Source organism: Dermochelys coriacea, chromosome 9 (genome assembly GCF_009764565.3).
Source record: "Dermochelys coriacea isolate rDerCor1 chromosome 9, rDerCor1.pri.v4, whole genome shotgun sequence".
Taxonomy (NCBI): Eukaryota; Metazoa; Chordata; order Testudines; family Dermochelyidae; genus Dermochelys; species Dermochelys coriacea.
The window spans coordinates 35,794,793-35,938,971 of NC_050076.1; the positions used below are offsets into that span (position 1 = coordinate 35,794,793).

The 144,179-nt window shown below is 42.5% G+C and overlaps 4 long non-coding RNA genes across 7 annotated transcripts in view; 2 read left to right on the forward strand and 2 right to left on the reverse strand.

Annotated features, from left to right (window-relative positions):
- Positions 1 to 721: 721 nt before the first annotated feature.
- Positions 722 to 60,611, forward strand: LOC122455836. Its single transcript, XR_006274328.1, has 3 exons — positions 722 to 1,033; positions 57,666 to 57,764; positions 59,293 to 60,611. It is a non-coding gene; the product is annotated as an uncharacterized LOC122455836 (long non-coding RNA).
- On the reverse strand, positions 40,390 to 53,216 carry LOC119861570. Of its 4 annotated transcripts, none has more exons than XR_006274327.1 (4): positions 53,129 to 53,205; positions 51,517 to 52,006; positions 48,853 to 49,032; positions 40,390 to 41,583 (listed from the first exon to the last, which is right to left on the reverse strand). It is a non-coding gene; the product is annotated as an uncharacterized LOC119861570 (long non-coding RNA). The 4 variants fall into 4 exon arrangements; XR_006274325.1 differs by having other exon boundaries at positions 51,517 to 52,645; positions 53,129 to 53,186; XR_005294947.2 differs by lacking the exon at positions 53,129 to 53,205 and adding an exon at positions 52,755 to 52,877 and having other exon boundaries at positions 51,517 to 52,645.
- Positions 60,612 to 81,403: 20,792 nt separating the features above from the next.
- LOC122455797 lies at positions 81,404 to 91,650 on the reverse strand. Its single transcript, XR_006274267.1, has 4 exons — positions 91,628 to 91,650; positions 83,326 to 83,471; positions 82,156 to 82,386; positions 81,404 to 82,025 (listed from the first exon to the last, which is right to left on the reverse strand). It is a non-coding gene; the product is annotated as an uncharacterized LOC122455797 (long non-coding RNA).
- Positions 91,651 to 124,226: 32,576 nt separating this feature from the next.
- The window catches only part of LOC122455765, a 24,668-nt gene continuing 4,715 nt past the window's right edge, over positions 124,227 to 144,179 (forward strand). The window contains exons 1-2 of the long non-coding RNA XR_006274222.1: positions 124,227 to 124,636; positions 144,033 to 144,144. This is a non-coding gene — a long non-coding RNA (uncharacterized LOC122455765). The remainder of the gene's footprint in view (positions 124,637 to 144,032; positions 144,145 to 144,179) is intronic.

The window sequence follows — 144,179 nt, forward strand, 5'->3', positions numbered from 1 at the left end:
AGTCTTCTGTTCAGGTGGGTGGTGGCTGAGTCCAACCTACTGTATGTAGGACAGACCCTAACCCACTTGAAGGAAGGAGAAGGCCCACCTTTCCCAAAGAAGAATGGTGCCCTCTGTGAGTGAGCAGAGCCACCTAAGGATGAGGGGTTGTGCTCCCAAGGCACGGGGCAAGGCCATGGGGAACTCCAGGTGTGGTGTGCATAGAGCCCTAGATCACCTTAATCCCATCATGAACCAGTATTTTCAAGTCATTGTTTGTGCATGTACAGCAGTGTTTGTGTTAATTATTAAGCCCTTTAAATATATGTGTGAGTGAATACATCATGGGGTTAGCAGGGGAGATTACATCAAATGTATTTTGAATGGATTGCAGATTTTCAGCATTTCTAGCTTGGTTTCTTGCTTAGTATTGAATATTAAACTCCTTAAAATCAAAAGACTTCCTGGCAGTGAGCATATTAGCAAATTATTTCTTTGCCAGCACAGTTTCTTATACCTGGGCACCCGCTGGTATATGTGGTGTTTGACATGGAAGCTCACTCCACCGCAAGGCAGCTAGGATTTCCTTCTTTCCCTTTTTGAATTCCAGTGTTAGGCTGACTGTTCTCCATAACACAGAGCTTGTAGATATGAAAATTTCTTCTCAAACTGCAGGGGGCTTCAGGTGTATTTAGATTTACAATATCGAATCTATTTTTCTTGTAGGCCAGCCCGAAGACTCTGTGCTGAGTTTGTGTTCCTTCCAGCTCCCTCAGAGTGGGTGGATCAGTGCAGCCCAGCCCAGCCTGCCATTTACTACATCATCTTCTGGCTTTCCTCAGCTGCACAGCAGAACAGTCTAGCTCAGCCTGCCAGCCTGCCTGTGCCAGTAGACCTCCTGCGTTCATTCCAGCTCTCTCAGAGTGTTTGAGTGACTCCTCCAGCCTGCCGTTTCACTCCCCTTCCGCTGGCTTCTCTCGGTAATTCAGCATCGTGGTCTACCCCCTAATGCCAGCCTTTCTGCCACCCAGATAGCGGGGTCCTGCAGGAACAGGTAAGCTGGAATTTAATTTCTCCTCCGTTCCCATGTGTGGGTTAGAGGAGCCTGGCTGCCTTGTTGAGCTCATCAGCAATGCAATGAGCAATGCAGAATGTTCTGGTAGCTCAGACCGCCAGCCCCTCCGTCCCTGTAGACAAACCAAATGGCTGTAATCTGTGGTAAAAGACCAGTATGAGGGAGAAAAGTGCCTCAGATGTGACATAGATTCTGTTCCCATACCTCTTACAGCTACCTGCATGCAGAGCATTTTACATTAAAGTACTAAATTGGGACTTGAGAACTCTGCGTCCTGCTCCTGGCTCAACCATAAACATCTTTGTGATCTTGGTCTATTCATTGAATATTTCTGCCTCATTCTCTACTGTGAAAAGACAATAATACTTTCCAACATCACTGGGGGTTTTATGAGGATAGATTTAAGGTGCCTGAGGGGATCAGATACAGCAGTGATAAGTGCATAGAAAAACCTATAAATAAAAAACATAATTTTCTTTAACAACAGTGCTGTTGTCCAGCTGTTCTAGTCTCCTATGATTTGTGCCCCTTTAATGTGGTCTTGTCGTAGGCCAGCACCCTCAGTTACCTGAAGGTTCAATCCTGTGCCCTTGGGGTTATTAATCCAAGAATGTTGGTATCATCCTTCTCCTCACCTCTTCTGTTTCTTCATAGCAGAAGTGAGACTGCCAGGGAACTGTAGCACTTCAATCCGGTTCTGCAGGCTGTCTCTAAAGCTCCTTTTTTTAAATCCTTGTAAGGAAAGGAGGCTGCTTAAGTTCCATTGAGCTGATCTTTACTACACTGAAGTCCAGAGATTTTAAGCAAGTGTTTAAGCTAGCCAGTTCTGAATAGGTATAGACGTAAGCACATGCTTATGTGTTTTCCTGAATGACGGCTTCTGTTTGCTGCTTTTCCTTCTTTTTAGGAATTACCTGAGCTAGGGGAATAAGTGAGCTGTGTGCTGTCAGCTAAAGAGCTTCAAACTTTCAATCTTCAAAACTTCCTTGAAAAGGTGGCACTGTTCTTAGTCTTCATGTCTTGTCTTTGTATGCAGCCAAAATAAAAGCGAGTTCCACTTAAACTAATATAGCACCCTCCCCTCTTTACAAACCCACTTCTTCCACGAACCTTAGGTTAAGCACCTTACCAGTGATCATTCCACATTTCCCCCTCCTAGAACTGTTTTATCCCATGTTTTGTCTTGTATGTTATGATCCCATTTTGTGAAGCACTGAGCACTTCAAAACTCTCTCATTTAACTTTAACAAGAGTGTTTGGGCTTTGTAGCACCAGGACCTTTGGAACAAAAGCTGCATGACTGAAGGCAAAGAGAGTTTCCCTCAGACTTTAGTGGGAGCTGAACTGAGCCCTTCGTTGTAAATTCTGTGTAGTAGGGACACTCTCATTTCTGTTTTGTTAAATAGCTTGCTAGCTTATAGTGCCATGTAATTGTTTCATAATTACCCCCCCCATCAGTCTGTAAAATAGTCACAAATCCATGTTAAGTAAATAACCTCACGATAACAGCTGTGGTGTTAATCCATTGTTTTAAGTGTTGTTTAAGCAAGATGTTTCTCACATTTGACATTAATATAAGTTGATGCTGAATAGACTAAATCTTTTAAGAAGTGCCATGATCAGCATATTTCAGCATTCGTTGTTTGGCTTTTTAGCCACTTAATAAGTTTCTTTCTGTTCATGTGGATAATCATTTAAAAAACCTTATTGTCGATGAAGGATCTCTGGTTACTCACATTGTAATAGATAGTTGATTAGGTGGACTTTACTGTGTTCACATCTGATTTTGGGTAGACATTGCTAAGGGGGTCTTGTCAAGAAAGTGGCAGTTATTACAGCCTCATCTGGAGTGATTGATTAGATGCTGAGATGCTCCATTAGGAAAATGCAGTGACTATATAGATGATTTTTTTTTTTAAATCCATGATCAGTTCCTAAATACAGGAGTTAAACCATGCCTAACTTTAATCATATAGTGATACCTTTTATTTAAAAAAAAAAAAAAAAAGTGTTTCATTGGCTGTGCTATAATGAGAAGGATACAAGAATTGGAACTCAATTAAAAGATTAAATTAAAAGCCTTACATGCTCTAATATTTTCTTTATCATCTTTGGTAGCCATTGAAAGGCTTGCATTATTTCCCCACAGCTCTTTCTCAAAACCAAAATTTACCCAAGCAGCAAGAATTGGCTTAATGTAGTAGATAAACTACACCCTTGGTTTCTTTTCCATTATATCTAAGGAGAAAGTTTCTGTCTTTCCTTTATCTATATACCTGAATATAGCTCTGTAATGTAACTCTTACTGTACCTATCTGATAGATATGATGGGAATAAAGTGAGGAACTGTCAGCTTCCTCAGCTACATTGTCTCCTAAGTCAAATCGCTCTGCGCATCCTTATGTATTATACTGGCAAATGCTCAAAAACAAAAATTTTTTCTGGAAACACAATGGGCTAAAGGAGCAGGCACATGAGGTCTAATGGCCCTTAAGATTTTAAATAAAATAGTCATAACTGAAATCAGTGTGCCATTTAGAGTCAGAGACACGGCAGGAGAGGTAATATCTTTTATTGGACCAATATCTGTTGGTGAGAGGGACAAGCTTTTGAGCTTATGCAGAGCACTTCTTCAGATCTGGGAAACTTACTCAGACTACATCTACATTACAGCACGTACAGCAATGCAGCTGCAGCGCTTGTGGTGGAGATGCTCTAAGCTGGTGGGAGAGAGCTCTCCTGTAGGCTTAATAACTCCTGTCTCCGCGAGAGGTGGTGACTATGTTGATGGGGAAGCTCTCCTGCCAACATAGCACTGCCTACACTGGCACATAGGTCAGTATAATTTACGTTGCTCAAGGGAGTGCATTAGTCACAGCCCTGAGTGTTATATTGAAGTAACCTGTAGTGCAATTGTTCTCAACCAGGGCTATATGTAGCACTGTGGGTATGCAGAAGTCTTTCAGGGCGTCTTTCAGCTCATCTAGATATTTGCCTAGTTTTAAAACAATCTACACAAAAAAGCATTGGCGAAGTCAGTAAAAACTACAATTTCATACAGACAATGACTTGCTTATATTGCTCTATATACTGAAATGTAAGTGTAATATTTATATTCCAATTGATTTTTTATAATTGTGGTAAAAATGAGAATAAGCAATTGTTCAGTAATTGTGCTGTGACACTTTTGTATTTTTATATCTGATTTTGTAAGTGAGGTGTAACTTGGGGGGTATGCAAGACAAAATAGACTCCTGAAAGACGTACAGTAGTCTGGAAAGGTTAAGAGCCACTGCTGTAGTGAGACAGGGTCTCAGAATGTCACAGCTAAATACAAAATGGAACAAATTGTTTAGCATAAGTAGATAACACACATTCAAGCTGAAGTGGCCCATTAACACCCCTCCAATTGTAGGGAGGAAAGGAAGGGGGGGAAAGCAACTGGGGAGGGTTGTTAGTTGGTTATAGTCTGTTGTAATAAGCCAGAAATCCAGTGTGTCTGTTCAATCTATGATTTTAGTATCTAGCAAAGTTATGAATGTAAGCTTCCAGGTTCGTCTTTGGGAAGTGTTGCGCAGGTTTCCTTTGAGGGTGAGTATGGGTAGATCAGATATAGAGTGATCACATTGGGAAAAATGTTCACCCACAGGTGATATTGGGTGTTTTTGTCTTTCTTATTTTCCTGGTTGAGTTCATTTGAGAGAATAGTGATTGTCTGGTTTCACCCACATAGTTGCTAGTGGAGCGTTTAGTGCATTGGATGAGTACACCACATGTTGTCATATGCATGTGTAGGATCCATGGATCTTGAAAAAGTGTGGTGGGGGGGGGGTGAGGGAGGCAGGGGTGCTGATCATTGTAGCAGTGGAGATATTTCCGCAGGTTTTGCATCTGTTTTGGCAGGGTCTGGTGCCGCTTTGAGTTGGTGGGTCCTGGTCTGTAGGGAACTTGCATCTGATGATGAAATTGAAGAGGTTGGGGGCTGTTTGAAGGCCAGAAGAGGGGTTTCAGAAAAGATTTTAGAGTTCAGGCAGTTTAAAAAATGATAGGCAGATGAAATGATGACTCTACCCATTAAGTAACTGAACTAATGACTGGACATGCATTGTTATGAGGTGGTCAGACACAGTGTTTCTACACAGATAGCCTTTAGGGCCAGGTCCTGTGCTCATTCTAGTAAATGACAACATTCTTATGGCTTTCAAGGAACAGAATAGGCCCTAATAAAGCCAGCCATGAATCTGATTCAAGACTGCATTGTTTTTCAATATAATTACACTTTTGTAAATGTTTTCAATGATTTCTTCATTTCTGTAAAGTTTCTGTTGCAAAAGCCCAAAATGACTCTGCACCTGCACAGAAAATCCTACCTTTGTAATTGAAATGATGTGACCTTAATTTAAAACAACACAAACAAACAAAAGGATTTCCAGCTTCATACTTTCATTTGCATTGAAATTGAACTTTATGTATTTAAGTACTATGTACATTTGGGAAAATTCTGGATTGAGAGTAAGATGAGAGAGGAATTCTGGCAACTCAATCCTTACTTTCGGATCCTGCTAACATAATTACAGTTTTGCTACTGGCCAGTAGCACTGCTCTTGATATCATCAAAGCATTCTTGTAAAACGTTGTGAACTACTCCCAGTGACCATTTTTTTGTGGTTGGCATATGGTAATCTTAATGCACATACTGAACCATGCCTTGTACAAAGAGCTATGAAGATTTTACGTATGAACACCAGTATAGATCCACGTGAACTACCAAGGTACCAAACAGTTTTGTTGTAAACAACATACAATTTGAAATGTTGGCATCTTGGCACCTATTGTGCAAATATCTTTCAAATAATTTTGGGACTCTGTGGTCTATAGTTTTGCTGCTGTAATCTATCACATCAAATAATACATTGTGAGGGGGCTGTGTCAAAAGCATTGGTGAATCAGTGCTCAATGAACAGTCAGTTGATGTTGATCAGTTGCATTGCTAAAATGATGGAGAAAAAAGCTAGAAAAAAAGCTGTAACAATACGGTCTGCCTACAAACATGACAAACTGTAACTTCTAGGAAATAAATTGATTTGTTTCTGGGACACAACTGCTCAGTTTTCTAGTAAAGTGCAATTTATGGAAAGAAATGGACCTGTTTGAAAGACAAGACTAAGCCAATTGTGACGTAGTTTAACCACTCATAGATACGTACCTATTACTTTTATTTCATTTGTTTCTGGTAGCACTCAAAATGTACTAGGTATTTTCAACAGATTTAAAAAGGAAAAAATAACAGTCAAAGAGAGAAATGGTAGGAGGAAAAGGTAACAACAAATAAGTAGGGCCAAGTCTTGATAATAAAACGTTTGTATTATTCAATGGTGTGTGGTGTGTGTGTAATACACATGCACTGGAATACCAAAACCTAGAATGCTTTCCTTGTTCAAATTCTTCCTGAAGGACTCTGTCTGCTGTGGTGATATTTCAGGAACATTAGCATATATGCCTGTTAGATATTTCCATACTAGTGAATTGTGTGATGTGGGACTGTTTGTATGGGGAAATACATGGTTTTGCTTTTATAGCACAGTAGTAAGAAATCTGCTGTGTACAGTGTTACTGAACATGTTGGAGATGTGCAGGACATAGGGGCAAAGTGGCAGAGAAAGCGGTGAATAGGGATGGTTGTGGATGTGGCTGCCCTTTAGTGCCCCTTGCTGATCTAATGTGGTGCTCCAGGCACTTGTCTGCTCTGTGTCCCTTCTCTCAGAGCCCCTTACAAACGCTGTGCAGTCCAAGTCCAAAAAGGTTTCAGACAAAATTCCCCCACTGCAATTCTACTATTAAATCCCAAAATAAACTTGCAATAAAGGCTCTCCCTTTGCACTCGTGGGTTGCACAACCCTCCTTTTTGGGGACTATGGTCGCTAGGATTCCTCTCTCTTAGGAGAGCTCTCTCTCTCTCTCTCTCTGAGCTCCTCCATGCAGCTGAGCACTGATGACCTTTTATCAGGCCCAGGTGCTGGTTGTTCAATTAACACCTAGATGGCCTCCTTAAATTAGTTCATCAAGGGAAGCTTGGGCCTAGACACCCTTAAATGGGTCAGCAACCCTATGACAGAGATGATTGGAGGTTAAAGTATGTTAACCAGTTTCACCCAGAACAGCTTTTGTGCAGTGAAACAATTTATATGAAGATTAGGAAGACTCGTATCTCTGTTACATCAATGTAAATTCGGAATAAACTCTGCTGAAATTGAGTTATTCTGGATTTACGCCAGTTCAAGTGAGATCAGAATCTGCCTCCCTCTCCATAGAAAGCTTCCAAGTAGGTTATCCCCACAGGTGTTTGAAATGATGGAGATCTAATTCTGAAGAAGACAAACGTGCAGATAAATCTGCCTACCTGTTTGTACCACATTTGAAGTATTTCTGGGAAAAATTCTTAATACTGTTTTTCAAGTACATTTACGACACAAAAGACTTGCACAGAAATTCTAAATTAATAAGTCAAGCATTTACATTTAACTGCAGGCATTTATTTTTAATTTTTATCACATATTCATAATACCAAGCATAATGAAATGGATTATAATGAAGTTTACACAGATGTGCATCAGGTTTCAGTAGCCTTGTAGCAGAACCTTCTGATTAGGGTGACCAGATAGTAAGTGTGTCATATCAGGACACCTCTTTTTTCTGGGGGATAGATGGGGGAGGGATAGTTGTGTGTGTGTGTATAAGATTAAAAATAGAATGTGCACATAGGCCTACCTTGTACTGTAGGGCTTCTTGAAAGAGTCTGAGCCCTGCAGTGCAAGGCTGAAGGAGTACAAGCTCTGCACAACTGGGACTTGAGCTCCTTCAGCCCCATGAAAAATCAGGAGAAATAGTACTTTGAACAGGACGGGGGACAAATGGTACTTTGATCAGGACGGGGGACAAAGCCTCTAAGATCAGGACAATCCCGATTTTATCGGGACATCTGGTCACCCTAATTCTGATACAGCTCTGGATGTGGGATCTAACTTTTAAATGCTGCCCTTCCTCTATTTCTCATCCAGCATGTGCCTACGCATCTTTTGCTCTTTAGCAACCAGTATTTGGATTGGAGGGGAATAAATGTAGCTATTTTATACCCATACTTCTCAATGATGCATGTTGAAAAAGTGAAAGCATAGCATTACATCCCTTTCTCTTCCCGTTTGAGCACTGCCACTACCTACAGTGTCACTTCATGAGCATGTGAATACAAACAGAAACTATTTAGTGGTTTTTTAGAGTTGTGAATTACTGTAAGATACAAAGTATCTTGGTTATTTATTTCGCACTATCAGAAGTGAGTGGCCTGATTTTAAAGGTGCTGAGCAGTGCAGTTCCCATTGTCTTCATTGGGACCTATAGTTGGCCAGCATCTCTGCAAATCAGCCTATCTTTAGGTACTCAGGTTTGAAATTGGTGATTTATATGCATTCCTGTTCTTGTGAGATACTTAGTGCACTTCTGGGTGCTCAGTAAATAACTAAAATAATAACACTGTCTTCATACACAACCAGACTCTGAAAAATAGTGCTGTTTGAGTGAAGTATGGTGAATCATTTTGTAACTTATTGTTGATTATAGATTGCATAGTATAATGCTCCTTTTTTCTTTTAAAGAAGATGGTGCTGATAATCAAATGGTTTCCCTCCATCCAGAAGGTACAGATTATTGCTTGGTATGAACTGACACCTTTAAGTTATCGAGAGATCTTTTTAAAAATGATTTGTATACAATCAGGACTGAGCCAGTAACTTTATGAAATGGTGGGAGTCTGAGTGTTGACTGTCCTTGAGAGTTATGATCATTTAAGCTTCTATTCCCGAGTGATGATCGCTTCTAGGCCAATTATTACTCTTTGTGCCTTGTATAATAATTCCTATTGGAATTCCTATTGCATTCTTTCTAGGTTCTACTTGTTTCTCCTTTAGGATCTGAAGCAGATTGGCAGCCCAATTTTGATACCCTGGTACAGCAAGTCCTTCAGTGCCTAGTTTTATGTGCTCCTCTGGGTGACATATCGGCTTTGGCTTTTCCCTCAGTGACACATTCTGTCCTTCATCAAAATAATTTGGAATGTACTAGGATTAAATAAATGGTATGTATTGAAATACCAACCTGCCAAGCTAACCACACTTAAGTTTGCCAAACCAAACACGGTAATTGGAAATTTGCCTCAACCTTGAAGTTTGTCTCCGATAGGATAGGGCTGGCTCCAGGGAGAGGAGGCTGCTCAAGAAGACACAGACTCAGAGATCCCATTCCTGGAGCAACAGAAACCAGAATTTGTTTTTCAAATTCAAACTTTGGGTCAGTGTTATGGGCTACATCTGAATTTCCGCATCTCTGGGTTTGCTAATCCCTGTTACCCACCAATGATTTATCATAGTCCCACCATTTCTAGACTATTTTTAAAACATTATCTCAAGATGATTCTTGTAATTTATAAAATATTTTTTCCTCATTGCTATTTATAATAACTCCTTAGAGACTTCAAATCGAAATCTATTTCCTGGCAGAAGACTCTCCCTCCATCATACATGCTAGTTATTGTAGCATATATAGTGAGATTTGAGCTGCTTGTTGGCATTGTGGTGTTTTGGGATTTTATTTTTAAGAAACATTAAAGCATTTAAAGTATTAGAAAGAAAACCCACATACACAAAATATTACATGAAGAGGCTGTTGGGGGAGGAGGAAAGGTGGTAGGTAGGCTAATTTGGGGTCTAGCAACTTTGAGAGTGAGCCTTCCCAAACTTTAACAGCAGCTAAAGAACTATGGGTCCCCTGCGCCCATCTGTGAGTGGACCATTGCCTGTGCCCATGAAAGGGGGTCATTGCTCTAGTGTGGCACTTGCCCCACTTCCCCAGGACCTAACAGGAACCTCTCTATAGCTAACTACTGGGTTTCTGTCTTCATGAAGTTGCAGGGTTTGGGACAGGAGAATAGGCTGGACTCCTCCACATCCTCCCCCTCTCGAATCCATAGAGGTAGGGTGACCATATTTTCCCAAAGGGAAAACAAGATATTGCTGTGGGCCAGCCCAAGCTCCTTTGCAGCATGCCCACACGCGGGACCAGCTTGAGGCTCTTTGCTTCCTGCCCACCCATGTGGGGCCGTCCCAAGGCCCCCCTCTACTTCCTGCATGCAGGACTGGCCCAGGACCTCCTGACTCCACCTGCGCAGGGCTGACCCAGCCCCAGCTGTTCTCCCAAGCCCTCCCTCCTGCACAGGGCTGGCATTGCTGCTCATCTCTGCTCCAACCCCCATCCCCCCGCACGTTCCTCCGCGCCCCTCTAGGTATCATACCCCACTTTTTTTTGGCAAAACTGCATTTGTCCCAATTGCTCTTGCCAACTGATGATCAACTGGCAAGAGCAAATGAGACAAATGCCCAGTTTTACCAAAAAAGTCAGAATGGCTTAACAGGGCTTAAAAAAGGGACTGTCCCAGCCAAAATGGGACATATGGTCACCCTACATAGAGAAAAACAGTGCACATTAATACAATCAATTGCTTCATTGAGTGGAGAGTGGCTCTGAGAGGAGTGGTGATTGGTTGACACTGTTCGCAGTGGCTTTCTCATGGGATCAGAGGAGTCACTGAGCCAGCAGTGGAATAGATGCAAGGGTGGAATCCACAGGATAAGCAACTTAAATGCTCAGGATGATATTCTGGCCTTGCTGAAATCTATAGGAGTTTTGTCATTTACTTCAGTGGGGCCAGGATTTCACCTTCAGTGTAGGGACAAGAGGAATCATGTCCCATTCCCTAATGAAGTTGGAACTGAGTCTTCTCTCCCCTTCATGAATTATTCCTATGGAGTCTAGCCCCTAATAGGGAGATAATCTCTAACACAAAGTTAGGCTTCATCATTTTCTTTCACTCAGAGAAGACTTTTCTCCTTTCTATCACTTAAACTCTTGCATCCAGGATCTCCCAAATCCATACTCCATTCTCCTTAAGAATGCACCCAGGGTTTCATTTCATAGAATCATAGAATCATAGAATATCAGGGTTGGAAGGGACCCCAGAAGGTCATCTAGTCCAACCCCCTGCTCAAAGCAGGACCAAGTCCCAGTTAAATCATCCCAGCTAGGGCTTTGTCAAGCCTGACCATAAAAACCTCTAAGGAAGGAGATTCTACCACCTCCCTAGGTAACGCATTCCAGTGTTTCACCACCCTCTTAGTGAAAAAGTTTTTCCTAATATCCAATCTAAACCTCCCCCATTGCAACTTGAGACCATTACTCCTCGTTCTGTCATCTGCTACCATTGAGAACAGTCTAGAGCCATCCTCTTTGAAACCCCCTTTCAGGTAGTTGAAAGCAGCTATCAAATCCCCCCTCATTCTTCTCTTCTGCAGACTAAACAATCCCAGCTCCCTCAGCCTCTCCTCATAAGTCATGTGCTCTAGACCCCTAATCATTTTCGTTGCCCTTCGTTGTACTCTTTCCAATTTATCCACATCCTTCCTGTAGTGTGGGGCCCAAAACTGGACACAGTACTCCAGATGAGGCCTCACCAGTGTCGAATAGAGGGGAACGATCACGTCCCTCGATCTGCTCGCTATGCCCCTACTTATACAACCCAAAATGCCATTGGCCTTCTTGGCAACAAGGGCACACTGCTGACTCATATCCAGCTTCTCGTCCACTGTCACCCCTAGGTCCTTTTCCGCAGAACTGCTGCCGAGCCATTCGGTCCCTAGTCTGTAGCGGTGCATTGGATTCTTCCATCCTAAGTGCAGGACCCTGCATTTATCCTTATTGAACCTCATTAGATTTCTTTTGGCCCAATCCTCCAATTTGTCTAGGTCCTTCTGTATCCTATCCCTCCCCTCCAGCGTATCTACCACTCCTCCCAGTTTAGTATCATCCGCAAATTTGCTGAGAGTGCAATCCACACCATCCTCCAGATCATTTATGAAGATATTGAACAAAACGGGCCCAGGACCGACCCCTGGGGCACTCCACTTGACACCGGCTGCCAACTAGACATGGAGCCATTGATCACTACCCGTTGAGCCCGACAATCTAGCCAGCTTTCTACCCACCTTATAGTGCATTCATCCAGCCCATACTTCCTTAACTTGCTGACAAGAATGCTGTGGGAGACCGTGTCAAAAGCTTTGCTAAAGTCAAGAAACAATACATCCACTGCTTTCCCTTCATCCACAGAACCAGTAATCTCATCATAAAAGGCGATTAGATTAGTCAGGCATGACCTTCCCTTGGTGAATCCATGCTGACTGTTCCTGATCACTTTCCTCTCCTCTAAGTGCTTCAGGATTGATTCTTTGAGGACCTGCTCCATGATTTTTCCAGGGACTGAGGTGAGGCTGACCGGCCTGTAGTTCCCAGGATCCTCCTTCTTCCTTTTTTAAAGATGGGCACTACATTAGCCTTTTTCCAGTCATCCGGGACCCCGTTCGCCACGAGTTTTCAAAGATAATGGCCAAGGGCTCTTTGTCTTTCATCCTTTGTCAGAATCTGTCCTGCCGCTGTTTTTCCAAGCACCTATGCTGCTTGCTTTTTCCTTTCTTGCTATAGTTCCTGTCACTTTAACAAACCTTGAATATTCTTTCAATAGCTCTGTTCTCACTAGTCTGAATATTGCTATTTCTGAGCTTGTCATGCAATACCTATAGGACATAAAAACATGGGAAATGCCCTATATCCCTCAGTTATATTTAAAGTAGTAAGAGCTCTATTACAGAGTTCAGTTGTAATTACACTGACCTAGTGCTTTCTCAGTTCAATATTTGCTTAGTCAGTTTTGCTGATCTTAATTTACTTACATTTGGTTTTGATGCCAATTTCTCCTTTCTGTTTGCTATTCCTAGTAAATGTGGTTTTTATGGTGCACCTTGCTCTTAAAGGAGATGAGGTTCACAGCAGCAAATCTTGAGATTATAGATTGTAGGACTTGTGAGGCAATCAAGGAAAAGTACAGTACATAGAGGCCTGCCTGCTTTATATTATTATACATATAGAGATTGCTAATGCCAATGTTGCGTATAGAGATACAAATTATGACTGACTATTTCAGTGGTGTCTGATGTCAGTGGTAGCTATGAGGGGAAATTGCATCTTTTTAAAAAAATCTGTTAATTCAGGTTATACAGACTTTATGAAATCAGATTTAATAAATTCTACATTATGTATGGGTGACAAAGCAGAGTTAAAAACTATATGGAGTTGATAATGTAATGGGAAATCACTTCTAATACCTCAATAATAACCTCTCCCCAAACTAGTCAAAAGTACCCACTCCTTGCCAGGACCAACATCTTAAATCAAACTTGGAATTCATATTCCAAGCCGTTTTTGAGTTATGACATGCTAAAGATCACATCTTTTTTAAAATGTTGATATCTCCCAAACACTTGCTTCAAGCTTTCCAGATAAATTCTGCCTTGGCGTAAGCACTTGTCTGTGAAATTTCAGATGGCTTGGTTTCATTTTGATGAAGTTAAGGCAGAATATGTCTAAATCAGCCTGCAAATGGAAGGATTCTTTCAACCTGAACTGTGGAGAGACTATTGTCTCTCCATAATAAAGTAATAGATGTTTCAGAAGTGCTTTGAAGTTGTTCCAGCCTCTTCATGGTGCTGTGAAATCTGATACTTCAGCTTTTAAGCAGTCTGTGAAAGTACAAACTGTAGTACTTGTGGAATTCATTTAGTGACTTCCAAGCTCAAGTCTGGCCTGGGAATGGAAAGAAACAGTTTAAGGGGAGGTGGGGCCCGGGCGAGAGAGGGGCAGGCATCAATAAAATGTGGTGGGCAGTTGTCAATTTTGGCCTATTTTCGGATATGTGGCTTCATGCTATCTAGAGATAAACTGTGACTTTTCTCAAAGGATTGAAGGATTTTTTTTTCATTAAAACTTTTAGAATCACATGGCTGTGAAGTTAAGTGAAATACAGAACAGCCAAAAATCATGCTTTGTTAAAGCACTTAAATGTTAAATCTTTTGGTTGGTTGCAAGACCTTGTCTCCACTTATATCAGCAAAGTGCATTTGTCATCTTCAAAAAACAAAACAACCTCTCTGCCAGCCCCCCCATCCCTCCCCAAGTTACTATACTGTGTAACAGTCTAGCAAGGTTTGCCTGAAACCCCTCATCCAGTCAGCAGATGTTGGTTCTTCATGGAAAGGAGTAAATGGATTGTGCTGGCTCCGAGGCTCTCAGTTGTTACCTCAATGGTCTATGAAGGAGGTGGAAGTGATAGAGATGGAGGTTTTGGGGAGTGTGCTGGACCAGAAAAGATGAGGGATCTCTTTGTCTGTTATCCGTCACAATCTGATTGTTTTGTTCTATTTTACAGTAGGCTAGAAAAGGCACCTGATTGTATGTTGCTTCTTAGTTTTTCTTTGGACTTGGTTTTCACTGCAGAGTTAACTTTGAGTTATAACTTGAGAATTGTCTGCAACTTGAGTCATGGCAACACAAAAACCCCTTTAAAATTCAAGAGGGGATGCTTTTAACTCAAGTTGGCTGGCTCACCAGGGGGCACAGGCTACTGCTCCAGTTAGCACAGCTCCTCAGCTGCTAGCACAACCACTCTGTGCAGTACTCCATTCACTCTGTGCATCTCTAATGTTCTTCAGCGTGGCTGCTTTCCATTGAGCATGGCTAACTCAAGAAGAATGAAGTCAGACATGGATAACTGAAGTTAACAATGCACCAAAGACACAGGAGGACACCAGAGGACTAGGCTGACCAGACAGCAAGTGTGAAAAATCGGGACAGAGGGTGGGGGTTAATAGGAGCCTATATGAGAAAAAGCCCCAAATATTAGGACTGTCCCTATAAAATTGGGACATCTGGTCACCCTACAGAGGACTAACTGTGATTCAGCCACCATTTCACCATTCCTCCTCTGCTTCCCGCTTGCTCTGGGGAAGGAGTAAATTGTTCCACCCTTTTTTGTGAAATAGTTTATTCTCCCCTCTGTGTGCCCATGCAGCTACTCGGACCAGTGAGTACGGAGGGTGTAGCTAGGGCTACTGCCATTCCTCCCTTGCCCTCTGACTCCACTCAGCCCATTTGCTTACAGTGGGCAGTTGTGTCTGCAGAGTAGCCCTTCCTCTGCCCAGTAAAGCCAGAGTCACAATTTGAGCAGGAGACAGTGGAAGCGTGTGTGGGGGACATCATGCCCTGCACTGAAGAGTAAGGGTTGTGACCATCTGGCGTATATGGAATATCCAGACTGGAGTTTTAAAAACAGTGCAACACAAAATCTGTACACACAATCTGCACATATGTGTCTCTAATTAGCGTTCACCAGTACTCTGACAACACCAGAGTTGTAACTGCACGCAATCAGATTCAGTGATTGGTGAAGTCACCCCTATATATAGTTTGTATATCAGATTACGTTTCTATTGTGTTTTGGAATCCTTTGGTTTGAAAGACACTATGTAAATGCAGGAGCTGATTATTTTATTAAGGATAAATATAAGAATATTATGATAAATATAAGAATAATATTATATATATACTTCTCCTGGCTGGGAATGGATATGATGGTGTAATGGGGCAGAATTTGGCCCACAGGGTATAATTTTCGGGTTTGTGTCAGATAAGTATGGGGCTTTCTGATGCCAACTCTGATAGAAGGAAAACAACAAAAGAAAAGCCCAGCCCATTCTGTTTAGGAATGGCAATAAGAAGCAGACAACTTGGATCAGAGGATAGTCTGCAGTGATGCATCCAAAACAACTGCTTTTGTTCCAAATTGAGCTGATGCATTCTATAAAATATTTAAGGAATGTTGTGCCGTTTGTGGTGCAGTACTATAGATATCATTGTCATGAAACTAAACACTCAAATCCATGTTAAAATAATATTACCATTGAAACAAAATCAACAAAAGCAAGGCAAATTCCAAGGCAAGACTGCTGCCGCCCCGCAAGTCGACTGAAGTTTGAAATGAAATGATCTCCATTTAACACTCAGAGCCATCACTCCGAAGACCCTTTGCTTATGCCAGTTCAGTGGCTCAGAGAAATAGTTTTTAAACTGCTTAGCATCAAGAGGTCAGAATTGCAGACAGTAGTTTAAGAATTTAGGACCAACTGTGTGATTTCAATGAAGGTGAGCCATGAAGGCTCCTTTATATTAAGGAGTAGTATTTTTTCATTTGGCATTGTTTTCTAAGTCAAACATGGGCACGCATATATGTAATGTTATGAAATTGTGTTTGTGTGTGCATGCGCAATTCGTACATATGCTATATTTTTGGTGACATCATAATGAGCAGTTAAGGTCACATACATATTTTCAATTAAAGTGGGATTTCATTCTTGTAGTTGGGCAGGAAAGCAGCTGTTGAGCATAACCAAAATTACACTGCTTACTCTCAGAGTAAAGGTTCATAAGGTTCAAATTCATTCAATGGTCTGGGAATTCAAAGAGGCTAAAAGTAACTTTCTAAACAATATTTTAGAGCAGCTAACACTTTATCTTCCAGAAGGTTTTACTGCTTGAAACTTAAGGTAGATATAGATCAAAACAAATGTATTAGTATTATGTATCATTAGTGTTTCTGTTTACATCACAATAGCTGAGGGATTTAAAAAATCCTTATCAAATATCATTATCAATACTCTGGCATTTTATAATTTTGGATGTTAGCTCTTTCGAAAGAGATGAGAAGGTTTCTAGCCAGTAGAGCACAAAGTGGTCAATAATAATAGAATTTTGGGTGAATTATCTTACCAGTCTCTTCTATTCTTCTCAATGCTTAGGGTTTTGTAAATGTAATATTTTTGTCCTGTATTTTGTGTAAATGTATAATGCAATTAGAGACTTGTGTATTGAGATGACACTAATATCCAAGTGCCACGTAAATATTTATAAATGGAAATAACACCACTAAATGAACAGCCTCCTTTGCATGGGAGTATCTATAGTTTGCCTGGCTAGTGATTTTGGTGCTTCTGAAAGGGGTTGAATTCTGAAATCTTCTGTTAACCTGGAGACCAAGTAGAGCACAAGCAGCAATGCCAACCTTGCCATGCTCCTTTGCTTTGATCTATAGGGACCACTTCTCAGCAATCTTTAAAATGTTATGTTGGGGAGGAACTGAGTGAAAAATACACACATCCTGTTTTTTTCTTTATAACTATCATTTGGATTTGTATCTCCTTCCACCCCCAAGAAAAAAACAAACAAACAACAAAAAACTCCTGTTTTTCCTTCCCTTTTGCAGCTTGCCTAGTTCTGATCATCAGCTGGGAAGTAGGAACAGCAGCATCTGCCTCTGGAGAACAGGCAGCTGCTGTGGCAAACAATATCAACAGTCTGCAGAAAATCAGGGATAAACTGGGAGGGAAGAGCCCCTGTTCTTCCATTCCAAAGTATCTACTAAGCAGGGAAAGAGTGAGGAGGGAAGGGGAAGCACTGTGATTGCCTAATCTAAATGGAAGGCTACGCTGTCAGAAATCATGGACCAGATAATGGGAGGGGGCAGAAGCAAGTGAGGTGAGGAAAGGGGGGATGGCAGCCAGTAGCCAGTGAAGCTGCTTTGCCACAGATCTCCCTCCTGCTACCCATGCAGAGACAGTAGGACTTGCTGGGGCTACCTCTGCTCTTCTCCTGGCAGTGCTGTCACAACACAGGAACTGCAACCATCCTTGCCCACAGCTCCTCTCTGACTTGCTTTTGGGATGAGAATGAGGGAGAGGAACAGCATTCCCCCAGAGCAGGGTTCTGAAATCCTCACCCCTTCTGCATTTGTAACTGCACCAGGTCCACTGGGTCAAGGCCCTTTGTGGCAATGGAAAAGGGGGAAGGATTTGTCCCTTACCATAAACTTTATTTTTCTGAAAAATGAGGGTTAAAATATTATAGGAGCCTCTGAAGCCCCACAACACTCCTGCGAGAGGTAAGTAGTAGTAGCCCCATTTTAGAAATGAGAAAACACAGGCACAGAGGACAAGAGACTTTCACACAGCCACACTGGAAGACTGTGATAGAGCTCAGAGTTCAGGTCTACCCGCTACAGTCTTGTGACTTGACCATCAGACCACCCACTGTTTGTTTGACAGACCACCCAGCAGATGACCCCAGTTTGGACACCAGCACTCTAGTAACCTACCTCATCAAAAGGGGTCATTGCTGAGGATTCTCTCAGTTTAGGTATTGAGAAGAGACAAATAGTGTTAAAACAATCCCTTTAAAATTTCCATATACCCTATATTTTACTGTAACTCGACTCAGAAAATCCATTCATTTCTGCCTCTCTCCTTTAATCTCTAAATCCATGAACACACAGGCTCTTCTATCTCTTTAAGGTGATAGTTTATGGTGATAATAACTAAGACAGTTAAGGGAAAAGAAATAGCTTATTTGTGGTGCATTTATTACTGCCAAGAAATAACAAGATGAATGGTAAAATATTTCTCTCTGTAGAACACAATTTTGTGTTTTAACAGATAGGCTTTGTCAGAGCTAAAAGGGAGTCTTATAATATATTTTTTGAGAGAAGAGTTCCAATGTTAATGAGCAGCTGAATCTGTCTCAGGGAAACAGTTTGTTGCTAAAAATAGATCCCAGCCTAACTGTAACTAAACTCAGATTGCAGAAACCAAGCTATTTAGACTCCTGATTTCTAATGCAGGAGGAAAGGAAGCTATTACAAACAGCTCTGATTAATATATATTTTCAAAATGTGCCAAATGAGCCCAATTTTGAAATTAATCCACTTGTGAACTTCTACCAAATACGCTTACAACATTCTCTGGAGATTTTCTTCAGATTCCCAAAAGCCAATCAGAAACCAGTTAATAGTTATGAGGCTAAAAGGAAAAACACTGCACACAATCTATTTATAGAATACTAAGCAAAACAGTGTGATAAAGGGCAAATGTAAGCTTTCAGTGAGACTTCTCCCTTGCAGTCCCAGTCATGTGATCTTTACATACAAACCGTACAATTAACCATGGAAATTAATTTGCTTTAGAACAACATTATTCTGATTAGAAGAAAATATTACAGTGTTTGTTTACTGTTTAAAATGTGCTCATTTGCAGACCCTCTATGTTTAAGGGATCATAATGGCTTGCAGGGCCTAGAGATTTGGGGCTATATTTTCAGGTGGGCATCTGCAGGTCTGCAAGCATGGGTGCATGATGGAACCTTCCATTTTCAGATGGAAAACTTGCAACATTGGCAGATTTTTTTTTTTTTAAAATGCTCAGTTATGGGTGTCAGTGCAGATGAAGTCTTAGCAGGTGGGTGTGAAAGGACACGTGCAGAACTCTGCAGAACTACTTGTACCTCATTCAACTGATGGTGGTATTGCCATTTTTTTAAAAACCCAGGTGGTAGGCTGGGGTGCCATCTAACTGGAATAAAGGACACAGTCCAGAACGAGAATGGCAAGTCATAGGAGGTTCTGCTGTCTGTTTTGCAGGTGAAGTTGTACTCCTGGCCATGATGAGTCTGACTCAGGAACCCCTTCTCACTGCCCCCCATGAAGATAGTGCCAGTACCAAAGTCTAGCAACATAGGTTGGGCAAGCTCTGGATAGAAGAGATAAGAGAGTAGCACATCTCTGGGATCAGCTGTTATTTTTGGGGCCAAAAAGTCAACCCATAGGGCAGCCTAAAATGATGCATACCACCTATTAGTAAATAAGAACTGGTACCACCTGGTGTCAGGTAGGAGACAAACTATCTGAGGTACTTCCTGTTATGAGTTGTTGTCCCACATTTCTAACAACTAAATAGGTCTTGCAGCTCTCTGTGGAACAGAAAGAATAGTGATATAAAATATGATACAATTAATTTAGGGTGAATGGCAAACAATAAGGACAATGACTTTGAAAGAGTGATGCTACGCAGCATGGGATAAGTAGCCAGCAGTGCACTAGTAGAAGAGATAAACCATGTATTTAGCAATGCAGCAACAGAATTTGATGTCCTTTCACTGGGCATATGTTGCATATGGACTTCCCAGAGCCTCCATAACATGCATCCATTTACAGAGCAAAGAGTGGTAACAGTGAGAACCAGGCTCACCTTGCATAGGAATCAAATCATACATATGGCGCTGATCAACAGAAAAATGGGACAGCAGTCCTGTGAGTCAGATGGGCACAAGGCCTGAACAGAAGGTTATTCATAGCCAGGCAGAACAAAAGGCTGCTCAAATAAATGCACAGGAATTAGGCAATGCACTGGAGGCAACAGAACAGTTAGCTAGGTGTGGCATTTGTCACAGGTAACAGGGATGTCTCTAATCTCTAGTAGGTCAGAGGGAATTGTACCAGTGGTACTGCTATCCTTGCTTATAGTGCATCGTAAAGAGACATAATAAAGTTTATTAATTAATGTACAGCATCCACTATAGAAAAGCGGAACAAAATACCCAGCAAATGCCAAACACCTACCATCACCTGTATGTTTGTCATGTACTTGTATTTAAGATCTATCTATCAAAGGAACAATACTTATATGACCCTCATTACCATAGCTTCTGAGTGCCTTACAATCTTTAAGCACCATATGACACTCCTGTGATGTAGGGAAGTGCTATTATCCCCATTTTGCAGATAAGGGATTAAGGCCCTGATTTTTAAAGGTATTTAGGTGTTGCTCCACTCAGCATTGCAAGGCCTAAGTCCCATTGCCCTTCAATGAGACTTTGGCTCCTAAGTCACTTAGGACTTGCAGTGTTGAACGGAGCCATGCCTAAATAACTTTTACAAGTGAGCGCCTAAATGAGTTGTTCAGGGTCCTATAGGAAGCCTGTTTAGGAGCACAAACTTGAATTTAGCTCTCCAAAATCCCAGGCTATCACCCTAACTGTTGGAGCATTCATCCTCATGACTTGCGTGTCATCTGCTTACAGTGACATTGCAAGCCAGGGCCCCAGTTATCATGGTTCTTTTCATCCCTCTTTCTCTGACCACTGGTTTACTTGTAGACCGGCTGGAATTTCACTGTATCAAACCATGTGGAATCATGGAGGAAGGGACTAGACCAGTGGGAGGTTTAGGGCCTGGGTGATTGGGGATGGCACAATAGACCAGATGACCCTTTTGCACAGTTATAAAACAGCTGCTTTATTGTATGACTCTGCTTTTTTTTTTTTTTTTTAAATGTAATACTTTGGGCTTGCAAGTTGAAGTCTTGCCAGAGCCATGGACAGAGACCTATTTTAGAGCCATTTATGTTTCCTTTGGGTCATGTAGGACTTGTCTTCTGTACTCCTGGACAGTGCCAGATAATCATACCCTTGTATGATGAGGTGTCCATCCCACATAAGCCCTTTGAATCAGGTTAGTGTGGGCCAGAAGGGGCCAATTAACCTTATATGTTGCACCTGCAGGGGAACCAGGGATTGATAAAGTCTAAGGGCAGATGAGCCAGGTGAGTGAGGAGCTGGGATAGCCTTATAAGTCAGGAAGAGGCAGCAGAGAAGAGGTTTGCAGTCAGTCCCTAGAGGGAAAGGGAGTTGGCCAGGGACAAGGAGGTGATCCAGGGGGAGAGGAAGCCCTGGGACCTGCGTTGGATTCGCAAGAGGCCAAGCAGGGTGAAGTAGGCACGGGGAGCAGAGGAATCTCTGGTGGTAAACAAGCAAGGAGGTACAGGCAAGGAGATGGAGAGGTGGGGTAGGAAGGAACCCAAGGAAAGAGCAACAAGGTCTGAGATTGAGCAGAGCTGGATTGCTAGTCATTGGGTCCCTGGGCTTAAACCCAGAATAGTGAGCAGGCCCAGGTTCCCCTACCAGCTGGTAAAGTGGCACAGGTCCTAGAGACTTGGAACGAAACAGACACACTAGACGGCTTGTCCAGTGGGACATTGTTACCTCACAAGAGGAGGAGTATATCATTACCTGGCGGGAGGGCTGAGTTAAGAAGAGCAAGCACCTTGAGGCATGAAAGTAGGGGCAGGGAGGTGGGGGGAAAAACACAATGCGAACAGTTGATAGATGGAATAAGAGCTAATTCTCAGAGTTAGCCAGGAAGACATGCACCTACAATGCGTGGAACCCATTTACACCTTGTCACTAGAAATATGCTAGACGCTACGCCAACATTGTGATATATAACATGTTTAAACAAAGATTAAAAACAAGAGCCTTAAGCATTAGCAGTCAATCAAACCAATACTATTCGCTGGAGTATGTTGCCACTCCTGTAGCAATGGTCTGGCCATAGTATTGATTCAGAAAAGATTCTGCAATTTGCTGCTGCACTAGGTGAGTATAACCTAGCTAATGATGAAAAGAGCATATTTTCCCATATTTCCGAGTTTGAGGCTGTTAACTCAGAAAAACATCTCCATCCTTTCACTTACCGTCATAGCAAGGTGTTTAGGCCAAGAGGGCATCCCAGCTGCTTTGCAGAAACTCTTTCATAGTGCTAAATTGCAGAAACCTAATCTCAGGTTCCAAAGCAGACTTTTCCTGGCATCATTTGGCAGCAGCAAACTATCATTTAAACTGATTATATCTCCGTTTGTTGCACCCGATTTAACAGCTTGCCTGTGATGGACCAGAAAGGAGAAAAGCTGTATAAAGCTCCAACCAAAGTGAACCCATTTACGCTTTGAAAAGCTAGAACAATTGTAAATGTACATTTAAAAAGCATTATTCTCTACCATCTGTGCAGAATTCCCGTTCCTGAGTCTTAGTTCCTTAGCATGACACTGGTGGATCTCCATTAGCTCTTAAGCTCATATGGAAAGCAGTAGTAGTAGGATAGGGCTCAGGCCAAGCTCCATTGGATGCCAGCAGCTGCTGAATTGAAATGCTTCCTTCTGAATGGTCCTGTCATTTGTTCTTAATGTGATCAGCAGAGGAGTTCTTTGCAGGAGACTATATCTGACCAGGTATTACTCCACTTCTTCCTCAGATCCTTACAAAGTCTGATCAGGTATCTTTTGAATAACTTTCCCTGGTGTTCTAGTAGGTCAGGACAGTCAGCTGAAAAGCTAAGGTCTTTGTTTTAGGTGCCCTTCTGAGCTGTCCTGATACTTTGAAAAAATTTTGACCCGGTTCTAAGTTTTGTAGCTCAAGCCCATTACATATTTGATCCTCTCAGGAGCTTTAGAGTTATGAATTATCTTACATTTACTTGAATTAATTACCAAAATCATTTCTTTGCTAGCAGTGATCTTTCCAGGAGGGAGAATGGTGCCGTTTTGGGAGGAGCAGCTACCGGAATTGCATCCCTGGCATCTCAGACAAATTACTAAATAAGAACTCCTTCCTCACTGTCAGGGAGATTGTTTCTAATGCCAGTGATAAGGTGTGTGTGAAACCGTAGGCAGCAGGGTATTTAGTCACCAGATTTATATTGTGGATGATATTGCTACAAGCTGTAACTTTAAATGTTTGCATATATTTGATATTTGATTGCAGAAGCCTCTGTTGCTATGCCCTGGCAACACCTGTTCACATCATCTTGAATTGTGGGTTCTCAGCTGCTCCAAAAATCAAGCCAGGCATCCAAAATTAGTGGACACCCCTTGAATATTTGGCACTTAGTCTTCCTTTGTCATAATTCTCTTCATTCCCCACAGCGCCACATACAAACTAAAGAAAAATTAGGACACTGCAAACTCATTCTAGGTTGAGGTTGAGGTAGGGAGAAAATATTCACGTCTAACTCTGCTGTCTCTGATCTATATTTTGCAGCTAGGAAGCTGGGTAACAAAGAACAGCCAACATGATGCATATGTCTGTATTCCCATATGTCAGTCTCTCAGACAATTTCACAGATTAGCGAATGGGAAGTAGGCTTTTCAATACAGCTTCTTCAGGGCTCTTATGGAGAGATGTGAATGTACTCCAGAACCTTGATGAGTGATAGAGGGAGCTCTCAAAGACAAATTTCCACTGATATTACTCAGACACACGACCTATATAGAAAGTCAGGAGTCACTCTCAGGTTAAAGAAATCAATGCTGGCTTCTACCCAGGATATAAACTGTTTAAGAGCTCTGCTATACTTGTGTTCTTTTTTATTTTCAAACACATGATGGCAATGCAGCAAAGTTACAGAAACAACAGCCTCGACAATGGCCACATCCTACCCGTGGTAACCCAAGTTTTATGGGATCTGGGTAGACCTGAAAGAGGAAAGCATGGAATAAAGCAAAGCCAGGGAGAGTTGTGGAAATGTTCCACAGAATATGGCAATTACACTGGAGTAGAGTAGCCTTTACATCCCCACTGCACATGGGGAACCAAGAATCCATGCAGTGGTGGACCCTGTCACCTTCCCCAGCCACTCCAACCCAGCCCCAAGTTTCCCTGCATGTTGCCTCACAAGAAGCTTGCATGGAAGTCCAGTTCCATGCTTCGCAGGGTGTGCTAATTCCCTGGTTGTCCCAGGCACAGCCAAATTCTGCCTCCCCTGTCATCTTGGACAGCAAAACCTGCTCCGCTGCCATCAGGCTCCCCATAGCCACAGAGATAAGGACAGGAGTTGCCTATCTGTGCATGTGTCACAGTGATGGGAAACAACAAAAGTAAAAAGAAAAGCACAGTTTGCCCCATAGTGTTTGTTGCCAAACAGACTCCTGTGTGTATTCCTCCTCCCCTTCACACACATACAAACGCACATACATGTCAATGTGAGAGTATCCTCTTACTAGTGCATAGTTGAATGAATCTTGATTCACACTAGAGCTGGTCAAAAAATGGGGTTTTTCTCCATGGAAATTTTTTTTCTAAAATGAAAATTTTTTTTCATAGAATTTCCAGTGAAATTACACCCCATAATATTTAGATTCTGAAATTCCTCCCTTGTGCCTTATGGAAATTGTAGTTCAGGTGCCTCTTGTTCTCATTCTCCTCTGTGGGTCGGACTGCCGCAACTGTATTCCATCTCCCATGATGCACTACAGCCATAGGATTGCCATGATGCACTGTCTCCCCGCTTAAAAAAGTAAGGACCATGGATGGCGTGAGAATGAAGAGGAGAGTGGTCAAGTTTGCAGCAGATTGGAAACCATTTTCTAGCTCCATCTCCCAGAGAGGTACCACATTTTTCAGGACACTGTGTCCTGAATAAGAGAGGTTGCATTTTGACCCCAGTAATACTGGCTGACATTGGCACCCACTGTCTGGTGCATGTGGGTGGTTGTCTCACCATTAGGACTGCATGATCTTAGTTTTAGTTCCCCCTACTTGCACAGTTCTGAATATTTCACAAGGTCTCAGCTCCTTTGCTCCTGGCAATTGTGGCATCAATGTTTTTGCGCTCTTATGGTCATTTCTGCATGAAGCCATCTCAAATATCTCTCCCAAATAACATAATGACCTAAACTACACTCACTACATTAGGTATTTCTCCTCCCGCTCCCCTGCAAAAAAAAAAAATCCCAATTTACCTAGTTCCCTTATTAACAACCTAGAGTATTCGAGGACCAGTTGGAGAGCACTTCGGTCTCTCCGGTCACTCGATTACAGACCTGGGGGTGGCTATCCTTCAACAGAGAAACTTCAGAAACAGACTCCAATGAGAGACTGCTGAATTGGAATTAATTTGCAGACTGGATACAATTAACTTGGGCTTGAATAGAGACTGGGAATGGATGAGTCATTACACAAAATAAAACTATTTCCCCATGTTATTTCTCCCCCCCACCCAACCCCCCCCACTGTTCCTCAGATGTTCTTGTTAATTGCTGGAAATAGCCTACCTTGCTTGTCACCATGAAAGGTTTTCCTCCTTCTCCCCCCCCCTGCTGCTGGTGATGGCTCATCTTAAGTGATCACTCTCCTTACAGTATGTATGATAAAACCCATTGTTTCATGTTCTCTGTGTGTATATAAATTTCCCCACTGTATTTTCCACCGAATGCATCTGATGAAGTGAGCTGTAGCTCACGAAAGCTTATGCTCAAATAAATTTGTTAGTCTCTAAGGTGCCACAAGTACTCCTTTTCTTTTTGCGAATACAGACTAACACGGCCGCTACTCTGAAACCTAGAGTGCGGGTTAGTGTAAGAGAATCTCTTAAAAGCTGTTCTACTGGAACACAAATGGGTATAAATGTGCCTCACCACAGTGTGTTTCTCAGTCTGAGACTCACACCTCGATGGCATGGAACACACTGATCTGATCCATTCCTGTCACCTTCAAATATAAACCTGCCAGAACAGATAGTTCTGCACAAAACCATCCCACGCTCCCACTAAGTGCTAACAAACAGGACTGTGCTTGGAAGAGCACACGGTAAAGCAGCAGTGTGTTCCATTATTTTGTAAATGATCTAGGGGACGAATGACACACCAACCCAGTTCAGGACTATGCAGATTATGGAGGCTTTTCAACAGAGAGAACATACAGCTCACTGCATGGGGCATATGGGGGGAAATAAACATCATTGTAAATATATCTATCTATCTATATATCTCCCAACTTCCATCTCCTTGTGAAGATTTCTGCTGACTTACCTAAGTATCCAAGAGAGAAGTTCTGAGGATTTCTCAGCCCTTTGGCCCTGATTCTTGTACAGATGAAGGTGGGAATGGAGTAGCCCAGTGAGTACATAGGAGGGTATTTTCTCCTCTCAACTCCTTATGGGTCATTCTATTCCAACTCTTTGAAGCACTGTATTTCATACTGCAGTACGTTTAATAAAAGTGTGTAGATGCACAATTTACGGTAAAGATGCAAAAGAGACAACACTTCATAGGCAGCCATCTGTCCCAAGAGACTGCTTCAAAGTATCCTCAGCCATATGGGCCAGAATGTCTGGTGTAGTCAGCTGCTTTGTCAGCCATCCTGGCTAAACTGGCCCTGCTGCTGACATAACACACACGCAGAGGGTCACTTTAGCACTCTGGGGGCGTAGCAGTAGGAGGCTGAATGGGTGGAAGAGGGGGGAGGGCAGGGCTAGGATGCCACTCTACCACACTGATCCTCAGCTGTGTTTTTGGCCCTATGGGGCATTTTCACTCAGTATAAATTAGAGCAGCCTTTCCTCGGGGACACCTGCCTGGCACAACACCGGGACTGGAAGAGTGTCAGATTTGCTTGTGTTTTTATTTTTGCTATTGCGAAAATGTGATCTTAGTTTTGGTTCCCCCTACTTAGTCATTTCTGAACCTCAAACCCTCTCTGCCCCCCCTCGCTCTTCAGCAGGATTAGATCCTTTAGCTTCACAGCACAGACCTCTGCCATTTGAGCTAACAAAGTAACTGATAGCAGTAGAAGGTTCTCACATTCTGTGTGGACCAGCCACTAAAGGGAGACGAGGGATGTATTTTACCAGTGGGTTTCACAGCCATTAAATTACAGCAGAGGAACACTGGAACTCAACAATTCTGGGTTCCAGAATCCGAGAGGAGCATTCTCTTGTGATCACAGATTCTTCTGCCCCAAGCCCCCTACCCCCACCACAGGTGCTGGAACAATTTGTGTAGTGGGGGTGTTGAGAGTCATTGAACCAAGCTGTAAACCCTGCATATAATGGAAACCACTTCAAGCCAGGAGGTGTGGCTGCGCCCCTAGTTCCAGCACTAGTTCCCCACTCCTCCTTTCCCTGGACTCTTCAGCCTGTACTTGTCCCCATCTCTCCCCGGTTCTTTGTCTCAGACTGCCATCTCGCCACCTGACAAGCCTGGCTCTGTGCCCCTCTGCATTTCAGTTTGGTTATTTCCTCCTCCTCCTTTCTGCCTGGGCACCAGCAAAGAGAGTATTGAGAGCACAGGAGAGGCCATCTCCCTCCTGTCAGTTCCTGTGCTCTGTGCTACACTGTTCCGCTGGCAACCAGGAGGAGCGATCAGAGGGAAAGTCCTGTTCAGCTCACGCAGCCCCAGGTTGCAGCATGCTCACTCGTACTTTCAGGATGGCACATAGGAGCTATGAAGAAGTGGAGCATACTCAGTGCAGATGGACTCTTCAAAGAAGTAAGCTGCCAAACTAACAAGTCTCTACTAAGCAAGTGCAAATTGAGATTTTTCCAGAGGAGGCTTATAACATGGCCAAATTTGGATGAATTTTCACAGTGATAGCAAAAGGCATATCTCTGACCTCAGGGCAATGCCCCTGCCAAATTCAAAGTTCCAGCTTCAAATCACAAATGCACTAGAGGTTCTCAATGAAATAGTAGTAGATTTTTTTTTTAACATGGACAGAACCAAGTCGTATTTCCGAACCTCGTTCTGAGAAATGGCTTACCTGTTTTTGCTGAAAATTTTCAAATTTTTCAAGTAAACTGAAAGGGCATCAGATTTCAAACCCATTAAAACATCAAAAATACTCAGCCTGAGGCATGGGAAATTTCAGCCCATATGGTTAAAGTTTGGCAAATTGTAGGAAACTGAAAACGGGTTCTTATCATGGGGAGTGTTGGGTAATTTTAACTAGTCATTTCTATCTGCTCCAATCACATCCATGGAATTAGACTGTTTGGTGCAGTATAAAAGTTCTGGGATGGATGTAATATAAGTGGTAAAGCGCAAGTGAGTTTTGCACCCAAATATTTTCTTTATATAGCGCATTATGGAAAATTATTTTAGAAAGTGTTAAACCATTTTTATTGAGGTTATTTTTCATATCCCTCTGCCAGTAAACCAAGTGCCTTAGGGTATGTCTACACTACGAAATTAGGTCGAATTTATAGAAGTTGGTTTTGTAGAAAGCGTTTTTATACAGTCGAGTGTGTGTGTCCCCACACAAATGCTCTAAGTACATGTAGTCGGCGGACTGTGTCCACAGTACCGAGGCAACCATCGACTTCCAGAGCTTTGCACTGTGGGTAGCTATCCCACAGTTCCCACAGTCTCCACCGCCCATTTGAATTCTGGGTAGAAATCCCAGTGCCTGATGGGGCTAAAACATTGTCATGGGTGGTTCTGGGTACATATCGTCAGGCCCCTGTTCCCTCCCTCCCTCCGTAAAAGCAAGGGCAGACAATTGTTTTGCACCTTTTTTCTTGTTACCTGTGCAGATGCCATACCATGGCAAGCATGGAGCCCGCTCAGCTAACCATCACCGTATGTCTCCTGGGTGCTGGCGGACGTGGTACTGCATTGCTACACAGCAGCAGTTTATTGCCTTTTGGCAGCAGACAGTGCAGTATGACTGGTAGCCGTCATCGACGTAGTCCTGGGTGCTCTTTTAACTGGGTGCCTGGGCAAACATGGGAGTGATTCAGCCAGGTCATTACCCTTGTTTTGTCTCATGGCGATTGAGTCCTACCAGCAGTGCACTGTCTTTTAATCTGCAGCTAGCAGAAGACGATGGCCAGTAGTCATACTGCACCATCTTCTGCCGAGCACCCAGGAGGTGATGATTGTGATTGAGGTGATGATCCTAGATTGGATATTAGGAAAAACTTTTTCACTATGAGGGTGGTGAAACACTGGAATGCGTTACCTAGGGAGGTGGTAGAATCTCCTTCCTTAGAGGTTTTTAAGGTCAGGCTTGACAAAGCCCTGGCTAGGATGATTTAACTGGGACTTGGTCCTGCTTTGAGCAGGGGGTTGGACTAGATGACCTTCTGGGGTCCCTTCCAACCCTGATATTCTATGATTCTATGATTCTATGATGGCTAGTGGTTGTACTGCACAGCCTGCTGCCAGCAAGATGTATAAAGATAGATGAAGTGGCTCAAAACAAGAAATAGACCAGATTTGTTTTGTATTCATTTTCTCCTCCCTCCCTCCCTCTGTGAAATCACCGGCCTGCTAAACCCAGTTTTGACTTCTATCCTTGACTTTTGAGTTCTATCCTTGAGGCAGCCATTCAGTTTCTCACAAAGCCACCCCCTTTGTTGATTTTAATTCCCTGTAAGCCATGTCGTCAGTTGCCCCTCCCTCCGTCAGGACAACAGCAGACAATCGTGCTGTGCCTTTTTTCTGTGCAGACACCATACCACAGCAAGCATGGAGCCCGCTCTGATCACTTTGGCAATTCGGAGCACATTAAACACCACATGCATTATCCAGCAGTATATGCAGCACCAGAACCTGGCAAAGCGAAACTGGGCGAGTAGGCGACGTCAGCGCGATTACGAGAGTGATGAGGACATGGACACAGACTTCTCTCAAAGCACGTGCCCTGGCAATGTGGGCATCATGGTGCTAATGGGGCAGGCTCATGCGGTGGAACGCCGATTCTGGGCCCAGGAAACAAGCACAGACTGGTGGAACCGCATAGTGTTGCAGGTCTGGGACAATTCCCAGTGGACGAAACTTTTGCATGGATAAGGGCATTTCCATGGAACTTTGTGACTTGCTTTCCCCTGCCCTGAGGCGCAAGAATACCAAGATGAGAGCAGCCCTCACAGTTGAGAAGCGAGTGGCAATAGCCCTGTGGAAGCTTGCAATGACAGACAGCTACCAGTCAGTCGGGAATCAATTTGGAATGGGCAAATCTACTGTGGGGGCTGCTGTGATGCAAGTAGCCAACGCAATCAAAGGGTAGTGACCCCGGGAAATGTGCAGCTCATAGTGGATGGCTTTGCTGCAATGGGATTCCCTAACTGTGGTGGGGCCACAGACGGAACCCATATCCCTATCTTGGCATCGGAGCACCAAGCCAGCGAGTACATAAACCGCAAGGGGTACTTTTCAATAGTGCTGCAAGCACTGGTGGATCACAAGGGACGTTTCACCAACATCAATGTGGAATGGCTGGGAAAGGTACATGACGCTCGCATCTTCAGGAACTCTGGTCTGTTTCAAAAGCTGCAGGAAGGGACTTTCTTCCCAGAGCAGAAAATAACCGTTGGGGATGTTGAAATGTCTATAGTTATCCTTGGGGACCCAGCCTACCCCTTAATGCCATGGCTCATGAAGCCATACATAGGCAGCCTGGAGAGTAGACAGGAGCTGTTCAACTACAGGCTGAGCAAGTGCAGAATGGTGGTAGAATGTGCATTTGGACATTTAAAAGCGCGCTGGCGCAGTTTGCTGACTCGGTTAGACCTCAGCGAAACCAATATTCCCACTGTTATTACTGCTTGCTGTGTGCTCCGCAATATCTGTGAAAATAAGGGGGAGACATTTATGGCAGGGTGGGAGATTGAAGCAAATCGCCTGGCTGCTGGTTACGCACAGCCAGACACCAGGGCGGTTAGAATAGCACAGGAGGGCGCGGTGCGCATCAGAGAAGCTTTGAAAACCAGTTTCATGACTGGCCAGGCTACGGTGTGAAAGTTCTGTTTGTTTCTCCTTGATGAAACCCCCCACCCCTTGGTTCACTCTACTTCCCTGTAAGCTAACCACCCTCCCCACCTCCCTTTGATCACCGCTTGCAGAGGCAGTAAAGTCATTGTTGCTTCACATTCATGCATTCTTTATTAATTCATCACACAAATAGGGGGATAATTACCAAGGTAGCCCAGGAGGGGTGGTGGAGGAGGGAAGGACAAGGCCACACAGCACTTTAAAAGTTTAAAACTTATTGAATGCCAGCCTTCTGTTACTTGGGCAGTCCTCTGGGGTGGAGTGGCTGCGTGGCCGGAGGCCCCTCCACCGCGTTCTGGGGTGTCTGGGTGAGGAGGCTATGGAACTTGGAGAGGAGAGCGGTTGGTTACACAGGGGCTGTAGGAGCGGTCAGTGCTCCTGCTGCCTTTCCTGCAGCTCAACCATACGCCGGAGCATATTAGTTTGATCCACCAGCAGCTTCAGCATTGAATCCTACCTCCTCTCATCATGTTGCTGCCACCTTTCAGCTTCAGCCCTCTCTTCACCCCGCCACTTACTCCCTTCAGCCCGCCACCTCTCCTCCCGGTCATTTTGTGCTTTCCTGCACTCTGACATTGTCTGCCTCCATGCATTCGTCTGTGCTCTGTCAGTGTGGGAGGACAGCATGAGCTCAGAGAACATTTCATCGCGAGTGCGTTTTTTTCGCCTTCTAATCTTCGCTAGCCTCTGGGAAGGAGAAGATCCTGTGATCCTTGAAACACATTTAGCTGGTGGAGGAAAAAAAAAGGGGCAGTGGTATTAGAAAAGACACATTTTATAGAACAATGGGTACACTCTTTCACGGTAAACCTTGCTGTTAACGTTACATACATAGCACATGTGCTTTTGTTACAAGGTTGCATTTTGCCTCCCCCCACCGCGTGGCTAACAGTGGGGAACATTTCTGTTCAGTCATAGGCAAACAGCCCAGCAGGAACGGGCACCTCTGAATGTCCCCTTAAGAAAAGCACCCTATTTCAACCAGGTGACCATGAATGATATCACTCTCCTGAGGATAATACAGAGAGATAAAGAACGGATGTTGTTTGAACGCCAACAAACATACACTGCAATGCTTTGTTCTGCAATGATTCCCGAGTACTTGCTACTGGCCTGGAGTGGTAAAGTGTCCTACCATGGTGGATGGAATAAGGCTGCCCTCCCCAGAAACCTTTTGCAAAGGCTTTGGGAGTATATCCAGTAGAGCCACGAATGCCAGGGCAAATTAATCATTAAACTTGCTGGCTTTTAAACCTTGTATAGTATTTTAAAAGGTACACTCACCAGAGGTCTCTTCTCCACCTGGTGGGTCCGGGAGGCAGCCTTGGGTGGGTTCGGGGGGTACTGGCTCCAGGTCCAGGGTGAGAAACAGTTCCTGGCTGTCGGGAAAACTGGTTTCTCCACTTGTTTGCTGTGAGCTGTGTATAACCTCCTCATCATTGTCTTCCTCATCCCCAAAACCTGCTTCTGTGTTGCCTCCATCTCCCTTGAAGGAGTCAAACAACACGACTGGGGTAGTGGTGGCTGAACCCCCTAAAATGGCATGCAGCTCATCATAGAAGCGGCATGTTTGGGGCTCTGTCCCGGAGCGGCCGTTCACCTCTCTGGTTTTCTGGTAGGCTTGCCTCAGCTCCTTAAGTTTCACACGGCACTGCTTCGAGTCCCTGTTATGGCCTCTGTCCTTCATGCCCTGGGAGATTTTCACAAATGTTTTGGCATTTCGAAAACTGGTACATAGTTCTGATAGCACGGATTCCTCTCCCCATACAGCAATCAGATCCCGTACCTCCCGTTCGGTCCATGCTGGAGCTCTTTTGTGATTCTGGGACTCCATCATGGTCACCTCTGCTGATGAGCTCTGCATGATCACTTGCAGCTAGCCACACTGGCCAAACAGGAAATTGAAATTCAAAAGTTCGCGGGCCTTTTCCTGTCTACCTGGTCAGTGCATCTGAGTTGAGAGTGCTGTCCAGAGTGGTCACAATGGAGCACTCTGGGATAGCTCTGGGACGTCAATACCATCTAATTGCGTCCCCAGTACCCAAATTTGACCCAGCAAAACCGATTTCAGCGCTAATTTCCTTGTCGGGGGTGGAATAAGGAAATCAATTTTAAGAGCCTTTTAAGTCAAGAAAAAGGGCTTTGTCATGTGGACGGGTGCAGGGTTACATCGATTTAACGCTTCTAAATTCAACCTCAACGCCTAGTGTAGACCAGGGCTAAGTTATTATAATCACAATGGTACAAGATTTTTAGGGGGCCATAAAATTAGTCCCAAGTAACTTTTTATACCTAAAAATGTAACTATTATTTTGACATCTTCCTGGGCTAAAAGCTGGGATCTCCCCATCCAGTGGTATATGGTTTCTCTTTCCTAACCCTGAATGACCATGATATAGCAAATTATGTTGGAATTTCTTTCTTCCTTCCCTTTGGGCTTAATATACTAATGCTGTGATACTATAGTTATGGCAACATTTATAACCAGAAATTATACTAATACAGCAAAAGTACAATATTTTGGCAGGATTATTAGAGAATAACTGGTTGTGTACGAAATGTTGAACATAACTTTCTATCACAGGCAGCTGCAGTTATTTATGATAGCTATATAGCTGCTGTTTATTATTGGACAAATTTCTCATACATGAAACAAAAAGAACAAAAGCTTTCTTTTGCATCTCCTTAGTAAATAACAGAGGAAGGATTGGAGTTTCAGAAGTTCAATTCCTTAGGATAAAAAACAACAACCCAAAGCTATAAATCAGACCTTATTAATATGAGTGCTTCTTATTAGCATCATAGTTTTCAAATAAACAATGTGTCTAATAAGCAGTTACTCTGGGATGTAAACTGCAAATGGAACCTATTGGTAGGTAACACAACACTGAAATCTGTCAATAAAACAAATATTGTTTTGCTTCAACAGCTCTGATTTTTACTCATAGAGAACAGAACTTTCTAGGCAGTTTTATGGGCTAATGTTTGATAGACATGTTACAGCACTTCTCTGTTTACATGACCCTATCATGTTATATTGAGTCTTTAACCTTTACATTTATTTTAATGTTATAACAAAAATAAGCAAGAGATCATTATTTAGTTAATCTAAAAGTCGTCTACTGTGAGCATTTGGATCAAATAATAATAAAAAAGCATAGCAAGATGTATCTTCTGATAGTCTTGTAAGCCTGAGGAAGTGTGCTGGAAGTGATCTTTTAAAAGACAAAAATAGAGACCAACAAATAAAATTTCAGAATGCTCGTATCTCCTCTGGGGTTTCTAAGGAAATAGAAGCTACATTTTAATTTTGTTTTTGCTTAACATTTTAAAATATGAAAAACAAGAAACCCGTTGCAGCAGCATGAAATATAAAACAATATTTTCTTGGAAATATATTAAAATATTGGATCATTTTCCAGTAATGTTTATTATTTCAAAATTATTTGTGTACATGATTTACCTGTCATTGGAAGACTCTTTATACTCTCTTGGATTCTATTAACACAACTATTTTCAGGAAATCACATTCTCTCTCTCTCTCTGTGTAAACAGGGATATGGAATATGATAGGGTCATAAACGGAAAAACCATATATTCGTTTAAATCCAAAGGTAATTGTTGTTCATTTTAGTTTATTTATAGCTTTGAAGAAAAGGGATAATTTTTAAATGCAAATCTTGAGCCATTCTTATCTTTGTTCCACTTGCGACTGACATCATTTTGTGAAAATGCAAAGAATGTACAATAAGGCATAGAGTGGGAAGAAGATCTTTGCGGAGAGATGATTAATGGTGTTTAAAAGAGGGAAAACAATTATGTAATAAATACAGCCCCTGAGATTCAAAGTGAAGAAAGCATCACAGGTGCAGACTGTGAACAAGCCCCAAAAGAAAGATTGAATATTGGACTCTTAAAGAGAAGATACATAGGATATATACATAAGATACATAAGCAATCAGAAGATACATAGGATATCTCCTTTCATAAAGTCTGTATTTGATAAATCAGTACATGGAGAATTTAAAGGCCTAAATGTTTATAAACTCAAAAGAACATCCGTACTCCTGTAAAGTAGTACAAATACTACAACAGTGTTAATTTACATGAAGTGGGAAAGATGTGTGGGCTAATGGGTCAGTTAGTTTGTTTTTGACTTTTGCAAACTACGTGATTTCTGCCTCTCTTTGGTTTTGTTTTGTTCTATTTGTTTAGTTCCATTTTGTTCCATCTTAGCTACATAATTGTTCTTTTAGCCTGTAAATATTATGGTCAATCTCCAGCAAAGTTTAGATGAGGCCAGTCTAATGTAAACAAGTGTGTCCATGCCAAATAATGAGAGCAAGCATAGCCATCTCTTGAGATATTTCTTTCCCCCTTTTCCCAAATGTCCCTTGATTGCGAGAGCATTGCAAAGCCTGTCACAGTAGCACACAATTCTGAGCTTAGTTTGACTGTCCATCTTGTATTTAGTCTTGGTGTTTGATGCAGGAAACATTCAGTAAAATGCAATGTGGAAATGGGAAGAAGATAGCTTCGGGGGCGTGTCCTGCCTCCTGCAGACTAGGTCCCTGATCTGCCACACACATCCACCAGGGCTGGCCTTACCAAGAGGTAAACTGAGGCAGCCACCTCAGGTGCCAGACTGTGTGTGTATGTGTATGTGCATGGGGCGCCACTAGGACCCAGAGAGTAGAAAATTGTGTCTGCTGCTGGTGCATATGTATTCTCTCTGCTCTAGATGCACAGAGATGGTGGAGTGCTGTGCTGGAGGAAGGAGGGCACAAGAGATATAACAGGAGAAAAGGTGAGAAGGAATAACAGAAAGCAGCAGAGCTGCAGAGAGAGAGGGGAGGAGGAAGAGGAGGAGGAGCCTCTTATGTACCTCTCTAGCACCCCCAGGAGCCTGGACTGATTAGCATCAGCTTCTCAGGGAGCTTCCTGTTTCTTGCTGCTTCCCTGAACCCACTTGTGGAGAACAAACAGTCAGCCGAAGTAGTAGGAGCCAGTTAGGCCCTTAAGACGCTGATATCTTCCCTCACTCAGGCCCTGCTACCAGCCTGCTTATTTGTCCCCTTCAATTGAGTGTTGAGAGCCACTATAGCGGGCACAGAACAGTAGTCATGAGTATAAGAAGAAAACGCCCCCTGGGGCAGCATTCAGAAAAAGAAAGAAAGCAAAGGAAGCTTTTCTATCTAAGCAGGAAGGAGCTCTCCTGAGATACATAGACACAAATGTTCACAGTGAGTCTTCTGGCCCCAGTGAGGATGTGAGTGGTGAGGAGATACCTGATCTTCCTGTTAGTCAGAGTGCAGATGACCTGGCAGCTACTGCAGCATCCATATCTCCATCTCATATGGATGTAACCATGCACATTCCTGAAAAAAAGAAGTGTAGATCAGAGAAGAGTGTGGTGGAGGTGCAAGAAACAGCTGCTGCTGAGTTTAGTTCCTTAAGTCTAGATGATCCAGGACTATGGACCCACTTGAGCAGTAGCCTCGGGGACTTCCTTGTACTGCATGAGCCACAGCAAGTGAAAAACTTCATGTTCCCCAAAGACAATGAAAATAGAAGTTTCCATCCAACACATTACTGGTGTGAAATCCCCAATGGTGACAAAGTGGAGAGGCGGTGGCTTATGTACTCAAAAACACAGAATGCTGCAGGCTGTTTTTGTTTCAAACTCTTCCAGTCTAATGTTCCAGCCACATTGGGTTCCACAGGAACAAAGGGCTGAAATCTGGCATGCCACAAGAAGGCAGCAAATCACCAGAGAGCATTTCATAGATGGAAAGAGCTTGAGATGAGACTAAGGTTAAAGGCCACCCTAGATGATTAGCATCAAGAGAAGATTGCATCAGAGTCTCTTTCCTGGCAAAATGTTCTGAAAAGCTCATTGCCATTGTGAGAATGCTTGCTACCCAAAAACTAGCACTGTGTGGCTCTTCAGATCAGCTGTATGTGCTAAACAATAGAAACTTCCTTCAAATTGTGGAGCTGATGGCTGAGTTTGCTGCTCTATTCCAGGAGCATCTAAGAAGAGTCACCATCCAAGAAATGTACACACACCACTACCTTAGAAAAACAATTCAAAATGAGATCATTCAGTTACTCGCAACAAAAGTCAAACAGGAGATTGTGGCAGGTCTGAAGTCAGCAAGATATTACTCTGTTATTCTGGACTGCACACCTGACATCAGCCATATGGAACAAATGACTTTAATGGTGCGTTTTGTAACAACAGAACCTAGTGAAAATGTCCCTGCAATGATGACTGTCAGAGAGCATTTTAGCTGACATGAGAGGTCAGGGCTACGATAATGGTGCCAATGTGAGCGGAAAGAACAGAAGAGTGCAGACACGGATCCGAGAGTTAAACCCTCGAGCTTTTTTTGTCCCATGCAGTTCTCATTCATTAAACTTGGTAGTCAGTGATGCATCATCAGCTTCTAGTGAGGCTGCTGAATTTTTTAATGTAACTCAAAGCATCTATGTATTTTTCTCTGCATCAACTCATCGATGGCAAATTTTGAAGCAGTATCTGGGAACATCCTCTCTGACACTGAAACCAATGAGTGCCACACAATGGGAAAGTCGAGTGGAGGCCATAAAGCCTATCAAACACCAAATTGGGAAGATAGATGATGCCATAGTTTCCATTATGAAAGATAATGCTATGACAGGAACTGTTCATGGGAGAACAGTGGCAGAGGGAAATGGAATCATCAGAAACGTACATAACTTCAATTTCTGTGTGGCTTAGTGTTGTGGCATGACATACGGTTTGAAATAAATGTTGTAAGCAAGAGACTCCAAGGTGTTGACCTTGATATATCTGGAGCAATGGAACAACTGGACAAAGCAAAGTCATACCTACAGTCTTGCCTGTTAGATGAGGGATTTCAAAATGTTCTGAAGAGTGCACAGAAGTTGGCAGAGGAACTTCACACTGAAGCTATTTTCCCACCCATTCAAGAGTCACCGAAAAAGACATTTTGATTACGAGGCACGGGATAATCCCATAAGAGACCCCAAACAAAAATTCAAAGTTTAATTCTTTAACCAAGTGCTAGATTGTGCTGTACAGTCAGTTGAAGATCGTTTCATGCAGCTCAAGGAACACAGCAGTATATTTGGGATGTTCTATTATATTCCAAAACTCCTCACTATACCTGAAGAAGACCTACACCAGCAGTGCAGGGCACTAGAGACAGTGTTGACACATGATGACATGCGCGATATTGTTGGGGGTGATTTAGGTGATGAACTGAAAACCCTTTCAAGATGCATTTCAGCAGAGTCAACTCCAAAGGCTGTTCTGGAATATATGTGCACAAATAAGATGACCACCCGCTTTCCAAATGCTTTTGTTGCTCTGCGCATACGTCTAACACTTCCTGTAACAGTTGCCAGTGGAGAACGCAGCTTCTCCATGCTGAAGTTAATAAAAACACATCTACGCTCCACAATGACAAAGGAGAGGATGGTTGGCCTTGCAACCATCTCAACAGAGCATGAGCTGGCCCAAACTGTGGACCTTCAGGAAGCAGTTCAAATCTTTGCAACCAAGAAAGCACCGCTTTGATTATTCAAACAGATAAAAATGTAGTGTTTACTATGCAGACAAGAAAAATTACATTTGCTGTTCAGGCATTTGAAAGTTAAGTGTTACTTAAAATTTTTGAACAAGGCATTTTAAGTTGTTAGTTCTCTTTTATTGGGGTAGGTAGCAGAGCAGTACCATGAGAGGAGTAGAAGAGGAAGAAAGCAGAATTGAAACCTTTCAAAGTTTTGGTCCAAGCGAGGGAGTATGGGGGTTTCAGGTGCCAAAATGTTGTGGACCGGCCCTGACATGCATACAGATGAGGAGTACCATCTGTAAGATGGACATGAGTGCAGTGTAGCTTTTTTCTGATACGTCAGGGGGTTCAGGTTCCCCTTTCTCTTCTGTTGCCTAGTAACCTCCTATTCTATCCCCAGTGCCCGAGTCTCCTTGTTCATCCAGTTGAGCTGGTAGCCTTTCTTCATTATGGCCTTAGTGCCTGAGTCCCCTGCTTCTCTCTCCAACTGTGACAACTCAACTCTAGTACCAAGTCTCTCCCGCTTCCTCTGTCCCATTTCCCGTGCCTGCCCCCTACCCCCACTCTGGTCGATGCTTATCAACATCCATATCTGTTTGTTAGCTGTAGGACACTGATTGTCACAAGATATTCACTACTAATATGGAATCTTCACATCCTTATTAGTCCTAAGGAGCTACGGGTGAGAGGAGCCTGACATTTTCCATTACCTAGGGGAGAGGAAGGAGTCAGGCTGTTCTCCCCCACTCCTCCTGCAAGAAATGTATCTGTTTTTGGATGCAGAGTACTTTCTCTGCCAGGGAACCCAAAACAATGTTCATTCACTGACTCTCTGTCTCTGGAGGATTTTTTCCCTGAGCTTAAGATGCGAGTGCTGTGGTGATTTGCAGCTAGAAGAGTTGCAACATGCTTGGCTAAAAACTATTTTAAATAGCAGGTAAAAATATTAACCACTTCTCAGCTTTGGGGGTACATTCAAACAGTTTCCACCAGCACAGCCCCTCCGTGTTCACATTTAGAGTTACTGTAGAATTGATCATAATGGCTACTGGGGGGAGAATCCAGATGTAGTATATTAACAACCGATGATTTATTCTGTATTTCTTGTGTAGAAAGCAAAGCTACAATTTCAAACTTTCCTGCCTTCTCTTAAGGGTACTTTTACCCTTTTTTCTTCTTTTCTTTTTCTTTTTTTTTCCCCTGATTTTTCCTTTAGTCACTGCCTTATTAAATCTGCTCTGTTGCCTGTTTACTTTATTTATTGGTAAATGCTTTCAGATTAATCTTTCCTTCTTGGGAGACTCTCTCTCTAAAAGCTGGTCAAGAGCTAAGGAAAATCCACTAGACTGGATCTCTCCTCTTGCAGCCTAGGGTAGAATGTGGTGCAGAAACAAATTTTCCTCTAACACATAGATTCTGTGGGACAAATACAGCCATTAGATAAATGTGATTAACTCCCTTGGGTTTAGTGAAGCTGTTTTCACTAGGACTGAATATAGTCTGTGTCTTTACCTTAACCCATCTCTCAGTTCCTGCTTCCCAACTCTGGATCTGAGTAGTGTCCTTACTTTGCAGGATTCTTAATGGGACAGTGTGCTGTTTCCACACAAAACACTTTACCAAAAAAGGTATTGATGGCCCTGACTATATGTAATTTACCTTCACATTATAAATTCCACACAATATATGAAACAATAGCAAATGTGTACATTAATGCTTCTCTTTTACTTAATTACTAGGAAATCTATACACTCAACCAGTTCTTTAAATTAAACTATAGGAATAGCAAAGTGGGAACAGATTTTAAAGAAATGCTTGGAGAAATCAATTCTTTGGGCACTGTTTTGAAAATGTAGTATCTACTGTCTTGTCTCATGTTTTGAATGCTCTTGTCTTCATGCAGGTCAGTTTAGTTAGATCCGAGCCTCAGAGTTTGTCACAAGTGGCAAACATTTTCATGAAGAATTTTGCTACCATTTGGTAAATCTCCATAGTCCAAAATGTGTAAGGCTTCTAACTGCAGCTTTATTTTAGCACCGCCTTTCATGGTTAGGAAGTGTCAGAACATTGACCTGTTAATTGAACTTCTCCTGGGAAATCACTGGGTAAACGTCATTCATATGATGTTTTTGCCTGTTAATTTCACAACTGGATTATTAGATGCAGTAGTCTCTTTTTTAAAAATCCTCCCCATGGACAGAAGTGTAGGAGAGTTGTTCAGTGTATAATTTTGGTAGATTTTCAGCAGATGCTCCTTCAACTATGGGCTTTTTGGTCTCTTTAACATCTTGATGGGGCTCAGCTTTCGTGGAAGTATAGTCTCTGGAGAGATGCTATACAGATGAGTCCCTCCCAGGTATTCTGCCTTGGTGGCACACAGGTAAGTAGAATGCATCTTGGGGTTAGGAGGTTGCACACTAAGAATTTGCATCTTACCCCTTCATCTTGGAGGTGTGTCAACTCTCTCTCTCACTGCAACAGCTTTTGCAGAAAGGGTGGGGCCATGGCTCTATCTCCTTGGTAAGTCTAGCACTGATAGCAGTGCCAACGCTCCCTAATCTTTGCTCTCAGGACCGGGATCATGACTATCCCAGTGTGTGTCTGTTCAAATGGGTGTCCTTTATGCTTCCTTTCCCTATTTGTTCATCATTGCCAGGCCCTAAATATCCTGTTTTTAACCTCATTAACAAATAGCCCTATATTCTTAGCCAGGTACCATCTTTGACCTTGATCAGCAGTAATCTGGCTGCAAAGCAAAATTTGACATAGAAAAATCAGTTTGTGATGCATTCTCTAAAGAATAATATCCTCTTCCTTCTATCAGCTAGAGTCAGCCTCAAGTACAGAATAATTGCTCAAAACCCCTTCATATTGACTCTTCATGTCTTCTGTTTTCCATTATCTGTCAATTGCTAAATATCTTAAAAGACAGAGTTAATAATAATTATTAGAGCAAGCAAAAGCATTTCCTCGGGATAACCAGTAGTTTCAGAAACTTCATCTGTTCACCCTGCTTTGTCACCTATTTAAAAAAAAGTGTCCATATTTCATTGCTATCTAAACAAACAAACTTCTGCCCTAGATCCATTTCCTCTTGGGCAGTTTGCCAGAAATAACAAATTCAGCTTCAACTCTTTGCTTAAGAAGTTTCACTTTATTGAGTAGAGTTCAAGTGCAGTCTATTACCCTAAACTAAGTGATAAAAAGGCCTTTGATGTTAGCTTCTTGAGTGACTTATATAGGCTAGTGCTTCCTGTAGGGAAAATAGGGCACCATCTAAAGGAAATGTTTGATTTATCAGGTAACTCCCTCCCCAAGTTCAAAATTATACTGCAAATGCTTGACTGCCTTGTGGAAGAATTATACATACACATAAATAAAGGGCCTGATCCTGATCCCATTCAGATTAAGGGGACTTTTGCCATTGACTTCCATAGGACTATAATCTGCCCCAAAATAGTAAGAAAGCAGAGGATATGGTAATGTGGATATTCTGAATTCATTGCTAGTCATCTTCTAAATGTAATTCCAAATATGGAGATTGAAAATCAGTCTCCTTTCCCTCTGGTCAATGGAAAACTGCTTCTGTTTGTACAGTATCAGTAGTTCTTACTAAACTGGAGCTAACATTCTGTTATATGTGAGTGTTAGTTATGCATATGTGATAGGTTATTTGTTTAATTACTTATTTATTACATGCATTTATAAGATGACCATTGCCATGTTATCTGGAGTTATTTTTTTCCTGCAAGTTTGACAAGGCAAGATTTCATTATAGCCCCAGCCAGCTCCTACTGTTCAGTGGGAAACCCCTGCCCTCTCCACCCCACCCTACCACTGTTACCAGGCCAAATAAAACACTAATTACAGAATTAAGACATATCTCAGTCTGCATCTTAATTCTGAGTGTTTTTATTTTTATGCAACTTTATTGTAAGGCAGTTAATATGTCAGCATGTGGAAAGTCTGCACTAGAGGTTGTCTCTAGTACAAACACACAAACCGTGTATCTGTAGAGTCCCTTCATTACGTGAGTAATGTAGCTGGAGTCAATGTACCTTAGGTCAAGTTACCACGGGATCTACCCTGCGGGGGGTGGACGGGAAAAACTCTCCCGTTGACTTACTTTTCTCTTCTCCTCAGGGGTAGAGTACAGGGGTCGACTGGAGAGTGATCTGCTGTCAATTTGGTGGGTCTTCACTAGACCTGATAAATTGACCGCTGGTGGATTGATCCCAGAGTGTCGATCCCGGCTGTAGTGTAGCCATAGCCATACGTGAGAGTAGCTCATGGGCTGTGATCACAGCCTGCTCACTTCTGCTCCTCCCCCTCCCTCCTGTACAGAACTAATTGAATTTATCAATGAGGGGATTTGTGAAGGGCCCTGTTTCTAGTCAGGGCTAATGGCACCAAAATGAAGTGATTCCCTCTAGGTTACTGGCTGTGGGTTTGAATCCTGATACGGCATGTTAGCAATTAAAAAAAAATTAGGCTGGTTGGAAGAATTTTGACATACCAGTTTTTTGTGGGAAAACGCAGCTCCATCGAAATGGAAATGCTTTGTGAAATTACATCAATTTCACCAAAATTTCATTTCAGAGGACAAAAGGGAACAAGTGTTCGGACAATATCTATTTTGATATTTCTGGAACTAAATGTTTCCATTTTTCCTTTCAAATAACTTTTCCCTTCAAATCTTTATTCTGTATTATATTTATATAATGTAAAGTAAAAAAAAACAAAAAACAAAGTTTCGACTGAGCCAGAGCTATTTTTAAAATTTTCTCCTGTGGAAAATTTTGAAATCTTCAGGTTTCATCCCAAATTGGAATGCAAACAGACTTCAACATCCTCCATATAATAGGATTTCCATTCTCTAAACAGCTCTGGAAATATATCCTCCATGCTAGTGGAGGGAGATAGACAGTATTTTTAGATGCATCTGTGCTAACTAGAGCAGGAATAGAATGATTAATTGCACGATTCTGCCACTGCAGCAGTAGTACCTTACTCTGCCAGTAGTCCTCTTACTGGCTTCAGTGGGACTTCCCATGAAGTAAAGTACTACTCAACTGGAGTAAGGGGGTCAGAATCCAGTACTAAATGAATAGATTAGATAATAAATTAACTCTATATTTCCCTAAGGAGGAGAAAAACCACACAATATCCTGCCTATCCAAAAAATCAGTCACTGGTTGGACTGTGCCACCTTGGATTTATGCCAGAATGTTCAACACTGGTGTGGTTGGATGGAGTTTGTCATGAACAGGATTGGCCACTCAGGGCAGTTTAGATCAGTTATTGCAGCTAAGTTCCCTGAGGACTCTTTGGAGGCTGCAAGTGGGTTCTGGGGCAGGGACGCAGCTGAGAGGCTGGTTGCTTGACGAGAATTTCCAGCAGCACTCAAAATCCCCAGTCATTCAGTTGTGTCAGTATCACAACTAAACCAACGGGCACAAATGAAGCCATTGGCTAGAGCTTTCTTTCTTTCACTGCTGCTGAAGCTGCTTTGCTTAAATCATAGAATATTAGGGTCGGAAGAGACCTCAGGAGGTCATCTAGTCTAATTCCCCCCTCAAAGCAGGACCAACACTAACTAAGTCATTCCAGCCAGGGCTTTGTCTTTCCATGATGCATTCTGGCACTATTCTTGAAACATGTACATGGTTGATTTCCTGTGGCCCACGTAATACCGAGTATAATCCTCATGCCTGTTTGTTGTTGTTTGTCTCTGTGTCCCTGAAATATCAGGACAGTGTCTTCATTTCCCGGCCATTTCACAGGCAGCCTCACCTACGTTCCCCATCTTGTGGATGACTGAGTGTTCAGAGTCAGAGTTATGTTCAGTGCACAGAGGTGCTGCTGGCAAAGGATACTTCTTGATGAGGTCTTGTGTTTGTATGAGAAATGCATCAGTTTGGGGTGAAAGGATGCTGTAGTAGCCCCCTGGATAGAGTATATTCCTTTCCTGCAATATGTCTCCATAAGCCAATCTAAGCAGGCATATTTAAACCAAGAGGCAGGTTTTCCCACACTCTTCTCAGCACTTCCTTTTGTGCTGTCTTGCTTGTTTTTCTCTCCATGAGTCCTTCCTGTCACCAAGTGTGTGCCTCATAGACCCAACACAATTTTCTGCTGAGTGCGGGGGACCCATGGTAGCAGAGGTATTTAGCAACAAGTTAGCAGAGCAGTGGCTGGGTACTGCAATCCCATATGACAAGCAGGTTAGACAAATACCTGTCAGGGATGGTCTAGATAATACTTAGTCCTGCCCTGAGTGGAAGGGACAGGACTAGATGAACTCTCAAGGTCCCTCCCAGTCCCACGATTCAATGATTCTATGACAACTGCCTTCTCAGAATCCTGATGGCTGGGTTCACAGCTAGAGAGAGTCTCAAGGGATATGCGTTTTTAAGAAACTTCAAGTACCACCCACCATCAGCTCTGAAAATCCTTTCATTTCTCTTGGCCGCTAAAAGAGAGAGCATAGGTTTCCTGTTGAACATGCAAGACTCTCCTTTTGAAAATCCCTCAGTGCTAGTCTACACCTGGGCTGCAGAGACTCTTGTTCCTTCTGCAAAGCTTTTTCGCCTTCCCATGGAAATACAGCCCATCAGCTGGGTTAAAGGGAACATTCATGTCTGTCTTGTACTGGTCTACAACCCAGCAATTCTGTATTCTGAAGGGGGATAACATTAGGGTTCTTAGATACATGGAACCTTATGTCCCCTATCAAGAGATGTGTTTTTATCAAGCTAGTTGCTTAAGGAAACATAAAAATGCTGGAAACCAGAGATGTGAGCTGCTGAAAGCCTTGGAAGTTCTTGGAACCACTTCATTTATCTGGACTGCAGGCTCATCCTTATCTCAAAGTGTATTGTGATTGTGTTGTCAGCCTGTCAGGTGCATGTTTGGAATAGGAGCAAATGGGGTTTATAATGATTGTACAAATACATAAACCTGTTACAAGATTTCAGTAGCAAGATCTAAATCAAGTAAGATATGGCAATGGCAAAGCAGGACTCACTACACTCTGATCTTTGTAGGAGATGTTAAAATGAAGTCCATTCTGCCCATCGTATACAGGGCTTCTTCACAAAGGGTAGGTGATTAAAATCCTGGTGTCCTTGCCAAGATTTTTACCTCTACGTGCAATAAAGCACATTCTAATGCCTGTAAGGTTTTATAAGCACCCAGGAGCTGGGTTTATCACACACAAGAATCAACAGTTATTATTAACTGCTCACATGTTCAGCTCAGTCTGTATCTATTTAAGCTCCCGGAAACCTCTAGTTCCCACTCAGCATGCACAGAGAGATGCAAGTGTAGTCACTCCAACATTAGTGTTACATGATTTAATTTGCATAATCACTCCTAGGCCACCTGTGAGCTATTATTGTGAGTGCACAATGGCATCACACTAAGTACGCAAGGTATATTCTGGTTTCAGAGTAGCAGTCGTGTTAGTCTGTATTTGCAAAAAGAAAAGGAGGACTTGTGGCACCTTAGAGACTAACAAATGTATTTAACCATAAGCTTTCGTGAGCTACAGCTCACTTCATCGGATGCATTCAGTGGAAAATACAGGGGGGAGATTTATATACATATATATACACATATACACACACACAACAATGGGTATTACCATACACACTGTAAGGAGAGTGATCACTTAAGATGAACTATTACCAGCAGGTAGGGAGGGTGGGGGGGGGGAAGGAAGAAATTATCACTTGTGGTGATAATCAAGGCGGGCCATTTCCAGCAGTTGACAAGAACGCCTGAGGAATGGGAGAGGGGAAATAACATGGGGAAATAGTTTTACTTTGTGTAATGACCCATCCACTCCGTCTCTATTCAAGCCTAAGTTAATTAATTCCAATTCAGCAGTCTCTCGTTGGAGTTTGTTTTGAAGGTTTTTTTTGTTGAAGAATAGCCACTCTCAGGTCTGTAATCGAGTGACCAGAGAGATTGAAGTGTTCTCAGACTGGTTTTTTGAATGTTATAATTCTTGATGTCTGATTTGTGTCCATTTATTCTTTTACGTAGAGACTGTCCAGTTTGACCAATGTACATGGCAGAGGGGCATTGCTGGCACATGATGACATATCACATTGGTAGATGCACAGGTGAACAAGCCTCTGATAGTGTGGCGGATGTGATTAGGTCCTGTGATGGTGTCTCCTGAATAGATATGTGGACAGAGTCGGCAACGGGCTTTGTTGCAAGGATAGGTTCCTGAGTTAGTGGTTCTGTTGTGTGGTGTGTGGTTGCTGGTGAGTATTTGCTTCAGATTGAGGGGCTGTCTGTAAGCAAGGACTGGCCTGTCTCCCAAGATCTGTGAGAGTGATGGGTTGTCCTTCAGGATAGGTTGTAGATCTTTGATGATGCGTTGGAGAGGTTTTAGTTGGGGGCTGAAGGTGATGGCTAGTGGCGTTCTGTTATTTTCTTTGTTGGGCCTGTCCTGTAGTAGGTGACTTCTGGGTACTCTTCTAGCTCTGTTAATCTGTTTCTTCACTTCAGCAGGTGGGTACTGTAAGTTGTAAGAATGCTTGATAGAGATCTTGTAGGTGTTTGTCTCTGAGGGGTTGGAGCAAATGTGGTTGTATTGTAGAGCTTGGCTGTAGACAATGGATATTGTGGTGTGATCTGGGTGAAAGCTGGAGGCATGTAGGTAGGAATAGCGGTCAGTAGGTTTCCGGTATAGGGTGGTGTTTATGTGACTATCGCTTATTAGCACTGTAGTGTCCAGGAAGTGGATCTCTTGTGTGGACTGGTCCAGGTGGAGGTTGATGGTGGGATGGAAATAGTTGAAATCATGGTGGAATTCCTCAAGGGCTTCTTTTCCATGGGTCCAGATGATGATGTCATCAATGTAGCGCAAGTAGAATAGGGGCATTAGGGGACGAGAGCTGAGGAAGCGTTGTTCTAAGTCAGCCATAAAAATGGCTACTAGGCAACTCTCCAATGCCACTTTCTACAAGCCATTACTCTCCGATCTCACTGAGGGTTACCAAAAGCCCACTGCCAACTCTGTCCACATATCTATTCAGGGGATACCATCATAGGGCTTACTCACATCAGCCACACTATCAGAGGCTCGTTCACCTGCGCATCTACCAATGTGATATATGTCATTATGTGCCAGCAATGCCCCTCTGCCATGTACATTAGTCAAACTGGACAGTCTCTACGTAAAAGAATAAATGGACACAAATCAGACGTCAAGAATTATAACATTCAAAAACCAGTTGGAGAACACTTCAATCTCTGGTCACTCTATTACAGACCTGAGAGTGGCTATTCTTCAACAAAAAAGCTTCAAAAACAGACTCCAATGAGAGACTGCTGAATTGGAATTAATTTGCAAACTGGATACAATTAACTTAGGCTTGAATAGAAACTGCCAGTGGATGGGTCATTACACAAAGTAAAACTATTTCCCCATGTTATTTCCCCTCTCCTGTTCCTCAGACGTTCTTGTCAACAGCTGGAAGTGGCCCACCTTGATTATCACCACAAAAGTGGTGATTTCTTCCTTCCCCCCGACCCTCCCTACCTGCTGGTAATAGCTCATCTTAAGTGATCACTCTCCTTACAGTGTGTATGGTAATACCCATTGTTTCATGTTGTGTGTGTGTGTGTGTGTGTTTGTGTATAAATCTCCCCACTGTATTTTCCACTGAATGCATCCGATGAAGTGAGCTGTAGCTGCCAAAAGCTTATGCTCAAATAAATTTGTTAGTCTCTAAGGTGCCACAAGTACTCCTTTTCTTTTTAAGGTATATTCTGTATATGTAAAGAGAAGCAGGATAATCTTACAATAACAGGAGCTCCGTTTTATGGCTGCTAGATTACTTCTGTCTAGTAGCAGGGGAAAGACCTCAGAAAGGCTTACAATGGGGGTTGTGATAAACCTACCAAGCATCTTCTCCACCCACAGGCTGCCCCCTCTTTTTGGTTTTTTGTGCACTTGGGTGTGAGGGAGCAAGCATGAGAAGAGCTTGAGACTTACTTGCACTGTTGTGGAGGGAGGATCAAGTCCAGTGGCTGCCCTTATTTGCATATGCATATAGCTGCTCATGCTTGTGATGGATCATAGCAATCTTCCGCTTTGTGTTACACGTCACACAAGTTATTTCAGGCTGAAGTCAATCAGCTTGCTGGGTAGCTGGCGATTTTTCTTTGCTAAAGGCTAAAAAAATAAAATAATTGCATAATTATAGAATATCATTATATGCATGAAAGGACAGAAGAAAGGGAGAGTGGAAGCGTCAACAAAAATCCCAAGAGAAAGTTTCTCTTTCTAGCTTTTTTTTTTTTTTTTTTTAAAAACAGTCAAGAGATTTCGAAAAGCATCTGCACTTGTGGGTGTCAATCCGAACTGAACCAAACCACTGAACCTTTTGAGGTTCACCTATTACTAGGCTCACTTTGAGACAGTTTTAATTAGAAGTGGCACCAGCTTGCCCAACAACAGAGGTACATCTGCATTGCATCTGGGAGTGAGCCTTCCAGCCAGCGTCAGTAAGCCCCACTAGTGGGAGTCTGCCTTAGCATGACAATTGTACCGGTGTAGATGCTGCTTTGACATTACAGGTCAAGCTGGAGCTCGGGCTCTTGAGCCTTGGGGAGAAGGTTGGGATAGGGAGGGTAGGTGTCTTGAGAGCCTGAGTTCCAGCCTATGCTGCAATGTCAAATGATATTTTTAGTGTGCTAGCGCAAGCCCCACTAATGCAAGTCTGTCCACTTGGGCCGGGAGGCTTGCTCTCAGATGCAACATAGACGTACCCCAAGTTTGGTTCCAAATGCAGCTTCTGATCCAGTGTTCTCCAAAGCTCAGGGACGCTGATGTTCAGCAGGGATAGTGTTTGATCAGTCCAGCCCAATGCTGCATGTACTTAGTTAATAACCCATGCAGTATTTTTTAAACTGGTGTCACTCTTACAGGGGGGGTCAGCATGTGCCTGTGGAGGGTGTCACTCTTGCTGGGGGGTGGGAGTATAGCCTTCTCCAAGGTGGTATTAAAAGCTTGAGGCTTTGTCTTCCTCTCCCCTCACTCTTGCTTTATAGGGGAGGTGGTGCGCTCATCTGTGGCCATTCATGCCAGTTACTGACGCACAAGGAGGAGGCTGCATTGCAGGTCTGGAGGTAGAGCTGGTCAAAAGAAAATCGTCCACACTTTTTAAGGAGAACAATGTCTTTTTGGCCAGAAATTCTGTAAAATGTTTGCCTGGTCACATTTCCCCCCCCCCCTTCTTTCTTCAGCCCCTCCTTCCCCCCCCAATCAACACAAAAATTTGTTTTATATTGGGGGGGGAAGAAATCATTGAGGTTTGTGTTTTTAGGTTCCCTCCCCCCCATTGACTCTCACTTGTTTGCCTTTTTCCACTGCAAAAATAAGAAAAAAAAAAAAGTCAAAATCCTCATGAAAACCTCAAAGGTATTTGGGGGAAGGGCCTGAGAAACTAATAAAACAAAATTTTTCAATTCATGTTTTGATTTGTTTGGATGAAAAATTTCAAAACAAAATGAAAGCTTTGTTTCTTTGGAAGGGTTTTATGAAAATGGAATTCTATTGCTCAGTGAGCGCTTCCCACAGACTTCCTGCCAATGGTCAGAAGGCCTTACCGGAGATCATTGGTGCCTGGGATGTAGCAGGCCTGTGCATGTGCATGCTTTTTTGTCCGATCTCTCTCCTAAATTGCCTTCCTTGTGTCCCCCATCCAAGTCACTGGGGGGATATAAAGGGTGCCCAAGGGTCATGGAGCATGCAGTATTGCACATGTGCAAATGGAGCAGCTTTTTGAACCCCTCATGTCCATGCTACTTGCCAATAAAGATTCTTTGCATCAATCCACATTGAAAGTGGCAGTCTGAATCCAAGGAATTATCAGTTATTCTCTGTTTGAAGTATCTCCATAGCTTCTGTGACTGCTTATTTGATCTTGAGCACTTTAATACAATTTAAAAATGTAAGGGGTCTTGATAATTGCACTGAGCATTAGAGTTTTATGGGTATACATGAAACTTAATGAACAAAGGGAAAGGTTACTATTTACTATAAACATTTTTATATATATATAAATGTCACATGAAAGGCTGCTGGATTAAAGAATTACACCATATTGCTGAGTGCCTGGAAAAAAAAATCACTTAAGCATTATGTTAGCCCTTGGCAGAATATACTGCAATATATACTGTTTAAGGAATCTACATCTCTGTGTCTGAAGTGACGCTCTTAGGACTCTGTGTACAGACTCAAGTACAGTAATCTTCTTTTTATGTGTGAGAGAGAGAGAGAGAGAGAGAGAGAGAGCGACCGACCGACCATGTAAGGGCACAGAAGGCCTCTGAATGTACCTCAGTACTATTACCAGCATGGCTAAAGAAATTACTTCTCTGTAAATATTTTTGGCCATTTATGCACTTAGGATGGGGGCAAGAGAGTGTAGATTCACCATCCTCATGCTCCTCTTCAGCTGCTGATCATATACCTATTTCCTCACAAAAGCTCAAAGGGAACTTGAAATTAATCCACTCAAAATCTGCATGCATGATGGCACAATCCTTAACCAAATGCACGTAGCCTAAAAGCAAATAGTCATCTGGAGATTCCTGCAGCCCTCAACCAATATGCAATGCTTATAGATTGACAGTTGGCAGCCTTTACTCATACCTTCTCAAGTTGTTTGAATTGTTTCATTAAGGCATGGGTTTAGCTGGAAATCCTGCATCATGGCATAACAAATACCATTGCCTTTTACAGGCGCTCTCTCCTCTGTACCAGCAATACCACATTGCTCTTCCATGCCTCATTCTTCTTGAATGCACTGATTATTCTTGGGCATATAAAAAGAAAAAAAAGACATTTGAAGAGCAAAGAAAGAGGACCTGGGGATTGTGGGACTTCATGGTTGTCTGAACAAAACAAATTAAGAACTCATTTCAAGTGTGGGAAGTATACATCAAAGATTTCATAACTGAAAGATATTCAACAGGGTTTGCATTTTCAGGTGGAGTCAAGGCAAAAGGGAGAGATCATTACCCATTAGTTCTGAACTTAATACTGTACGTCACTGCTTTTGTGGGATATAGTTAAAGTTGAGAGAGATCCCTTGCATCTGAACAGAAGCAGGTTAGTGCAATGGCTTAAAACCTGGAAATACCTCTTGGCAGAGGGAAGGCACTAGTATGAAACATAAATGTCCTCTTTAAAGAACAATCAGTGGCAAGGATTGCCCGCAAAGGTCCCTTCCTCCCCTCAATGTCACTGTGATTTGTAGGAATGATCAGTTCCATCAGTAATAGAATACATCATTAGAGAAGCAGGACAGAGTTCAGACTTGAAGTATGTTTTTGACACTGGATTAAGTTGAACCTCCCCTGCTACTCATGCCATTTTGGTAGTTCTGCTGCACTGAATTGTCTAAAGGCGGTGCCTTCAGAAAACCCAGTTTAGTGTGACAGTCTGGTGATAGGAACATAAGTCTCTTAAGGAAGGGCAGGAGAACTGAAAAACAGGAAGGAAGGAAGGCAAAAAAGGGTGAATTTGAAGAGAAAGAAATAGGGGTGGGAAGGGCCAGCTCCCAACACCAGCATTCCAAGCAGGTGCGTGGGGTGGCAATCTGCAAGGGGCCGCAGTCCGTGTGCCATTAGGGCGTTTCCACAGCAGCGGCAATTCAGCGGCAGTCTCTCTCTTCAGCTGTCTGCGGTGGCAAATCGGTGGCAGCTTCTATCTCTTCAGCCGCTCGAGGTGGCGGCAATTCGGCGCACTGCTTGGGGCAGCAAAAATGGTAGAGCCGGCCCTGGGGGTGGGGGAGAGTAAAATGTAAAAGTGAATAGAAGGGTTGATCCTTGAATGTTTAAAAAACACCTTTCCCACATATGTGATAGTGTAGTGTGGCAGGCACTCACCGCCATGGCACCTCCTGCTGGTCATCCGGGAATTAGATCGGTTCCAACCTCAGAGTGTCTCCTGCTGGCTGGTGTCTTCCTACTGATGCCTTCTTCCTGGTCTCCACCACTTGTAGCGCTTCTGGCCCCGTGTCCCTCCCAGACCCCTTTCCGGCTCGAACCACCATCCCACTAACCCCAAGTAGCCCCACCTCACCTCAGTGATCTATTGCCAGTCCTCCTCTAGCCCCTTCCCTCAGGGGCAAACTGCAGTCTGAAGTGGCCACTCATTGTCAGCAAAAGGGTTGGACCTGCTGCCTTTCTAGCCCCAGCTGCCTCCCTGCAGCCCTAGTACCTCCCCTGGTCTTTAGCAAGGCCTCAGCCTGGGGACTCACCAGGCCAGAGCTCCTCAGCTCTGCCTCCGTACCCTGCTTGCTCTCCTAGGCAGCCTGGTCCTCTCTACTCCTCAGCTAGAGCAAGAGTATTTTTTCATGCTCTCAGCCTGCCCTTTTATCAGGGTCAGCTGGACCCTAATTGGGTGTGGCCACACCTGTGGCTGTTTACCCAACCAGCCTCCCCTGGCTACTTTTAACCCCTTCCTAACCAGAGCGGGGTGACCGTCCCTCTATAGATAGTCACTTCTTACCTACATAAGGGAGGTCTAATGAGGTTAGTTCTTTCTTCCAGGAAATTGCTTAAACTATTTTAACTATTATTTTCATTCCTTTTGGTGATTTATAGAGCCACTCCTTTATACATCTCTGCTAGACTGTATGCAACAAGTATTACAAATGAATGAACCAATCATAAATAGGCTGAATAACAAGAATATCAATTGTATTCAGCAAGGCAAATCTGGCCCACGTATAATTTAGTCTATATATGATCTATTTGTTGGTTATCAGTTCTGACGCCTAAGATCAGCTGCCTTCAGGAGAGGGTAGCAGGACCTGTGCAAATTCAATTCAGCTGGATGAGAAGATCAGCTTCTCTTCCAGTGCCTGATCCCACTTACCTCCTAACATTATGGGAAAGCGAGAATGCAGAGCCCATTCCTTTCATGTTCCTTGGACCTGGATAGGTGCGGATCGCTTCCTTGCTCCCAAGTCCTGAAGGGTAGGGAAGGTAAGACAGAGGAATGTGGAATAAAAAACTCTGTTGTAGCCCCACTGCTTGTCCTCCTCAAAAGAGAGGCAGAGCAAAGTTTCTCTCTTCTTGGGGCTCTCTTTTCCTGGGGACTGAAGAGCCACATCATGTACCTCTATCCTTGTGGTTACTCCACTCCCTTAAGTCTTTCTGGAAGGGAAAGAAGAGGTGTGGAGTGTGTTCACATCCCTGCACATGCTTCCAGATTTCACCTCTTGAATCTCAACCCTTCTAAAGGCCCAGGTTTCCCATTCGTCCACATTGACTTAAGGAGCGTCTTCTAGGGGAAGACTACAGAAGTCTTTGGGGCAGCAGTTGACTGGTCCTCTCTCTTAGACTCCTCGGGGTAGTCAACTGGCTTACCCCGTTGGCATGTTTTCTCCATAAACCATCTTTAGATGAAAGAGATATTGAGTGGGATTTCTGGATTGGGGGACGTTCTGTCTGGCATGTGGAAGCTGGATGATATTCAGTTGTGGGGGTCCAATTAAAATCTGTTAATTTAGACCCCTGAATATGAAAATCTTCCATATATCAGCCTAGTTGCCCATCACTACTATACAGTATCTATAATCTCTCTTCTCATTCACTTTGTTTTTTTTCTGCATGCTCTCTCACTCAAATGCAGCAGGGATGACAGGAGTTATAACAGGGGCAGCATCCATCAGCAGCCCTTGTTAAAGGACTAACCTTGCAGATACCAAAAAAACCCCAACCCCAAAGAAACAAACAAACAAAGTAACAACCCCACTGTAGTGTTTAACTAGCTACTGCAGAATCATTATTATTTTTGAAATATATTCTTACATAATCAGGAGCTAAGAAAAGAGTGGTTTGAAATCTTCAGGGAAAAAATATAAATAAGAAAGTGCAACTAGTTATGAGTGAGGTCCAGTTTTACCCCACAGTTTACAGCTGGGCTGGTGGGATGTTACAGGGTCAGATGACCTGCCCAAAGTCACACAACGAGTGTGAGGGTTAACTGAGAAGTGAGCCCATAGCCCTCCTGGTCCCTGTCCTTTGCTGTCACAACTAAACCCAAATTACCTTCAAATACGTAGAGATGTACCTTGTCAGAACAGAATTTCTGGACTTGTCCCAGCTGGATTCCCTCACCTGCCTGAATTAATTAACACTTAGTCTTTATAGAATCCTTATTTCTGGTCACATGAAAAGCCTTCTAAGATTTTTTTTTTTCCATTTAACTGAAAGGAACCATTGAACCAGGAAACTGGAGGTCTTTCTGAGATTTCCCTGTCATGGCAAGTTGTCAGGAAACCTCCAGTAATTGTTTTTACTCTTATATCAATTGCATCAACTCAGGTCCATCAACATTACTGTCCTACCATTTTTACCTTTCAGCAAGATTGTAGCAACATCTCATTTGCCTGCTGCTAAGGGAAGCATAAGAAAACTGATTAGCCTTTGTGTGTAATTTCATTGACATACAAATAACGCAACCAGTTAGAATTCTAAATCCAAATGACTCATTATTGACTATTGGGCTTCAACTCTTTTGATGATACAATTTATCTGAACATAGAGATACTGTGTGGAAGGAGTCAGAGGAAATTATATTTGAAAGAATAACTAAGTTACTGGCATAGGCCTTGATCTTGAAAACACACACGTGCTTAAGTGTTGACATGAGTAGTCTCGCTGAAGACAAAGTTACATCTATGTGTTTGCTGAATCAGGACCACAGTACTTGGTGTATAGTCTACATCTTGTGATAATTGGCTTTTTATCATCCCTACTGTATTCTGTTAGGGTTTTTTTGGGGTGGAGGGGTTATTTTATATATCTTATTATTTGAAAAATATAATAAACGTTCTTGATAAGACAAGTATAATGCACGCTACATTCAGAAGTTTTAGAGAGGTTTGGTGTACTGTATCAATGTGATGTTTGTGTGTGACACCATAAGAAATCGGAAGTCAAATTCAGATCTGGTGGAAGCAAGTGTAATTTGGTTGAAATCAGGGACAATTTCAGACATGATGTAGCAGTGGGTGACTCCACTGTGTTTTTAAGAAAGTAAGAGATGGAAAAGAATTGAATATATTTTTTTTGTGTTTTTTTTTTAATGGAGGAGGTAATAAACCAAGATTATGGTATCAGTTGTAAGTGGTAACTGAAAACTGAAGGGATTTGGGAAATTCTTATGTTCCAGAATCAACTCTCAAAAGAGTGTCCAATAAATGTTCATTAGTGACACACCCTAATCCAGCTCTGATTTCTGCAAGTAGAAGCACAGGAGACTTGTTTCTCTAATCTTTTTTGTTTTTAAGATAAGAAAAAGTTATAGTGATGGGTGATGCTCAAAAGGTTCAGAGATTTGATCTGTATAATCCCTGAAAATCCAAATAATTCCTGCAGTTTTCCTTTCCTTTTCCCTAGCCAGACTTCCTGACTTGATTAGTTCCTGACCCTGCTAGTTTCCCACTTTGGAAGAGGCCCTGATTTGGACCAGCTGCCTCTGTTAGGGTGACCAGATAGCAAGTATAAAAAATCGGGACAGGGAATGGGGGGTAATAGGTGCCTATATAAGAAAAAGCCCCCCAAATCAGTACTGTTCTTAAAAAAAATGGGATATCTGGTCACCCTAGCCTCTTTTCTTCTGCATTGTTTGAAGAGGCTTGGCACATCTTCCATCTTGGTTACCAACTTCATAATTTGTGTGCTTTTGAACTTCCTTAGTATTCGGTAGATGCAAAATGTATAACATGTCTCTGACCCTGGGGGAAGTCCAAGAGTATGCAAGATTTGAGACAACAGTCAGCCCAAGAGAGAATGTCAGGTCTGCTAAGACATAGATGTGGACTTTGCAGGATATCAGCAAATGCAAGAAGGGTCTCTGGGAACAGATTGGGTGAGGTGGCGATATACCAGGTTGATCTGAGTCTTCAAAAAGGGTTGGTTCTGTTTAATCTTTGTGAGAAAAGTCAGGGTCAAGATACTTCTGTCAATGTACTAATATATAATATAGTAAGTGTGACTTTTGGGGGAATCTAATTATATCCTTTTGTGTGTCTTGATAAGCCTATTTCTGGGACACATTCCCTTCTTAGCACTTCCAGATCTTTTTGATTGTGTCAGACCAAGAGATTAGAACACCACAGCAACAATAATGTACATAATCCAACAATGCAGCAAGCCATTGTAATGGAAAATTTGGATTTCTAGCATATCCTGAGGATAGGGCAGTACAATGCCAGTTGGGAAGTGTACTTGTATAGACTCTTCCAATTCATGCACAGGAGCAAAGGAAAGTGTATAAAAATATTGAAGAGTGAATGTGTTCCAGAAGACACTTCCTTTAGCAAATATCATGAATTTCTGTTACAAACTTGCTTTAATATTTACTTCCTTTAAACATCTATTTTATACCGAGCTGTAGCTGCTAATTTAAATCCATTGACATATTGTGAACCCTATTTGACAGAGAACAGTTTGTAATGACAGAACAGGGCATGATTGTCTGAAGTGAAGTCTTTTTCAACTTGAAGGAAAATTTGATAACTCCACATTCTTTTCAGTGTTGTATGTGATAAATTCATGATAACATCAGGAGAGTACTGGGTTGTGTGTGTGTGTATATATATATATATTCACATATATATATATATACACATATATATATATATATATATATATATATATATATATATATATATAAAGTCATCTTTAACACCGGTGTCACTGGTGAAGTGTAATTTAGGACAGCTGTTGTGGCTTGTAACATTGTGCTCTGTCTTTCATTGTTTATTTGTGCCACCCTGTTAGCTGAGTGATGGCAGTAAATGGGACTGAAGAGGATAAGATTACAGGAAGGAGGTGATATGAGATAGTCTTATACCTGAAATTAGTTGGAGCAGGTCAAATGTACAGTATTCTATAAAGAGAAATAAGACTATTCCTTTTTGTTAGCCATTACTTTCATACTGGAGTGAAGGAAAAGACAGTGCCTCTTCAGCCCCGTTACAGTACGGAAGAGGTCCATTGCTCATCTAAGCTCTAGTAATTGTTTATTCAAGCTGACATGGGAATAAGGACATAAAAGGAATGGCTGGAAAGGAAGAAACCACTTGACCTAAAAATCCTGTCCCCCTTTAAGTTTATCTTAGCCCCAGTTCTCTGCTCTGTCATGGTATCCTTTAATCCCTTCTCTCTCCATAAAAGTGCCAAGATGTCTCCTCAATCCACTTATACTACAGTACTTGTTTCCATGATCTTATTTGGCAATTAATTCCGTAATTTTATTACTCAGACCTTGAGTGAAATAGTTTTGTCCTGTATATATTTATTTTTTTCATTATTTTTGAATATGACTCCTGATTTTTGAACCCCTCATTAAACTGCTTGAGCAGTTTAAATGCTTACATTTTATCAAATCCCTTTGTAAGCTTTGAGTCCTGGTACTGGGTCATTTCAAAGTCATAATTTCTTCAGGGGCAGTAGATTATTCAGAATTTCTTCCTAACAAATATTCTCTTGGAAGCATGATAAAACCTGGGATCATCTGTTTGCCCTATACAAGTAGGGTCTGATTCTGCCATTCTTGTTCACATTAAGTAATACTTTACTTCATAAGTATTGGGACCATTTGTGGAATAATGTACAACTCAGTGTGTATAAGGGGAGGAGAACTGGGCTTATAATAATCAGGATTGTCATATTCTATTCTCTCCAGGACAATAATATCCAAACACATAGACTCTGTTCTGATCTCATTTACAGCAATATAAATCAGGAGCAATCTACTGTCTTCAGTATATCATGTGAATGAAAAACCAAATGTAACTGTGGTCAGAATAAAGGTCTGATATTCGGATGTCTAATCATTCTATTCTGAAGTATCTATAGTCTTTTTTTATATGTATCTCGTTTTCCTTTTTGAAGTATTTGTCAATTAATAATTTTAATAAAATATCCATGAATAAAAATAAATGGCAGATATTAAATATCCAGTTACTGCACATAGAAATAGTACAATGGATTTACCTTCTATTCTCTTTCAGGTATTCCACTCTATAGTTATAGCTATTATTATTTAGTAATAAGACACTAAAGAGTGATTTCCTCTACGCTCCCCCATTACTGTATCCATTTACTAGACTGACTTCTTCAAGTACTTCTGTAAAATAAACTCTCTGTTCAGATCCTTTTAATATCTCCAACAATTAGTCTAACAAAATGCATCTATTTCAGTGAAGATTGAGTTGGTGTAAGAGTATAATTGAGGGTGCAAAATGGACACATGAATGGTTTCCCAGCTGGAACTGTTTTGAAGTTAGTGCAAAAGCTGATGATAATCTCCTGATGTGCATCGCCAGCCAAAAAAAAAAAAAAAAAGAAGAAAAGGGCTTACACCACTGAAGTGGTATTTACTATTTTTTATTTCCTTTCTTAGCTTACTATCAGCCATGGGAATTTACAAGCATTCCAAAGAGGCTGAGGAAATCCAGGAAACCACAATGACAGCTCTACTTGAAAAGACCATTATATGATAGTTACTTGAGAGAGAAAATATAGCATATTTTACCCCATTCATGAAAGATTAGAAATATCACTTATATTAAACTGTTTGGTTTAATAAATGATTTAGTTTTAATTAGAGCCGGTCAGGAATTTTTTGATTGAATGCTTTTTGTTGGAAAATGCCAGTTTGTTGAAAACAAAACTTGGTGCAGGAATGTAGCAGGTTCAACAAAGTTTTCAAGCGGGGTTTCTGAGGTACAGGATGGAATATCTAGTCACAGAGGGAGAGAGGCAGACAGACAGAAACCAGAAAAGCTGGGGGTTAGGGCACTCACCCAGGTCTTGGGAGGCCTATATTCAAGATCTTTATCCAAATCAACTAGAGTGGGGATTCAAACCTAGGTCTTACACATTGCAGGGGATTTCCTAATACAAGGCTATTCAGAGGCCCCCCATCTCTGGGTGTTTTGTGTGTGGGGATGAAACTTCAGAAGGTTTGTTTTGTCTCAAAGTGCAACAGAAATTTTTTTGAAATCTTGAAAATGTTTGTGGGACAGGAGAACTATTTTCCTACTAGCTGTAGTTGTAATGCATTGCGGGAAGATATTTGTTTGCATCAACTGGGATTTTCCATATAAAGGTCATAGTGATTGTCTTCTTTGAGATACAGCTAAGTTATTACTCATGTTTTGCTGTATCATGTGCAAACTTTTTCAAATGTACCATTTGTTGTTCTCTCTAAATAATTTAAATTTTATAGGCAAGAAACCTCCTCAGAGAAATTACTGTTTTTTGTTCCATCTGTATGTTTAACAATGAGCTTGGTGTGATGCTGTGTATAAGAAAGATGACCATTTGTATAATTGTTTCTATGACTGTTAAACAATTGCAACAAATCTTGTACAACGTATATCATGTAAGGTGTCAATGGAAAAGTTACGATTTGCTAAGTATGATTATCCTGTTTATATGCATGTATCATCTTTATATGTGAATTTATGAATATTGGCTATGGAATTGTATATCAAACGTGTTGTATTCCTGGGTGACACCCCGCAGACAGATTTACATCAGGGCTAGACAGCTATGTGTTGATGAACCATCCAGTACACTCCACTCTCATGCTGCCCAGTAGGTCTCGCTGTGGATGCCTCAGATAGCGGGGAGCCAATGGCCAATCCCCTGTGATTCAGCAAAACATGTAGGGGCATGTGATATGCTCATGTGATCTTGGCTAGTAACTTTCCTCAGGCAAAAAGAAAAGGAGTACTTGTGGCACCTTAGAGACTAACAAATTTATTTGAGCATAAGCTTTCGTGAGCTACAGCTCCGATGAAGTGAGCTGTAGCTCACGAAAGCTTATGCTCAAATAAATTTGTTAGTCTCTAAGGTGCCACAAGTACTCCTTTTCTTTTTGCGAATACAGACTAACACGGCTGCTACTCTGAAACCTTTCCACAGGCAGGGGCTGTGGGCTTTATTTGGAACAGTACATTCCTATGAACATGACAGAGGATATAAAAAGACACTCAAGACACCTCCATGGTGCCTCTTTCCTGCTCTTATTCTCTGGATTGTGGATTTACAACTAAAAGGAGCACCTTGAACTATGGACTGAGCACCTTCCAATCTTTTGGAAATTGCCAGAGATACTTTTAAAGCCAGCAGTCTATTTCACCACTGCTACAAACCTGATATAAGGACTTTGCAATCATTTGTATGTATATGATCTATTAACCATTTATAACTCTCTTCTTTTCTTTTATTATTGAATCTTTAGTTACTTTACTAAGGATTGGCTGACACTGTGATATTTGGGAAAGGTCTGAGATTCATATTGACCTGGGGATAGAAAGAATCTCTCATATGATTAAATGGGTTTTCAATAACCTCTCACTATATTAGATTGGGTTGCCTGGATGGGAGTCAAGGGCTGGAATGCCTAAAGGGAACTGTGTTTGGCTTCTGGTTAACCAGCGTGGTACTGCAGAAGCTCTTTTGTTACTGGTTTTGTGAATCTAATTATAGAGTAAACCACTAGCTCTGGATATTGTCTGCCCTGCTTCTTGCAGTCTGCCCTGCAAGAGTGTGACATTATCAGTGTGGTCTATCAAAAAGCCTCTCTTGAAGTATCTTGGTTGCTTTCAGCAAGAACCAGAAAGTCCAGAGGCACAGAAAAATGAAGTAAAAAAGATTAAGCAAATCTTTGCAGATCTTAAACCTGCCAACCAAACCAAACATCCTACCAACAACCAACCACACAAACCACCACCACCACCACCACAACCACAATTTTGGATTGAGTTTTTGGGCTAAAGGTTTGGCTCTTTCTTTTAAGAGTTTATAGTTTATTGTTCCAATTTTTGAAATAAGTTTCTTTTGTGAGAAGTTAATGTTTCCTTTTGTAGGGTGAGTTTAGATAGTAAACCTCAAGGTCACCGCTCAGATAATTTTGAGGAAATGTATAGTTGGTATTTTCCAAGCTGCATAGGTGGATTTATCTCCACAACTTCCATTGGCTTGAGTGGGAACATCTGGCTAAATTTACATTGTCAAGTTTGAAAACCTCAGTTCTCTGAAAACCTCTTCCTATAACATCCATAGTACTTGTCTCCATACTAGTCACTAACTGAGAATTTTTAAACAGTTGGTTAAGTTGTGGTTCTACTCTGAAACATCGTTAAGATAAAAGATGCCTCCACCCAATGGATCTGCTTTTTGTATGTAACTACTTCTTGATATTAGTGACAAAGAGGTGTTCATTCTTCATTAATCCCATTTAACACTTTAGAGCCTGGGTTAGAGAAAGAAATCTGTATTTTATTCTGTTTTGTGATTCTTCAACAGAATTGTTTGCTAAGTTCCAGTCAGTCACACATGCACAGCCCTGAGATTGCACAGGCATCACCGAGGGCATACCTTAAAGATGCACAGATATAACTGCTGTTGTGATTTGCCCTACAGAACCTTTATTACTGGTTGTGATACATCAGAAGGATAGAGCCCACCTTTATTCTCAAATACCAGGTTGTTTCCAAGGCTACCAAAAGGAGGCTTAGGGCATTTGATATGGAAATCAATAAGAGACAATAAATGTAGAACACCATGTAACATTATTGGGTTTCACCAGACTCCAGTACTGTTGCAGGTGGTGTAAGTGGCTCTGTGTAGCTGAACGTATAGCCAGTTAAACTGTGTGGAAAATGACTTTTGCCATCGATGCTATAGTTGCTTTTAACTGCTTTGTTGAGCCTATCACCAGTAAAAGCTTTGTCTTGGCTTGAATCTCTCTACTTTAGTCTCTCTCTCACTGATTGGGCTATTTCTTAAGCATGGAGCTGCTGCCACAGAAGCAAACAAAATATTACATGGTGCCAAAGCATTATGCAATGATGCTATGTTACAGAATCATTTTTCAGAGCAGAGCTGCACCTTAAGCAAGATTTTGATCCAAATAAGTTGACATAAGCTGGCTTGAATCAAATTGCATGCTGTTTTTTTTCCAACATGCTGCCTTGCTAAATTCCACATTCATCCTCAAATGCTGTTAATCTAAATAGGCTGTGTTGTTTAGTATAACACAGTGCCTTTTCTCTCCCCTTTGAAAACCTATTGGGTTTGATTTGCCGGGCTACAATCCTCCGGAATCTTACATCTCACTAGAGAATGCCTACAATTAGCAACTGATTTTGATCCTTTCCAGCTTCATTTCTTTTAAACTGATGGAGGTTACCTGGCCCTGGACCTTTGCCTGCCCCAAAATCTGCAGTCTTTAAATAATGCTATGAAGAATGACTGTCCCTGTTTAATTCCTTCATTTTGTGGGCATTTGGCAATGAGTGATTTTCTAGTTTTGCTCCAGGGAACCCATCCCAGAACAAAATGTTATGCAGGTACAATTGTAAACAAAACTGAAATGGCTAGGCCATGCAGTAGTAATTCAGGATCATTTGCCATCCTCTTGGAATGCGAGGAAGTGCAACTAAGGTCAGGACTCTTCTGGGAAAATTAGACGGATGGTAAATGTAAAAGCCAACTATCAAACTGCACATACCATGAAATATCCCCGACTTAGGCAACCCTTCCCTTCCTGTAATGACAGAAGGACAGCAACTGTTTAAGAAATCTGTCACTTTCTTATCCCCCGTCTCCAATTCCCCACTACCAATTTTAGTGAACCAAGTTTCTCCATTATATTCTGTGTGTTTGTGGACATATTTGTAAAGCTCTTTATTATTAAATGAAATATTATCTGCAATTTAACATTTGGTGCTCACTGCCCTCCTCCCCCCGGGGAATGAGGGGGTACAATTATTTAATGATCTTTTAAACTTCATTTTCGTAACACTGCTCTACTTTCTATCAGATTTTTGGCCAGTTTCCGTTCTCTGTTACACTGAAATAAACCAGGACTAGCACCCCAACTTCTTTTTTGGCTGCTTGCTGTATGTTTCATGAGGACTTGGAGAATCAAAGCCTTTGCACCAATGGAATTGTTCATGGAAAGAAAGATTTCAGGATAGGGTCCATAAATAGCCTGGTGTATCCAGAGAAACTTCTGTCCATCTACAGCATCTCTAAGATGCTTCTTATCTTGGCAGCTAAGAGCTGACTTGAATTGAATTGGACTTAATGACTTGAACTTGAGCACTGATCTGTATCCTCTGTTTAAGGTAAAGATTTTTGAGTCTCTGATTTTGATGCTGATCTTCAGTGGGACTAAGCACCCACAATACCTATTGATTTTGATGGAAAGTGAAGCTGCTCGGCACCTTTTAGGAGTAGACCCTTTGTCTGTTTCTTATTTTATTTTACTGTTTCTGTAAATAATCCGGTATAAAACTATACACTTCTGGTCAGGGCCTTCTTTCTTCTCTCATATATTTCATATTTTCATGTGTGTGTATATATATATACCTGTACACCATAAACTGGGATGAACAGTGTAATTTCCTCATGATTCTACTATTTGAGTGATGCAACCATCTCAGTTATGCTGATAAAAAACCCTAGACATCACCGCACTTTCATGTGTGCGCTCACTCTCTGTCTCTCATGTATGAGTGTGTGTGTGTGTGTGTGTGTGTGTGTGTGATGATGGGGTGCAATCTAGAGATTTATTGTTATGAATTTGGGATGATCATACTACTCATGAGTGGGAGTTATGCAGTTCATCCCAAACAAGTGCCAATAATGACTTTATACTACATATTTCCTATATGTGCCATATGTTCCACAGAAAGTTGTTTTAGGAATCTTTTAGAGAGTTGTTTTTTGGTGCAGATTTTCAAACCCCTTCACCTGAAAGTCTTAGTTACCATTAGTACATTGGTAGAACCTTCCGAGGGAGAGGAAAATCATAAATAATACATTTGGAATCACTAAAAATGTCCTAAAACAGGTTTTCCATGCATAATGTATATTATTATTTCACCTGTGGGATTATACTAAACAAAACTGAGCACATAGTGGAAACAATTTTCTATGAATATTCATTCAAATTAAAAACCAAATTTCAATTCAGCTATGTTCATGACCCTTTGTGTTCACTTTCTTTGAACTTTCAAACTTTACTAGCACAGATATGAAGAGAAAAGTGATGATTTAGAATATTACAAATAAATATACAATTTAGATTTGCATTATATTGGTTCCATAAATCTTAGGGTGCTGTTTTGAACAGGTGGCTTTTGTAACTCATGAACACAGTTTGCAAATATTTGCAATAAACTGCTCTCAAAGGATTTGCAGACCAAGAATTGTTCATGCACATTATTTGTGAATACTTTTGATGCAAAATTCTCTAATATATTTAATAATTGGCTTGTGAACAATTTCCAAACAGGAACAAAGATGAAATTTGTCAAATAAATTATTTGTTCAGATCCACCACATATGTGATGATGGTATTCAAGTAATAAGTGTTTTAATACAAACATGATAAATGGTGCAAAATGTGTATATGACCCTCTCATCACTATTAATCCACCTCAGCTGGGACTGCTTCTGACATTCCAAACCTGAAAAAAAAAATTGGAAGAGCCACAATTAAAAAACAAAAACAAATCCTGTCACAAAAGTTTAATTATTTCCATCTGTCATAAATATAAAGGGAAGGGTAACCACCTTTCTGTACACAGTGCTATAAAATCCCTCCTGGCCAGAGGCAAAACCCTTTACCTGTAAAGGGCTAAGAAGCTAAGGTAACCTAGCTGGCACCTGACCCAAAATGACCAATGAGAGGACAAGATACTTTCAAATCTGGAGGTGGGGGGAACAAAGAGTTCATCTGTCTGTGTGATGCTTTTGCTGGGAACAGATCAGGAATGCAGACTTACAACTCCTGTTAAGTTAATAGGTAATCTAGCTAGAAATGCGTTAGATTTCCTTTTGTTTAATGGCTGGTAAAATAAGCTGTGCTGGATGGAATGTATATTCCTCTTTTTATAACTTAAGGTTTTGCCTAGAGGGATTCTCTGTGTTTTGAATCTGATTACCCTGTGAGGTATTTACCATCCTGATTTTACAGAGGTGATTCTTTTACCTTTTCTTTAATTAAAATTCTTCTTTTAAGATCCTGATTGATTTTTCATTGTTCTTAAGATTCAAGAGTTTGGGTCTGTGTTCAGCTGTACAAATTGGTGAGGATTCTTATCAAGTCTTCCCCAGAAAAGGGGGTGTCGGGCTTGGGTGGATATTTTGGGGGAAGACGTCTCCAAGTGAGCTCTTTACCTGTTCTTTGTTTAAAACACTTGGTGGTGGCAGCATATGGTTCAAGGACAAGGCAAAGTTTGTACCTTGGGGAAGTTTTTAACCTAAGCTGGTAAGAATAAGCTTAGGGGGTCTTTCATGGAGGTTCCCACATCTGTACCCTAGAGTTCAGAGTGGGAAGGAACCTTGACACCATCAAATATAAATCACAAGGGATTTTAAATTACTCTCATCTAGAATATTGGACTTGTAATATTCAGACCTGGGACAGTGATAATTTTACAGCCTAATGCTTTAAAAAAAAAAAACTTGTGACCTCTCAGAGGCTCTGTCTCATAAGTGGGATGGGAGTCCATCCAACCTTTCAAACAGATCATGTATTTGTATCCTTGCAGGTTCACAAGATATTATACCTTAAGCTAATGGCATCCTAATGTATAATAAAACTGCTTTATATCATTTTTAGACATTTTAAAAGTTTAGACTTCAACCCTACACTGTTGTGCATATGGACAGATCCCTGTGCCTGCAAAGACTTCAAGGATGCAGTGGCACAGACACAGGGGTCCTCCTGCATGCTTCACATGGCAGAATAGGGGCCTTGTTCTTTCTTATTTTGTCTCTCTAAGGATTTTACATGAGAACTAAGGCAAACTGGCTTTACAGCCACAGGGATACAATTAACTTTTCTCTAAAAAATGGCATAAAAGAATGGTATTTGAGGTAATATCATGATGTGACTGGCACTTACATCTATAATTGTATGCTGCATCAGTAGAATCTGTTATTATTTATTACTACAGTGCCTTAGTTGTGTGTGGCACTTTTCAGATATAGATGGCAAGTTTTATGCACCACAGAGTTTACAATTTAAATTGAAATGTTCATGTGGCATTGTTGCGTATCAGTTTTAGAGTATGTATCAAGACCTCAATCCTACAAAGAAGCCCATGCAGGCATATGCCTGCACAAATCCCTTTATAACCCTGATCCTGCAAAAGGAACCCAGCAGGCATAAGTGTCCATCCATACAGATCCCTTTGTAGGATTAGGATAATAAACAGTACCGGAAGGGAAAACTGGAATAGAAAATATACCTGTGACATACTATGGATTTAGCACTGTGGGATAACAATATCTAGCTCTTTTCATCAGCAGATCTGAGTGATTTACAAAGGAGGCCAATATCATTATTCCCATTTTGCATGTGGGGAAACTGAGGCACAGAGAGGTTAAAATCACTTGCCCTAAGCCACCCTATAGGCCAGTGGCAGAGCCAGGAATAGAATCCAGGTCTCCTGAGTCCCAGTCCACCACTAGACAACATTGTCTCTGGAGAAGTGTTTTGGAAATAAACAAAATTTTTGGAAATTCCTGACTTTTGAGTGTATAATTGTCAATTGTTCAACCTTAATGTTGCATCAACAGTATTTTTTCTACAGTATTTCAATTTTCGTAGTTTTTAATTTTTAAAGGACCTCTCCGTAATTCATTGAATTGGTCATTTGGCAAGCTCTAGAAGTTTTACAATGGAGCTTGGTACATTTCTTGAATCACCTTTCTTGGTTCCCCTAACTTGGCCAGTTGTAATTTGTATAATAAAGCTGAAATTCATCCCCATGCAAAGGGCCTACACAAGTTCCATTTTTGGGGTAACTACGTCTGTATTCCCTCACCAGAGTTCATTCCAGGAGTGCCCAGTGAGGTCAGAGGCCTCCAGCCATCACCTGTCTCTGAGCAGGAACCAGTGTCATACTCTCTTCTAATTGGGACTTTTAAGGCTACACAGCCCCCTTCCATACACTGTGATATGCCCAGCAAGCCAGTCTGTCTGGTAGCCCTCAGTGAGAAAGCTGAGCCATGACCAGTGTGTGCCAACAGTTACAAGTTACCATGCAGCTCTTTCTCAGCAGAGTACATTTACTCTTCAGAAAGGAGCATCATAGCAAAAACACATAACCAATAGAATCATAGAATATCAGGGTTGGAGGGGACCTCGGGAGGTCATCTAGTCCAACCCCATGCTCAAAAGCAGGACGAATCCCTAACTAAATCATCCCAGCCAGGGCTTTGTCAAGCCTGACCTTAAAAATCTCTAAGGAAGGAGATTCCACCACCTCCCTCAATAACCCATTCCAGTGCTTCACCACCCTCCTACTGAAAAAGTTTTTCCTAATATCCAACCTAAACCTCCCCCACTGCAGCTTGAGACCATTACTCCTTGTTCTGTCAATACAAGTTCCAACCCTTGCACCTCTTCAGCAAAGGTTGGGAGTTGTCTTAGGACCAAAAGTCCTATCTGTTTGCTGAATCAAAAGAAAGACCCTGTGTTAGTTCAACTCAGCCTTTATATCCCAAGTTCTTTCTTTTGTCTTTTGGTCTCTGGAAAACCCAGTTTGAACCAATATATGCAAACCATCTCTGGAATTGTTTCCACTCTTTCTAACTCACCTTAATCCCCACCTCTCCATTGTTTTTAGTTCTGGGAAGAGCTGTGGTAGCCCATCCCCTGGAGTAAAACACAGTCATACATAAACCATTCATAAATGTCATCTAGTGGTGCCTAAAGATACTTCATGAGGTTACAGCATCTGTCACTTTTGGTACCACTCAAATCCCATTTACATCCTATTTTGAGAGTTTAAAATAATCTATGTGGTGCATAGGCCTTGAACTGTCTTTTTGCACTGCCTTGGATTTCACAGTAAATCCCATGCTCCAGAGCTATTGGGCTTATAGAAACACAATGTTATTGTATGATCTAAGTCTACAGCTAATCAGCTTGCTTCACTTGTAAGTTCCACTACTCATTGCTTCAAAGCAATTGAACCCCTTCAGTTAACCACACAATCTCTGGCTTCAGCTGCTGACTATGTCCTGGAACCAACTAACTGTGCAGTTAACTACCTGCACATGTGTTTACACCATATCCCTCTTTAAGGGCTAATTCTTGCCCCTGCTTCCACAGCAGTGGAGGGCCAACTGGCAGTGGAGCTAATGCAGTTCCACTGTGCAGGAGAGAGCAGTACTTGTGGAGGTCATGTAGAGAAATGCACTCCTTATGTGGAGTAGAGCCATAAAGATAGGGTTCCCTCAGAGAGTGGGGCATGGTGTAGGTGACAGGAAAGGTGGGGCTGGAGGATGGCCTTTGCCCCATCCTCCACAGAGGTCTGCATAACGACCACTGAGGCTATTCCAGATACTGATCCACAGTAGCCTTGAAAATCTCAGGTAAAATTGCTCCAAGGCCTGGAGGGAGGCACACATCTGCCAGAACCCGGATTTGCTTTACTGGGCTGGGCACTAGGTAAAAGATTTGCCACTATGTGTGCATTTCAAAATGACTTGGAAGTTTCTACTGTGCATCGTCAGTCTCCCATTTACAAATTTTCACTGCTTTGTTATTTTGAAATTTTTTTTTGAAACCTAGCAAAACAACTTGAGCCAGATCCTCATCTGGTGTAAATTGACATAGGTTGATTGTCAGCTAGCCTGCACTGTTCATCAAGAAAATTTCTGACTTTTTTTTTATTTAATTTTTTTTACAGTGTGTGTGGGGAGGAATTCTTACCTTTGTCTGATTTCAAAATGGCGGCTGGGATTTCACTCATACTTAAAATATTCAGATGAAAAATGAACAGTAGAAAATGTCAGCGTAAAAGGTAAAATCTTTCAGAAACTCACAAACTTGTTTAAATTGTAAATTAGTTTTCATTCTAATCTCATAACCTGGACTTTAGGGATTATGACCTGCATGATTGTTATGATTGTTATACTAATACTACATCGTGAGGTCTGCTATAAAGTTCTTATTGCCATGTGTTTGGGATGACCACATTATTCACATGTAGTTTCAGCATCAGATTCTCAGCTGGCGTAAATTGGACGAGCTCCATTTAAGTTAATGAAGCTATGGTGATGTACACCAACTGTGGATCTAGCGCTAAGTGTCTAACATTTTGCTCGTTGCTTTGACTACTCTCTTTTACATATCTTCTTGTATGGCTTCTATCACAGTAGTATCTGGGAACTTTGGTATCCCTTTATGTCAATATCTCTCTACTAAAAGTTATACAAAGTGGGGATTAAAACTATGTGAATAATCAATTTTTCTATTCAGGGGCTGAGCCAAAAAATTGAAAAAAATTGTTTCAGGTTGAACAAAACATCTTGTTTGACCTGAGAGGAAATATTTTGTTTCATTTTTGGGTCTTTAAACTTTTTAAAAAAATTAACTGTAGTAAAATTCAAAACAAAAAGGTATTTTGAATTGAAAAAAAAAATTGACCCTAATTCACTTACCCCAAATCTGTATTTTTCAGCACCCTCTTCCTCCTCCTCCCCCCCACCCCCAAAAAAAAGAAAAGAAAAAAGTTTTGGCCAAAAACTTGGTCCAGTTGTAGTGTGGATTGAGTCTGATTTTATCAACATGGATGAACTTGCACAGATGTGAGAGAAGTATTTGGATCATGCCCCACTTCATCTGTTGGAGGTCAGGAGCTGGGGGTCGCATTTGATGGAGTAGGACTATAGGATTCATCTATGGCTCAGAGATTAGATGGACTGGCTGTTTCTGTTGTTATAGTGCTTGACTCTGTAGAGTAAACAGTAAAAAAAGGAGTTGTTTGTAAGAGTCCTTTCACTGTAGCATCTCTGTGGCAGTGATGTCAGAGCACCTTGTATGTCAGGGGGTCTCTCAAAAAATATTTTGGTGGCCTCAGAGTGTGGCCACCAATTCTTGCTGGTGGCTACTCTGACAGTTTTTCCTAAAATACTTAATTAATATTAAGAAAAACAAATATCCATGTCCAAATTGTAATTTATGTAGGTTTTTGTTGCAGACTCAGTAATAAAAATAATGTACAGTTGTCTGTTCTTTACTGGACCTAAACAGAATAGGAACAAATATGCCATGTACATTCTTGTCTTTTTTGTTGTTGTTGTTTCTTTTGCTTTTTTGGTTGCTTTTTTAAAAAGACTTGCTTGCTAGTAAGTCTGTTCCTGTGAAAAGTGGTATTTGTACATTTGTTAACCCTGCTTTTGCCCTCCCCAATCACTACCCAGAAGGCTGTGACTGCACAAAAAGCCCCTGGTGGTCACATGCAGCCATAGTGATCACATTTGAGAAACACTGTCTTATGTGGCTATGCAACATGAAATAAGTATTAAAAATAAATGATCCAACTGAAAAAAAAATGGTGACTGTTGTCTTAACACAGTTGCAGAGTTTGCTGTGAAAAGGAACAGTTAATCTGAAACACCGGCAAAAATAACTGCAGCACTAAGGACATGTTTGCCTTGGTTGATGTCTGTTTTGCATTCTAAGCACTATATAGTACCAAGCAGCTTGATGGCCTAATGCCAAACTGTAATATTTCCTTTTGCTGTTGTTCATAAAGGCATTCAGGAAAACAATTGAGCACAATAAGGGCCTTCCTGTTCCGGCAGGCGTGTGAACCACCCAGTAAACTTGGAATGAGTCATCCGAATGAACTGTGAATTTCCCTTTCATTTGTAAATAGAGCCTCTCAGCAGCAGCTGCAAAAGTCTGAAAAACAGTGAACCCCAGATAGCTGAGCTCTGGATGGCTCCAATAGATTAGCCTTTTCAAAATCAATTTCTCTCACCTCTCAGTGCACAACAGGATTTCCCCAGTCTCACAAAAGTAAATGTTTATACAAGGAAACATCACAAACATATTTTGGTTTGAATGTTGGAGGCTTGGGGCTTAAGTGCTTGTCCACCCACAAAAGTTGTACCATTTTAACAGTGCTAGTATGTAAAGACAGGACAACCCTCCTGGGGTAGACTTAGTTATACTGGTATAAATGTTATACCAATTAAAAAAAAAACAGCAGGAAAAGAAAAACCAGGGGAAAAGGCAAAATGCCACATTTATTATGAATACAGAAAGAATAATAGTAAGCAGTTAGTTATAGCTATAATATTCCATTCAATCTCATATTTATTCACACATTCATTCATACACAAACACACACACAGGTTCTGCAAGGTTGTTATCATAGTTACCAGCCTTAGAGTTGCTCATGCCAAGCCACTGGCCAGGTGGCCTGCACATGAGGGAGCAGGGCCTTGTCAGATGCTCATCTGATGCTCCTGGAAGTTGGTTTGCAGAATCAGACCCCAAAGTTCTTACTTTCTGGAATCCATTTTTATAGGAATTTCTTCCTTTGCCAGTCTATGGGAATTGCTTCATCATGCTGCTGCTGAATCAATCAGCAGATGGCACATTCCTGACGGCTTCGTGCTGCCAGATGTTATCGGGTTCTCTCATTCTTGAGGCTGTTGGGTGAATTCCAGTCTGCCCTCCGGGGGTCCTCTGGTTATTTCCACTTGATGCCTTCTTCAGCCGATGGACACTGGATTCTTAAACTGGCACCTCCCTGATCATTCAGTTGTTATTCACACCAAGCATCCATCTACATACATCCTTGATTTCTATTTTAATCGCAATTGTTAACAAAGTGAGATGAATACAACAAAAGGGCAGGGAGTCTCTGGGTGCTGTTTCTGTTGTTACAGAGTATTGCTTTGAGTCTCTCTCTGTGTGAGTAGTTGTTGTTACAAAGAATTGCTTTGAGAACAGACGCTGTCTTAGAATGTACTAACACAATTAGCAGCTTGCAAGTTTCACACATAGAGGGAGAGAAACAGTACCAAAAACCAAGAGACTCTTGGTTACTCTTACTCTTAATTAGTAATACCCTGGAATTTAAACTATGGGGAATCAAACTCATTTGTGATTTTAATACAGAACTACTTTAATATGATCCAACATAATGGTGCTTTGTACTGGTGGTGGTTTCCTGTCTAGGGAGAGGAATAAGCTCGTATAAAGCATCTTTATACTGGTATAGCTGTGGCCACTCCAGGGGTTGTGCTGGTATACCTATTTCAGTTAAAAAATGACACCCCAAAATGGAATAGTTCCACCGTTGCAAAAACCTCTATGTAAACCACATGAAATCAGCTACTCATGAAATCAGCTGTGCAAAGGAAGTCTTATGGAACGTAAACTAATAAGGATAGAAATGTCTTGAATTATATTTGCATGAGCTGAGACACAAAAGCAATAAACAGGAACAAAATGGAATCCTTTTAGTCATTTTCCTTTTCTACATGTAGAACTGTGCTTTTACAGCCTGATCCTTAAGGGGGCTGAGTTCCTCCTGATTTCAGTGGAAGTCAAGAGCACCCAGCACCTTGAGGAATCTGGGCCCTTTATTCCCCTTGCCCAAAGTAAGGCTAATGCCACTTTGACTTCAATGAGACTAGAATCAGGGTCAGACATAGCACAGATAAGTAGGCCATGTCTACACTGGGTAATAACCATGAATCAGCACTCAGTGGCCAGCACTGGTGTAGCCACGCTGGTACTGACCCTGAAGTATAGACAAGAGTGTGCTGAAGTTTTCACAGATTGTGCTAATGGATGTTGGGGTCAGCACCAGTGAAGCTGCAGTGAATCTTGAATTGGGGCTATTCCTAGATGTTGACAAGATCCAAGGGTTCTTGTTTTTACATTGTGTGGGGAATGGGGGTGGGGGGAATATGCATAATTATGAGATCATGGTCATGGTGTTGGCTGCAACACCCATTCCAGGAGGAACCCCAGTGGGCCAGCTTATATTCCACCTTAGTCCCACTGCCTGCTGGGGATATTGGTTGGTGGATCCTTCACAGAGCCATGAACACGGGCATATACTTGACACGGTTCACTCCCGTCCCCGATACCAGTCCCTTTTGCAGCATGAGGGAGACCCTGGCGCACGTTTACCTAGAGTGTGCCAGGTTGCAGCCCCTTTTCTGGCTCCTCCTTGACCTACTACTGCATTTCCAGGTGCACTTCTCCCCCCACCTTCTTATATACGCACAGTCTGTTGGTGGCTCCACAAAGTCGGGGATCTCCTCGACAAACTCCTCCTAGCGATGGCCAAAGTGGTCATCCACAATAGCAGGAAAAGGATGTTGGCTGAGAGGGTTTTCTGCGACTGTGGGACCTATTTCTGATTCTCCCTCTGTTCAAGCATCTGGGCAGAGTTCCTCTGGGTTGGCTTCCTTGACATCTTTAGTAGCAGTGGGCACTGTCCGGGGTTCTCTGCTGGGTGTTCCCTTCAGGTTCCCTTTTTTTGACCCTTTGACCTACACACCTGTCCTTATTATATTTTCTGTTGTCCCCCAATAATTATTCGAGTTCCCGGGCTCAGTGGATCCTCCTGATAGGCTGGGGGAGGGTCCTTTAGCCATGGGTGGGCTTGCACCCGCCCTCTTCCCCAGAACCCAATAGGACCCATTCCAGTTTAACCCAAGACATTTTGGAGCTAGAGAGTAGGGAGAATTTATCTCGTTGACTTTTTGCATACTTGCCCACTGTTCCAGTGTGGCTAGCACTGTTCCCAGTGTCCAAATCCAGTTCTAAGCAGTATCTTTAAAAGAAGACTCGGTATCTTTAAAAAAAGAAGTAGGGAGTGGTGGGAGAAGGAGGGAGGAATTTGGTCTCCCACCAGTAGAGGCCACTATTTCAGATTACTCCCTCCATTCCTCACCAGCACTCCAGTAGTTTTGAAGTCTCTGGCTGCAGAGAGAGCTGCCAAGAAAGAGTCAGCAGTTAGCTCCTGACCACACAGCACCAGTGTACTGCAGAGGGGTGTGGTTTAGAAGAGCTTGTTTCTTCTCTTTCTCCTCTGAACATCATCTCAAGGCTGAGAGGGGGGCAGTGTGAGTTGGGGGACAGGTAGTGGTGGAGACAAAGGTGACATAACAGAAGATAGGAGGAGGACAAACTTCACCCAGAGGAGAAAAAGATAGGAGAAGCTCTGAGGCCTAGTGAAGAAGAAATAGAAAGAGCCCCCTTGATCCACAATCTATGTGAGGAGGAGGAGGCAAGATGGCTCCAGAAACTCTGCAAAGCACCAGCTGAAGGTTTTTAGTGAGGGTTAGTGACAGGATTCTTTTGCACACACCCAAAAATTTAACTAACTAATTTTAGAAGTAAAAAATGTGAGAGACTGTGACATTATCTAGGGTACAATCTGGACTGATGGATGGCTGTATCCCCTCAATTCTCTAGCCTTGGGTGCCTTTTACACTGCTTTGCCATGACAGCAGCCGTTCCTGGTCTGCTCACACATAGCCTCCAGCATGTAAATCACTCCCAGTTATATTATTTGATTGCTGTAGTGAGCCACTCATGGATTACCCTGTAGAACAACACAAGCAAATTCCCAGTCCCAGACTTGCCTCCAGAAATGTACATCTTATCATAGAATCATAGAACTGGAAGGGACCTCGAGAGATCATCTAGTCCAGTCCCCTGCACTCATGCCCAGACTAAGTATTATCTAGACCAGCGGTTCCCAGACTTGTTCCGCCGCTTGTTCAGGGAAAGCCCCTGGCGGGCTGGGCCAGTTTGTTTACATGCCGCATCCTCAGATTCGTCAGTAAGTCCCTCGGCCCGCGCCGCTTCCAGCAGCTCTCAATGGCCTGGAGCAGAGAATCGCGGCCACTGGGAGCCGCAATCGGCCAAAGCTGCGGATGCGGCAGATAAACAAACTGGCCTGGCCCACCAGGGGCTTTCCCTGCACAAGTGGCAGAACAAGTTTGGGAACCACTGATCTAGATCATTCTGACAGGTGCTTGTTCAACCTGCTCTTAAAAATCGCCAGTGATGGAGATTCTACCATATCTCTAGGCAATTTATTCCAGTGCTTAACCACTCTGACAGTTAGGAAGTTTTTCCTAACGGCCAACCTAAACCGCCCTTGCTTCAATTTAAGCCCATTGCTTCTTGGCCTATGTTCAGAGGTTAAGAAAACAATTTTTCTTCCTCCTCCTTGTAACAACCTTTTATGTACTTGTAAACTGTTATCATGTCCCCTCTCAGTCTTCTCTTCTCCAGACTAAACAAACCCAATTTTTATAATCTTCCCTTATAGGTCATGTTTTCTAGACCTTTAATATTTTTGTTGCTCTTCTTTAGACTTTCTCCAATTTGTCCACATCTTTCCTGATATGTGGCACCCAGAACTGAACACAATACTCCAGTTGAGGCCTAATCAGCGTGGAGTAGAGCGGAAGAATTACTTCTCGTGTCTTGTTTATAATACTCCTGCTAATACATCCCAGAGTGATGTTTGCTTTTTTTTTTGCAACAGCGTTACACTGTTGACTCATATTTAGCTTGTGATCCACTAATACCCCTAGATACCTTTCTGCAGTACTCCTTCCTAGGCAGTCATTTCACATTTTGTATGTGTGCAACTGATTTTTCCTTTGTAAGTGGAGTCCTTTGCACTTGTCCTTATTGAATTTCATCCTATTTCCTTCAGATCATTTCTCCAGTTTGTCCAGATCATTTTGAATTTAAATCCTATCCTCCAATGCATCTGCAATCCCTCCCAGCTTGGTATCGTTTGCAAACTTCATGTGTACTCTCTATGCCAGTGGTTCCCAAACTTGTTCCGCCGCTTGTGCAGGGAAAGCCCCTGGTGGGCTGGCCGGTTTGTTTACCTGCCGCGTCCATAGGTTTGGCTGATCGTGGGTCCCAGTGGCCGTGGTTTGCTGCTCCAGGCCAGTGGGAGTTGCTGGAAGCAGCGCGGGCTGAGGGATGTACTGGCCGCCACTTCCAGCAGCTCCCATTGGCCTGGAGCAGCAAACTATGGTCCTGGGACCCACGATTGGCCGAACCTGTGGACGCGGCAGGTAAACAAACTGGCTGGCCCGCCAGGGGCTTTCCCTGCACACGCGGCGGAACGAGTTTGGAACCACTGCTCTATGCCATTATCTAAATCATTGATCATGATATTGAACAGAACCGGACCCAGAACCGATCCCTGCGGGACCCCACTTGTTATACCTTCCAGCATGACTGTGAAACACTGATAACTATTCTCTGGGAACAATTTTCCAACCAGTTATGAACCCACCTTTTAGTTGCTCCATCTAGGTTGTATTTCCCTAGTTTGTTTATAAGAAGGTCATGCAAGACAGTATCAAAAGCCTTAATAAAGTCAAGATATACCACATCTACCGCTTCCCCCCGCTGTCCACAAGGCTTGTTACCCTGTCAAAGAAAGCGATCAGATTGGTTTGACACTGCCCAGCCCTCTCTTGGACAATACAAACTCATATGAAGTCTGTCATTTCTTTAATAGCAAATGATATGCACAACCCTGTTATCTCAAATGAAGTTCCCAATCCAATCCAAATACAGTGGTTTAGATAAAACAAAACACATGTATTAACTACAGAAAGATAGATTTTAAGTAATTACAAGTAATGAAGCATACAAGTGAGAACTGGTTATAAAGAAATAAAAGATAAAACACAACTAATAACTTAACAAGCTAAATGAATTCAAAGCAAAGGTCTCTCTCACCACAAGTGCCAACAATCTTACCGGCTAAGGCCATGTCTTCACTTACAAGCATACAGTGGCACAGCTATACTGATACAGCTGTGCCTCCGTAAAGTGCTCGTGTAGCCATGTTATGCTGACGGGAGAGAGAGCTCTCCTATTGACATAATAAAACCAGCTCAATAAGCGACAATAGCTATGTCATTGGGAAAGCATCGCCTGCCAACATAGCACTGTGTCCATGAGTGATGGACTGGCAAAATGATGTTGCTGGCAAAATGACAAGATGACGGCAAAACTTATGTTGCTAGGCTGTGTGGTTTTTTTCACACTCCTGAGTGACAAAAGTTTTGCTGACAAGTGCTAGTGTACTAGTGGCCTAAATGTTTCAATTAGGATCTCTCCCTAGTCCAGTGCTGCTCCTTTCTTCAGGTGTTGTTGATGCCATTGCCAGATAGAAAGGGAGAGAGGATTTGGGGCATTTGCTGTCTTCTCTTATAGTCATTTCTCTAGTGCAAGAATCATCTCAAGCTGAGGTTCATGAGACAGAAAGTCTATCTGGCCAGGAACCTCAAGCTGCTGCTTTGTCAAAATGTAGATTCTTTGCCCACACCCTCTCTCCTGCTGAAGAGTGGCCACTTAATCAGGTGATGGTCCATTTGATCTTGTTGACACCTGGCTGAGGCACTGGCTAACCTTTAGCCTCTTGGGAACTGGTTTGTGACTGCCCTCCAGAACATATTGGAATATGGCTCAGCAATATCACACAGTGGAATCTTATAACTCGACTGCTGAATTGGAATTAATTTGCAAACTGGATACAATTAACTTAGGCTTGAATAGAGACTGGGAATGGATGAGTCATTACACAAAGTAAAACTATTTCCCCATGGTATTTCTCCCCCCCACCCCACCCCCCACTGTTCCTCTGATATTCTTGTTAACTGCTGGAATTAGCCTACCTTGCTTGTCACCATGAAAGGTTTTCCTCCTTCCCCCCTCCCCCCTGCTGCTGGTGATGGCTTATCTTAAGTGATCACTCTCCTTACAGTGTGTATGATAAACCCATTGTTTCATGTTCTCTGTGTGTGTATATAAATCTCTCCTCTGTTTTTTCCACCAAATGCATCCGATGAAGTGAGCTGTAGCTCACGAAAGCTTATGCTCTAATAAATTTGTTAGTCTCTAAGGTGCCACAAGTACTCCTTTTCTTTTTGCAAATACAGACTAACACGGCTGCTACTCTGAAATGTTGCCTCACATATTCTACCAAGACAATAATGATCATCAAATCATGAGTTTTCAAATGATACCTCACCAGGCATACTTGTACAAGTTTTAACATAATCCTCTAAAGTGCGTGAACATAGTGGTATAGACCGTCACAGAGACATTTAGATTTAGCCCAGTCTCTGTAAAAGTGAATTCCAGGTGCTTTTTCTCCTTAACCCTAGCATTTGGTTACCACTCTTTTATGTTTTCAAGACTATTTTGAAAAGGAAAGAGCTGGAAACTCTCTCAAAAATAAAGTTCAATTTACATTATTTATTTATCTTCCTTTGCATTTTTCTAGATCTCCAATATCAGGCTTTGTTGTGCGTCCCAAAGGCTGTCTCTAAGTAAAAGTGAAATGTTTCTGTGAGTGGTAAGTTTGGAGAGATGATCAGCCTGTGCGTGTGTGTTTTGTGATCTCATGTATAGCGGGATCAAGAATTTGAGTCTCCAAGTGCAATTCCACCTATGTATCAGAATTCAAACTTCATATGATTTGAGGAAATACTAACTTTCCATTTTCACCCTGAATGTATTCATGCCATTCCACAATATATAAAATTTCCCTAGCGATATTGTAACTACTTTGCCTTACCAAGAAATGGGCTGTCTTTGGAATTATAAACTCTGAGTTCAAATCCTGTCACTTCTTGGACCTGCATGGAGTGTGTGAGGTTTGTAAAATTATGCAGCTGTGGATCATTGCGAACTGCTTTCTAATATTTGGCAGCTTGCTTTTTAATATTTCCAAACACTCCTGTTATCTCTTTTCAGCAGTATGATTCTAATCACTACAATAAATTTATGATCTTCCATTAATCCATCAAACCTTCAAAATTATCAGCATATGCAGTTATATTTGCATTTTAGGAATGCACATTGAAGCAAATTTTTCCACTTCTTAGAGATTTGGGTCTTTTAGATGTAAGATGCACATTACTAACTGGGAATGGTTTTTCAGCAAAGGCTTGTAAATACCTGTTAGTATTTAGGATTGTGCAGATGACATTTTCTTCAATGAATGTAAGAAGGAAAGCTGCAGGGTTTCAGCCAAATTCAGCGGGAAGAAGGAGAAAATTATTTCCATATCTCTTCTGTATGTTATTAAAATGGAAAAATGAGATAATTCCACAGTACATATGAAAACTAAATAGGAGGTCTATTCTCTGTATAACTTCAACCAATTTCAGTGGCTGTTACATGCACATTGATGGGAGAAAAGACACCTAAAATAGACTGATATATGAATGACATACATTTAATACTAAAGAAAATGCTCATTTTACTTAGGATAATCACTTTTTACTCCAGATATATGCATGCATTCTTTTTACAGCAAGTATTCCAGTTGTCAGAATGACCGGATGCTTTTGTTCTTTGACGTCAATTTGAGTTGCATCACTGTGGAATCATTGCTACAGAAACTCCAGCCCAGTTTTTAAATGTATTGCATTCACTCATTTTCTTCAGGGAAGCTGGGTTTGATTTCTCATAGTAAAATGGAGAAAATCTCTAAATCTACGGCAGTGTGCGTGGCAAAAGTACCCAGAAAGCTAGATCAGAGACAATATGGAAAAAATGTGATTAAAATGCCAACAAACAAAATTTATCTCTTGATAATATGTGCTTCATTTTAATTGAAACCAGTGCTAAATTAGATTAATAACAAAATATTAAAGTGTGCCAAACCTGTGTTCTATAGGCTTTGCTATAATTGGATTCTGATGCGGATGATAGTTTAAGTAGATAAAGTCTGTTGATTCAGGAACTTGATTATTCATAGGGCAGGAGCTTACTGCTAAAATATACAGTGCTTTGCTTTTTTTTTTTTTTTTAAAAAAAGAATCACTCATTCTCCCCTTCCCCCGCCCCTGTGATCCATGCTTATGTATCTAAAGTCCATATCTTGCCTACAGTAAATCTTTCTCTTGCTCAGAAAGAAACTATTTCAATATGTAAACCAGGCATATTGACAACAGATTTAACCCAGCCAACTCAGCTTTCTTCAGTCACAAGAGAGCTGGGTTGGTTTCAGGTTTCTGGGATACAGGCACAAAAAATGTGCATGCCCCAAGTAGAATCCATTTGTTTTCCTTTGAACGCACCTAGGGAGAGGTCAAAAAGAAATAAATGTTTTAGCTGCTCAGAACAAGATGAATTATGGGATTATGTGTAATCCAGAGTGAAAATTTAATTACAACAAAAATGGTAGCACCAAAAATAAGATCCATTAACTCCTGAGAGTCAAAAGCATATTTTATATTGCTCCTTTAGATTTATCCTGTGTCTTTTCTATTCAGGTTTATGGTAATCACTGCATATCTCATAATACCCCTTATGTTTTTGTAGAACTCCCTATTTTTGGAAGGTATAAGAAAGATAGCCATTTATGTCCTGTCTGTTGTATTTCTTATATTGATGTAACTTACAAAATGGAGTGAAGTCTAGAATTTTGCTGTGATATTAAGAATAAATCAAGTTAGACTCAATACTAGGGGCCCCAGATTCTCTGTGGAGTTCAACCAAACAATGGTAGGGACAATTTGTCACTAACGTCTCTGGCTGTTTGATTTTCTGGAGGTTTGACTGGCGATATTTAGGTTTTCACTACCACATATACTACAGCTTTAAAAAAATTCATAGCTGTATGCAGAGGTGTGAGTCTTCATGGAAACAATCCTTTGAACATAATAATAAGAGTGAAATCCCTGTATAATAAAAATTGCTTTAATGAATAATTCAACTTTTTTTTTTCTCCCTCACTAACCTGTTGCCAGAATTAAATTCCAAGCTAGGGGCTGCTTTCTACACAGATCATAAATACTCAGTGTTTTTTTCAGGGACTGGCCTAAACACTGAACCAAGCTCCAAAATGAGACACTGGAAAGGTGAATTGGTAATTTTTTTATAGAAGTACATAGACTTCTGCCCCCTTTACCATCTACTTAGAGGTTAGAGTATTTGGAATATATCCCATCTACCTGCCCTGGCCCATAGTATGCCTAAAACTAATGCAAAATATTCCCAGGTCTGGCTAGGTTGTCTAGTCACAGTAAAGTAAGGATCAGGGTTCAAATTGTGAATGTGGTCACATGCCTCATAGGCCAGCAGGAGCTGGGGACACAGCAAAGGTGGTGTGACCTGGCCACAGAGGATGGAATGGCTTGCACTGTTCTAGCGTGAACTCTAACCATAATTGTGGTGACAGGATTAAGATGAAGTTGAGGCCAATCTATCTCAAATGGTTGGAGGTTGGGTGAGCTGCAGACCTTTCAGCAGTGGATGTAGAAGATCCCACAGAACTTCTGTTTAAAAGAAAAAAAAAAAGAAATATTATTGGATCCAACTTGTGTTGGAATAGAAAAGCCCTCCTTCCAATTTTAAGTGTCCTGACTTTAATGGAACCTTAATGGAAATGGTTATAAAGCCTCTCACCTCTACATTGCTGAATCAAATCCAATGTAAGTAGGTTGTGACCAGAAATTGATATCACCAGATGACTGTTAAGGAGCCTGTGTGAGCTAAAGCATGGTCGTTTCAGTACAGTTCTCAGTGAGCAAATGTCCACATCACAAAAACTACCATAAGTGAAATCTTTGTTCACAGCTTCAGCAGAGAGGCCCAGTCCTGCAATTTTAGCCCTGTGGCCTCCAGCGGAAGTTTTACCTGGGTAAGTGAAATAAAAACAGGACCTTAGGTAATAATTTTTTAAAAAATAAGTAATGTTTTGTTGTTGTTTATATTTATATAGCTGAATAAACTACACATGTAGACAGAGAAAATGTTCTTTCCCCATCTTTTCCTTGTTTAACTTTGTTGAAAGAGTAAATTCTTAAGAAATAAACTATCTATCCCCTCACAGGCTGGAGCTTTCATAAATCAAAGATTATAAAGATTATTGTAATAATATAAATCTGAAAAATATAAATGTGGCCATGTATGTACATTCTACTACTTCATTGTATTCATTTGTGTTTCTAATAGTAAATTTTGTGCTCTAATATGAATTATTTATCAAAATACTTTTGCACCAAAGGAAACATATTAAAATATAATGAATCTTCTCCTGAAATGAATGCCCATTAAATAATAATAGTTAAATTAATATATTTTAAGTAATCAATGTGTGTATTTGACAGGTATCTACTTTATGAGCAGAGAATAGCAGGAGGAAAATGAAGTATAACTGAGACAAGCACAAAAACCACTAATGGCTATAGATTCCATGCCATCAGAAAAGAAACACAGGGAGCAGTTTTCCACAGGCACATCTTGAGAGCAGTGGCCAATAATGAAATCAGAATACAGCCAGGTACGATCTATTAAAAGAGCAAATTTAGGCCCCCCAGAGCCCTCCAGAGAAATCACTAGGGCTTTGTGAGTGCACGGGGATCCACCTGGCTGGAGCTCATGGCAGGCTCAGGACTAAGGTTGTAGTGCTTTTGAGCAGTAAGTTTGGGATTTGAGTAGTACAATTCTCACCAGCAAAGCTTGGTAAAATTTTGAAGATGGCTGAATGTGCATTACAAAAATGATGAGCTGAGCAATATTTGGCATTTGAAAACTGAAATTATTCCCCACAACACTGTCCATTCTGCAACCTACCTGACTGTTTTGATGGTGTGTTCAAATAGTGATCGGAGCCGAGTAAAATCCTTTTATGGATGGAGCCAAAATGTCACTGAGAGTGGGTGTGAACCACCCTTCAGTTAACATGACTGTCAGGGTGAGTTTATCTCAGATGTCCCCACCTAAGACGAAAGGGGTTTGTGCTGAGTATTATTTGTATTGTGTGAGACAGGGTGGGGAGGGGATGGCAGAACAGACAGAACACAAAGGACCAGAGAGAAACACAGAGAGCTTGAAGCAGCAGCTGAAAGCAGAGTGTCTAACCCTGGGTCAGAGTGCAGGCTGAAAAGTCTCCTCTTGTTGCTGTGTGTAACAGAAGCTGTTTCCTGCTATTTGATTCCTTTTATGTTCAGAGACACAGGACTTCATACATTCCTTGCAAATAAACAAGATTGCATCAAAGAAATACCTGACTATCCATAAGGCTACGTTTTATTCATGGGTATTTTTAGTAAAAATCATGGACTTTTGGTGGCGTGTGGCCTGGGTCCCCTGCTGGTGCTGTGGGAGGGAGGGTTGGTGGGGCTGGTAAGGCCTCCCTACCTGGCTCTATGTCCCTGCAGCTCCTAGGCAGTGGAGGCAGGGGCCAGGGCAGGAGCTCCTCCTCTGCTCTCACCACAAGTGCCGGCTGCCGCAGCTCCCATTGGCCAGGAACCGCACACAATGGGAGCTGCGGGGGCAGGACCAGCAAACTGCTGCTGCTGGCCCAGGGGCTGCCTGGCTCAGGCAGCCCCTGGGCCAGCCCCAGCCGCTGCAGAAGTCACAGAGGTCACGGAAAGGCATGGAAGCTGTGATTTCTGTGACCTCCGTGACAGACTCGCAGCCTTAACTATCAACCATTTTTATTCTCAAGTGGAACATCCCAGGCCCTCAAATGTCAACTAGGTGCTCTGGTCCAAAACAGGCAAAATTATAAATAAGCATTTCTGTTAGTAAATATACAATTTCTAAAATATATAGGGCTAAATCCACTACCCCTGTAAGGGGTGTGACAATTGACTTCAATACAGTTCCACTGGCTTATGCTAGTGGTGATTTTGGCCTGTACTGGTTACATTAACTCCAGCACATTTAAACACATTTATTAGGGTATTATTGGTAAAAGTTATCAACATTGAAACCTTACTGTTTTCTTCAAATGTATTGCTACTTTTTATCAATTTACAAATACTTAAAATACTTACTTACAAATTTAAGAAAGCAACATTCATTGACATTCACACAGACTGATACAAAGGAAAAGTAAACTATAGTGGTTAGACTGTACAGTATGGAAGAATCCTGTACTCCATTGCAGGAAGAAGGACAAGAGAGTCTATCTTGAATCAGGAATTTATGCCTTTTACTATGCAGACCCAAATTGCAATGGCCTTAAGTCTAGTCATAGTTGCTAACTCATGTCAGATTTGCAGCCCCCGTCATCTGTCGGTCTCCTTCCCCCTCTCATTGATACAATGCGTTTCCAATTTTTTCCCCCAACTTATTTTAGGTTTGTTTTTTTTCCAAACTGAATCTAATTGTTATTTTTTGCACCAGATTTTTCATAATTCTAGCTCCAACTGAATCTCATTTGAAGATCTAATTATTAGGGTTGGTCAAACATTTTAAATTGAAATAATTTTTATTGACAGGATTTTAGATTTATTTGTTTCTTGGTCAAAAAAACTGAATACCCCAAAACCAGAGTGTTTTGATTTGGATATACTGTTATGGTGCCTCATGTCAGTTGTAGTTCAGTTGCTTCCTTTGCCCTGTGTCTGTGGTCTTGGCTTCCCAGCTGGACTTCATCTTCCATGATGCACTGCAGCAAGGAGACACCTATGATGCAGAGTGGTGAGAATACGTCATGGGAAATGCAGTCCAGCCAGAAGCCTGGCCTACAGATAAGAATGAGAGTATGAGGCACCTGAACTACAACTTCAGAAGGCATCATGGCAACATTTCCAAATAATTTTTTTCAGTTCTTGGCTTAAAAATTTTGGATTTTGATTTTTCACTGAAAATTGAAAATTGTCCAGGGGGGAGGAAGGAAGGGAGGGAAACAAACATTTGCTGGCCAGGTGTACTAATTATTACTTCTCTGTCCTGACTAGCATTTGCAATACCCTCTAGTTGAGCATCCATTGCAAATTTCAGTATTTATTGCCTCTTCCATATAGTTAATTAACATGTTAAAAATGGACTGGACCTATTGCTAATCTCTAGACATGTCTCCAGCTTCATATAGTGCCATTTACCACAGCCTTTGTTGAGAGTTTTTGCTCTTATGTAAGCCACATTACAGCTTTCAATATCCAAGCCATTATAAACTTATTTTTTCAATGAAGTTCTGTAAAGAACCGTATCAAATGCTTTACTAAAACCCAAATATTTTCCCCCCACTGGGTTCCCTTCATCTACCAGATGTAAGCCAGATTGTGTCCTCCTCATGTACTCTGATGTCAGTGGGGCTACTCGTTAAAATATTGGTCTACATTTGCTACCTTGCCATATATAGTGGAATGGGACAGTCGCCTTTCTGGCACCATATCCCCTTTCCCCCAAACTACACAATGGGTTTCTTCAGGGCTTGTTCTCTGCGAGTAATTGAGGTGGGTTATGTAGGGGGCATTAGGGGATGGATCATGGCAAGGAATGACATGCATCATCTCCCTGAACCCATCCCTTCAGAGAATGTGGCTGTATCAGCTCTTCAAGGAAATGTTTCTTTGAGTTGTGGTCTTTTTTTAAGTGGGATTCCTCAGGGCAGTTTCTGTTGAAAAAACCGATCAAGGGAAAAAATTCAGGAGTTCAGCGGTTAGGCTGAAGGCAGAGGACCTCCATAGAACATGGAGGAGCTTCATGTTCTGAAGGCCAAGCCTCAGCTTTCTTCAATGGCAACAACCCTTATGGAGCTTTCTGGCCCTTTTCTTATATCCCCCAGTTTTGCTGTTCTAAAGTCCAATGTCCTTCTCCTGCTGTGTTCTGTGATTCTTCCTGCTGAATTCAAGGATCTCATGATAAATAACTTGCCTACTAGTCTCACATTTTCCATTAGTTCCTTCCTGTTAGTAAGACACAGATCAGTGATGGCTTCTCCTTTAGTTTGGAGTCTTTACTTGCTGGATCATAAAATTGTCTTGTATGTATCTTAGGAACCTCTTTAATGCTTGTCTGGATGTTTTTATTACTCACATATCTGAACAGTACAGTGAGTATCCTGTCACTTTACCTTGGGAGTTGGTCCAGGAATTTTTTGCTCTTTTCCCCTGGTTTGGTGATATATATCAGATGCCTGCAGCAGTTTCTTCTTTGCTTTTCCATTCCTTATGTCCTTCAGATAAGATTTCAGTACTACTATAGTACCTTAGACTGGTTGTAATTAAGGATCTTTTGAAAAATAATCTTCTACTGCCATTGTACTGTAGACCCCTTCCAGTTCAGCAACTGAATGAGATTTTCCCACTGAATTTATGTCATAGCTACAGATCCTGTGTGTACAATTCAGTGGAAGCGTTATGATTTTCTTGTAATGTGCTGTTGATGCTTGTGGAACAGATATTAATAATGCTGCAAAGAGTTACATAACTCAACTCTTTTATATTAGAAAAAGCTGTAAAAGACACCACTCCAGATCCAATGCTTGCACATTTTAATTTTTTTAACAAAGCACATTTTGTTTTACTTAGAGCATGCCAAAAAAGCATCTAAATCCAGTAATTATTGATTTATCTGTATATAAATCACAGCAAAATTTACGTCAGTTTTTAGAGAGAAATTTGCATTTAGACTGACAATTTTACACCATGCTTCAGTCAAGTGTGTCTAAAATGGTGAAATTATGAAGTGTTTTAAATTGAAATGACTCTTTAAGGGAAAATTATAGTGATTATTTATAATACCGTAGCAAGTTAAATAAATATTTACTCAAGGAAAATACATACAGTATAGATTTTAACAAAAGAATTTTCAAAACAGCATTAGAAATACCTGTCACAATCTGTCTCTCCATTCAACACCTGGGGCGGCCTCTCACAGGATATGAAATTCACCCCTGTGTGGGGGGCCAGCATGAGGCCCGGGCACTTCAGGTTGAAGTGGACATATGTGCTGACCCTCTGTGTAGGAGCAAATATCACCAAATTAAGGGCTGCCCTCTGAATAAAACTTCCCAGCAAGGACCCTATGTGAGGATGTAGAAATAGGGATGAAAGCTTCTTCATGCTATTCGAAAGCACTGGCTGTTCCAGAGTCATATGGTAAGGGAAGTTCTGTTATTTTAAAAAAATGTTTCATTTAACATTTGGTTAAATAACTGTTACATGAATCAATGTTTCAGAAAACATATAGACCTTGTAGCTCTGTAACGTTCAGATTTCCATTGCTTCCTAATGATAAAGGATCAAAGATTCATGGCAGTTAGAGGAGAAAAGACCTGATAATCACAGTCTATTCTTTGGCATGGGCAAGCAATCATTTTTCTGCAAATCTTGTGAAAACAATTTAAACCAATCTTTGATAAACCAAATGTTAAATTAAACGTTTAAAAAAAATTGCAGAACTTCCCTTACCATACGACTCTGGAACAGCCAGTGCTTTTGAATAACTATTTCACCCCTATTCGGTACCTGTCAACCTTCTTGTCCCTTCCCTCATCCCTTGCGAGCTCTATTCAGCTCTTAGTTATGGCAGCTTCTGCTGAGGTCTGTGGGATCATACTGATGTAAACTCTGTGTAGGGGAGAGGGCCACAGTGGTGAAAGATGCCCTCAACTTCACGTGGCTGGTGGCTGGAGCAGCTTCAGAAGTAGAAAGCCAGCAAAGTGTACCTGTAGGATCTGCTAATTCTGGCAACCCAACCATAACTTAAAGTAGACTTTTCCTGACATGACCTCTGAGAATGACAGCAGTGTAAATACCAGCAGCCCTGTGCTGGGGTATGCCTCCGGCATTATTGGCAGTGAATTTAGCCCAGTGATTGAAAACTGCAATAATTTCTGTATACTTATAACAGGAGATTACTGCAATATTCCAAAACCAGTGAGTGGAAAGTGTGGGCAAACTTTGTCTTTCTGTTTGCAAAGTGTACAGTGATTGTAAGATCATTTATGTTGAACTGAAATCTGAGCCATCTTAAAAAGGCAAGGAAGCCCACAGACCTGGGTGGAGTCTTGAGTCAAAGACGCCCTAGTCTGGCCATTGTAGCTTATGTCGACCTCCTGACTGAGAAGGTTTCAGTGGCACTGTAATTTCTCTGTTGGCTACCAGCCAGCTGCTTCAGGTGTGCTGCGGCAATGCTGATCAGTCGCTCTGGCTGGTAGCGACAGGTGGATAAGGAAGCACATCCAAAAAGCCGCAGCATGATGGAGGCAGCCAGTGCCCCATGTGGAGACTCTCGGGAATAGCTCTGTTCCCCTTGGAGAGTGGAAGGAGGCCCCATGTGAAGAAGGACCCTTGCCCTTCTGTGAGCACAGAGTGGCAGGAGGCAGAGTATGAAAACAACTTCTCCCTGCCTGCGCTCTTTTAGCATGTCTGGAGTGGAGTGATGGGGAGAGGCAGGCGCAAAGCTGTGATGATCTGTGTGAGGGAGATGCTGCAGTGTGATGCACAGAGATGGGAGAGGGAGAAGGGAGACAGAAAATCAGGAGGGTCCTAGGAGCTCCTCTAAAAAGAAAGTGATTATGAGAAGATGTGGGAAGTGTGGAAAGGGTTAGCAGCAGATTAAGGGGAACAAATGTAAAATATGTCAGGGACTATGTGTATATACACAGCTGGTTGTAGAAAGAGATTTCCTGAGTACATCTTCAGCATGTGCTTTGAAAAGCATGCCCTTGTAATTCAGCCTCCATTTGAAGCTGTGAAGTGCCATGCAAGCCTATTCCCTGCTCTGTAGGAGTTTTCTCCTGTTTTGTTAATGAAAGTGAATGTGTGTGAGTCATTCAGGGGTGCTAAATCTTCCGTTGGGGATCTCTGAGGGCCTGGGAATTTATGTGGGGGAGAGCGTCCAGACTACCTCACAGGCATGTACTGGTGCTGCTCCAGTTCCCCAGTGTTGATTTCCAAGGTGATTTCCCTGTGGCTGTACCAGCAGGAGTGACTGAGGAGCTCAGGAGTCAACAGAAGAAGAGAGTGAATCTGAACGTATATTAGTAGAGCATACAGTGGAGAGCAGACATGCTTGTGATGAAAAAGATGAATGGTCAGAAACTGCAGAACACACTGTGCTATTTTGACACATTCTTTTGCAGTTTTATCTGCAGGGCATAATTCATGTGAAATCTGAACAAATTGTCTGCTGTTTCAAAGTGGACCTATTCATTAGGGCAGAGGATAAGGACATGTAACTCCAGACAGATTCTGATCAAACAAAGGAGCAGAGCGCTCACAATTCCAGACTGACCTCATTGCTGAAAAGACTTGAAGGTCCTTCTTGCTTAGTGGTAATTCACTTCTAAAGTTTTGGAAACAATTTCATTGCATTACCCATATTCTTCAGGGGATGATCCCCATGCAGAGACATGTGTCCTTCTCTGGATTTGTACAGTGCCTAGCACAAAGGGCCCTGATCTAGGTAACTACCATTAGAAACATGATTAATAAAAATCCTACATTTTCTATGCAGGAAAAACTCTGCTGAGTCTTGCCCGTGAAAGGATTGTAGGATTGTGGTTACAGAGTAATTGATACAGCAGTGTTTGCCCTGGATCCTTCAGGGGTGATGGGGAGGATGAGGAAATAGAGCATAACCCACATGTAAAAATAAATGTTTTTTTTTTAAATTGCTCTTGTACAAAAAGAATTATTTGGAAAGTCAGTGGCCTGTTGTATAAAATTTTAAAATGGAAGATAATGAAGTCCTGCTGGGGAATACTTCAATACACTTCATCACACAGTCTTGACACAAACAGCTGTGTGTTTTCCTCACCTCACACACTTCTTCCATTCAGCACCCTGGCCAACACTCCTGTTCCTCTTAAACACTGTTCTTGCCTCATTCACGCTGTGCAGATTACAACATTTGTTCTTGCTTTATCGCGCTCGTTGTCTAAAAACCTATTTTCAACACACCGGCAGAGCATGTTTTGGAGGGCTCTTTCCCATGGAAAGAGTTTGGCAGGCTTGGGCCCTCTGGCATGTGTGTGTGTGTGCGCGCTCATGGTAGGGGATGGTGCTAATTCTTTTGCCTTTCTCCAGTGTACAGACATACTGTACTTCGTAAATTCTGCACCTGTTACAATTGTGCCAATATTTACATGCTAGGGATAATGCTACCTAATCAGGGTGACACACTGCGGGAATTTAGTGGATTGTTATAGTACATGATGAGCCTGTCTGACCAAGCAGGAAACAACAGCTTGTGAGAAAGTGGAAACTGCCTGTTATTCCCATCACTGCAGACTGATTACAGGAGATGATCATGGAAAAACTGCATACATCCAAATAAATCTGGAGACAATATTTAAAGGGTTGTGTCCTGAATCTCTGCCACAAAGGAGAGCTTGGATCTGCTATCAGAGCTCCATCATTACTTTGGTATCCCATTGACCTGTCTCGTCATCTTGCCCACTCTCCCATGCCTTGCCTCCACTGTTCAGCTGCTAAGGTGGCCTCCAGTTCCCTGAAGAGTGCACAAAGGGCACTTCTTGTTTGAACGCTCAGCTTTCCATGCGCACACTTTTCAAGTGCTAACTACCTGTATGCACAATTGACAGCTCTCCTTGCCTGAGGGCATAGGCCATGGGATTGGACCTGTTTTGTAATCCTTACTTTTTTCCCTACTAGTACAACATAGAAATATTCATTTAAATATGGAGCATGATTTGCAATTGTTACTCTGTTACTATCCTCCCTCAGCTCTCATGAGTAATGGAGTATGAGCCTGTACCAACAACAGTACCTGTTGCAGCTGTAATGATTGCAGAATGTTGCAGAATATTTATAGTCCATTATAATTCAGTGAAATATATATATGGTGTGGCAAGATAGCCGATGTTAGAATGGTGGGTCCTGCATTTTTCTTGGCAGGGGGGCTAAGATGTCACCCCTTGCCCCTGCTCTTGGGCTGCCGAGGTCCTCACTAACGGCCTGGGAAGGTGGTAGAGGAAGGAAGCAGGGGAGGGGTCTGGGTTTGCTCTTCACTCTGAGACCCAGCCCCTCTCAGCTCCTGCAGGTTCTTACCCTCTTCCCCCTTGGGTGAGGAACCTTTGATCCTTAGACGCTGGGGGAGGGAGTCTCCCTCTCCTGCTGGGGCAGGGTCTCCCTTACTTTGGTTCTCTGGTCTTTCAAATCTTACAACACACTTCCAAGCTCCAGTCCTCTCTCCTTCCTCCTCCTCCCCTGACTGTCTGAAGCAGGGGGTTTTATTAGATTCCTGACAGGGCTTAATTGACTACAGGTGCTCCAATTAACCTGTAGCAACCCTCCCTAGTGTACAGGGAACCACGCCTTAATTAGCCTAGGGCTTATATATTTCCCCTCTACCACTGCTCCCTGGCCCTCCTGTATCACACTGCAGAGTTGTTGTCCCAGCAGTGCTGGCTGATTGCCTCCCACTGCTTAGCCACCTTCCTCGGTTCTTTGGATCCTTGCAAGTGCCTGGTCCTGGGTGGAGACTTCAACTGCACCCTCGAGGAGCTGGACTGCATGGGGCTTAAGCCGAGCTCTGCCGCTGTAGACATCCTCAGGGAGATCGTAGCCCATCACGCCCTGGTGGACATCTGGCACGACCACTACCCAGACGATGACTCTACATTCTCTTTTGTCTGGGTAGAGGAACAACAGTTGAGCCACTCCTGGTTGGATTGCGTTTACTTTTCTCAATGTTGTCTTTCGCAGGCCCACTCCTCCAGTGTTTGGCGGGCCCCATTCTTGGAGCAATATTTGGTGGCTGTGACAGCCTCTGTTTCTTCGGAGAGGCTGTGGCCGGCCTATTGGCATTTCAATAACAGCCTGCTGGAGGATGTGGGCTTTGTGGCATCCTGCTGGGAGTTCTAGCTGGTCTAGGGGGAACAGAGGCATACCCTTCCCTCAGTGCGGTGGTGGTGGGATGTGGGGAAGGTGCATGCCTGGCTCTTCTGCCGTAGCCACACCCGGGGCACCAGCCGGCAGAGGGATGTGGTGATAGAGCAGTTGGAGCGGGAGGTTTTGGAGCTGGAGAGGCATCTGGCTGCCAGCCCCGGAATCCACCCCTCTGTGGAGTGTCCTGGGAGAAGCGGGAGGAGCTCCAGGCCCTCGACAATCTTGGGCCCGGGGTGCCTTTGTTTGATCCTGCATCCATTTCCTGCAGGACATGGATCATGGCTCCCACTTCTTCTACACCCTGGAGAAGAAGACGGGGGCAAAAAAGCACGACCTCTGCCTCTTGGCGGAGGACGGCGCCCCCCCCCATGGATCTGGTAGTGATGCGCAAGAGGGCCAGGGCCTTCTATGCTGGCCTTTTCTTCCCAGATCCAACCGATGCTGATGCCTGTGGAGTGCTTTGGGACGGACTCCCGACAGTCAGCACGGGTGACCAGGACCAGCTGGAGCTGCCTCTCACTCTGGCCGAGTTCTCGGAAGCCCTGAGTCTCATGCCCATCAATAAATCTCCGGGAATGGACAGGCTGACTGTGGAGTTCTACCGCGTGTTCTGGGACGTCCTCGGCCCGGACCTTGCCTCCTTCTAGGCTGAGTATTTGGAGAGTGGGGTTCTCCCTCTGTCATGCAGGTGAGCAGTGCTCGCCTTGCTGCTGAAGAAGGGGGACCTCCGCGATCTCCAGAATTGGCGTCCTGTCTCGCTCCTCAGCATGGACTATAAGGTTGTGGAGAAGGCCATCTTGCTGCGGCTGCAGTCCGTGCTGGTGGACGTGGTCCATCCTGACCAGACCTACACTATCCTGGGCCATACTATCTTCGATAATCTTTATCTGGTCTGGGATCTCTTGGAGCTTGGCTGTAGGAATTGTCTGTCATTCCCCCTCATGTCCTTGGATAAGGAGAAGGCGTTCGACCGGATGGACCATGGGTATCTCCTGGGCACTCTGCGGGCATTCAGCTTTGGGCCCTGGTTTGTGGGATTTCTCCAGGTGCTGTATGCCTCCGCGGAGTGTTTGGTTAGGCTCAACTGGACCCTGACCGCACCTGTCAGCTTCGGGTGACGGGTGCATGGAGGTTGCCCACTGTCGGGTCAGCTGTACACTCTGGCCATTGAGCCCCTCCTTCGTCTCCTTTGCAAGAGGTTGACGGAGTTGGTGCTGCATGAGCCGGAGGTGTGGCTGGTCCTGGGAGTCTACGCTGACAATGTGCTCCTCGTGGTCCAGGACCGGGTGGAGGCTAGCCAGGCTGTTTATTCAGTGGCCTCCTCTGCCCGGGTCAACTGGGTCAAGAGCTCTGGCCTGGTGGCTGGAGCCAGGGGCAGGCAAGCTCCCTCCCACCCGTGCTTCAGGCCATCCGGTGGAGTGCGGGTCTGCTGCTCTCTCTTGGTGTTTATCTTTCTGCCACACATCCATCTCTGCCAGAGAACTGGCATGCTTTAGAGGGCAGGGTGACTGGGCGGTTGTAGGGCTGGATGAGACTGCTCCAGTGCCTCTCCCTCCCTTAACCAACGTCCCGGTGCTCAAAAGGACCACTCTACCACTGCTCTCTGGTCCTCCTGTATCACAATGGAATAAAGGAGAAAACTGCTCCTAGATTTTTATTCCTCAGAATTGTTTCCATGATGCATGTGCATCAATTATCAGCAGGAGTAAAAGATCAGATAAAAAGAAAATAACATTTGTACGAAGTTGCAGTCATATTGAGGTTAGGATTTACGCTAACCTGGACTCAGGTGTGTTTATTGTTTTAGCATGACAATGTCGGTCAGTCTTGGGTTTCTTGGCTTTTAGATAGTCCTATGGCGTATGTGGAAATTTTTCAACCCCTACCATTTTCTGTCTCTAATCATTTCTCTGCGGTTGCTGTGTTTGATATTTCGAAGCTTTCAAATCAGAGTAACCTGGGTTGGATGCATTGCCAGTTAGATTTTTATTTTTGCATTTAAAATTTCATAGCAGAAGAACTCCTCTGAAACCCAATGGAATCCAAGAGCAACAGTAAACAATTACAGGTTGATGGAGTGCCTTCTTGCCGTGCAAGGAATCCTGATCTCTACAATAATGTCTTCAAATGAGGGAGGCAACCTTCAAAGCTTGTGTATAGGTGGTTAGATGGGGGCTCACTGCACGAATATTAAGTACTATTTTTCTATTGAACTCTTCTCCTCCCCGCCGCCATTTTAAACTTGTTACGCGGTATGTGGACAGCATATGATATAGACCAGAACCTGTAGAGACCAAAAAGGGGGAAAAGAAGGGAAATTTGCACTTGAGAGAGAAACATATTGTTTGGTAAAATGTCTGGTGAGCACTGAATTTTTGCTGCTAGGATAGGGAATAGGGAGAGCTGCCAGTAGTGTCATCTTCTCCCAGATAATCCCACATCATTTTCTTGGCACAACAAAGGGTATATAGGGAATGATTTGGGGTGGGGCCACACTGAACAGTTTTACTCCTGGGGCTCTGGTGCTTTTTCACTTCATATCCAAAATGCCATTTCACTGCACTCCCCGTTAAGTGCAGCATAATCTTTTGCAAGATATGGCCCAAGATATTTAATAGAGGGCACAGAGTATCTGAGAGCAGTTATGGTAAAATACATTAAAGCTTGTTTGTTCCCACCTGTGAACCCAGCAGTCTCTGAGAGAAAAAATATGCTTTAACAGAATTAACTTTAAAAAAGTGTCAGACGAAATTGTGCCTTGAATGCATTATAGGAACTGACTGTTGTGGAGTGAGAATAGACAGTCAGGTGTTGATAGCATGTAGGAGGAAAGAGTGGTTATTAATCAGTGGGAAGCAAACTGAGTGTGATGTGGGAGTAGGGCAGATGGGAGAGAATATACAGGCTCTTATCAAAATTATTCAGCTTCTGAATCATCTTCATACAAACCTATTTTTAGAGCCTGCAGCACAGAGTAGCCTCTCCCTCCATAGTCTGACAACATTGCCAGGATGAGTATGGCATTCAGAGAGGTGTTGAGTCAGCTCTCGGCACAATAGTAATTCATGGTGTACAGCTAGTGCTTTTATCACTGTTTCAACTAAATAGACTGTGACTATAGTATACTGGTGGGAAGCAAAGCCATTAATTCAAGTGCTCTGTGGGATGGAGAAGTAGTAAGAGGTTGTTGTTGTTGTTAAGGTAGTTAGAAGAAGTGTTTGTGCATCTCTGTTTTGGGGGCTATTTTCCATATCCACACACTTATAAAGCCAACTTCCTTGTTGCCATGTGCTCAGGTGTATAAGGCTCAGTGGGAACTATAAGAACCTCTACTGCTGACCTATCCTGGCTTTCCTATACTGAAAAACGTTAACACCATTGCCTTGGGCTTGGGGCAAGTGCTGGGTATCCCAATTGGAAAAATTCAGCAGCGCCCTTTCCCAATGGAATTACAAAGCTCCCATTTCTACCCTTGGAGGGCCATGAGACAAACGACTTTTATACATTGACACACACGCACATATACACACATACACACACGTGAAATCCATGTGAAACATTGCAGAGCCATGTGACAAGTTATTCTGCACCTTTGACCACCTCACTGGCAGCCTGCCCTGCTCACTAATCCATCCCCTTGGGACTTATTGAACATTCCAACCCTTTCCTCAGCATCTTCAAATAAGTGCCAGGTTATATAGAGAAATGTCTCCTCTTTCCCCCCCCCCACAAATGTGGAATTTCCCCCCATCAGTTACCCCTGCTAATGTGTATATGTGATGAAATAAGTGAGCCCAGAGTCAAAGGTTTAACCTGATTGTGTTGCTGTACATTATTAAGCAGCTGAATGTGGTTCAGGGATTTGAATACAGACTTTTCTCCTCAGGAACATCCAGAATTCAACACACTAGTGAGCAATGAGCAATGATCTCCAGATAAAGAAGTGTCTCAAATCCAACAAGGGAAAATAAGTTAATAAACACTTTGTTGGGCCCCAAAACCCCTTCTTAAAATGACACTACCAACCCCCACAACATGCAGATTTCATTCCTAGGCAATAAAACCTTTTTCTGTACATAAAAATGTCATGCTTTAAAGTCTATTGTCTCATGGTCTCTGTTATATGGCAGCCGCAGGCCTGGTCAATTTAGCCATGCAGCCTTTCAGAAAAATATGCCAATTATAGGTGATTGGCTATGCTGTAAAATAAGGCGACTCCAATACCTTTGCAAAACACTTCCATGCTCTCAGCTGAATGAGCACTATGCGATTGCAAAGCAACAACAAACAGTACCCAAGACTCAGTCCTCTGTTCTAAACACTTGCACACATTCTCCATCTAGAGCCAGGAATAGAATCCAGGAACCTTGATTCTTAGCACTCCATTACTGTCTACCAAATAGCTGTGTAACTCACTGGCAAATGCATGCCATAGCCCACCCTTGTGGCTGTTCCAACAGCTTACTATAGCTACCAGTTTCGGCAGCTGAAGTGTTAGAGGTTGGTGCTATGGCTCTGCTGGTCCTGGGTTCAGACCCTGCTGATATTGTATGGGGGCAAGCTTTTCTGGTTGCATATGATAGAATTTCTTTTTTTTTCCCGCTTAAAAAAAAAAACATGCAAACCCCCTTCTATCTCCCCCCCCCCTTTTACTAGACAATGTTCAAAGTCAAGTGCTCAGGAGTTTAGAAATGTCAGCATTAATGTTGCCCAGGAAGTCAGAGTTCCTCCTGAGACTCCCAGGGCTGCATCTGCACTGAAGTTTTTGTGCAATTCTTTCACCACTGCTGTAGCACCAATGTTAACTGGTGGTGAGGAGCATGGGTGTAAACTGCCTGCCAGCATCTTTTTACCACTGGTTCACCTAGTGCTGGGAGATCTTTAGAAAAAAGACAAGGCAGTGCAGCAGCGCTCTGCCCTATGCCCAGCTGGCTCTGCTGGCTTGGAATGTGGGGGAATCAAGATCATGCCCTCACTCTGCCCCTCCTCACCCTCTTATGGAAGACTGCTGACAGCACTAGCATGGAGCTGTGCCTCCCATCCTCAGCCAAGTTATGGGTGGACCCTCTACAGTGGAGCAAGAAAGGGGAAAAACTTCTCGTTCCTTCTGTCTTCCCTTGTACTTACAAGGGCCAGCCACAATAACCCTCTGATATATTAGTAAGAAATAGGCACCTTTTTAGTTAATAAAAAGCATAGATGTAAACAACTCTGTGTGAAATTTAACTTAATGAAGCATATTTTCTGGGCCTCTCACAAATCCATTAACACTCTCTTTTCTCATATGCTCTAGTTCTGAACAGAATGTACCTGTTGCAAATATTTTTTTTCCAGTTTTTGGTCTTCTAAAATAATTTCCCCCCAAAGGGCCAAAGGAGGTTGATTTGACAAGTTTATGCCTGAACTTCCCAGTGCAAAAGCAGTGGTTTCACTCTCAGAGTCAGCATTGAAAGGTATTTCCTGTGACACTTGTGAAACAGAGGAAAACAAGCCTGTGCACTCCACTTTTGTGGCTCTATGTATGTACTATTACATTTAGTGGATATTCTTTCTGAAGTTTTATACAGTAGAAGTGTTTCAATTTTCAGGGCCTTTGTCATTAACTGTGACTCAAACAACATATAAGGGTGTGTGTGTGTGTGTGTGTGTGTGTGTGTGTGTGTGTGTGTGTGTGGACAGATACAGATAAATAGGTAGTTTGCATCTGGAGAAGTCTTATCCTGCCTGCATAGCAATCAATAAAAAGAAAAGGAAAAAATTCTAGTTGGAAAATACGTTCTTCTTCGAGTGATTGCTCATGTCTATTGAACGTTAGGTGTGTGCTTGCCATGTGCACATTGTTGGAGATTTTCCCTCAGTGGTATCCATCAGGCCGGCTTTACCATGAAAGTCACTGGAACAACTTCTCTTGCTTCGGCAAGGCATTTTTCCATGGTTTTCTTTTCTCTATCTTAGTTATTATTCTTAGCCCTGGTCTACACTATGGGGTTAGGTCGAATTTAGCTGCGTATGGTTGATTTTAATATGACTGCGTCTACACAACCAACCCCGTTCCATTGACCTAAAGGGCTCTTAAAATGAACTTCTGTACTCCTCTCTGGTGAGGGGAGTAGTGCTAAAATCGACCTTGTTGGGTCGAATTTGGGGTAGTGCAGACGCAATTCGATGGTATTGGCCTCCGGGAGCTATCCCAGAGTGCTCCAATGTGACCGCTCTGGACAGCATTTGAACTCCAATGCACTAGCCAGGTACACAGTAAAAGCCCCGGGAACTTTTGAATTTCATTTCCTGTTTGGTCAGCGTGGCGAGCTCAGCAGCACAGGTGACCAAACAGTCCCCGCAGAATCACAAACGAGCTCCAGCTGGAGCGAATGGGAGACACTGGATCTGATTGCTGTATGGGAAGAAGAATCTATGCAGGGCGAACTGTGATCAAAAAGAAGAAATGCTAATATATATGCCAAAATCGCACAGGGCATGGTGGAGAGAAGCTACAACAGGGACACACAGCAGTGCCGTGTGAAAGTTAAGGAGCTCAGGCAAGCCTACCAAAAGACGAAATAGGCAAACGGTCACTCCGGGTTAGATCCCCATACATGCCGCTTCTATGATCAGCTGCATGCCAGTCTAGGGGGGGACCCTACAACTACCGCACCACTGATCATGGACACCTGCAAGGGGGGAGTCTCACGCAACAGGGAGGAGGATTTTGTGGATGAGGAAGAGGAGGAGGAGGAGGAGAATGCGCAGCAGGCAAGCGGTGAATCCATTCTCCCTGACAGCCAGGACCTTTTCATCACCCTGGAGCCAATACCCTCCCAAGGTGGGATCTCCGACCCTGAAGCCAGAGAAGGCAGCTCTGGTGAGTGCACATTTGTAACTACAGTACAGGGTTTAAAAGCAATAGTGTTTAATGTTTGATTTGCCCTGAAGAATTGGGATGCATTCGTGGCCAGTAGAGCTACTGGAAAAGTCTGTTAACATGTCTGGGAATCCTCCAGGGACATCTCCATGAAGCTCTCCTGGAGGTACTCTGAAAGCCTTTGCAGAAAGTTTCTGAGGAGGGCTGCCTTATTTCGTCCTCCACAGTATGACACTTTACCATGCCAAGCCAGTAGCAAGTAGTCTGGAATCATTGCAGCACAAAGCACGGCAGCGAATCAAGTAACATTCAGTCTTTATCTTTCTGTGTTAGCCTCAGGAGAGTGATATAATTCGTGGTCACCTGGTTGAAATAGGGGAATTTTTGTAAGGAAACAGTAAAAGGACCCCATTCATGCTGGGTTGTTTGTGCTTGGCTAAAAGGGGTCATCTCGGAGAATAGCCTTGTGGCAGGGGCAGGGGTGAAGGGATCATTCCAGAGAAATAGCCACATGGTGGGGTTGGGGGAGGTGTGTGCTGCACATCAACCGAAAAACCACAGCCCCTCCTTTTAAATGTGAAACCCAACCAGCATTGCTTGCTATGGGAAAGGATGGTGCTGCAGTTTGAAACCATTCCCACATGTTATGAAGGCGGAAGAAGCCAACCCCGCTTACCATGGCTGCCTGGAAACCGAATTCTGTTGCCCAGCCGCGTGTGATGTCACCAGACCAGCAGGCACTCAATATAAAAGGCAAAATGCAACCTTGTAGCTAAAGCACATGTGCTGTCTGCTGTGAATTGCTTGATTCACTGTGAAGGAGTCTCCCTTTTGTTCTCAGAAATGTATCATCTTAAATTTTACTCTCCCTTTTTATCTCCCCTAAGGTGCAAATGCTTCTATGCTCCCCCATCATCTCCATCCCTGAGGTTATTGCAGATTAGAAGGTGAAAAAAATGCACTCGCGATGACATGTTTTCCAAGCTCATGCAGTCCTCCTACACTGATAGGGCACAGCTGAATGCATGGAGGCATTCAGTGGCAGAGGCCTGGAAAGCATTAAATGAGCGTGAAGAGCAGAGGCAGGAGACGATGCTGAGGCTAATGGGGGAGCAAATGGACATAATGAAGCATCTGTTGGAGCTGCAGGAAAGCCAACAAGAGCACAGACCCCCGCTGCATCCATTGTATAACCGCCTGCCTTCCTCCCCAAGTTCCATCCTCCTCCCCCAGACGCCCAAGAATGCGGGGTGAGGTGGCTCTGGGCCCCCAGCCATTCCACTCCAGAGGAAGGCCCAAGCAACAGAAAGCTGTCATTCAAACAGTTTTGATTTGTAGTGTGGCTACAATAAGCAATGTGGCCTTGCTCACCCCACCCGGGCTACCTTGTCAGTTATCTCACTTTTTTTTTAATTAATAAAGAAAGAATGCATGGTTTCAAAACAAGAGTTACTTTATTTTGAAGCGGGGACGGTGGTTGGTTTACAGGGAATTAAAATGAACGAAGGGGGTGGGTTTGCATCAAGAAGTACACACAACTGTCACACCAAAGCCTGGCCAGTCATGAAACTGGTTTTCAAAGCCTCTCTGATGCGCAGCGTGCCTTGCTGTACTCTTCTAATCGTCCTGGTGTCTGGATGCTCAAAATCAGACGCCAGGCGATTTGCCTCAACCTCCCACCCTGCCATAACCTCCCACCTCTTACTCTCACAGATATTATGGAGCACACAGCAAGCAGCAATAACAATGGGAATGTTGGTTGCGCTGTGGTCTGACCTAGTCAGCAAACAGCGCCAGCGAGCTTTTAAATGTCCAAAGGCACATTCTACCACCATTCTGCACTTCCTCAGCCTGTAGTTGAACTATTCCTTACTACTGTCCAGGCTGCCTGTGTACAGCTTCATGAGCCATGGGAGCAAGGGGTAGGCTGGGTCCCCAAGGATAACTATTGGCATTTCAACATCCCCAATGTTAATTTTGTGGTCTGGGAAGTAAGTTCCTTCTTGCAACTGCTCAAACAGCCCTGAGTTCCTAAAGATGTGAGCGTCATGCACCTTTCCCAGCTATTCCACGTTGATGTCAGTTAAATGTCCCTTGTGATCCACCAGTGCTTGCAGCACCATTGAGAAGTACCCCTTGCAGTTTATATACTGGTTGGCAAGGTGGTCCGGTGCCAAGGTAGGGATATGTGTTCCGTTTATCGCCTCACCACAGTTAGGGAACCCCATTGCAGCAAAGCCATCCAGTATGAACTGCATGTTTCCCAGAGTCACTACCCTTGATAGCATAATGTCAGTGATTGCATTGGCTACTTGGATCACAGCAGTTCCCACAGTAGACTTGCCCACTCCAAATTGATTTCTGACTGAAAGTTAGTAGTCAGGCATTGCAAGCTTCCACATTGCTATCACCACTCACTTCTCAACTGTCAGGGCAGCTCTCATCTTGGTATTCCGGTGTTTCAGGGCAGGGGAAAGCAATTCACAAAGTTCAATGAAAGTGGCCTTACACATGCGAAAGTTTTGCAGCCACTGTGAATCATCCCATACCTGCAACACTATGCAGTCCCACCAGTCTGTGCTTGTTTGCCGGGCCCAGAATCGGCATTTCACTATATCAAAAGCCCCACTGCCACCATGATGTCCCAATTGCCACAGCCCGTACTTTCAGGAATGCCTGTGTCCATGTCCTCATCACAATCGTCCTCATGCTGTCGTCTCTTAGCCCGGTTTTGTACATATTCCAGGATAATGCGCGAGGTGTTTACAATGCTTGCAACAGCAGTGGTGAGCTGAGCGGGCTCCATGTTTGCCATGGTATGGCCTCTGCATGAGTAACCCAGGAAAAAAGGCACAAAACGATTGTCTGCCATTGCTTTCACAGGGGGAGGCAGGGAGGGGTGACTGATGACATGTACCCAAAACCTACCCTCGACAATGTTTTTGTCCCATCAGACATTGGGAGCTTAACCCAGAATTCCAATGGGCTGTGGTGACTGTGGGAACTGTAGGATAGCTACTCACAGTGCACCACTTCGTAAGTCGATGCTAGCCACGGTATTGAGGACACATTCCACCAACTTAGTTCGCTTAGTGGGGACATACACAATCAACTGTATAAAATCAATTTTTAAAAATCTACTTCTATAAAATCAACCTAATTTTGTAGTGTAGACATACCCTCAGTATAGTTGTAGTGTAAATACACTAGTGTAGATAGTTAGACTCCCTCCTTTATTGTAGAGGGGCTTCCTTTACCCCTGAGGCTGGGCATGCCCCAGTCTGCAGGATTCAAACCTTGTGCCTCCTGTGGCAAGCCCATGCCGGTGATCGACCCACACTCCAGTTGTCTGAAGTGTCTGGGAGAGGCTCACGTAAGACAGCACAGTCAGATTTGTTGGGACTTTAAGCCTCATATGAAGAACGACAGAGAGGCTAGACTGAGGGCTATCCTAATGAAAGCCACTGTTAGACTGGCGTTGAAGCCAAGTTGCTCAGATTCAGCACTGAGCGCTTTGGCCTTGGTTCAAAGCGCCCCTTCCGCACCATGCATTTCCTGATACTGTTCTCCATCTCCGGTGCTGAGGAAGAAAGATAAAAAGCAGCCCTCTGAGAGAGGGCACTCTCCTGTGCTGAAGAAAGGCAAACAGGGAAAGGCAATGGAGTGTGACACACATTGGCCACTCCTCCACCCGAGAACCGTGGCACCATCAACTCTGCCCAGATGGACATTGAGTCCAGTGCGGAACCCCCTACCCATGAAATCATTGTGGAGCCAGTGGGATCATGGTACCTTCTACCCTGGAGGTCTTTGCAGTAGCCAGGGATTTATTATCGCTCCCAGTACTGCTGACCTTGATGGGATAACCGCCGGCTCTGATGAGCATGAGAAGGAGACAGCATACAGCTCTGAGCTCCTTCCAGGCACTGGGACCTTTGGTACTTTCCGGGGCAAACCAACCCTGCTTTCTTCTGTGAGGTTAGCCCTGGTCTTGCACCGGTCCCCAGACCCTCGCCACTGAATGGCAGAAGTGAAGGGTACTGCTTCCATGTGATCACCTCAGGAAGACTCTTTGTTGGAGTCTGAGTTGGAGCCCTATGCCTATCCCAATACCAGTACCCAGCTTATGTACCGCCGCATCCCGGTGAGAGTTCGCACGCCAGTATCTGGTCAGGTGGATGGTGGCCTATGCAGTGGCCATTCTGGAACTCATGGGGGTTTTCCCAGATACCGGGTCCATCATCCCACTGATCATACTCAGTTGCTTCGCTGCTGTGCTCCGCACTGGACCCTGACTCGGTACTGAACCTGGCACCGATACACAGGATGTGGGCTCCATGGAAGTAATCGATGCAGAGGAACAGGAGGAAGTTTCTTCCCTGGTACAGGCCTCTTCCTCCCCAGACGAGGCTGTCTTGGGACCCAGCAGCTCCACCAGGAGCTTCTAAAGAGGATAATGTCTAACCTGGGACTAGAGGTTGAGGAGCTCAAGGAATCATCTCACAGCCTCATTGACATTCTGGCTGCAGCAGCACCATCTAAGGTTGCCCTACCCAGTAATGAGGCTGTAATGGGTCTGGTCAGATCCCTGTGGCAGACTCTGACTTCTGTCGCTCCCACTTCAAAAAGGGCAGAGAAGAAATACTACAGCCAAAGGGTATGAGTACCTGTAATCTCACCATCCTCCTTGGTCTCTTGTTGTCTTGGTGGTCAGTGAGAGGGATAGACAGGGCCAAGCAAGTGCTACCCCCAAACAGAAGGACTCAAAGAAACTGGATATGCTTGGCAGAAAAATGTATTGGATGGGTGGATTACAGCTGTTTATCTCGAACTAGCAAGCCCTGCTGGGGAGATACGATTATAACTTGTGGGACTGCTCATCAAAATGTTAAGACTTGCTGCTTCAGGACTCCAGGCAAGAATTCTCTGTCATCTTTGAGGAGGGAAAGAACATTGTGAGGCCCTCATTCCAGGCAGCACTGGACAGAGCTGATGCGGCTGCCAAAACAATGGCCTCTGCAGTGGCCATGAGGTGATGCTCTTGGCTACAGTCCTTGGGGCTACCTCAAGAGGTCCAGCAGTCGATTCAGGGCTTTCCTTTCCAGGGCATAGGCACCGACTCCGTGGTTGCTCCGGGGCTGGAGCACCCATGGGGAAAAATTGGTGGGTGCTCTACACCCACTAGCAGCTCCACATCCCGGCTCACTTCCACATCCCCTCTGCCTCTGCCCCGAGTGCACCACCGTGTCCTGCTTCTCCCCGCCACTCCCAGTGCTTGCACTGTGAAACAGCTGTTTCGCACAGCAAGCCTGGGAGGGAGGGGGGAGAAGGGGGAATTGGTGGAGAAGGCGGGACCGGGGTGGGGATTTGGAGAGGGGTCCAACAGGGGCAGGGAGGGGTGGAGTTAGGGCGGGGACTTTGGTGTAGGGGTGGGGTTGGGGTGGGGGAGGGGGAGTGTGATCACCCACCGGTGCAGAAAAAAGTTGGCGCCTGTGTTCCAGGGCACCTCATTTTCGGAGCAAACAGAACACGGCTCTGTGGCCTGAAGGACTCAAGGGCTACCCTGAGGTCCCTGAGCCTCTGTGGTTTGGCTACTTATAGGAAGTGCTTCAGGCCTCAACAGCAGTCCCACTTTGCAGCTCTGCCACCAAGATAGGACATGTTCAAGAGAAGGAGCAGGGTTTACAAGCCCCATCAACCTCTTCCATCCATCTGCATCAGATCCTGCCCCTCCTTTGTTTTTGGACTGACTTTCCCACTTCAGCCCAGCATGATTTCTCATCACATCAGACCGCTAGGTGCTAAATACAGTGGTGGATGATTATACCCTTCATTTTTCCTTCACCCCTTCCTCCCACCCCCCATGCACGTCCCTCTTCAGGGACCCTTCTCACGAGCAACTCCTAGCCCAGGAGGTGCAAACCCTTCTATGAGTGGGGGCTAGGAAGAGGTGACTCAAAACTTGAGAGGGAAGGTATTTTATTCCTGATATTTCCTAATCCTAAAGGCCAAGGTGGGGTCTTTGTCCCATCCTGGACCTGCGTCATCTCAACAGACATCTCAAGAAACTGAGGTTCTGCATCGTCTCCTTGCCCTCCGTCATCCCCTCCCAGGATCCAGGGGACGGGTACACTCAGGCTCCCTTTCAGATGCCTTCCTGCTTCCATGGACAGAGCTCCTATTCTATACATTTCCTCCAGTTCCTCTGGTACAGAAGGTCCTACTGAAAATCAAGCATGCCAAGGTGAGAGTTATTCTTATAGCTCTGGTGTGACTATGCCAGCACTGGTTCGGCACAGTGCTAGACTTATCAGTAGCATCCTGCTGCTGTTCTCCCTCTGCCCAGACCTGGTGTCAGAAGACCGCAGCTGTTTACTCCACCCAAACCTCGAAGCCCTTCACCTGACTGTGTGGAAGCTCCATGGCTGAACCCAGAGGAGCAAGCCTGTTCAGAACAAGTTCTCCACGTCTTGCTATGTAGTAGGAAGCCATCTACTAGGGGTACCTACCTCGCTAAGCGAAAGAATTTTTTGATATGAACTTCCCAACGAGGTTTCTCTCTGATTCAGTCTTCCCTTCAATCTATACTGGATTACCTACTCTACCTAAACCAGCAAGGTCTGGCCCTTGCATCTATCAAGGTACACCTAGCAGCAATTTCTGCCTTTTATCCACCAGTGGGTGGTAGGCCAGTGTTTTCTCATGAGATAATCCACTTTCTTAAAAGTTAGAGAGGCTTTACCTTCAGGTTCGCGAACTGATTCCCCCATGGGATTTAAACCTGGTCCTATCAAAACTCATTGGCCCTCCCTTTGAGCCAGTAGTGTCATGCCCTCTGCTGTTTCTCTCATGGAAGTTTGCCTTTCGACACAATTACCTCAGCCAGAAGGGTCTCTGAAATAAGGGCCCTTATGTCAGAACACCATACACAGTGTTTTTCAAAGACAAGGTTCAACTACATCCAGATTTCCTTCCAAAGGTGGTCTCACAGTTCTATAGCAACCAAGTCATTTTCCTGCCTGTTTTCTTCCCGAAGCCACACAAGAATTCAGAAGAGCGGTGGCTTGGATGTTAGGCGTGCCTCTGCCTTCTACATTGAGATGACTAACCCATTCCGCAGATCCACACAATTCTTGTGTCAATAGCAGAGAGGATGAGAGGCCTGCTGGTTTAAGCCCATAAAATCTCATCCTGGGTAACCTCCTTTATTTGAGCACGTTGTACCTCTTGCCATCTTGACTACTCATTCCATAAAAGCTCAGGCCTATTCAGCAGTATTTCTGGTGGAGGTCCCAATCCAAGACATCTGAAGTGTCGCAACCTAGTTGTCAGTGCATACCTTCTCCTCCCACTGTGCCATCACCCAACAGACTTGACACGATGCAAGGTTTGGGAGAGCAGTGTTCCAATCCGCATGTCCATGAGCTCTGAGCCCACCTCCTTGGGTACTGCTTGTGAGTAACCTAACATGGAATAGATATGAGCAATCACTTGAAGAAGAAAAACGATTACCTTTCCTGTTCTTCGAGACGGGTTGCTCATGTCCATTCCACGACCCACACTCGTACCCCTCTGTCGGAGTTATCCGGCAAGATGGAACTGAGAGGGTGTGGGGCCGGAAGTGACCCATATGCTGATGCATAAGCATATGGCACCGGAGGGTGCTAGAGCCAGCCCAACGGATACCACTTAGGGAAAAAACTGTGGACACAGTGCGTGCAGCATGCACACACCTAACGTGGAATGGACATGAGCAATACATTTTGAAGAACAACAGTTACGGAAAGCTTAATAACCATTTTTTTCCATTTCTGAAATAGCTGAAGGGGGTGGGGGGAAGAAAGACAGGAAAAAAATAAGAAACAAGGGATCAGTGAATGGCAATAACAGAGGTGAAGTGCGCCATGACTCAAAAATAAAAAAAGCCTCTGGTTTCTGCTGTGTGTTCATTCCAATCCCCAAAACAATTTAAAAAGTTAAAAGTATAAGCTAATTGAGAATTAATTATTGAATTGGCCCCAGGTGTGGTTTTTTTTGTCTTTTCTCTTCTCTTTTCCTCTTTTCAATAAACTTTTTCTCATTATAAAGTTTTGCATGACAAAACAAAAAACCACAACAACGAAAAAGGACCTCTCCATAAATATCTGAGACATTCTTATATAATAACTCTTTTCTTGCAGTGAATTTTTATCATTATATCAATATCTCAATAGCTTTGATGGCCAAATTACAGCCAATCAAAGCTATTACAATAATGGAGCATTTAACCATTTTGGAAATTAAATGTGTAAGCATGTCATTGAAATGTCTCCAAACGTGATTTAAAAGATGTATTTTTACCAAGTAATTTGTACATTATCTCACTTCATTTGAATTCAAATTCTATTAAAATTGCACCATTGATGTTCTCTCTCCCCCACCTTTTTGCTCCTGCAGCAATTTTGCAATAGACCTTCCCATCTGTCTTCAGTTTTTCTAGACTTGATCGTAATTTGCTCAAGATCAGATCTAAAACTTTTCCATTGGGGGTCATAATTTAGCACCTGACTAATGGTGAGACTGTAAATTATGCTGTAAATAACTAGTAGGCTAAATGCCTATAAAGGGTAACAATGCTATCAAAGTCAGTAGCTAAACTGGAGTCAGTAAATGAGAGAGGTTAATACAATTCTCTTTCTCTTTTTGATTAATGTTGAAATGTTTTTTCAATGTTATCATTTCATTTTGTTTAGACTTGATATTACAATACATTAATTTTATTTTATATTATGTTAATATCATACAATAATTATAAGGTTACATGACATTTATTATTACATAATATATATTATATTTTATAATGTTTTGACATTATTGAAACAAAATAATTTGACATGAAAATGGAACAATTCAACATGATTGACACAAAGTATTTTGCTGTTTCTGAATCAATTTTTTAATGAATTTCCATTCCAGGAGAAATTTCAAAATTTCAACTTTTTGTTCTAATTCAGAATGAAAACGAATTTTGAAATGGCAGCATTTCCCACTGGACTGAAATTCCATTTTCTGACCGGCTCTGCTTACTTGGTGTAAAATGTGGTAGCTGCACTGGTGTCAATGTAACTGTACTAATTTACATCATTTGAAACGTTTTCCCCCAACTATAAATACTTGCATACTCCAAATAATAAGGTATCAGTTTAATCCAGTGTTATTTCATCACTGTGGGTAAAATCTTGATTCATTCCTTATTCAGGCAAAACACCCCAGATCTCAATGGGAAGCTTGCTTAAGTAAGGACTGAATAAGGAGTGCAGGATGTGGCTGATCATGCTACTTTCTATTGCAAATATTTCTTTCATTTCGCTTCATACTTTTATGGCTGCATATATAAAATGGGCAGTTAATTCTGCAGAACAGGATGACAGTGGGCCCAGTTCTGCTCTTGGGTACGCTGGTGTAGATCTGGAGTAACTGCTGATGTTGTTGAGTTAATTTTGATTACAATGAGATCTACAAATGGCAATGAGAGTAGAATTTAATCTGCAAGTCAATTTTCTTAACAGTCAATTTCCTTATTCAGAGTGAACTTTTCCCTGATGATGAGAGCTTATCTGCCTCCCTGCCAGAATACTGAGGATAATTCCTATTCCGCCCACAAATCCTTGAAACTACTCATTGTAGCCAATATATTCCTATTTAAATGAGCTGAATGGGGTTTCAGAATCCACCAGTGCTGACCATAGGGTCCACCTGTGTTCTTATTCAGTAGTTCAGAGCACTTCCAGTAGGCCACTGGGTTAGCTTAGATTCACCCTTTGTTGTATTGTTTTATACGCATGGTCAACAACTCAGGAGTTGCTTACCAGTCAAGTATGTAGCCCAAATGTTTTGAAGAGAAATAAAATGCTATTTTCCCAGGTTGAAACCAAGATAGCAGTGTTTCTTCTAAAAAAAAAAAAATAGATTTATACCATCCAACTGCGATTTGGGGATGTTCAATAGGCCTCTATTGCCAAGCTGGGGCACATTCAGCTCAGTGAATAAGAACAACTCTGTTCTCATTACTGATCCCCCTAGCAAGTCCTGCCCTCATAACTGGCTTAACAAATTCAAGTTATAGGAGGAAAATGGCACAGATCAGCTCTTTTCTCTGTTTGATACAAGTACTCCTGGCTCTCCGGTTTCAGAGTAGCAGCCGTGTTAGTCTGTAGTCACAAAAAGAAAAGGAATACTTGTGGCACCTTAGAGACTAACAAATTTATTTGAGCATAAGCTTTCGTGAGCTACAGGCATCCGGACAGGCATCCGATGAAGTGAGCTGTAGCTCACGAAAGCTTATGCTCAAATAAATTTGTTAGTCTTTAAGGTGCCACAAGTACTCCTTTTCTTTTGGCTCTCCAGTGTCTCTCATTGGAAGGGCTCAACTCCCTGTTCTCTGTTGCAGTTGATTCCAGCTTTCCTCACAGAATGTTCTCTTCTGTATAACTCTTGCAGACAGGCTTCCTCAGCAGTTTCCAAGAGATGATCTCTTTGAACTCAACCTCCATGATTATTAATGTTAGGTTCTTCCATGTACAAAGAGCAGCTGTACAGTGTCAATGGGAAGGAGCTTGGATTATATTAAGTGAGTACTCTGTGTGTGACTCCTTGGTAGCAGGAAGAAAAGGAATACTTGTGGCACCTTAGAGACTAACAAATTTATTTGAGCATAAGCTTTCGTGAGCTACAGCTCACTTCATCGGATGCATTCAGTAGATCCACTAAATGCATCCGATGAAGTGAGCTGTAGCTCACGAAAGTTTATGCTCAAATAAATTTGTTAGTCTCTAAGGTGCCACAAGTATTCCTTTGCTTTTTGCGAATACAGACTAACACGGCTGCTACTCTGAAACCTTGGTAGCAGGCAGCATCTGAACACAAAACGACAGCTGCTTCTGCGGCAGGAAGGGGGGCTTTTCTCCATTTAAAAGTATAGTTACCAGAAAACAGGTCAAAAAAGATTGTTAAATGTTACTATCCCCTTATTGGACCAAGATGTTCCTGCTTACAGTAAATGGTTGTGATGACAGACAGCAATTCTAGGCTTACTCTGACTTCTATTATCTGCTCTAGCACATGGAATCTTGCCCATCATCACACTAACACTCTTGTACAAAACATGCTTTTATGATGTATCAAGGACTGTGTTGGAATTGCTAGCTATCATTTTAAGTTTGTTTTTGTGTGGTGGAGCGTTTCTGGTCCTGCTTGCAGGCTACAGGTCTCTTTCTGTAGCAAAGCCTGTGATTCAGCCTGGAAAGGACCAGTTTAAAACAATGTAGGCAAGTTATGCCTCACTGCCTTGGGGAGTAGTCCGTTTTCTCTCTCTCTCTGTTTCTAGGATCTTGTGTGTTATGAATTCTAAGAAATAAAGCAGTGTTACACTTCAACCTTTCAGCAAGAGTATTTGTTCTCCTTGTATGCTGTGAACATACAACTTTAAGGGCTTTCTTTTCTGGATCTAATCTTTCTGCAAGACAAGTGGTGTGTATGGAGGTAAGGGCAGGGTTTCACATCCTGTAGTCTGTTATCTTTGATCTAGTTAATGAAATCAGTGTTCTGAGAGTACTCCCTACTGTCCTTTTTAATGTTTTTAAGCTCCCTTATGCTTTTTTCTAGATTCCTCTCTGACTCTCCTTGTCTGCATCTGTTTTTCTCTCCTTAGGAAGAACATCAATCTTGTTTCAGTCTCTCTCTTGCAAAGGTTGCCTGCTGCTGTGCTGGCTTCTCTTGGGCCTGGTCTACCCTGCAGAGTTGGGTTAGAATCATAGAATCATAGAATATCAGGGTTGGAAGGGACCCCAGAAGGTCATCTAGTCCAACCCCCTGCTCAAAGCAGGACCAAGTCCCAGTTAAATCATCCTAGCCAGGGCTTTGTCAAGCCTGACCTTAAAAACCTCTAAGGAAGGAGATTCTACCACCTCCCTAGGTAACGCATTCCAGTGTTTCACCACCCTCTTAGTGAAAAAGTTTTTCCTAATATCCAATCTAAACCTCCCCCATTGCAACTTGAGACCATTACTCCTCGTTCTGTCATCTGCTACCATTGAGAACAGTCTAGAGCCATCCTCTTTGAAACCCCCTTTCAGGTAGTTGAAAGCAGCTATCAAATCCCCCCTCATTCTTCTCTTCTGCAGACTAAACAATCCCAGCTCCCTCAGCCTCTCCTCATAAGTCATGTGCTCTAGACCCCTAATCATTTTTGTTGCCCTTCGCTGTACTCTTTCCAATTTATCCACATCCTTCTTGTAGTGTGGGGCCCAAAACTGGACACAGTACTCCAGATGAGGCCTCACCAGTGTCGAATAGAGGGGAACGATCACGTCCCTCGATCTGCTCGCTATGCCCCTACTTATACATCCCAAAATGCCATTGGCCTTCTTGGCAACAAGGGCACACTGCTGACTCATATCCAGCTTCTCGTCCACTGTCACCCCTAGGTCCTTTTCCGCAGAACTGCTGCCGAGCCATTCGGTCCCTAGTCTGTAGCGGTGCATTGGATTCTTCCATCCTAAGTGCAGGACCCTGCACTTATCCTTATTGAACCTCATTAGATTTCTTTTGGCCCAATCTTCCAATTTGTCTAGGTCCTTCTGTATCCTATCCCTCCCCTCCAGCGTATCTACCACTCCTCCCAGTTTAGTATCATCCGCAAATTTGCTGAGAGTGCAATCCACACCATCCTCCAGATCATTTATGAAGATATTGAACAAAACGGGCCCCAGGACCGACCCCTGGGGCACTCCACTTGACACCGGCTGCCAACTAGACATGGAGCCATTGATAACTACCCGTTGAGCCCAACAATCTAGCCAGCTTTCTACCCACCTTATAGTGCATTCATCCAGCCCATACTTCCTTAACTTGCTGACAAGAATGCTGTGGGAGACCGTGTCAAAAGCTTTGCTAAAGTCAAGAAACAATACATCCACTGCTTTCCCTTCATCCACAGAACCAGTAATCTCATCATAAAAGGCGATTAGATTAGTCAGGCATGACCTTCCCTTGGTGAATCCATGCTGACTGTTCCTGATCACTTTCCTCTCCTCTAAGTGCTTCAGGATTGATTCTTTGAGGACCTGCTCCATGATTTTTCCAGGGACTGAGGTGAGGCTGACCGGCCTGTAGTTCCCAGGATCCTCCTTCTTCCCTTTTTTAAAGATGGGCACTACATTAGCCTTTTTCCAGTCATCCGGGACTTCCCCCGTTCGCCACGAGTTTTCAAAGATAATGGCCAAGGGCTCTGCAATCACAGCCGCCAATTCCCTCAGCACTCTCGGATGCAATTCGTCCGGCCCCATGGACTTGTGCACGTCCAGCTTTTCTAAATAGTCCCTAACCACCTCTATCTCTACAGAGGGCTGGCCATCTCTTCCCCATTTTGTGATGCCCAGCACAGCAGTCTGGGAGCTGACCTTGTTAGTGAAAACAGAGGCAAAAAAAGCATTGAGTACATTAGCTTTTTCCACATCCTCTGTCACTAGCTTGCCTCCCTCATTCAGTAAGGGGCCCACACTTTCCTTGGCTTTCTTCTTGTTGCCAACATACCTGAAGAAACCCTTCTTGTTACTCTTGACATCTCTTGCTAGCTGCAGCTCCAGGTGCGATTTGGCCCTCCTGATATCTTTCCTACATGCCCGAGCAATATTTTTATACTCTTCCCTGGTCATATGTCCAACCTTCCACTTCTTGTAAGCTTCTTTTTTATGTTTAAGATCCGCTAAGATTTCACCATTAAGATGTTGATGTAAGGCAGCCTACATTGACCTAACTCTGTAAACGCTTACACTAAAATGTAGCTCCCACCGATGTAACTCACCCACTACACCGACTTAATAACTCCACTGTCATGAGAGGTGTAGGGTAGCATTTAGGTTGATGTAGTTAGGTCTATGCAGTGTCAATGTAGACACTGCATTGTTTACATCGACTCTTGCTGCCTTTTAGAAGCCTTCCCACAGTGCCGCACACTGACAGTTAAATCAGTGCAAGTACTTCTGATGAGGACCCGCACCGCCAACACAAGGAGCATAGTGTGGACATGCCAAAGTGATTTAATTTCTGCAGTTGGCTGTATGTCAACTTAATTTTTAGTTTAGACTTGTCCTGAGTATCTGTTCTTTTCACCAGAAGTTCCCATAATTAAAAACTAATGGGAGAAAAATCATTCAAACCTATTTTCAAACAAAAATCAGATTTGGGTTGAGTTTTAGTGGAGTTCAGATTGCCATTTCTCATTATATCCAGGTATATTTACTTAGCCCTTCCTCTAATATGTAATTGCAGAACCAAATGCAAATGGATGTAAGCAGGTATACCACCATCAAAGTCAGTGGAGCTATGCCCACTTACATCAAGACCGTGTTTGGCCTTTTCTGTTTTTCTGCATCTTTTGTTCATTTTACTAGCTAAATCCTGCTGCTTTTCAAGTTACTAAAAATCAGGATAGTTTCTCTTTTTACGGCATCATTACCAAACGTAACCGAATTCCTGAATGCTGGACTTTGACCAGGGTTTTTGAACTGTCAAAAGATAACCATTGTGTATGGTATTTCATACTGAAATAGAATAATGTCATGGTAATGGTAAGTGAAATATAATGGTGTATTCTGAATGTAATGTGCTTCAGAGAATAAAAGCAATTGGATAAATCTGCTTGCTTTGATACAGTACATTGCAGGATACTTTACACATATCTCATTCAGTTTGTGCTTTAGTTATATGCGGGGTGCGGAGGGGTGAAGATGTTCTCTAATTGAAATTGGTGAGCATGCAAAAACCACAACTAATCTGTGCAATGCTTGACCATTTTAAAAATACACTTTGCACTTTTGGTAGATGTTGTAATGCATTTAGCATAGTGTGAAATCTTGACATAGACCCTGAGTTCTAAAATAAGATGAACTCTATCTTTTAAAATAAATGTTTGCCTATGAAATACTTTTGCTGTTGAGGGTTTGTGAAGGTGACAGTACCTGCAATAGCAAACCAAATTCACTTTTTAATGTCAATAAATATTCACAGAACTGTGCAAGAAATTTTTCTCAGTGACTGCTGAGTGAATGAGATATTATTCCAACACGTGCTGTTCTAATATCTTTCCCTTGCCGCCTATATCCAGCCAAACTCACTCTTGGGTTTTCATGTGTATATGTGGCAGCAGATCTGGGGAAATGTGCAGAGATTTGCACCATATATCTGAGATTGGAGTCGTATCCACTGACTACGTATCAGAAGTTCTAAGCAGCCTTGTGCTGGAGCAAAGTTAACTGGCAGCCAGTGCAGGCTCTGGAAATTATTGCTGGGCAATTGTGTCATGCAGAGCTCTTTACATATACTAGGATCTGATTTTCAAAGGAGCTGAGCACCTGCAGCTCCTGTTGACTTCAGTGGGATTTGTGGGTGTTCAGCACCTCTGAAAATCAGGCCACAGGTTGCTTACGTAAATGCAAAGACAAACTCAAAATTCAGACCAGGTTCCCTGAAAGATAAGCAGTCATTGCAAGCAAACCTGTGCTGTCTTTCCAACCAGACTGTGTCACAGAGGGCATATGGCTCACTCCCAGTTCTCTTATTCTGTGCTGCGTTCTGACCATCATGGTGTAACTGCTCTTGAAGGAGTCTGAAAACTTCCCCATGCTCTCCAGAGCAATAAGTCAGAAGAAATTTAGCAGGAACTTTGTTCTGCTACTTAGGTGCTTCTCTAGCAATCAGTCAGCAGTGCAACTCAAGAGGTAGGCTGGACTTTTACAAACATTAGTGGAGCTGCTTCTGCCATCTGGGTGTAGCAAGTACAATGCAACTAATGCAGTTACACCGCAGTGTACACATCAGAATCAGGCCTGTTCTGTTTAAATGTAAGGTATAAATCCTCTTTAAATAAATGGACTACAAGCCGTCAGGAACAGTATCCCCGATACTGTCACGGCTAACCTGGTGGCTGAACTTTGTGACTTTGTCCTCACCCATAACTATTTCACATTTGGTGACAATGTATACCTTCAAATCAGCGGCACTGCGATGGGTACCCGCATGGCCCCACAGTATGCCAACATTTTTATGGCTGACTTAGAACAACGCTTCCTCAGCTCTCGTCCCCTAATGCCCTTACTCTACTTGCGCTACATTGATGACATCTTCATCATCTGGACCCATGGAAAAGAAGCTCTTGAGGAATTCCACCATGATTTCAACAATTTCCATCCCACCATCAACCTCAGCCTGGAACAGTCCACACAAGAGATCCACTTCCTGGATACTATGGTGCTAATAAGCGATGGTCACATAAACACCACCCTATATCGGAAACCTACTGACCGCTATTCCTACCTACATGCCTCTAGCTTTCATCCAGATCATACCACTCGATCCATTGTCTACAGCCAAGTGCTACGATATAACCGCATTTGCTCCAACCCCTCAGACAGAGACAAACACCTACAAGATCTCTATCATGCATTCCTACAACTACAATACCCACCTGCTGAAGTGAAGAAACAGATTGACAGAGCCAGAAGAGTACCCAGAAGTCACCTACTACAGGACAGGCCCAACAAAGAAAACAACAGAACGCCTCTAGCCATCACCTTCAGCCCCCAACTAAAACCTCTCCAACGCATCATCAAGGATCTACAACCTATCCTGAAGGACGACCCATCACTCTCACAGATCTTGGGAGACAGACCAGTCCTTGCTTACAGACAGCCCCCCAATCTGAAGCAAATACTCACCAGCAACCACACACCACACAACAGAACCACTAACCCAGGAACCTATCCTTGCAACAAAGCCCGTTGCCAACTCTGTCCACATATCTATTCACGGGATACCATCATAGGGCCTAATCACATCAGCCACAGTATCAGAGGCTCGTTCACCTGCGCATCTACCAATGTGATATATGCCATCATGTGCCAGCAATGCCCCTCTACCATGTACATTGGCCAAACTGGACAGTCTCTACGTAAAAGAATGAATGGACACAAATCAGACGTCAAGAATAATAACATTCAAAAACCAGTTGGAGAACACTTCAATCTCTCTGGTCACTCGATCACAGACCTAAGAGTGGCTATACTTCAACAAAAAAGCTTCAAAAACAGACTCCAACGAGAGACTGCTGAATTGGAATTAATTTGCAAACTGGATACAATTAACTTAGGCTTGAATAGAGACTGGGAATGGATGAGTCATTACACAAAGTAAAACTATTTCCCCATGGTATTTCTCCCTCCCTCCCCACCCCCCACTGTTCCTCTGATATTCTTGTTAACTGCTGGAATTAGTCTACCTTGCTTGTCACCATGAAAGGTTTTCCTCCTTTCCCCCCCTGCTGCTGGTGATGGCTTATCTTAAGTGATCACTCTCCTGACAGTGTGTATGATAAACCCATTGTTTCATGTTCTCTGTGTGTGTGTATATAAATCTCTCCTCTGTTTTTTCCACCAAATGCATCTGATGAAGTGAGCTGTAGCTCACGAAAACTTATGCTCTAATAAATTTGTTAGTCTCTAAGGTGCCACAAGTACTCCTTTTCTTTTTGCGAATACAGACTAACACGGCTGCTACTCTGAAACCTAGGCTTCAAGAGAGCTCCCCACTGTGGTGTTACTGTGGCTTTAAGAGAATAAATAGTTTCTTCAGGGTACAAGAGCTGACAGTGGGAAGAGGCAGTTGGTTTAGGTTAGACTGATAGATTGACCTGAGTTAAGATGTTCTCTCTATATGATTACTATGTATCTAATAAAGCCTGTTAGGTTACTAGCAATGACTTTTATTATTAAGACTGGTGGATTACTTGAATATAAAATACCCCATGATAACAGAAGTGAAGGAAGAGACAAAAAGAACTGGAAGAAGTTGGAAAAAAAAGGGTAAAAGTTACTCAGAAGTGAAAAATAAGTTTTGAATAAAATAAGATGGATCAATTAAGAGTTGAGAAATCCTGCGGAAAACTGGAAAGGTTTTAAACAAAAATTTGATTTATTTCTGAGGGCATAGGGATCTACTCATAAGGAAGATGAACAAAAGATTGTCATCTTTTTGGATATTGCAGATACTGAAGCAATTTCATTATATAATTCATTTGAGCTTACTGTTCAAGAATGAGCCGACTATGAGTTTGTCTTAAAAAAAAAAGTTGAGGAATACTGTTACCAAAAAGAAATGAAATATTTGAATGATTTCAGTTTCACTCAAGAAATCAAATTGAGAAAAAGACTTCTGAATAATTTTTAACTGATCTAAGGATTAGAAGTAAGACATGGAATTTGCAGAATCTGAGTCAGTGAAAAGAGTTCAAATTGTGATGGTTATAAAAGATAGACTGTTAGAAGAGCCAGATCTAAATCTAGAAAAAGCAGTGAGAATTTGCCAAACTGCTGAACTTAATCAACAATGACTGCACATTTTAGAAAGAAAAGAAACTGATGTGAATATAGACTTAATAAAAAAAATCAAAAACAAGTCTATGGAGGAATACAGAGTGAAAGTATTAAAGTTAAAACATATGAGCAGATGAAAGAATGATCTAGATGTGGATGGAGGAACCAACCTCGACAGTGTCCCAGAATATGGTCAAACATGTCATCCCTGCATGAAACAGAATCATTTCACAAAAGTCTGTAAACAGATAAGTCTGAAAAACTTAGAAATATACATTTATTTCAAAATTCAAAAGCCACAGACAAGACAGCAAACAAAAGCCAGGAATACAGAGCTGACATTACGGATGAAGAAAATTTGTTTCTAGTTATTTTGAAATAGAGTCATCCTGCGAACTACAATGATGATTGGACAGTTACACTAGCTATTAATGGAACATTTATTTCGTATGTACTAGATACAGAGAAACAAGCTAATGTAATTTCAGAAGAACTTATAAAATGTCTAAAAGTAAAACCTGTAATAAGAGAACATATATATGTTAATTTACAATCTTATAGTGGCGAAAAAATTCCTGTTATGGGTATTTGTGAATTACATGTCATAGTTAAAGATAATTTAGAAAACGTAAGATTTGTAGTAGTTAAGGGACAAGGTATTTCTATTTTAGGTTTAGAAACAAGTGTAGTGCTAAACCTGATAGAACTCAAACTATCCAGGATTCTGAAACACTTGAAATAGAACCTCAATTTACAAATTATTCACCGGCATTGGTAATTTGGGTACAATGTATATAATAGAGTTAAATGAAACAAAGAAACCAGTTATACACAAAGCTAGAAAAATGCCCTTAGCTTTAAGAATTAGGATACAAAAAGAACTGGAAAGGTTAGTTCATTTAAATATAATTAAAAGAGTGGAAGAGTTGCCTGAGTGCGTGAATTCATTAGTAATAGTAGAAAAGAAAGATGGAGACTTGTGTTTATGTTTAGATCCAAAAGACTTAAGTAAGTATGTTAAAAGGGAACACTTTAAAATACCAACCAGGGAAGACATAATTGAACAAATATCAGTAGCAAAATATTGTTCTTTAGGTGCTTCAAATGGATTTTGACAAATACCATTGGAAGAAAATCAATTGCTATGTACATTTAACACATCTTGTAGTTGTTACTGTTTTAAAGGATTACCTTTTGGATTACGTTCAGCTCCCAAAGTATTTCGTAAAGCAATACAAAAGATTTTTGAAAATAGAGATGGCATACAAATGTACATAGATGATATAATAATATGAGGAAAAACTTTAGAAGGACATGATAAATGATTAACAAACATTATCTAGAGCCAAAGAAGCAGGATTAAAACATAACAAAAATAAATGTAAATTTAGAGTGCAAGAATTAACATTTCTAGTAGGAAAACTGACCAGTCAGAGATAAGCCACAGTGAATACAAACCATTGATAATATTGCTAACCCAAAAGATAAGGAGTCATTACAGAATTTTTTGGGTATGGTTAATTTTGTAGGGAGATACATACCCAAATTAGCAGAAAAAAACCAACAAATTTAAAGGTTTTACTTTGTAAAAAATAATCATTGGAAATGAGACTGTCACCATCAACAAGAATTTAAGCAGTTTAAGCAACAAATAAAAACAGCTCCAATATTAAAAATATTTGATAGTTAAAGACTGACAAAATTGTCTTCAGATGCATCCAAACAAGGCCGAGGAGCAGTTCTATTACAAAAGTATGGTGATCTTTGGAAACCTGTCGCTTATGCATCTTGAGCTATGTCAAAACCAAAGTGTCATTATGCTCAAATAGAAAAAGAAGCTTTAGTCTTGGTTTTTGTATTAAAAAAATTCCACATATTTATATATGGTAGATCTGTACTGCCAGAAACAGATCATAAACTACTAGTTAATATGTCAAAAAGGAATACGATAGACCTTTGGGTTACAAAGATTATTTTTTTCAGTTGTACTCATATGATTTAAAATTAGAATATCAGCCAGGCAAATCATTAATTGGTGCTGATACTGTTTCTAGAGTTTGATGTAACCAATATAATTGAAAATGATGATGATGTGGTATATATAGATGCACTTAACAATTGCTTTCTATATCAGAAAGAGTATTGGAAGAAATTGTACAAACAACTAGACAGGATAAGAACTTACAAAGTGTAATTACACCTATTGAAAAAGGATATAATAATGATACCAAAGCCATACAATCAATTTAATTAATTTATTCAAGATTTATCAATAATTGAAGGAATTCTGTTTAAAGGTAACAGAGTAGTAATTCCTTTAGGGCTAACAGCAGAGATGTTGAAATGCATACACGAGGGACATTTAGGCATAGACAAATTTAAACATAGAGCAAAACACATTATCGGTCACAAATGAACCAAAACAGAGGATTATATAAAAGAAAGTGACATATGTCAAAAATATAGAAATGCTTGGTCTAAACAACCTATGATGTTTATTCAAGAAAACTAAGGCCTTAATCTAAAGTTGGTTTAGATCTATTTGACTATAAAGGACATTGATATGTTGTAGTTCTTGATTATTTTTTACATTTTTCTGAAATATCTATAGTAGCAAATGCATCTGCCAAACAAGTAATTAATAAAATTAAATCAATTTTTGCAAGGAATGGCATTTCCAACATGGTAATGACTGATAATGGACCTCAGTTTCACAGTCAAGAGTTTAAAAGATTTGCCACAGCATATAATTTCAAACATAGTAAATCGAATCCTGGTTACCTACAATCTAATGGGCTAGTTGAAAATGATGTTAAAATAGTATAAAGATTACTAATAAAAGCTGAAGAAATTAATACTGATTTATATTTTGCATTATTAAATGATAGAACATTACCATTAAAACATAGTTTATCACTTCCACAGTTGTTTAACAGGACGGTTAGAAACAGATTACTATTACTAAAACTAGTGGATTACTTGAATATAAAACAACACACTTCTGTATCAAAGGAAAAACAATGAAATGTGTGATTACAAATTGTTCTAAACTTGTGTTTGCAGTTTCCTGTTTTTTCTTTCCCTTCTTTCATGCCTTTATTCCTTCTCACCATAGGATGAGATTGTGGCCCGAGTAAGAAACCTTTCTCATTGTACAAGGCCCAGCCACATTTGCATTCCTTTTATTTCCCTGCTGGTGATAGCTTCTCCACTGGATGCAGGTGGCACCATGATCTCACCACCTTCTACACTAGTCAGTGAAGCTAGCTGGCCATGCATGGGGAGAGCATGTTGCACCTTTCTAAGCTGATGTGTGGGCCATCAGCTGCCCCTATGATGAGCACAATGCTGCCTGGAGCTGCCAGTAGGGTGGTGTGGCTCCACACTACTGTCTACACAGGACTGTTCCTTTGATGGCATAATCTGACCCATTATCTCCATCCCCTTCCGTGTCCTACCTACTGCAAGGTTGGCTGGCTTGGTCTCCAGGTTCCTGGCCTTTCGAATGCTATCTTCCATACTTTCCTGCAGCAGGGTTTGGTTTTCATATCAGGACGGCCCACTACACTAGCATGGTTGTCTGGCCATCTCAGAGTGAAATTCATGAGAAAGGGGCTAAACCATGAAAGCCACAACTGGGGCAAAAGTCTACACAAACTCCTGTGAACGAGGTTTCACGCAGCTCTGGGTTGGACTAGTCAAACAACAAATAGTGAACAAACTAAGCCTAAATTGCTTCATCTTCCTGTATGTACCTAGCTGGCACTTCTCTCATCTCCACTCATACCCTCATAGTGTTTTACGCCATCATGATTATAAATGTACAGATAATATCAAAAACAACAAGGAGTCCAGTGGCACCTTAAAGACTAACAGATTTATTTGGGCATAAGCTTTCGTGGGTAAAAAACCCACTTCTTCAGATGCATGGAGTGACAATTACAGATGCAGGCATTATTATACTGACACATAAAGAGAAGAGAGTTACCTCACAAATGAGCCAGCCACTCCCATTCCCTATTCAAGCCCAAATTAATAGTGTTAAATTTGCAAATGAATTTTAGTTCTGCAGTTTCTCTTTGAAGTCTGTTTCTGAAGTTTTTCTGTTCAAGTATAGCTACTTTTAAATCTGTTATAGACCGTCCAGGAAGATTGAAGTGTTCTCCTATTGGCTTTTGTATGTTACCATTTCTGATGTCCGATTTGTGTCTGATAATATCAATAAACTTACTTAAGAACAGCCATACTCAGTCAGACCAAAGTGGCCAATGTCAGATGCTTCAGAGGGAATGAACAGAACAGGAAATCAAGAAGTGATCCTTCCATCCCCCGTTGCCCATTCCCAGCTTCTGGCAAACAGAGGCTAGGGACACCATCCCTGTCCATCTTGGCTAATAGCCATTGATGGACTTATCCTCCATGAACTTATCTAGTTCCTTTTTGAACCCTGTTATAGTCTTCGCCTTCACAACATCCTCTTGCAAGGAGTTCTTATAGGTTGACTGTGCATTGTGTGACAACATACTTCCTTTTGTTTGTTTTAAACCTGCTCCCTATTAATTTAATTTGGTGACCCCTAGTTCTTGTGTTATGAGAAAGAGTAAATAACACTTCCTTATTTACTATCTCCACACCAGTAATCATTTTATAGACCTCTATCATATCCCCACTTACTTGTCTCTTTTCCAAACTGAAAAGTCCCAGTCTTTTTAATCTCTTCTCATATGGAAGCTGTTCCAGGCCCCTAATCATTTTAATTGTCCTTTTCTGTACCTTTTCCAATTCCAATATATCTTTTTTTTAGATCGGGTGATCATATCTGCACACAATCTGCACTACATCTTGAATACTATCATGGATTTATATAGAGGCAATATGATATTTTCTGTCTTATTATCTTAACAGAAAGCAGAAGCAGAATGTTGTATGATGTTCCCTCCTCTGAAGTTACACAAGACATGCCATTTATATATCATCAGTCAAGGTTTGTGAGTGGCTGTGTGCCAGGGATAAAACCTTGTTAAGTTGAGATAGTCTATTTATGCTTCTCAGAAATTGGCCCTACCCTTGCCAAGGTGTGGTTGAGGAGGGGCAAAGGGCTCCATGTGGCCTCTCCCTCATATTGTGCATTCATTGGAGGCGGGAGGCATGATTTAGCTCTATAGCACTAACCCTCGCCCCACATTATCTTCTCCCTGAGCAGTAATAACTTCCAACCCTTACAGCTTAATTTCAGCATATCTAAGGATTGATGAGGAAAGGATGTTGCTCCTGTTTTTAATTACAAACAAACTCCATTCAGTGTGTTCTATTTTGATTTTTCTGTTTCCATGTCTAGCCTTTGTCTTAGGTGTGTGCCCATTCTTTCTGCTGTGTTAGGAGGTTTGCTTAGCTATTTATGTGTTCAAACGCAAGGAAAGATGCTTATGTTTTCAGGCAGATCAAAGACGTGTTTAGAAATTTGGAATATGTAAGCGGGGAGAAAAACATCTTTAAAATGATGATACAGTATAACTTTTAAGTAAAATATAGCGTTGTATACACGTGTATTTGTGTGCTCTCAAAATCAATGTTTTTCAATTACACAGTAAAATACATTACAGCTGAAAAGTTAATTGCAATGGGCATCAATCAGTGTGGCTCTCCAATGACTTTTTCTTCTCTATTTTGGCGACAAACAAATCCCCTCTCATTGGCAGGAGTAGTTTCTGCCACTCCAGCAAAAATGCAGAAGTTAAGTTCTTGAAGAAAAAGTTTTTAACCTGGCTGATGGGTCTAAGACTGGAAAATTCTGGCCTCACAGCACAGAGACTAACAGCACAGCTGCTAAGAGACAGTTGCTACAGGGTGTTAGACTATGCTATAGGGCTTTTAAGACTGCTTAGTGGCTATTGAAAAGATCAAAACTCCCAAGTTTGCCTTTCACTGTGATGCATCCGATGAAGTGAGCTGTAGCTCACGAAAGCTTATGCTCTAATAAATTTGTTAGTCTCTAAGGTGCCACAAGTACTCCTTTTCTTTTTGCGAATACAGACTAACACGGCTGCTACTCTGAAACCTATAAAAATGTGAGGTATTATAAAATGGAAATAGTGGGGTATGTGATGTACACTATATATTATACTAACTTGTGTGTGAGAAGCGTGGATAAGTAAATATCTAAATTAGGACCAGACATTTTTAGATGTTGAACTGTTTAAAATGCAGACAAATCAACAACATTCAAATAACATGGGACCCACAGAGGCAAGGATTGCAACATATACAACAGATAAGGATTAATGGTTTATGGTCTATTAATGGTTTTGACATCAGCTATCTAGGCAAAATAGGATAAATTAAGGACACAGGCCAATATTTTTTTACGGGTGCTTAAAATTAGCTTCCTGAATCCTTATTTATGCTCCTAAATTGAAGGCCTGATCCAAAGTCTGTGGAAGTCAATGGGAATCTAAGCGGCTGGAATTTCAAAAGTGCTGAGCATCAGACAGCATTGATGCCATTTTTAGCTGCACCTCCGAGCCCCATTTAATTACACTGAAGGAGAATAAACTTCTTCAGCTGGTCAGTTTCAGTTCTTTTGCTTTGTAAATTGGACAGGAAAGAAAAATGACTCCCAAGCTGCCACCTTGGTTTAGCTGGCAGGGAATGTTTACAGACAACTTAAAAACCTTTAAAAACAAAAGTCCCTCACCTCAGAGGCACAAATGCTATATTAACAAGAAATAGCCCAAGCAGTTGATATTAAATAAGAACCAAATTCAAACCATTACCCATCTCTTAAACTGAATGTTTTTTTTTTTTAAGGTTTGAATGTTTTTGTAACTTTTCCCTTCCTATTTTTGCTGGCCTCACTGTCTGCACCTCTTAATTCCAGTTGGGGCCACAAATGGAGATGTCAAAATACCACAAGAGAGACTGTTCTCAAAGCATTTCTGGTTCAGTTGGATGCAGGAAGCTCTGGAAATCACAGGACTAAACCCATTCTTACAAGAGTTAGAGCCTAGATTTGCTGAGCAAAGGTGAGTAGCTAATTTGGATAAGGTCTGTGACCCTTGTTGTTAGTCCATTGGCTAACAGTAACTACAATGAGCCACTTAGGGAATAACTGATCTCCCAGTGACAGGTGAGCTGCAGCTCACGAAAGCTTATGCTCAAATAAATTTGTTAGTCTCTAAGGTGCCACAAGTACTCCTTTTCTTTTTGATCTCCCAGTGGGAATTCTGCCTGAGTAAGGATTGCAGGATTTGACTCATTAAGAACAGGAGATTAATATATATACATATATTGCACTGCAGAAATAAGTTACAGCAAATCAATACCTGGGAGAAGGACAGCATATAACTAGCTAGACTGAATTCCAGTGAAATTCCCTGAATAGTAGTTGTCTGCTCCTACAGAAATCCCAATGCAAGGCTGAGATGTTTACATTCAAAGCATGGGACTGTGGTAACAAACAGATGTAATCATTTTATAATGCCCAGGAGCCTGCATTTGTCTTGTAAAAATGGGTGATCTACTTTCTTATTAAGTGCTGATGTCAAGAGAAGAAAGTGATGTCAGAAAAATACACAGTAAAGTGTTTGATATCATTCTGGGAAAGTAAATACTTCTGTATATATATAAAAATAATCTGGAGAGGTCAATGGAATGAGAAGAGGGTCAGAAATACAGAGTTGGGAATTAGGTTGAACAGTTCATGAAGGAGCAATAAATCAGATTCTTTTTCCATCGGTATTAATACTTAAGCACTTTTAATCTTCACAGCATATATGAACATTAACTAGTTAATCTTCCTAGCGCTCCTGGCAGATTGATAAGTGACTAAGTCCTATTTATCTCCATTTTACAACTGATGAAGCTGAGCAAGAAAGGATCAGTGACTTCCCAGGGCCAACAGGGTGTGTCCATCAGAGCTGGGGTCTAACAGCACTATGTTAAAGTATGCTAGGGAATCTTTAATGTGCACCAGAAGGGTCTACACGGATCAATTAATGCGCAACACATTAGTGCACTTTAGAAATCATGCCCCTTCGGTCCTCATAACATGTAGACAAGCACATAAGTACTTATGTATCCCCGCCCCCCCCCAATTATCCTCACAACACCCCTGTGAGGTAGGGAAGTACTCTTTTACAGAAGGAGGATTGAGGTATTGGGAGATTAAGAGCAAAATCTTGTCCACATTGAGGTCAATGGAAATTTTGCCATTGACTTCAGTGGAGTCAGAATTTCACCTTAAGTAACTTGCATAATGTCCCACTGGGAGTCTATAGCAGAAAGGGAATTGAACCTGATTCTCCTGTGTCCCAGGTCCTAGCCACTGGATCTTTTTTCTCCAACATTGAAATCAGTGGAACGAGAGCAAAATCAGGCCCAATGAATTATTATTTCCCAATCCAATGTTACTCCAAAATCCTGTGTTTACTGTACTCTTCAGTGAAAATCATGAGTAATATCTGTTTGCTCACTTTGGCACTCCTTGGCTGAAAGATATGGGAATATACTTGTGATGTTGTGAATTAAATGTTATTGATAGAGCTTTATAAAGAAATATGATAACCTCATTGCAGTCAAAACATATTAATAGATAACATAAGAATCTTTTTATGAAAAAAGTATTTGGAAACACACAAGATAAATTTGTTTTAGAACGGTGACTTCGGTAGCTCCTTTTACCATAGACGCGGAGGTGTTTGGAAACCTTAACTGAAACAGAATTCTAGGAAGTCCTATACGCTTCTTAGAGAAAATGCTAATAAACCATAACTCAGCTGCTAAGTTCTATAAATATTTATCAGATAAAACTATTATCTACCCTACAAAGATTAAAAAACACTAGGGCTTGGAGATGAGCATGCAACTGTCTGATTTGACATGTGATAGGTATGCGTTAACATCAAAAAATCTTTAGACTTAAAATCTAGATCATGCAGCAACAACAAAATTATATTTGGATTCTAAACAGAATGCTGTGAATGCGTATTTTAATAGCACTAAGAGCTGGTGCTGCAATATGCCCTTAGGATCTTTAGTATGTGTGTTACAGGACTGTAAAAAAGAATTAAAGGATAGTGGGAAGATACTATCATTGGAATAGGATTCACCCTAAATATTAGTCTTCCATGGGATCCTAAACTATTCATTTTGTGTGAACTTGATGACAACTCTTCAATGTTCTGAAGCTAACAAGAAGTAATTATTAAAGGTAGAATTTCCAAATGCCTAAGGGTATGTCTGTACTGCAAAAAAAGACCTGTGATGGTGCATCTCAGAGCCTGGGTCAACTGACTTGGTGTCACGGGGCTTGCACTACAGGGCTAAAAATAGACATCTGGGCTCAGGTTGGAGCCTGGGATTTGACCCCAGAGAAGTGAGTGAGTCTCTGAGACCTGACTCCACCTGAGTCCAAATGTCTAAACTGTGATTTTTAGCCCCATAACATGAGCCCCACAAACCTGAGTCAGGTGACTCAGGCTCTGAGACTTGTTGCTGCGGGTCTTTTTCTGCACCTTAGACAGCCCCTATGTGTCTTAGGATACTAAGGCCTGGTCTACGCTACAAACTTAGGTTGATGGAAGCATTGACCGAATAATGTATGCATCTACACTACCAGGTCCCTTCCACTGACCCATCTTGCCTGTTACATCAACTTAATTACTCCACCTCTGTGAGAGGCGTAGCGCTTAATTCGATGTTGATGAGTCAACAGAGAGGCAGTGTAGACACAGCGTTATGTAAGTCAACTGAATTGGCCTCCAGGAGGTGTTCTACAATGCTCCGCCTTGACTGCTCTAGTGATCGTTTTCAACTCCATTCCATAGCAGACAGGTTCACAGGGAACAGTCGCTCCCATGTTAAAGCCACGTGATATTTTGAATTCCCATTTCCTGTTTGATCAGTATGGAGATCATCCTAGGTTATCATGGTGGCTCAATGCCCCAAACATGCTCCAGCCTGGAGTACACAAGAGGTGGTGGATCTTATTGGTCTCTGGGGAGAAAAGTCCGATCCAGCCATAGAAAAAGATCGTATGGGGCATGGAGGAGAAGGGCTACACCGAGAACATGCAGCAATGCCGTGTGAAAATCAAAAAACTTCAGCAGGCATACCAGAAGACAAGGGAGGTGAACAGTCATTCTGGTTCTGCACCGCAAACATGCCGCTTCTACAGTGAGCTGCATGCGATTCTCAGTGGTGACTCCACCACTACCCCCAAACATAGCCTGGATACCTCACCGGAGTTTGAATCCCAAGCCACCTCAGGCAACAACGAGGAGGAGATTTTGGAGAAGAGGAGAATGGGAGACAGGTGAGCAGGGGATCCATACTCCCTAAGAACCAGGACCTATTTTTAACTCCAGAACAGTCCAGCCGGTTAGAGGACAGCATCGTGGCCGAGCATGATGCCAGAGAAGGCACCTCTGGTGAGTATGCAATCCCAATCAAACTGTAGGGGTTACATGCTCTTATATTTTATGTTTAGTATGAAAAAAAAGTGAGGTGCAGTGGGTATCTGATTCCCAGTGGCCACTTCACCTATGCAGAAGGTGTCCCCCGGAAAAGATTGTTTATGTGTACAGGGATGGCCTGGGAATTCTCCATGGAGATTGCCAGGAAATTTTCATGGAGATACTCTGCAATCCTTTGCAGAAGGTTTCTGGGGAGGGCTGCCTTATTTCTTCCACCATGATAAAACACTTTCCCATGCCACTCCAGTATTAATTCTTCTAGCATCATTGCAGTACACAGCATAGCAGTATAAGGACCAGGTCTGTACTCAGATGATTATAGCATCTGCTCCCTTGCCACCTCTGTTTCCCTCAGGAGACTGATATCACATAAGATCACCTAGGGGAGTTGGTGGAAGTTTTCACTACAAGTGCTCAGACCACAATCAAGAGTACATGTGATTCCCCACCCATTGTGTTTTCAGGGATTGGCACTGACCTAACAATCTGCAAGCCCAGGGTGACTACTACCAGCAGCGTTAAGGGAAGGGAGCGGGAGAGTTTCCTTGTGTTCTCTCGTGGCTGCAACCTCCCCCAACCCCTTGAGTTGCCTCTGACACAGACCGCACTTTGGGGGAGGCTTAATGCTGGTCCCTGGTCTCCATGCACCATCCATGTTGCTAAGTGAAGGGGCATTGTCCATTTTCCCACATGTGCTCCTGACACAGGTTGCCTACAAGTTGCAGCACAAGGCCTGTCCCCCATGCCCCTAGGCTATACTCACCATGACTGGAATAGCAAAAAATGGTTAATTGAATAGCTAGGGATACTGATTATGTCGCATTCAGTGGAATAAAGAGAGTGATTTTTAAAGAGTAACTTTGTAGTAACCCTAGACCCAGGCTATGCACTGGCAATGGTTGCCTTGTGCTCTGCATGGCCCTGCACACTTGGATCACAACAGCTCCTATGGTGGATTTACCAACTCCAAATTGATTTCCCACTGACCAGTAGCAGTCTGGCATTGCAAGTTTCAACACAGCAATCGCCACTCACTTCTCCGCTGTCAGAGCCGGTATCGTTTTAGTGTTGCTGCGCTTCAGGGCTGGAGAAAGCTCTGCACAAAGTTCCTGGAAAGTGGCCTTCTGCATTCGAAAGTTCTGCAGCCGCTGCTTGTCATCCTATAACTGCATAATGATGTGATCCCACCAGTCAGTGCTTGTTTCCTGAAACCAGAAATTATGCTCCACCATGGTCAGTTGCTGCATGACTGACGGGGGATTGTTTCGTTCTATGGCTTGCAGCAGGGCTGCTTGTATGATATCACAATGTTCCACGCGGCGGCTTCTGTCTCGGCTCTGGAAATACTGCAGGATAAGGCATGAGGTGTTTGTAATTTTCACAACAAGAGTACACAGCTGAGTGTGGTCCATGCTTCTCAGGCTATGGTGTACCCATGGCTAATATCAGGATGAAGGGAGTAAACTGCATCATGGGAGGTTGAAGCTATGTTCCCATTCCTCCTTGCAACAATCTTTTGGTCCCAGGAGGCACTGCAAGCCCTTCCCCAAACCTCCTGCAACTAGTTGCACTGTGGGATACCCATGGTGCACTACTCTCTGTATTGATGCAAGTGCTGCTAGTGAGGGCACACTCCACCAACACAATGAGCTTGGTGTAGACACACCCAACCAATTTAATTACTGTAGTGGCTGGATGTTGACTTAAATTCAGTCAACTTAACTTTGTAGTGTAGACATGCCCTTCAGCTAAGTTCTCTCTAAGCTCCATGGCCGCGCAGCAGCCTATTAAGCGCCTCTCAGGCTGCGGTGGAGAGAGAGGCCCCTCCCCGCCAACCCCAGCCCAGCCCTGGATCTGCCAAGCCAGGGGAGGGGTGCTCTTCCCCTGACCCCAACACAGCCCAGCCTGGCCCTGCCGCAGCAGGGGGAGAGGTACCCTGCCCCCAACCCCAGCTCAGAAACGCCCTGGCTGACGGAGAGGTGCCTATCCCCTGCAGCCCATGTGCTGCTGCAGGGAGAGAGAGCTGGGGGGAGTCCTCTCTCCCCGGCGTAGCCCTGGGGCAGCCTGCATACGAAATCCCTCATCTTAGGCTTCACCAGAGCCCGCACCCTCAGCCGGAGCCCTCACCTCCCCTACCCCAACCCTCTGCCCTAGCCCTGAGCCCCTCATCCCTGACCCCACCCCAGAGCCCGCACCTCCAGCCAGAGCCCCCCCCGCCCATGCCCCAATCCTTTGCCCCAGCCTTAAGCCCCCTCCCACACTTCAAACCCCTCAGCCGCATCCCCACCACATGAATTTTGTTATGTGTCTCACACCACCTCCATATTGGTGCATGTAACAAAATTCATTCCGCACATGCATGGGAAAAATTAGAGGGAACGCTGTCCTTTTTGATGAGACTTAAACTGCTAAATGCCTTGTCACTTCTGAAAATAGAATTTAGGCTCTTTGGAAAATTTTACCTTAAGTTCTCTGCTTGTAGCCAAAATCCGAATACTAATGAAAAGAGGGTCCTTATGCACTGCAACTATAGAGTAATGAAGAAAAGATCTTAGCGATCGACTGTTGCTGTAGTGAATATTTTCAGGGTGTTAAACAAATGTGTTTATTTTTGCAGACAGCTAGGGCCAAAATCTGCCCTGATGTTTACCCCACCACATCCAGCTGCAGTGAATGCCATTGCACAGGATGTAAATCAAAAGTCAGGGAAGAATTTGGCCCCTGGGCTGCATTTTTGATCTGCATGACTAAACGTTTGTTTCAGTTCCCAGTGAGCAAGTGCTCACATCCCAACCCCCTGCACAACTGGTACCAATTACCGCCCTGGTTGGCCATGGGAACTGAACTACCGTTTCCCAGGAGATAGGCCATCCAACTCCGGCCTGAGGCAAGCTGGTGGGGAAAGGTGGGGAAGGTTGCATTACCACTCTTATTGCTGGTCTGAGGAGACACACAGGGCTTCACTCTCCAAGCACCTTCCCAGAAGTTCTATTCACATGAAACATTTAAAAATAAGGGGTTTTATTCTTTTTTTTTTAAATCCAAGCATTCCTTTCTTTCCTTTCTTTCGCTGCATTATTATTTTGTTTCTTTTCCATTATTCTGTATCATTTTTATTTAATTTTAACTATCTGTATGTAAATATGGTATATGTACCTGCATATAACATTTCAGCTGGTTCTTTATCCCACATGCTGCTCTTACATAGCTGAAAGAATTAAAAAATAGAGGAACTGACATTGTACAGATGTAAACTGCGAGTTTTACAATTTTCTTCCTAGATTTTTTAATGCTTAAGCCATGAAGAAATGATAATCATAGTTTTATTTCTAAAGTGCCAATTACTAAGGTGTTCAGGGCACCTTACAACATACAAGTTTACATCTACCTAATACCTAGTGGGGTCTGAGATGGAAGAAGGGAAATAGGCCAAGGAAGGTTATAGCATGACCTGTTTGGGGAAACATAACAAGGTAACTGCCCCCTTAAATGAAATTGGGCCCAGTGCTCCTGTTCCAATCCAGGTGTGCCCTAATTTGGTGTAATGGTGGAGGGGGGTAGGGAGGATGGCTATGAGACCTATAAACGAGAGACAGCCCAAAGGGAAAGGGGAGTTCAGAACCCAGAGTCCAGAGAGAGAGAGAACATGCTCAGAAGAGGAGCAGAGCTGGGCTCAGAGCTGCAGGGAGAGGATGCTGCTGAAGAAGGGAGTGGTTAGCATTCCCTACTTGAGCAGTGGAGCCAGGTCAGACTCGTGAAAGTGGAAGGTGGTCCAGGGGTCTCTTTCAAACTTCCCACACTGGAAAGCCATGGCCAGAAATGGCTGGAGTGGTCTGAAGGCTGATAGTTGTAGACAGAATTGACTACTGCTAGAGAACTGAAGCCAGAGGGCCAGAGACAGCTGGGGAATGAGGGAGGTGTGAGCCCCTGATGTGTCTGGATGAGAGCTAGAACTAGAGCAGAGAATGAAATAGGGTGGAGAAACACCTCAGATTGAGGGGCTAGGTGAGATGTGGTGAAAGAGCTGTCCCGGAGAGCCGGAGCATGGTGAGACATTAGAACCATGCCGGAGAGCTGAAGCATGGTGAGAGACACCAGAGCTGTACAAAGTGTGTTGATGAACGTTGGGTCTTGAAAAATTGAATGTACTATTTGGACTGCACTGGGGGATTCTGGATTATAACTGTGGGAATTTTGTAATAAATAACCCCAGAAAGTGCTATTTTTATTTGTAAAGCTTATGTGGAGTTCCTGGAGACTCCAGAAGATAGGGGAAACTGAGGCAGGAGCTCTGGTTGTGCTGTGGTCTGCCCCTGGATGGTGTCCCAAGAAGCGGCTGCCTTTTCACATGTGTTGGAGAATGTGAGCAGGCAATGGGTCGCTGGGAAGAGGGCCACCCTGAGACACAAGGAGTTGCCCTAAAGGAGGCCACCCTTTGACATGGAATAACATTTTAGGGTATTGTGTAAGGATTTGGAGATTTGAACTGAGAAGGATGTGAAAGGGACTGACTTTCATCTTGTAAACTTCTTTCTTCGCCACTCAAACAAATTCTTTTGTGCTGAAATTTGTCATGCTTGCTCTGTTTCTTTTGGTTAGTTTGAGCAATTTTGGGATTATGTGAGTGTGAAAAAAAAATCCCATTGTCCTTGTACATTCCAACTGAAATTTTTGCGCACTCATAACTCATGAGTAGCAGGAGCTAGGCTCTTTGGATGCAGTTTGTTTTATAGTCCTCACTGAGAAAGGAGAAACAATTGTAACTAAAAGAAAATTGATTCAGTATTTTTAAACATGCAGGACTGGATACTCATTTACACTTGGGCCCGTTCACAGTGCTGTAGCAAAGTCCCATGAATAAGGCCTAGGAAAATTTTAATTTAGCATTTTTGCACATGCTTGTTAGTTTTCTCTTAATCTTTCTCGTGGTAAGTTTAATTTAAGGATTTCTCAGCTATGCCCTCCTGAGTTAAAGACTCCTCAGAGGAATGTGCTTCAGTTTAGGGTGTGCAATGAGTTAGTAGCGCTTTTCTTTTTCTGCTTTCTTTCAAACAATTAAGAGAAATAGAATGCTAAGACCCAACATTCATTCAGTGTTCGAGTGAGAGAAATCACTTCTTAAAAGCCAGAAAATTAACCTTGTCCTGGAACCTGATTCTCCTATGCCTCACACCAGCAGCGGGCCCTGATTCCACAAAAGGTTCTGCTATCACTGGCCCTTACACTTGCACAGAGTCCTAATGACTTCAGTGGGTTTCCATGTGGGTGGAGGGATACTAAGTTGGAACCCCTGTGCAGCATCGGGCCTTACTTGTAAGTGAGCCTGTTGAACTCAATAGAACTATGTTAGCGTAAGAACAGGGTAAATGATAGAACCAGGCTCCCTGTTTCTATCACAGTCTGGGAACAAATGGATCTAGTTTTGATTCAGCCACTGTAGGAAGGATCCAGCTGTGAAATTTACATCTAGATCTCAGTTATTTTTCTGAGCTCCTCAAAGAGCAAAGCCATTTGGATCTGGGGTTCTGTTCTGGTGTGTATCTAGTTTTATAAATAATTTTACCATCTTTGATTTCTTCCCAAGAGATCTTGAATATGGGGTATCTATAGAGGCAGCACTGATTGTTATGAGTGGTAGATTCACCCACACTTAGACAATTAGGCTGAGAGTTTCAAAGGAGCCTATGAGAATTAGCCACTAAATTTCCATTAAAATTAAATGGGAGTTTTGTGTGTGGTTTCTGTGAAAATCCAAGCCTTAGTTTACATTGTGCTGTGTCAACTGGCCTCCTGGTCTGGGGGGAAGAGGATTCACCTGTGTGGGGAACAGGTGAGTTACTGCTGAATCAGCACATCCTACACTTACTCTGTTCATGGCCCTTTCATGACCATGCCACCCACATTTTGGGGAGCATAGTGCCCCACAGAGGAGAGGATCCTGCGGCTGATTACTTCCAGGTCCTGTATATTTCAAGTGCTAGATTAGTAACGTTTCTATATCTGTGAGTTTGAGTAAGACGTTCATATGAGCATTTTGCTTTTGCTTAGTCTACCATTTTGTGGCTACATGTGCCTTATTGAAAGTGAAGGAATTGTCCAGGAATTGAACTCTTGGAATTTATTCTATCGTGGCCATTTCCTTTTTTTGCCTGTGCAGTGTGTATAGATTGTCAGCATGGTATGGTATGTGGTAACCAATACATGCAGAGAGCCATTAATCTTCTTGTACAGCACTTTGTTAATATAAGATTTAGGTGTACAGTGGAATTCATTTATAACAGTCGTACCTTGTAATAACTGTTTGGCTGTGTGCATCTAATACTTTCCAAAAGCCACTTTCTATTAATGCTGGCAAGTGCCCCTTACTTATACTGTGCACTGGGACAGTCAGCTGTAATGATCAGAATAGTTATTATCATTCCTTTATGTTTCAAAAGATAGGGAGGTATTTCATATCTTTTGGGTACACTCAGCTGCAGGTGAAGAATATTACAGCATATCAGAATGCCAATTAGACCTAAGTGACTTGCCTTAGTATTAAAATGCCTAGGAGAATTTGTTGCATCATTGAAAGATGCAAATTTTGCTTCTATGTGTGTGTGTGTCTAATTTGGGAAGTTTGCTTATGTACGGATCTGGATTGAATGTTCATTCAGATATAACACGCAAAAACAACAGCTGCCACAACCAATGTTTAGAAGAGGAATCCATTGCTGCTTATTATCTTTACACATGCAATTATGTGCAAAACAACTGTGAGTTTAGCATATTCCTTATTTTGTTTAATTTCTAAGAAGTGCTTTAATACACACTATGGAGCATTGTCTACCTAGATAGAAAAAAACAGAAATGCCAATATACTACAACTGTGAAGTTTATAGAATAAAGATGACAGTTATACATCAGTTTGACCACAGCCATGTAGCCCAAAATAATACAGTCTCCCCCACAACCAACCAAACAGTCATTAACCCTAGGAGGAAAATGATTGATTAAACTTTATATTTTCACTGCCCGTGCAATTATAACACATCGCATTATGCAGAGGTTTTCACAATACTGCTAATACTCCCACTGGATGTAGGTATATTTTTTCTACAGTGTTTAAAGATGCTTTTAGCTGATACTTTTAGCAATTTAATCCAAACCAAAGCATTTATATCATGGGACTTGCCATTAATTCTCTCTTAGATGCCTTTTTTCTCATATGACAAATTAGATATGATTCTGAAGGCATGCATTCTTAATTAGATTTTTTTTTTATCAATGACTGGATTCTCAGGAGGTTTTTTGCTATGCATCATTATTTTTCTCTCTCTACACCATCTTCACCGAGTGGATTATTTAAACATAAAGAAACACTTTGTGGATTTTTCTTGTGACAGACCACAAATCTGTGAACTTTTTTTATTTTTAACTTGAAGCTGCTAATTGTAGGAATATATAATGAATGCTTTATCCACGACAACAAGATTACATGGTTTGTGTTTGGTAAATGTGCATATTTTGGAGGGGGAAAATACATAACTAAAAGGCTATTAGCACTATGCTGTTCTTTACCATTGCACATGACAACTGGTATTTCAGTCGTCATGGGAACTGTTCATCTTATCTGGCATGGGTGGCTATGAAAATGCACTCCTAAAATTGACTGGAGCCCTACAATTCTCATTTGGGCTCATAGCTGGAATCTTGCTATTTAACTTTCACAAATACGTTATTATATCCAGATATTCTCATAACTGGAATGTTTGCACCACTAATTGGCACATTCCTACTTCAATTTGGTAGGGCATGCCAATTTGTAACATGACTCAAGAATTTACTTCTTAATGGATAATTGGTTCACCTTTTCCAATTTTTTCTGCTCCCCAACCTCTCCTTTGTCCCTGCCTACCTTTCATTTAGCATTTATAATCCTGTATTATCTTGACTTTCCTGGGATTACTTCACATTTTTATCATTTGGGATTTTCCCTGACCTTTATGTAAATTAACACAACTTTGGCCTACATTGGATATAATGGAATGATTTCCTTTTAACTTGCAGCAAATTGGTGTTATATTAGTGCTGCATTTGTTACTGCAATATTAGGGACATTTTTAACAAAACAAAGAGTCTGGATTCAGAAATCACATACAGGATAACTGGTGACAATTATAGTTTGGGAGTCTTGGTGACACCAAAGATTAACTACCTGCTCCCATGTGTGAAAATGAGGTAGTGACTTATGACTTGTACAAATATTTATGAATCTCTAATTCAAAGAGATGGCTGCAAATCCTGCTGGTTCAAGTCTCAGCCAGTCTTTCTAGCCAGTTTAAATCACATAGTTTTTAATCCCCATTTGAAGTCCCTCTGGTCCTTTGGGTTTCTCTGAACTAAAAAGCCTAATGCAAAACATGGATAAAACTGGGTGAGTTTTGCCAGAGCCATCATAAAATTGAGTGTTGATAGTGTCCTGGTGAGGCTGGTGACAGAGTCAGTTCCACAATGAAACCCAAGGAATAAAATTTGCTGGCAGGCAAGCTTTTTCATTGGTTCTGCTCTTTTTAATGTCTCTGGAGATGCTGATGATGCAGTGCTCAGTCAGCTTTGTTGGTGGGCACAAAACCTGACTTCAGGTGAGTTTAGAGTCCTGTTCTAACATTTTCACACAGCTCTCCTACTACTTAATATGATCACCTTTTTACCAAAATAACTGATGATAATGAAAAAAAAAACCCATGAGGGGTTTTCACCCTTCCAGAAATAAAATAACATAAATTATTTGTCCTTGAATTGTGCACAAGTATGATTTTGAAAATGTGACCTAACTAAAAATGTTAAAACAGATGTATCCATGCTTGCTAAATATCTCTTAATTAACGTTATATTCACATTGCTGATCTTTACAAGTCCACACTCTGTTTCCCATAATTATAATAGTAATTGGCTTGTATATAGCACTTTTCCTCTGTTGGTGTCATGGTGCTTTCAAAGGTGGTTAAACATCATAATTCCCAGTTTGCAGGTGGGGCAGCTGAAGAATTGTAAACTGGGAATAATGATGATGTTCACCTACCTTTTTAAGCACTATGAGATCTGCAGTTGAAGTGTCTTGTGCAGCGAGCCATGCATATCAACAGTTATGGAGCATGGTCCTAAGTAGCACAGCAGGAGAAGACAAAATCTAGTTCTACTCTTGTCCCGTAATTGTGTGTCTATAATTTATTGCCTTTGAGGGCTGTCTTATCACAGCATCAACTCATTAGTCATTTAATACAGGATAAGCTTATGATAGAGAATCTGTTTACTGAATGGGCTTACTGCAGAGCAATCTAGTTAATAGCATATTTTGAGGATTTGTCTCCCGGATATAGCTGTTAAACCATTTTATCTTTGGATTGTTCTACCCTTCTAAACAGTACAACTATAATGGTTCAAAACACTTCATCTTGCAATGATATCTCCATCATTTATTATAGAATGTGATAGTATTAGTTTATAAGAATACTAACGTAATATATTGCCCATCTAGCACAAAATAATAAATATAAGAGCACCCCTCCTTCCTACATTGTAAAGTCAGTTGGCACTGCCTGAAACTTTGACAAAGCCACAACATGATATACCCTCATCCACACAGCTGCTGCTGTTATATGATATTAGTGATACCATTTCAGGGTTAGTATCCCAGGGTACTGTGCATCACCAGGAGACACTTTGCTGTGTGGTGATGGTATTATCCCCTGCCTTCACACATTGCTGATGGCAGTTCCTGATCACATCTCTCCTTTGCCAGGCTGGGTGGAAGAGATGGAGCAATGGGATGATGAAGTGGTTCTGCTCTTGCTCCTGATCACAGGATAAATGTTTATGTAGCAGGGTAGACAATCAAAAACAAAATGCCGGATGGAATTTGGGGAGAACTTTCTGACATGTCAAAGGTAGCCAACCTTGAGGGTCATTCAGTTCCCATGTTAGAGAGCTGGTGAATGCTGGTATTGCCACAGTATGCCCATGTGTGGACTGTTGCCTCCAGTGCAGAAGATAAAGCATGGTGTGGTGGGATCACATCATTTTGGAAACTGGGGATGGCCTGCAGTGACTTCAGAACTTCTGAATGAGGAAACAGACTTTCATGGAGCAGTGTGAGAAGCTTGCGCCAAATCTCCAGCACCAGATCACTCGATTCAGGGAAGCAACGTTGGTGCAGAAGCGGGTGACTATTACCTGCTGGAAGCTGGCAACACCAGACAGCTCTTGCAAATGACTTCAGGTTTGGAAAGTCCACTGTCGGGGTCATGGCTGTGCAGGTTTGTGAGGCAGTTAACACTGTGATCTACTTTGAGTGGTTGCCATAAAAAAGTTCCAGAAATAATACCTGGATTTCAGAGGATGACATTTTCAAACTGTGCAGGGGCCATCATTAGCACTCCATCCCAATACTTTGCCCACCAAAAGGGGCAAGTGAATATGTCAATTGAAAAGGCTATTATTGCTTTGTTCTGTTAGACTTAGTGCACTGCAGAGGCAGATTCATGAATACAAATGTCGGAAACACTGATGTCAGCATGCTAAAGAGATTGGGATTATACCTGAAGGGGTAAAATGGGACTTTATTCACCAGAAATGATGCAGTTCTCAACAGTGTGCCTGTGCCTACTGTTATTTTGGGGAACCCCGCATACTTGGGTAACACCGACAGACCCCGGTCATTGGTGGGCAGGCTCGAACCTGAGGCCTCTGGAGCTTAGTGCATAAGCTACAAGCCATATGGCCCTTAGCTAAGGCTGTAGAGCAGACTCATTAATCTCTCTCTAAGTGGTCTTGGTGCTACTAGATGGGACAGAACACCACACCCAGGGCTGGTGTTCCCTCTAATTTTTCCCATGCATATGCGGAATGAATTTTGTTATGCACATCACCTCCATATTGGTGCACATAACAAAATTCATGTGGTGGGGGTGGGGCCAAGGGGTTTGGAGTGTGGGAGGGGGGCTCAGGCTGGGGCAGAAGGTTGGGGTGCAGGGGGGGAGTGATGGCTCCGGCTGGGGGTGTGGGCTCTGGGGTGGGGCCGGGGATGAGGAGTTTGGAGTGCAGGCTGCCCGGAGGTTACAGTGGGGAGAGAGGACTCCCCCAAGCTCTCTATCCCTGCAGCAGCATGTATGCTGGGGTGCGGGGGGAAGAGGTTCTTCTCCCCTGGCCTGTCCATGCAGGGGTTGGGTTGGGGCCAGGGGAGGGGCGCCACCCTCCCAGCCGCGGCAAGTCCAGGACAGGTCTGTGTTGGGGCTGGTGGGGAGAGATGCCTCTCCCTGTCGTAGCAGATCCATGCTGAGGCCTGAGGGGAGAGGCACCTCTCCCCACCACAGCAGGTCCATGCTGCAGGAGAGGCATCTCTCCCTGCTGCAGCCCTGAGCCTCTGTGTGGGGCCTAATAGGCAGCTGCATGACCGTGCAGCTTAGAGGGAACTTAGCCCACGATGTGTGGGTTAAATACTTCCCCTAGTTGAGGAAGTATGTCCCGATCTTCAGAGATTTCCCAGCTGAAATCCTAGATGAGCCCGCACTTGTAACACCAACAGACCCCGATCGTCGGCGGGTGGGATCAAAACTGGCACCTCTGGAGCTAAATGCATGAGCATCTACTGCATAAGCTAAAAGCCATGTGGCCCTTAGCTAAGGCTGTAGAGCAGACTCTTTAATCTCTCGGTGCCACTAGATGGAACAGAACACCACACCCAGGAGGTATGTGGGTTACACCTGCTCCTAATTTGACCCAGGAAACCATACCCCAACATCAATGACCCTGGAAAAAGGGAATTCAATTACAAACTCAGTAGCTGCAGAATGGTTGTGGAGTGCCCATTTGGGAGGCTGCAATCTTATTGGTGCTGCTTATGCACCCGGCTGCTTGCCAGTATGGCCAGTGCCAGTAGTCTAATTGTTGACTGGTGCATGCTATGACATTTGTGAAGGTAAAGAGGAATGCTTCTGTCCCAGGTGGGCTCAGGACAAGTCTGACTGACAAACTCTGTACAGGCTGCTGGAACCTACCCATCTGCACACTAGGACTGGTTCCTAGTGGCCAAGGGAAATTAGGGATGCCATATGTGCACAAGTCTTGGCACAGTAGGGAGACAGAGGATGACATCTGGCTGTGCTGAGGGACATTTTCACACCCTGGGTGGCAGCTGGAAAAATAGGAGGGAACATCGGCACATACTTATGGGGCTATGTGGCTTTGTGAGACTTTTGTTCCTCTGTAGCTGAAGGTCATTAGCTATTCCTTCCTGTGACTATTTACCCATCACAGGCAATTATCACTGGGTTAACACCTTGAGGGGTTGTGTTTGTGCTGTAGAGGGTGGGTAGCTGACTTGAAATGCAGTCATTGTGAAATGCTTTTGTCTTCACTGTTCACACTTGTTTACAGACCTCTGTTATTGGGAACACTCAATCTCCCTTAATGACCTTATCAACGTTTGCTTTGGTGTGTGCACATGTGCACCCATTCTTTCCTGTAACCATTCATTGTCAGCAGTGCTAACTGCAACTTATTGGCTGTTTTGGAGTACTAATCACTACTAAGGTTGAAACTGATAAAGGTTTTGGGGGCAAAGGACGGGGCCAGTTAAATATTTAATCACTTGGGAGTGGCAGATGTCTGTATTGTTATTTTTCTGCATGTGAACTATGCCATAAAAACATTTATCTCCCCATTTTCTCTGTTGTGAGTTATGGTGCATTTAGAATTAGTAGTACTTTCTGTAAGCACATAATACTAACACACTTTCCCCACCCTTCTTGTGTAATCTTGGGCTTATGCCCAAATAAATTTGTTAGTCTCTAAGATGCCACAAGTACTCGTTCTTCTTGGGACTTTAGATATTTCTGAACCTGTGGTGTGGGTGGGTGTGGAATGGACAGAAAAGTGTTTTGCGGTATGAGGGCACCGGACAATTGCACCATTTCAATTCATGTGCTATGAATCACAGGGCCCCATCCTGAATCTGAAAACATCTCTATTCATCATACCTAGGAAGGAGGGTCCACACACAAATCAGGGAAACTACAACAATTATTAAAAGTACTATAAGGTACATGTAAGTAAAATATTTTTAAAAAAAATATGGAAACCAACAAAACATAACAGGAACAATTGCCAAATGTTAATAAAGCTGCACCAGTCTCCTTGCTGTACCCATGACAAGTGGGGAATGATGGGAAAATTATTCTTGAGGACAAATGGGGAGGTCTGCCTGCCAGGGTGTGGGAGACAGGTACTTGATGGGGTTCACAACTCCCACGGGCTCTTTGTTCCTATGCTGGACACGTGTGTGTGTTTGTGGGGGAGCTCCCTATGCAAGGAGTTTTAGGTGCCAGTGGAGTCCTGCAGGCTCCTCCTGGTCACTCAGAGAGGGGGAGGATGGTTTCTCCACTGCAGCAGCACCAGGGGAAGCAGCAGGATGAAGAGGTGGTGGTGATTCATGGACAGTGAAATGACCATGGCAGCAGACAGACCCTGAACTCATTCAGCCACCAGGTCTATCAGCCTCTCTGTTAGGGATTGCTCCTCTTTCCTTTGGCATGTTCCATGTTCCTTCCTGCTCCATGGACCAGTTAATCCGTGTCTCTTCCCATTGAAGAGGCCAATCCTCCTGTGCCCTTAAGGAACTCAAACTTCTCTTGGTTCTGCCAATTAGCAGCTCATCCAAGGTTCTCCTCCTTCTGCCTCTGCTTTCTGTGGGTGCTGCTCTTGTCCGCCTGGTGGAATGGTTTCCCTTTTGAGAGCCGAAGGTCCTGCCAATTCAGAGACAAGGGTATCTATCTATCTATCTAGATGGGAGTGGAGAGTGGCAGTTACTTCTAGGGGCTGCCAGTTTGCCATGTCTTCTTTAGAGTCTGGCCAACATTTCCACTATTCCACCATTTGGAGAACACAGAAGTTTCCTACAACTGTCCCATCCCCAAACAGGGCCTTTTAAAATGTGTTCTCTCCCTTCCCCTGGTCTGTGTTGCCCCAGGATCATTGCGGGGGCACTGGGACAGGTGGAAGGGCCCGGGCTTCCTGGCCTGGCTCTGGTTTCCAGCTTGGCCGGGGATGGGACCTCTGGGGGAAGAGGAGAGCAGGAGCGGGGACATGGAGGGGTGTGGCCTTATGTCCTGTCCCCTCTCCCCCCCCCCACTTTTAAGAAGAAACCACTACCCCTAACCATTTCTGCCTACGTGCTGGCTGAGAAGTGCACAGACAATGGAGCACAATAATTGTTCATAAATAATTTGCTTTTCAATATAGTATCTGCCGAATGCATAATAGTTTTTCATTGGATATCAATAAAATAATTGATTTATAGCCATGGGTTGCTTGGGAATCATTGGATTGAAGTGAGGGCTGAGCTTAAAATCCAGTGTATAGCCCCAGAACAAGAAGGGATATAGGCAGGGAGGGTGAGGGATTCATTGTAACTGAGCAACCTTGGGTTCTGGTTCCTGCTTGGGGTCCTCCTCAGGTTTGTCGGACACTGACCACACATTGATCAGCACCCATGTGTGGTCAGTGGGACAGGCAGCTGTTCTCAGAGCAGGATCTATTTTCACCCATATTGATCAAGAGTGCAGCAGAAAGCTGATGTGGTCAACACAGCTACTACTGGTGAAAACAGCAAAGAATGGGGATGGGGAGGGACCTTTATAGGTGGGTAAGGGTCATGAGGAAAGAAAGAATTCAGTGCATTGTCAGACTGTGGGTAGATGATTACTGAAACTTGAGACAGGGAACGTGCCCCTTACCTCCCTACGTACTTCACAGTGGCATGGGTTTGGGGCCAGGCCACAGCCCAAGGCATGTACTTACTCACACCCCTCAGGCGTGCTAGCTTACTTGTGAATTATATTATTTTTCATAAGATTCCATGGTAAGATTTCAAGTTAGGAGCACATTCATTTTGCAACTCCCGCCCCCCAAATTCTATCCCTCCACATTGGAGAAATGCACTGGTACAGAAAGATACCAAACCTCTTATATATCTTCAGTGAAAAAATAGAACAAGCATCTCCCTGCTGATAAGGTTTTTAGAAATGTGGTGTCCATTCTTGTTTGATTTGAGAGAATATTGTCACTTCAATAAGAATTCAGAGGCTACTATGGTGTGATTTTAGGTGAAACAGTATAGCTGCTCTTTGCAAGCACTTTAACACATTGGCTACTATTCTAATTCTCTGAGTCCCAAGAAGTCTAGTATCTCTAGCCTGTAAAACACACATCTTTATTTGATCTGATGAATGTTTAGTCTGTTTCTTCTTGGCAAATACACTTCAGCAAGGGTGTCCACCAGATTGATGCTAAAGTGTTGTCTTTACTTGCCATCTGTCTGGACTGACTGGGGAAAAAAAGCAAAGTGGGCTTCATTTGGGAAAAATATAAGCAGTTTACTTGACACAAAGAATATCATAGATGTATGAAAAGCAGCGGGGTCCAGAGTGGGAGGTACAGGGGAAAAGTCTGTTTTACAAGGATATTTTTTCTTGTTCATTCAATAAATGCATCTCATTTTGTTCTTATTTTGTTTTGTCTTGGAAAAAGTTACTAATTATTTCTAATGAAAATTTGTTTTCAGTTGTATTTGTTTTATTTATGGTTTTGCCCAGTCCAGTAGTTATGACATTTTAAGTGTATGGTCTACATAAGGATCCAATTCTGCAAATGGTTACTATTCACAAAGCACAGCACTTAAGAGTATGTGTGTACAGGACCTGACTCAAAACTGGTTAAGTTTCTATTAGGCCTTGAAGTGCTTTTATGTTATTGGTGCCTTATTGTTTCCAATTATTCTTGTTTGGTTGTACATGTTCTCGGGATTTGCAATTTATTTCTCTTGTGCATTGCCTTGCTTGTGAAAAATCCGCTAGACACAGTTTGGATTGGCAGTGAAATCGTGCTCACAAGATGCTTTTTCCTCCAGCTCACCTCCATCCTTGGAAGTACTCGGAATCATCCTTGGTTAGAGTGAACTGGCCAGATGCCTTTTGCAATTAAATTTATTTTCTACCTTGATTGGCTGAAGCTATCCCAAGGTGAGTGTGTGTCTCAGCGAAAACCAATATTACAT